This window comes from Homo sapiens, chromosome 16 (genome assembly GCF_000001405.40).
Source record: "Homo sapiens chromosome 16, GRCh38.p14 Primary Assembly".
NCBI lineage: Eukaryota > Metazoa > Chordata > Mammalia > Primates > Hominidae > Homo > Homo sapiens.
This window is the reverse complement of record NC_000016.10, coordinates 9460573-9604751: the sequence shown is the minus strand read 5'-3', so window position 1 is coordinate 9604751 and position 144179 is coordinate 9460573. Positions and strand designations below refer to the sequence as shown.

The 144179-nt window shown below is 42.2% G+C and overlaps 2 long non-coding RNA genes and 2 pseudogenes across 3 annotated transcripts, besides 1 other annotated feature; 1 reads left to right on the top strand and 3 right to left on the bottom strand.

Moving 5' to 3' along the window:
- Positions 4524-4655, bottom strand: RNA5SP404 (RNA, 5S ribosomal pseudogene 404; annotated as a pseudogene).
- Positions 30827-62776, bottom strand: LOC132205950 (uncharacterized). Its single transcript, NR_188388.1, has 6 exons — positions 62579-62776; positions 45675-45759; positions 39911-40117; positions 38162-38314; positions 31600-31627; positions 30827-31083 (listed from the first exon to the last, which is right to left on the bottom strand). It is a non-coding gene; the product is annotated as an uncharacterized LOC132205950 (long non-coding RNA).
- Positions 40255-40362, top strand: RNA5SP403 (RNA, 5S ribosomal pseudogene 403; annotated as a pseudogene).
- Positions 76047-76800: an enhancer, noted in NCBI's record as "OCT4-NANOG-H3K27ac-H3K4me1 hESC enhancer chr16:9621809-9622562 (GRCh37/hg19 assembly coordinates)". NCBI's record gives its function as "activates a minimal SCP1, AML or CMV promoter by ChIP-STARR-seq in primed H9 embryonic stem cells {active_cell/tissue: H9 hESC(primed)}" and the evidence as "EXISTENCE:reporter gene assay evidence [ECO:0000049][PMID:30033119]".
- On the bottom strand, positions 86427-138221 carry LOC101927026 (uncharacterized). Of its 2 annotated transcripts, none has more exons than NR_188389.1 (6): positions 137742-138221; positions 103141-103260; positions 102965-103028; positions 89974-90053; positions 87499-87569; positions 86427-87296 (listed from the first exon to the last, which is right to left on the bottom strand). It is a non-coding gene; the product is annotated as an uncharacterized LOC101927026 (long non-coding RNA). The 2 variants fall into 2 exon arrangements; NR_188390.1 differs by having other exon boundaries at positions 86427-87039.
- Positions 138222-144179: the final 5958 nt, after the last annotated feature.

Genomic DNA, 144179 nt, shown 5'->3' with positions numbered 1-144179 from the left:
TAATTAAAGGTCTGTATTTAAAACGTAGAGTCAAATACCCCAGAAAGCAAAATTTTAAAAAATATTTTCAGGTGGGAATGGGGAGAAGAGGTTAAATATTCACCAGATTAAAAGGTAGCATCGCTGAGTGTGGTTGCTCACACCTATAATCCCAACACTTTGGGAGGCCGAGGTGGGCAGATCACCTGAGGTCAGAAGTTCGAGACCAGCCTGGCCAACATGGTAAAATCCCGTCTCTACTAAAAACACAAAAATTAGCCAGGGATAGTGGCGAGCACCTGTAATCCCAACTACTCGAGAGGCTGAGGCAAGAGAATAGCTTGAACCTGACAGCAGAGGTTACAGTGAGCCGAGGTTGTGCCACTGCACGCCAGCCTGGGTGACAGAGTGAGAAAGGAGAGAGAGTAGGAACCAATCTCACTTTGTCTGCACTGGCATTTCCCACCTGAGTCTTAGGCTTTGATCAATAGCATTTGTCCAGCTGAAGGAGGAAAGTCTCTTCAGACTCACCAAGGCAATTTCTAGACAAGGCCATTTCAAGTGGAGATTACTGTTGCTTGGAGAACTTCTCTAGTGATTGTCTTCTTTCTCATGGCCCCAAGAAGAAACAACAACAACAGCATAGACATGACTCAAGAATGCTAGCAACTGTCTGAAGTCAGAAAATAGAGAAAGACCTAAAATAATACACGGAAAGCTGCCCAAATGTAGGCCCAAACATTGGGCTTCAGAACACTGCTTAGCACATATAGGTGCTCAATGTATATTTGCTGAACAAAAGAATAAATGAACGTTTCTGAGATACTGAAATGGTTTCTCCTCCAGTGCCTCTTGCACCCTAATTAAAGTGCACCCAAGAAACAAAAGAGCAATAGCTGAGATTTTTTTAAAAAACACACAAAAGCTTAAGTTGGGGAAAATGGAAACAGCTGTTAATGTGATAGTAATTATTGCACTCCACTAATATTTGTTGAGGGTTATATTTGAAGAATGATTCCCAGGATTTGAGAATGGTAATAGGAAGCCATCCTGGCCTCATAGACTTTCTGATCCATAAAGAGGCAAATGTGTAAAGGTGCATTTGCCCTTTCAAACAACAGCATTTCTTGAGCACTTACTATATTTTAGGGGATGCATATAGAATAAGGCAAAGTTGCTGGTCTCTGAAGAGTTCATGGTCTAATTGTGAAGACAGATAAACAGGAAATTACGTCACTGTAATGAATGCTGTTGACCGTTGCACTAAACACGGATGGCTGGAGGAAGCGAGTTATACGAGAGGACAGCAAGCTCAGCCACTAGCGATTTTGCTTGGTGTTTTGCTGAAAGTAGGGAGCTATCTGTTTTTTCTCCCAATACTTAGCCAGTTGTTCAAGCACTATAGATTAAACAATCCGTATGCTCCACACCAATTAAAAAGGCACCTTTATCATGCATTTGCTACCTTCGTGTGTGTGTGTGTGTGTGTGTGTGTGTGATATTGCCTCTGTCACTAGTCTCTTTTCTGTTCCATTAATCTGTCTCTTTTTGAAATAGTGCCACACTTTTAAATGTATTGCTCCCCTAGCACTCTCAGATATTAAACATATTATAATCTCACTTTGTTAACTTTCTTAAATTTTCTTGGCTTTTTTTCACCTATTTATTTGTCCATATGTGTTTTAGAATCATTTTGTCAAGTTTCCCAACAATGTCCTACTGGGATTGATAATGTAATTGCATTAAACCAGTAATTAATTGAGAGAGAACCTATTTATAATATTGTGCCTTGCCTTTTAAGGACATAATATGTTTCTACATTAAACCAACGTATTTTTTAATGTTCTGCAGTAAAATTTGGTAGTTTTTTTTTTTTTCAGGCAGTTAAGTTTATTCCCTAAGGGTTTAAAAAACTATTTTGCTGCTATGGGAGAAGAGGATTATTTTTCCACTATATTTTCTAACTGCTTATTGCTGGCATATAAGAAATATATTGATTTTTTGTATTTATTTTTTGTGTAGCTATTTTGCTGCCCTTTTTCATTAGTTCTAAGATTTCTTCAGGTGCCTTTCATGAGCTAGATAATCATATTGCCTATAAACAATGATAATTCTGTGTCTTCTTTCCAAATAAAGTGATCCTTCAAAAACTGAAAACTACCGATTTCCACTCTCCTGCTCCCATTGTCTGTAGTACAAGATCCAAATCTTCTAAGAAGGAATTGAAAACCCTTTGTGATCCTGCCACGTCTTCTAGGTTCTGTTTTCTGCATCTACACTGCATTCATTGCTGTACAGCCATCTCCAAGTTCTGGCAGCCTCCCAAACATAGGCCAGGCTCTGTGGCTGTTTCATACCCGGGCTCTCCCTTCTAGGCCTTCATTCATCTGCAAGTCTCAGCCCAGGAATCTGACACATTCTCCTAAAGTCTCCCCCAGGGCCCTCAGATTCTCCCATGCTCTTGGAATGGCTAATAAGAATCATTCATCACCATACTGTATCTGCAGTGCAGGCGGGAACACAAGCTTTTGCATTAGAAACCTTGAGGCTGTATCTTGGATACACCATATATCGACTGTGTACTGTGGGTAAATTAATTTGGGCTTCATTTTTAAAATGGGAGTCATAACACCTAACTTACAGAGCAGTTACAAGGATTAAATGGAATAATTAAAGAGTTTCATGTAATCCCTGGTTCATAGTAAGTCTTAAAGATAGCTATTATTTTATTGTTTTTATGCTGTGGTTATTTTCATATTATTAAAATTTTTCTAACGCATCAGCAGTTGCTCATATGCCCCTCTAGACTACAAGCTTCTATAGGGACGGTTCTATTTGTTTTTGTTTTTCTTTTTTCAGCCTATTCAGTGTAGAGTTTCTCAGGTATGGTTCAAGACAACTCACATGACTCATCTGGGGCGCTTGTTTAAAAGGGGCTTTCCAAGCTACCCATAACCATTAAATCAAGATCTCAAAAAACTGGCCCAGAGATACAGATTTTTAGCAATTACTAAGTGAGCATTATGTACTCTAATGTTTGAGAACACTGTACTACAGCGACCCCCAAAATTAACATTAATTGACTAAGTGAAGTGCACAAAAATAATTGTACTGGGCCATATAATTGATTAAGTAACCTCATGGGGAATGCACAAGTCACTTTATTATTAGGGACAAAGGCAACTTGTCTATGGCTTACTTGAAATTCAGGGGCTTAGGCCAAATCTGGCACATAGCAGATGCTAAATACATATTGTTGAGTTTGTAAGTGGATATAAGAAAACCTGAGCCACAATGTCAGTCCTTAAGCCCAGCTAGGCTAGTCTGTTACTTAGAAGAGAAGAAGAGAAAAATCCTATGCCCATGGCTCCCAGACATTCTTGCTAAAACATCTCAGCATCACTTTCAAAGGAAAGCTTCTTTTGTGCAATCAGCCCCTTCGTTGCAGAAGCATCCATTACTTTTGAAACTTAAAGATCCAAAATAAGAATTTGTCTTTTTCAGTTAAGGAGGTTCATCCAATCCAAAAAAGTTTGGTTTTTATTGGCTATTTTTTAATATTATAAAAGCAATGTATGTTTATTGGAAAAGAAACTTGGAAGATAAGGACAAACAGAAGGAATGAAATACAACATAAACCACAATCTTTCCACGTATTACTGTTAACATTTGAATGCTGTTATTGCCATCCTATTTCATTAGCACGTGCTTTTTACACAGCTCATAAGTTGCAAGGCTCGGGTAAGGATTGGCTACATCATAAAAAGGATCCAAAGCATTATTTCCAACAGCTACATAATACTGTCATATGGATATGCCATAATTACTGTTTTATTCTCCTATTGGACATGTAGGTTATTTCCAAAGTCTTATTAATACAAATAATTCTTTCTTGAACATCCTTAGATAGGCCTAATTTGTTTTCATTTGTGATGATTTCCTTATGATAAATATTTGGACGTAAAACTACTACATCAACAGGTAAGAACATTTCTAGACCTCTGGATATATATTTCAAACTGCTTTCCAGAAACTTTATAAAAATGTATGTCCCTATGGAGAGTCTGATAGTTTCTATAAATCATATTTTCTTATTTTTTCTTCTTTTAATGCAAATCATTTGCCCTTGGCTAAAAGAAAGAATCCTAAAAATTTGGGAAGTCAGAAAGACTTCCCAGTTGTCAGTCTCCTGACAACAGAAGCTCAGCTGACATGCTTTTATGCCCCTCTTTCCTTGGATTTTTATCTCCAAAAGAACAAGACCAAGGTCCCCAGACGAGGTCTCCAAGTGCATTTTCAGCCCTCGCTCGACCCTCTGCCTGTCTTTGCTTGTAGAATGGAGAAACTCTGAAGGTGGACTTGGGGTGAAATTATCCAGCTGTCACCTTGGACTTGTTGTTTCCTTAAGAAATGCTGTCAGCTTTGGGCTGCTTCTTTCAGAATGGTATGTGAGTCCTAGCGCAAGCCACGCAATCAGCCACAGAGGGCCAGGAGTTTGTGACCATGGGAATCTCCTCTTCCTGGGACCCTCTGAAGAAAACAAGACTCTTCCAGTTCTCACAGTGAGTAAAGATGCATGCAACTCATTTCTCCCATCCAAGTACTAACCAGGCCTGACCCTGCTTGGCTTCTGAGATCAGACAAGATCGGGTGTGTTCAGGTGTTCGGGGTGGTAGGGCAGTGGGGCCATGCAATTCATTTCTAATAAAAGTGTCCACCTCTCTTCCTGTTTCCCAATTCTGATCCCCATTCTGCTACCACCACCTAGAGAGCATGTAGGGGCCAGATGACAGGCAGGCATGTATCTAAGGATATGGATGGGAGCACATGCTGCTGGGACTTGATCCAAGAGGAACCAGTCTTCCAGAAATCCCAGCTGCTGAGTTACGCTGCCCTGGACTGAACGTCCCTCCTGAGCTAGAGGCCTTGTATAACCTACTGTGGTATTCTTATGTGCAGTTTAACTCTTTTGAAGGGCATCTCAGCACCAAGGGCTCCATCCACCAGGTTCCAAATAATACAGAGAATAAAAATGCTAGCTGAGTTGAAGGCTCAAGATAAGCCAGGTTATGACAGAATCAAAGGACTTCCGTGGAGCTCGGGGCCGGATCTGTTAGTGACCCCAAATATCTGCGCCTCCTTCTGCATTTTCCATCCTCCCATGTGGCCAGGGTGGGCCATGTGATTTGTGTTGGCCAATGAAATGTGAGAATGTTGCCAGGTTGCAGTTCTGACAGACATCACTTGTGGGCTGCGGCACTTAAGAGCAAGGTGACCTTCCTAACACTCCCTTGCTCTGCCACAGCAACCATGGAGGCTGTGGATCATGGAACATCTTGTTTTGTCAATAAGAAATAAAATTTTATTGTGTTAAGCCACTGAGATCTCAGGGTTGATCTGATATAACAGCTAACTTTAATTATGCTGATTAATATAGAAACATAAAGTCAGTTTGAGGATCTTCCATTTGGACATGTTGGTTAATAACAACATTTTTCTTTGACTTCTTTTCGGCATTCCTACTGGCCTTGATCAAAAGCCCTGTAGGTTCAGAGCCTAAAATGGGGTTTGGGTAGCATATTCCAGTTGATGGCCAGGCCCAATATTGTTATATAATCTCTAAGAATTAACAAAAGTCATAGATTATGAAAAAAAAATGGGTGAAGGTGGGAACTAAAGGGTATTGAATCTCACAGTCCTGGGTTCAAATGTTGATTCCACCAGTAACCAGCTGTGACTCTGGGAAAATCATTTAACTTCTCAGCCCCAAAGTCTTCATCTAGAAGACGAGAGTAGTGATACTACCTGCCTCATCATAGATCTGGTGTGAGGATCAAACGAGATCTTCCATGGAAAACATTTAGCACAATGCTATGAACCATGCTGTTTGACAGATGGAGAAACTGAGTCTCAGAAAGCTGAAGGGATCTGGCCATACCACACAGTGAGTTATTTGGAGAACTTTGTTAGGAAGCCAGCCCTGTCTGAATTCCAAAGCTGGTCGTGTCTCCTCTATGCCCTTCTCCTTTCTCTGGAGGGCTTCTTGTTATTTGTGGAGCTGTTCTCTGCAGCGTAAGGGCATTGTGTGTGGGGGGGGGTTCATTTGTCTCAGTTGGGGCTCTGCTCGCTGGTCAGGGTTCTGGGCCTCCTGTGGGCCACAAGGAAGGGGTGTTAGAAGTTGATAGGGTTTTACTCTCATTGGAGAGAAGACTGGAAACAGCTGAGACAGAGACTGTCTTCGAGCCTGTTCATGTCAGTGAATGAGAAGCTTTGAAACTGTTCCTGAGACCCATTTAAAACAACAGAAAGACACTATTCAGAAAAAAATCCCTCTGCCAAGTGCGTCCCATTAAGGCTTCCTTTGTGTAGGCCTGAATAATGGGCTGTGATAGCCTAGGCTGGTGAAAGGGAACAAAATTTCTATGAGAAGTGCAAGACGACGATGTTTCTCTGAGATGGCCTTTGTTGCATAAGCCGTCACTGAAATATGGGGAGGAGAAACATGATAAGCAAATGGTTTCTGGGGACAGTTATGTGAAGTGAAGATAAAGAGGGAAGCTTTCTGAGCAGCCTCCTGGCAGTGGCTATGAGGATTTTTAGAATGTTGTACAAAAAAGGATAGAGATGGAGTGGCGAAAATGTGCCTTCTACCCAGTATCCTTCCTCACTCTAAAACTTTCTAAGCAACATCATTAAAACCTTCAGCATTTCCTTCTCCTCAACATTGTCATCATCACCATGGTCATGGATACCATTCGAAGCAATTGTCATGTGCTGGGACTTCCAATCCACTATCTCATGTTATTACTCTAAGAGTCATGTGAGGTGCTATCTTTATTTTTATTTTATAGGTAGGTAAACTGAAGCTCCAAGGAGCTAAGGAAGTTATCATTAGTCATATGGTATGTAGTAAAGAATTTCACCTTACCTGGGCCAGGCGTGGTGGCTCACGCCTGTAATCCCAGCACTTTGGGAGGCCGAGGAGGGCAGATTGCTTGAGCCCAGGAGTTTGAGACCACTCAGGGGCAATATAGTAAGACCTTGCCTCTTTTTTTTTTTTTTTTTTTTTTTTTTTGGAGACGAAGTCTCACTCTGTCACACAGGCTGGAATGCAGTGGTATGATTTCGGCTCACTGCAACCTCTGCCTCTCAGGTTCAAGTGATTCTCCAGCCTCAGCCTCCTGAGTAGCTGGGATTACAGGCACCTGCCACCATGACCAGATAATTTTTGTATTTTTAGCAGAGACGGGGTTTCACCATATTGGTCAGGCTGGTCTTGAACTCCTGACCTCAGGTGATCCGCCCACCTTGGCCTCCCAAAGTGCTGGGATTACAGGCATGAGCCACCCACCGTGCCCGGCTGTCTCTATTTTTTTTAATTAAAATTTTGGAGGCCAAGGTGGGTGGATTACTCGAGTCTAGGAGTTCGAGACCAGCCTGGGCAACCTGGAGAAACCCCATCTCTACAAAAAAAAAAAAAAAAAAAAAAAATTAGCGGGTCATATAGTCCCAACTACCCAGAAGGCTGAGGTGGGAGAATCGTTGGAGCCCAGGAGGAAGAGGTTACAGCGAGCCAAGATGGTGCCACTGTACCCCAGCCTGGGTGACAAAGTGAGACCCTGTCTCAAAAAAAAATTGATTAATTAAAAATAAATAGAATTTACCCTTGCTTGAAAAGAGATACGGCCTTTTCCCTTATCTTCTGGGAGAGGACCTCTAGGCCCTTGGAATGTCATGCATGATAGGAGTGTCTTTCTTTGCCTGGGGGCCTCAGTCACACAATGCGGTTTAGGGTGGAGACTAGCCATTATTCTAATAATGTAATTTAGTGTAGGGGCTTTGAGTCACACAGTATCAGCTCAACCTCCAGATGTGGCTAGGGACTGAGATTGGTCACACGGGCAGTCAACCAGGCCCATGCTATCGAGCCTCAGTAAAAACTGTGGACATGGCAGCCTGAGTGAGCTTACCTGGCTGGTAATACTCCATGTGTATGGTCAAGCATTGTTGCTGGGAAAAGTCATTCTGTCCATGATCTTACAGAGAGAGGACAACTGGAAACTCCACATTTGGAACTTGCTTGCGCTCTGGGCTGTGCATCTCTTCCCTTGTCTAGTTTTAATCCGTATCCTTTCACGATGACAAATCATAATTGTGAGTATAACAACGTTCAGAGTCCTTTGAGTCTTTCTGGAAAATTATCCTGAGAGTAGTATTGCAGATCTCGGAAATTGCAATTGGTATCAGAAGGAAGGTTGGTCTTAGGGATTTCCAAACGCTGTAGTTGGCATCACAGTGAGGGCAGTCTTGTGGACTGTTTTCTAACTGCACACATGAGTAGAGTGAGATTTGAACTCTGGTCAATCTGACCATAAATCCATTGGTCTTTCAACATAATAGTCTATAGGAGCAAGGCTCAATTGTGATTCCCAAACCTAGCTACGTGTAAAGAGGTTGTCAAAGATATGGATTGCTGGACCTCATCTCAGTACTACTGAATGAGAATTTCTAGGAGGTAATGTCAAGGAATCTCTACTGTTTGTGTTTAGTAAAGTCTCAGGTTGATTCTACTGGATCTAACCTGGCACCAATTCACAGACCCAGGGAACCACACTTGTCTATGAAATCCCTTTTTCCCATTGTGGAAAAGGCATTTTTTTCCAGCCTGGCATCCACTTTTTATAGGTGATAAATGCTTTCATTATCTACTAGACTGTGTTCTCCTGGGGGATATGGACAGTATCTTTTTATCTCTGCATCCTTCACATTCAACACAGGAACTGGCCCATATTAGACAGTCAAATATTTGTTGAATAAATAAGTTAATATATTTTTGGCTATGACACATTCATAATTAGCTACAATGCCTACGGCAAATGATTATGAAAAAAAAAAATACCTACTGCTCCACGTCTTGAAATTTGCTGTGTAGAGTTGCCCTAATGAGAAGCAGCTGAATCACAAATTAGCCCCTGCAATTGTAGATGCCTGCCCTTCTGACATACTTACAATTGGATGTTCATATTGGAAACCACAGTTGTGACCTTGGTCCTGGCATTTTAGTACATATGATGATCTCCCCTAATCAGCAGACATGTTGTCCTCTGGCTATGTGTCAGTCTCTGTTTATCTGATGGTTGACTAACTCTCTCTTTGAGATGTCCCCCATATCATATCCTACACAGAAAATTCCCTACATGCCACATCACCTATACTTTAAGTAAAATCCGTTCCAAACATACCCTCCAAAACTACGTGGTAAAAAAGCATGTCTCCATGTTTGTGTGATGAGAGGATAACAGTAAAGAGAAACAAAACAAAACCTTAATTTATCTAAATGTATGCATGGCATCCCATGCTGGAATTACGCCATCCCAATGGCAGAGCATCAAGAGGACTTATGTCTGTTCTGATATGGAGGAAGGGAAGGCCTTGGACAAAGGGAAATAAGACAAATAAAAGTGTGTTATTCTCAAAATCTGTACTAGGTGCTCTGTGTGTCATTTCATTTCTTTCACAGATGACCCTTCAAGAAAGGGCCTTTACACATGCCATTTCCTTGACCTGGAATGCTTTCTACCTTGTTCTGGCTCTTAATCATCCTTAGGATCTTAACTAATCCTCCAGACCTAATCATGTCTTCCTATTATGCATTCTCAAGGGATGATGTGACTTCTATCTGTGGGACTTAGCTCAGTTGTAATTTTAGTTGCTCAATAGTGTGATTCTTCTTCCTCTTCTTCCTAACTCTACCGTAATGAGCAAAGGGGATCTTTCCAGTAGGACAAGGACTGTATTCACTCACCACCGAATCTCTATACCCAGCAGAGTACTGACACCTGGTAGGTTTCAATAAGCCTATGCTGGAAATAAAGTGATCCCTAAAGCTGCAGATAAGCCTCAGAGAACACAAGTGACTTTTCCGAGGTTGCATAGACCAAAAGCAGTAAAGCTGGAACTGAAGTCCTCTTGACTCAAATGTCTACACTCTCTTCTCCGGGCATCCTTATCTCCTACTGAAAGAATTGGGTATGCTCAGAGCAGGTTCCAGAAAGACCCTTGCCAGGAGAAGTTGCCATTTGACTGAAACTGAGGCAGGAGCTGAAAAGAATGGATGGATGAAAGGTCATTTGTTATCCACTTGGTTTCAGAGGGAGACTTGCTTTATGAGGTTATTTTCTAGGGACCAAGGATTTTGATCCTTACATTGAGGAAGGTGTCACACAGGGTAATGCTGCTTTATTAACTACTCCTTTAGCCTTTTGGGAAGTAGAGAGTGTAGGAGAGAGGTTTTAAATGGGGTCAGAAGAGGGCATTAAAAATGACATTCTACTGAAATCCAAGCTCTGACTACTGTACCTTCATTTCTAGAAGGAAGAAAGGCTATTATTCAGCTTGGCAAAACTCATTTTATTTTTCTGAAGGCAATGGGATATAATGAAAGACACAAGGGCTTTGAAGGCAGAGAGGCCTGGGATTTGGTCTCAGATGTACTGCTTACAAGCTGTGTGACCTTTGGAAAGCTGTGTAACCTCTCTGTGCCTCAGTCTCCTTGTTGGCAAATATGAGAATAATAACGCCTACCATTTATGGTATTGGGGGATATTTAATGAGACAGTGAATTTAAAATTACCCAGTAGGGTGCCTATCACAGAGGAGATACTCAGGACATTTTAGTTCTCACCTAGTAAAATGCAGTCATTTGATGCTTCTATCGTTAAAGTGAGGGCAGACAACAAGTTTATGTGGAAAGAGGATAGGAACCAGGAACAAGTGACCTTTAGAGTCCCATCTAAAGATGGTTCCATGATTTTCCTTCATGTCTGTTGAGTGTCTCTCAGTATTACCATGCACCAAGGTTGATGGGGACAATTGCATGAAATGCCCCAGAGTGGGAATCAGGGGATCCTTTATGGAGCCCTGAAACTTAAGCTGTCTCTATTTTTACTTCTTAATAAAGTGTTTCAATAACAGCTAATATTTTGCAGATAAATACTTACCATGAGCAAGATGTACATTTTAGCTAATGTACTTCTTGTATCTTCTTGTACATTTCCTAGACCAAAAATGTACATCTATTATTATCCCTATTTTACAAGTGAGAGAACTGAGGCTCAGAGAGGCAAGGTAGCTTGCCCAAGATCACACAGCTGGTAAGTGAGGGCCCTAGGATTTGAATCAGGCAGTCCAACTGTAGCTTTTGTTGGAAGGATACTAAGCTATACCACTCCCAGTTTCCTCCTCCACTGAAGCTCAGATATCAGTAAGATTCTCATCTGAGCACTCTAATTATTCACGAGAGTAGCTAAGATAAATTGCTCTTTGAAAAGCAATTAGTTCAGGGTCTGCACTGAAGTTCACAAACAGTAGAGGAGATGGAAGTGGAAAAATACAAACATAACATGATTTGTGCTATAGGGAAAAGCCTGCGTGAAATGCCCCAGAGTGGGAATCGGGATCCTTTATGAAGCCCTGAAACTTAAGCTGTCTCTATTTTTACTTCTTAACAAAGTGTTTCAATAAATAAATACGAGTAAACATAAAATAACTTCAAAGAAAACTTTTCTAGGCATGACTCTGTAGAATTTCATTTTATTATGATTTATGTAATTCTGTGTAATAATCACTCTCTGGGCAATGGGAAGATGTAAACTGAATGAGCTAACAAGACTAGAGGATGATTTGTGGATTTCAGATAATGTTCTTGGCCTGAGCTCAATCATGAAGAATCAGGAACGTTCCAGTTAGGAGAAGAGGAGATGGACACTCCTGTTCCTAGCAATACAATCTCCTGCACAGAAGACAGTGTTTAAGGCTCTGGCTACAATGTACTTTGGGTTTAATGAAACCCCGAATGCCTTATCTGTTGGAAGTTGAGGCTGGGGTTTGCACCTGACATCCTTAAATAAGAAAATCCTGTGGAAGTAATTTTTGTAAATGACAGATTGTAGTCCATGACCTTCAATGCTGTGACCTTTGCTTCCGGATGTTACAGTAGCCAGAACACCCCCCTCCTATTGCTGCCCTACGGTAGCTTCAAATTATACAATGAACACTTGCGAGGTTTAGGAGGCTTTAGGGTATCTCCCATGCTGCAGGGATGAGATGTTCTACACTGAGACAGAAAAGCTTTAACAAAGTTGAATAAGCACAAAAATTATAGCAACTTCTTCACCCCATCCCCTTCTGTCACCATAGAACACAGAGAGTAAGGGGACAAATTTCTGATAACTTCTTGCCCAGTGGCTTTTTCTCATCCTGTGATATTTTTTAAGATTGGAATAGTCTTTGAAGAGGTGCATTAGCTAAAATTTACAAATCAGTGGATTGGGTCTTTTCAGAATACCCGTCATAGCAGGGGACTCTAAAACAATTAATTTGGGCAGTAGGAAGAACGAAAGAAATCTACCACAGGAAGGCACAGACATTCAATGTATCAGGCTTGCCAGAGACTGGGGGACTCTGGGGGATTTGAGGTTTTCATCTGAGTTCATGTCTGATTCTGCTTTAATGACAGGTCTCTGTGTATTTAGCTATCCTTTGAATTTGTATTATTGTTTCTCTCCCCTGGGGCTTTGAGTACCTGGAAAGTTGTGCTACACCTGAGTGTTCCTCCCCTCAAAGCCAGGGAGAAGAGCAGGTCTGGTAGGAAGCAGAGAAACAGTTACAGCGGCTGTGGCAGATTGCTGCCCATTTGTACTCCAAGGCTGATGCTCAAAGATGCTAGGTCTATTCTTAAAAGTTAAACCCCTCATCAACTTGTCCAGATGCTGTCCTATTATAGTTGTGCTTTTATTAAACCCAGGCAGCAGGCAGGAGAAGAAAATCCAAGTCATAAAATGTAAGGATGCACACACTTCTCATAAAGTTACTCTTCAGACAAATTTATTTTTTAAATACAGGAAAGAATGATCACATTTTTCCATGACAGCATGCTGTCAAGGCCTGGGTGCTGGAATGATACAAGGGAAGACACAAGCCCAGCCCTCCAAGGAGCTTTTCTGTCTCTATCCTCCAAAGCCTGCAAACTGTTCATGTTATTGCTAAAAATAAATAGCCAGCATTTATTACTTACTACATTCCAATCCCCCTACTAAGCATGTTCTTACTGAATCCTCAACATAGGTCTAAATGTTGGTACTGTTATTATCTCCATTTATAGACAGGGAAGCCAAGGTGCAACAAAGGTGAGTGTCTTACCCAAGTTCTCACATCGCTCAAACAATGGAGGTGGCAGGTGAATCCATGAGCCTAGGCTGCTAATCTCTCTACTAATTACTATCTAGGATGTGGTGAGTGATGGGAACATGGAATACCCAAATCCTGCTCCAAAACACTGAGCGCCTGGTGATTCTCTTAGGTACTCAATAGTCTCCCTCTGGTAATTACAGCCTGAGCACATGGCTTAGCCCAAAAGCTTTTGACGGTCTCCCAGCCACCACCACCCTGAAGCCAGAATCTTGCTTCTGTCAATTTCTAGAGAATGAAATGCTCATGAGAAGAAGAAAGTCAGCAAAGATGAGGCAGAAGATCCTGATTCTGAAAACCCACCCAGGATCCTGGGGATGGGAATAGGGGATATTAAAACAGGGGGATGTTCAGAGATCAGGAAGGGAGTTAGGATTCAGAAGAGAAGAAAGATGTTAGTTCTCTACAGCAGAGACAGAGTCCTGTCCATCAAAACCTACGTTCTCTTCTTTCTAGGTATACAGATTACGTCTCCCAGCCTCTCTGGAAGATGCATGTGGCTGTGGGGCCGAGTTTTGATCTACGGAATGTGAGCAGAAGTGATGGATGTGTGCCTTTTTTTCTACCTATTTCAAAAGTTGTCATGCATAATTCCCTGTAGTTTTTTCCTTCCACCAGCTGAATTTTATTATCAATAATGACTTTGGAATACCATGTTGAAGATAGCAGAACTTCCACTGGCCTGAGTCTCTGAGTGACAGCATGAAAGAGAGCCTCCCTCACTCACCTGGAGTCTCTTTGGACTATTAAATGAGAACAAACTTATATTGAGTTGCAACTAATATATACTTCAGATCTATTTGTTATCACAGCTAGCATTGCTCTGAATACTACTCTGTTCCTGAGGAACCAGGAGAAAGCCTCACAGAAGAAAGAACTCTTAAATGACATCTGGTTAGAGCCCTGTATCCCACAGGTGCTCAATACATGTGGAGGTTGACTCCGATGTAGAAGGAGTTCTAGAAAGATGAGCTAGAATCCCAAAGATAAGATTATGGATCTGGGGGAGGAGCCAAGATGGCCGAATAGGAACAGCTCCGGTCTACAGCTCCCAGCGTGAGCGACGCAGAAGACGGGTGATTTCTGCATTTCCATCTGAGGTACCGGGTTCATCTCACTAGGGAGTGCCAGACAGTGGGCGCAGGCCAGTGTGTGTGCGCACCGTGCGCGAGCCGAAGCAGGGCGAGGCATTGCCTCACCTGGGAAGCGCAAGGGGTCAGGGAGTTCCCTTTCCGAGTCAAGGAAAGGGGTGACGGACGCACTTGGAAGATCGGGTCGCTCCCACCCGAATATTGCGCTTTTCAGACCGGCCTAAGAAACGGCGCACCACGAGACTATATCCCACACCTGGCTCAGAGGGTCCTACGCCCACGGAATCTCGCTGATTGCTAGCACAGCAGTCTGAGATCAAACTGCAAGGCGGCAACGAGGCTGGGGGAGGGGCGCCCGCCATTGCCCAGGCTTGCTTAGGTAAACAAAGCAGCCGGGAAGCTCGAACTGGGTGGAGCCCACCACAGCTCAAGGAGGCCTGCCTGCCTCTGTAGGCTCCACCTCTGGGGGCAGGGCACAGACAAACAAAAAGACAGCAGTAACCTCTGCAGACTTAAGTGTCCCTGTCTGACAGCTTTGAAGAGAGCAGTGGTTCTCCCAGCACGCAGCTGGAGATCTGAGAACGGGCAGACTGCCTCCTCAAGTGGGTCCCTGACCCCTGACCCCCGAGCAGCCTAACTGGGAGGCACCCCCCAGCAGGGGCACACTGACACCTCACACTGCAGGGTATTCCAACAGACCTGCAGCTGAGGGTCCTGTCTGTTAGAAGGAAAACTAACAACCAGAAAGGACATCTACACCGAAAACCCATCTGTACATCACCATCATCAAAGACCAAAAGTAGATAAAACCACAAAGATGGGGAAAAAACAGAACAGAAAAACTGGAAACTCTAAAACGCAGAGCGCCTCTCCTCCTCCAAAGGAACGCAGTTCCTCACCAGCAACAGAACAAAGCTGGATGGAGAATGATTTTGACGAGCTGAGAGAAGAAGGCTTCAGACGATCAAATTACTCTGAGCTACGGGAGGACATTCAAACCAAAGGCAAAGAAGTTGAAAACTTTGAAAAAAATTTAGAAGAATGTATAACTAGAATAACCAATACAGAGAAGTGCTTAAAGGAGCTGATGGAGCTGAAAACCAAGGCTCGAGAACTACGTGAAGAATGCAGAAGCCTCAGGAGCCGATGCGATCAACTGGAAGAAAGGGTATCAGCAATGGAAGATGAAATGAATGAAATGAAGCGAGAAGGGAAGTTTAGAGAAAAAAGAATAAAAAGAAATGAGCAAAGCCTCCAAGAAATATGGGACTATGTGAAAAGACCAAATCTACGTCTGATTGGTGTACCTGAAAGTGATGTGGAGAATGGAACCAAGTTGGAAAACACTCTGCAGGATATTATCCAGGAGAACTTCCCCAATCTAGCAAGGCAGGCCAACGTTCAGATTCAGGAAATACAGAGAACGCCACAAAGATACTCCTCGAGAAGAGCAACTCCAAGACACATAATTGTCAGATTCACCAAAGTTGAAATGAAGGAAAAAATGTTAAGGGCAGCCAGAGAGAAAGGTCGGGTTACCCTCAAAGGAAAGCCCATCAGACTAACAGCGGATCTCTCGGCAGAAACCCTACAAGCCAGAAGAGAGTGGGGGCCAATATTCAACATTCTTAAAGACAAGAATTTTCAACCCAGAATTTCATATCCAGCCAAACTAAGCTTCGTAAGCGAAGGAGAAATAAAATACTTTACAGACAAGCAAATGCTGAGAGATTTTGTCACCACCAGGCCTGCCCTAAAAGAGCTCCTGAAGGAAGCGCTAAACATGGAAAGGAACAACCGGTACCAGCCGCTGCAAAATCATGCCAAAATGTAAAGACCATCGAGACTAGGAAGAAACTGCATCAACTAATGAGCAAAATCACCAGCTAACATCATAATGACAGGATCAAATTCACACATAACAATATTAACTTTAAATATAAATGGACTAAATTCTGCAATTAAAAGACACAGACTGGCAAGTTGGATAAAGAGTCAAGACCCATCGGTGTGCTGTATTCAGGTAACCCATCTCACGTGCAGAGACACACATAGGCTCAAAATAAAAGGATGGAGGAAGATCTACCAAGCCAATGGAAAACAAAAAAAGGCAGGGGTTGCAATCCTAGTCTCTGATAAAACAGACTTTAAACCAACAAAGATCAAAAGAGACAAAGAAGGCCATTACATAATGGTAAAGGGATCAATTCAACAAGAGGAGCTAACTATCCTAAATATTTATGCACCCAATACAGGAGCACCCAGATTCATAAAGCAAGTCCTGAGTGACCTACAAAGAGACTTAGACTCCCACACATTAATAATGGGAGACTTTAACACCCCACTGTCAACATTAGACAGATCAACGAGACAGAAAGTCAACAAGGATACCCAGGAATTGAACTCCGCTCTGCACCAAGCAGACCTAATAGACATCTACAGAACTCTCCACCCCAAATCAACAGAATATACATTTTTTTCAGCACCACACCACACCTATTCCAAAATTGACCACATAGTTGGAAGTAAAGCTCTCCTCAGCAAATGTAAAAGAACAGAAATGATAACAAACTATCTCTCAGACCACAGTGCAATCAAACTAGAACTCAGGATTAAGAATCTCACTCAAAGCCGCTCAACTACATGGAAACTGAACAACCTGCTCCTGAATGACTACTGGGTACATAACGAAATGAAGGCAGAAATAAAGATGTTCTTTGAAACCAACGAGAACAAAGACACCACATACCAGAATCTCTGGGACGCATTCAAAGCAGTGTGTAGAGGGAAATTTATAGCACTAAATGCCTACAAGAGAAAGCAGGAAAGATCCAAAATTGACACCCTAACATCACAATTAAAAGAACTAGAAAAGCAAGAGCAAACACATTCAAAAGCTAGCAGAAGGCAAGAAATAACTAAAATCAGAGCAGAACTGAAGGAAATAGAGACACAAAAAACCCTTCAAAAAATCAATGAATCCAGGAGCTGGTTTTTTGAAAGGATCAACAAAATTGATAGACCGCTAGCAAGACTAATAAAGAAAAAAAGAGAGAAGAATCAAATAGACACAATAAAAAATGATAAAGGGGATATCACCACCGATCCCACAGAAATACAAACTACCATCAGAGAATACTACAAACACCTCTACGCAAATAAACTAGAAAATCTAGAAGAAATGGATACATTCCTCGACACATACACTCTCCCAAGACTAAACCAGGAAGAAGTTGAATCTCTGAATAGACCAATAACAGGCTCTGAAGTTGTGGCAATAATCAATAGTTTACCAACCAAAAAGAGTCCAGGACCAGACGGATTCACAGCCGAATTCTACCAGAGGTACAAGGAGGAACTGGTACCATTCCTTCTGAAACTATTCCAATCAATAGAAAAAGAGGGAATCCTCCCTAACTCATTTTATGAGGCCAGCATCATCCTGATACCAAAGCCGGGCAGAGACACAACCAAAAAAGAGAATTTTAGACCAATATCCTTGATGAACATTGATGCAAAAATCCTCAATAAAATACTGGCAAACCGAATCCAGCAGCACATCAAAAAGCTTATCCACCATGATCAAGTGGGCTTCATCCCTGGGATGCAAGGCTGGTTCAATATACGCAAATCAATAAATGTAATCCAGCATATAAACAGAGCCAAAGACAAAAACCACATGATTATCTCAATAGATGCAGAAAAAGCCTTTGACAAAATTCAACAACCCTTCATGCTAAAAACTCTCAATAAATTAGGTATTGATGGGACGTATCTCAAAATAATAAGAGCTATCTATGACAAACCCACAGCCAATATCATACTGAATGGGCAAAAACTGCAAGCATTCCCTTTGAAAACTGGCACAAGACAGGGATGCCCTCTCTCACCGCTCCTATTCAACATAGTGTTGGAAGTTCTGGCCAGGGCAATCAGGCAGGAGAAGGAAATAAAGGGTATTCAATTAGGAAAAGAGGAAGTCAAATTGTCCCTGTTTGCAGACGACATGATTGTTTATCTAGAAAACTCCATCGTCTCAGCCCAAAATCTCCTTAAGCTGATAAGCAACTTCAGCAAAGTCTCAGGATACAAAATCAATGTACAAAAATCACAAGCATTCTTATACACCAACAACAGACAAACAGAGAGCCAAATCATGAGTGAACTCCCATTCACAATTGCTTCAAAGAGAATCAAATACCTAGGAATCCAACTTACAAGGGATGTGAAGGACCTCTTCAAGGAGAACTACAAACCACTGCTCAAGGAAATAAAAGAGGACACAAACAAATGGAAGAACATTCCATGCTCATGGGTAGGAAGAATCAATATCGTGAAAATGGCCATACTGCCCAAGGTAATTTACAGATTCAATGCCATCCCCATCAAGCTACCAATGACTTTCTTCACAGAATTGGAAAAAACTACTTTAAAGTTCATATGGAACCAAAAAAGAGCCCGCATCGCCAAGTCAATCTTAAGCCAAAAGAACAAAGCTGGAGGCATCACACTACCTGACTTCAAACTATACTACAAGGCTACAGTAACCAAAACAGCATGGTACTGGTACCAAAACAGAGATATAGATCAATGGAACAGAACAGAGCCCTCAGAAATAATGCCGCATATCTACAACTATCTGATCTTTGACAAACCTGAGAAAAACAAGCAATGGGGAAAGGATTCCCTATTTAACAAATGGTGCTGGGAAAACTGGCTAGCCATATGTAGAAAGCTGAAACTGGATCCCTTCCTTACACCTTATACAAAAATCAATTCAAGATGGATTAAAGATTTAAACGTTAGACCTAAAACCATAAAAACCCTAGAAGAAAACCTAGGCATTACCATTCAGGACATAGGCGTGGGCAAGGACTTCATGTCCAAAACACCAAAAGCAATGGCAACAAAAGCCAAAATTGACAAATGGGATCTAATTAAACTAAAGAGCTTCTGCACAGCAAAAGAAACTACCATCAGAGTGAACAGGCAACCTACAACATGGGAGAAAATTTTCGCAACCTACTCATCTGACAAAGGGCTAATATCCAGAATCTACAATGAACTCAAACAAATTTACAAGAAAAAATCAAACAACCCCATCAAAAAGTGGGCGAAGGACATGAACAGACACTTCTCAAAAGAAGACATTTATGCAGCCAAAAAACACATGAAAAAATGCTCATCATCACTGGCCATCAGAGAAATGCAAATCAAAACCACTATGAGATATCATCTCACACCAGTTAGAATGGCAATCATTAAAAAGTCAGGGAACAACAGGTGCTGGAGAGGATGTGGAGAAATAGGAACACTTTTACACTGTTGGTGGGACTGTAAACTAGTTCAACCATTGTGGAAGTCAGTGTGGCGATTCCTCAGGGATCTAGAACTAGAAATACCATTTGACCCAGCCATCCCATTACTGGGTATATACCCAAAGGACTATAAATCATGCTGCTATAAAGACACATGCACACGTATGTTTATTGCGGCACTATTCACAATAGCAAAGACTTGGAACCAACCCAAATGTCCAACAATGATAGACTGGATTAAGAAAATGTGGCACATATACACCATGGAATACTATGCAGCCATAAAAAATGATGAGTTCATGTCCTTTGTAGGGACATGGATGAAATTGGAAACCATCATTCTCAGTAAACTATCGCAAGAACAAAAAACCAAACACCGCATATTCTCACTCATAGGTGGGAATTGAACAATGAGATCACATGGACACAGGAAGGGGAATATCACACTCTGGGGACTGCGGTGGGGTCGGGGGAGGGGGGAGGGATAGCATTGGGAGATATACCTAATGCTAGATGACACGTTAGTGGGTGCAGCGCACCAGCATGGCACATGTATACATATGTAACTAACCTGCACAATGTGCACATGTACCCTAAAACTTAGAGTATAATAAAAAAAAAAAAACATTAAAAAAAAATGCAAAAAAGAAAATACATGCAGATGAGTTAAACACAAAAAAAAAAAAAAAAAAAAAAAAAAAAAAAAAAAAAAAGATTATGGATCTGAGGTTAGCCCTGTTAGGGCATACAGAGAGTAGATCACAGAAGGAAGGGGGCCTGTTGTGGTCTGGAGTAATCTAGGAAAATACTGGAAGATGTTGACTGCAAGCAGAAGGTGCGTCACTTTGGAACTTAACTACAAAATTGTGTCATGGGGGGGAAATGCAAGACTGTGAGACCTGGATTGTAGTCTTGGTTCTGTATCCACCTCTCTCTCTCTCTGTGACACGGGCAGGACGCAGCCCCTCTCTGAAAAGTTATTGCCTCCTTCGTTAAACTAGGAGGTTTGAAAAAAAGCTAATTGTTATAAAGAGGCAGTTCAACACAATAGTTAAGAACCTCAGTTCTGGGGTGGGATGTCTACTTCAAATCCGACCTAAAACTTATTAGCTCTGTGGCTTTTGGAAAAGTTTCTTGACTTCTTAAGCCTGTTTTCTTCCCTTTAAAAAACAGGATTAATAAAATGCCCATTTCTTGGGGGTGGTTTTAAGATTTAAGTGAGATGCTAAGTGTAAAGCACTGACATTCCTGACATTGCATGTGCTGTGTGTGTGTCTGAGTACTGGCTTTACATGAAGATGAATCTCACATCAGACTGCCTTGGCCACCACTTGGAGAAAAGTTCTGAGCACTTGCAGTAAGTGGTAGGAGAGAAGCATTTGCCACTCAAGCAAAAGGAAAAGGAGAAGATCTTTAAAAAATTAAAATTGGGAGAGTGACGTTCAAAAGGTCAGGGTGAGAGGTCCCTAATTGCAGCACTACCCACCCAGGTGGCATGGACAGGGTCTGTGGTGTGGACACTGCTGTGCTCCACTGGGTGGGAGAGATTGAAAGCAGCCAAATAATTCAGGACACCAAACCCAGTTTCTCAGAGGAAGAAATGATGCTTTGTAGGGCAACTGTCCAAAGAGGCGTTGTCCCCAAATGGCTAAGAAGAAGCATGCCCAGGAAAGGTGATCACAGAGTCTCAGAGCCCAAAGGATCCCATCCGATCTGAGGATGAGACGCTATCACTTCTCAGATTTTACTTCATGACTATGCTAAACTCTTCATAAATATACTATCTCACTGAATCCTCCGACTATCCCATGAGGCAGACACTGTTAAAATCCCCATTGTAGAGATGAAGAAATCAAGGCACAGAGAGATTTAAAAAAAAAAATTGATGCTACACGTCCAGAAAAAGACAGAACTGGTGACAAATCCACAGGGTCTGGGTCTGACCCCAGAGCCCCAGGTAATAGCAGCAACGTTACATCAAAGCAGCTTACGGGAAATCATGCAACGAAAGAAGAGAATGAATACATGAATACATGCAAATGAATGCATGGATTGATGAGAAAATGGAGGTGGAGGAAAAATAAAGACAAAAAATAATTGAAAGCCATTGGGTAAACTTAATTTGTCAGATTTATTGCCACTGACTATAGGATATAATGATTTGAGAAAGGCCATGAATTAAATTCAGCTCCTTAGAGGCCAGAGTGGACCAAAACAACAACAACAATAACAACAGCCAGATCTCAAGGCCATAAAATAAAACCCAACTATATGCCAAGGAGCCCTAGACCACTAGACCACTTTGCTTGTTTGTTGTTGTTGTTTGTTTACTTCCCAAAGACACAAAAGAAAACTTTGAGGGCCTTTATAAAAGAAGAAGATTTCTTTTTCTTTTTTTTTTTTTTTTTTGGTTTGTAGTTGAGAGGAATTATCACCTACTGTGATCCCAACTAATTTTATTTTAGACTTGATTATATAAACACATTGATAAGTAGAGAAAATAATTATCTAGGTAACATCACATCCTTTCTCTTTCCCCTTCCTACTCCCACAAAGCCCAGCGTCTGGGAATAATGGCAGAAAAATCTCATTACCTTATAATTTAATGGCTCTTTTAAACATTTACAGTCAATTTTGACATCTACTCTTTATAATAATAATAGTAGTTTATTTAGCACCTAATAAATGTCAAGCCCACGTGCATCACTTACATGACCTAATGTGATTTTAACAATAGCCCTGATGTGGTAAATATTATAACTTGCATCTTTGCAGATGAAACAGGTTCAGGGAATTAGCAATCTGGAAGTGGAGACAGGACCCAGACGCAGGTCAGCTGGACTTTGAAGCCACACCCTGTCCATCACAATGCATTTCTTTAAGCCTATAGTTCTCAACCTTGCCAGCCGACTATAACCCCTCTAAAGAGCTTGTTAAAAATAACCAACGTTTAGGCCCCTTTTCAGAGCAAATGAATCAGATTCAGTAGAGAAGGAGTGTGGCTGGTCACCTGGCACTTTTAAAACTCATCACTTGATCTTTCTTTTTTTTTTTTTTTTTTTTGAGACGGACTCTTGCTCTGCCAGGCAGTGGCATGATCTTGGCTCACTGCAACCTCCGCCTGCCATTCAAGTGATTCTCCTGACTACAGGTGCCCATCACCAGGCCTGGCTAATTTTCATATTTTTAGTAGAGACGGGGTTTCACCATGTTGACCAGGCTGGTCTCAAACTCCTGACCTCAACTGATCCACCCGCCTCGGCCTCCTATGATTTTTCTTTTTAATTGAGATAAAATTCACCCATCAAGCAATTTAAAAATGAATAGTTCATTGGCATTTACTATATTCAGAGTGTTGTGTAACCACCACCTCTGCCTAGACATTCCAAAACCCCTTAATCACCTCCAAAAAGACCCTATACCCATTAAGCAGTCACCTCCCCTTCCTTTCTCCCCTGAAACCACTAATCTACTTTCTGTCTCTATGAATTTATTTATTCTGTACATTTCTTATAAATGGAATCCTTCCACAGGTGGCTTTTTCTGCCTGTTTTCTTTCACTTAGCATTATGTTTTTGAGGTTTATCCACATTGTACGTGAATCAGTACTTTATTCTTTTTTTATTGCTGGACAGTGCAATATGTCTTGAGAATTGCCATTGAACGCTAATCCTCACAACTGCCATGTGAAGTTGCGGGGCATTGCAGATTTGTATTTGCGTTTTGACAGTGAGAGACTCAGAGCAAGGGATGTGCTCCAAATCTCACAAAATCTGGTCTCCTCTTTCTCTAGGCCCATGGTATTGCCACCACGTGATCCTTCCTCAGCCAAACTCAACAAATACACTTTTCCTACAATTTGGGGGGTTTTCTTGCCTCTATTTTTGTTTCTTCCTCTATTTTGTTTCTTCCCTCTATTTTATGTTAGTAACACTCACATAAAGCTCAGACAGACTCTCCAGGGTCTTAGCAATGCATGTGTTGGGACTGAGATGGGCTAGACTTTTTTTTTCTTTTTCTGGAGATGGCGTCTTGCTCTGCTGCCCAGACTGGCCTCGAACTCCTAGCCTCAGAGATCCTCCCACATCACCTTCCTGAGTAGCTGGGACTACAAGCTGCACTGACCTATTTTTTTTTTTTTTTTTTTTTTTGAGACAGAGTCTCGCCCTGTTGCCCAGGCTGGAGTACAGTGGCGCAATGTTGGTTCACTGCAACCTCTGCATCCCAGGTTCAAGCGATTTTCCTGCCTCAGCTTCCCAGGTAGCTAGGACTACAGGCATGTGCCACCATGCCCAGCTAGTTTTTGTATTTTCAGTAGACACAGGGTTTCACCATGTTGGCCAAGCTGGTCTCAAACTCCTGACCTCAAATGATCCACCCACCTTGGCCTCCCAAAGTGCTGGGATTATAGGCGTGAGCCACTGTGCCCGGCCTGCAACACTGACTTTTTGACCCTTTTTATTTTTGTCTTAGCAGCTACTCTTTACCCACTTATGAAGACTGAGAAGCTCTCGAGCATGAATAACTCTCTTCCTTCAAGAAGCTCAATCCCCATCATTTCTTCATTCATTCATTCATTCATTTTACAACACTAATGAAGTGACTCCTTTTGTGTTCTAGAAACTACATGACAATCTAGGGATATAGATGTGAACAACATAAATGTGTACATTGTTTGGGGGAGTCAGCTGTCTAGCAGGGAAAGTCAGAAATCAAGCAAGAGGTATAAGCAATAGTTAACAGTTTACAAGAGAGAGGAATGCCACAAAAGAGATGCAAGGATCACTGAGAATTTAATAAAGGAGGGGGCTTGACCCTGCCAAGGGCTTGGGGCACTACCTCTCCACTGTCAATGTGTGCACGCGTCTCCAGGGACTTGTTAACATGCAAATTCTGACTCAAAGGTCTGGGCTGGGCTGAGATGCTGCAATTATAACAAGCTTGGAGGTGATGCTGATGCTGTTGGTCTGTGAACCATGCCTTCAAGCACTGAGGTGTGAGCTGGGTCCTGAGGGACAAATAATAGTTAACCAGGGATGTTCTCTCCTCCTGAACAGGTTTGCTCATCATTGCTTTGGGCAAAAAGAGCCATTCTCTGACCTTTCAGCCCTAGACCCTAGCCGGGCAGATGATGGAGAAATGGTTAGATGGAGAAATGGTTAGAGGATGGGCAGGCAGGAGACAAATAGGCTCTCCACCACCTTTGTACAAATATTTCAGAAAGTCATTGTGTTAGGACGCTCTGGAGTTATGAAACACATGCAGCCTTTAGAGAACTTCTGGTTCCATTCTTGCATCTTAAAACTAGGACCTGGAAGTCTGCACAACCCTTGATATTTATTAACATTTACTGCTCACCTGTTGTGTGGGAAGTCCTATGCCATGCATGTCGTTCACATTAACTTGTGCAATTCTCAAAACAACCCATAATAATTGACATTAACATCTGCAGATTGTAAAGGAGAAAATGTAAGCAAACACTTGTCCCGTGCCACACAGCTGGTAAGTGACATAGCTGGGATTTGAACCCCCACCTCCAAACGGCCTAACTCCAAAGCTGCACTCTTTGCATGGCATCTGCTGACCTAATTATTTATTCATTCATCTGCTTAATTTTCAGCCTTAACTTTTGCTGAAATAGAGACAGGCAAATGAGGGGCTGCTTTGAGCTCATTAATTATGAAATGCTACTCCTACCTAGACCTCCAGCTACAAAAACTTTCCATACTCTTTACCTTATTGACAACTTCATCTGGAATTTTTCAGTTGCAAATTTGAAAAAAAAAAAAAAACACAAAAACTCAAATGATCATAAGCAATGTCACAATGTCTCTTCTCCCTGTCCCTCTCTCATCTTTCCTTGTTTCCACCTGTCTGTTTCCCTCTTGCTATCTTGCCTATGTTTAGGAAAGTCATATCAAGGAACTCAACTTTAACTTCATAGGAGACAGAGACTCATTTTGTAATTCCTCCCCTATCCCAATCCTGGCAACCTCATGGGAAATTGAGTAAACCAGCTCATTTATTAGGAGGGTCATGACAGCAAATCAGACCATTGGATCTGATTCAAAAAAATATAACAGATTCCAAGCCTAAAAGTGACCCTCCATCAGAAAGGGTGCCCTATCAAGTCAATAACCTTTGGGCCAGCCTTGGACAAAGGGAGCTAGTAATTTAACTAGAAGCTCTTTGGACTGTGAAAAGTGATCATTTTTCATCACAGCTTCAAGGACACCATTTTTCTTGCAGCTTTCCAATCGCCTTCATAGTCAATGGTCCAAAATAATCAAGATCATACTGCATGATGTTGTGGGCAGGGCATTGAGTGTATAAGGATACAGAACTCTTCCTGCAGAAACCAGCACCTCAGGCATGTCAGGGAGCCACCCTGAACCTCACCTTCCCAGTCTGTAAAGTAGGATGAATCATCATTTCTGCCTTGACTCATTGCTGTGGGAGCTGTTGAGTACTGCACGTGTGAGGTGTCCTGAGATACGCCTGACACGTAGTGGGCACTCAGCAAAGACTAGCGGTTACAGAGGTGACTTCCATATTAGCTGGATAAAATGTACATTCTTTTTTAACACTCCTCCGGCATTCACCATGTGCCACGCAGTGTTCTCAGTTCCTTCACATATATTAATTCATTTACATACTCACGACAACCCTTTAATATGGGCATAGTATTATCTTCATTTCACAAATGAGGAAACTGAGGCTCAGAGAAGTTGTCCAAGGTCATAGAACTAGCAGTTGTAGAACGATGATAGATGGAACCCAGACAATCAGACCCCAGGGTATACACTCTTCAATACAACACCATACTGACTCTCCCACTTAAAATCGTAGGTTCTCTAAGAATAGAAAAGTAGTACGAAGGCTGAATATTCTCTTGCTGCTCAAGATCAGCCAAATGCCTCACATGCTCTATCTCATTAGTCCTTGTTATAACCCAATAAGCTATACCCTATCATTATCACCATTTTACAGATGAGAAAACAGAGGCATGCAGAGAATAAATAGCCTGACCCAGGTTTACAGCTAGTAAGTGGATTCAGATCCATGCCTATCTGAGTTCGAGCCCATGCTAGCAACCACGCTGCTATTTTGGATCCCAGAAAGGCTCTCCTCCGTTAGTGCTCCCTTCAAAGCAGTAGAGGATTAGCTGGGATGACCACCCAAGAGGCTCAGCTCAGAGTCAGGGTGGGCAGTTGCCCTCTGCTCAAAGTCAGAGCAGACTCAGAGGATGATAGTGATAGAGATCATCACACGTAGAGCCCACTTCACAGATAAGGAAACTGACCAGAAAGGAGAAGGCACCTGTTCAGTGAAGTCAGTGCTGAGTCTTCCTTTGGGGCTACCTCTCTTTGGAAAATCCTCTAGTATTCTCTAACAATTATTCTTAAAAAGGTCTAAAATATGGGAAAAGCTTTAAGTCAAACTATTATAACTAGCATTCTTAATAATGGTAAAAAATGTATATGAACAACTTCAATGTCCAGCAATAAGGATTGTTTCAATAAATTATGGTGCATCCAGACAATAGCACATTGTGTAGCCACTCTCACTCAGCACTTTGGGAGGCCAACGCAGGTGGATCGCTTGAGGTCAGGAGTTAGAGACCAGCGTGGCCAACATGGTAAAACCCTCGCTCTACTAAAAATACAAAAATTAGCCAGGTGTGGTGGTGCATGCCTGGAATCCCAGCTACTCAGGAGGCTGAGGCAGGTGAATCGCTTGAACCTGGGAGGTGGAGGTTGCAATGAGCCAAGATCGCACCACTGCACTCCAGCCTGGGTGACAGAGCAAGACTCCATCTGAAAAAAAGTAATAGTAAGAAGAACTACTGGAATACTATGCAGCCATAAAAAAGAATGAGTTAATGTCCTTTGCAGGGACATGGATGAAGCTGGAAGCCGTCACTCTCAGCAAACTAACATAGGAACAGAAAACCAAACACCGCATGTTCTCACTCATAAGTGGGAGTTGAACAATGAGAACACACAGATGCAGAGAGGGGAACATCACACACTGGGGCCTGTCCGGAGGTGGGCGGCAAGGGGGCCTGTCAGGAGGTGGGGGGCAAGGGGAGGGAGAGCATTAGGACAAAAGCTAATGCATGCGGGCCTTAAAACCTACATGATGGGTTGATAGGTGCAGCAAACCACCATGGCACACGTATACGTATGTAACAAACCTGCACGTTCTGCACATGTATCCCAGAACATAAAGTAAACTATAAATAAATAAATAACTCAAATAAGTAGTAGTAATAGTAATTTCCTTGGGGCTGGACTTCGGGACGAATTGTTTATTCTGCACCCTAATAACTCTCTAGGTTGTCTGGTATCCAATCACTCATTGGACAGAGTCTTGAGCCTGTCAACTGGACCCCAACTCTACTACCAATCTCTTGGTCCAAACGACCATCCCCTTTCACCCGAACAACAGCAACATTCTCCCAACTGGTCTTCCAGCCCTGAGGTCCGCTCCCTGCCTCTACTTTGCATCTTATGTAGCAGCCAGAGTGATCTTTATAACGTGAATATGACTGTGTTATGCCCTTGCATTACCCCTCCGATGGCTCACCACTGCCCTCAGCATAAAGTCTCCACTCCACAGCATGGCACACAACTGCCCTCTCCAGCCTGATCTCATTTTTCCGCATTTTCTACCTCTCATTCTACATTGCAGCCAGGCAGAAACTTCTGGAGTCCTTCTGCCTCTCCAAGCCCCTTCTTGCCCCAGGACTCAGCCTCGTGGTGTTCTCTCCGCCCAGCACACACTCTGCTTCCTTCCCGTGGCTGGCTTCTGCTGTTTCTCTCATCTCAGCTGAGCTATCAGTCCCTCTTGATGTAAGTCAGTAGCTCTTCTCAGGGTTCCCACTTCCCAATTTGCTGTAATATTTATATTCTGTTATAGTCACCTGTGCTCATGCCCAGCTCTTCCACTAGAAACTAACCTCCACAGGAACAGTGTAGCGTCTCTGTCTTTCAAATATTTCATTCCCAAACACGTGTGCACTTAGTAGGCACTCGGAAAATATCGGAAAATATTTGCTGAATTGATGTACCAGACAACTCAATTAGGAGGCTGGTTTGGGTGGAGGATCTAAATTATCCAATTATTTGAAAAGGAAATAAACCTTTTAGGGGAAGCTTAAATGATCCATATCTGTTATGTAAAAGGAATATTTTCCCTGAAATATAGTTTCATTTTCCTCTGTGCTATAAGGATTTAGCCCCCCTATACCCTGAAATGCATGGAAACCACTAGGTGGTCAAAGAAATGCATTAAAAATTCAGATGTTCAGGCACTACCCACAGGGATTCTAATTCAGCAAGTATGGGGTGAGGCCCAGGAATCTGTATTTATGATAATCTCCATGGGGGACCTTGACATGTACACCCAAGTTAGAATACAACTGAAATATATTTGAAGCCCAGCCTATTGCTTGGCACAAAGCAGGGACTCTAAAAATGTTTGTTCTACTCACTCATTTCCCTGACAGATGACAGCAGGCCTGGTGCCTCCTAATTCCTTTATTCTAACATCATATATTTTCTACCTGTTAAGCGACGCATATGAAGTAGACCCCAGAGCTGAAACTCCATCCGTCCTTGAGCCCACTCTGGAATAGAAATGCATCTCAAGCCCATCAGACTGTAGGAGCTACAATCCTTCCTGCCTATTAACGATATTATAGAGGCAGCTGGCCCACTACGTTAGTATGACAGGTCTATTTCCATATGGAAAAGAAAATTATAGAGAGGCATAAACATTTGCTAACTTGAGAGATGTTATTATAGCCCGCAAATTGCATTCAGATGTTTAGTAATACTAGAGTTAATGGATTTCTGAGAGTTCTTCGCAAGTGAGCCCATCTAAGAAAAACCTTTCTTTTCTGTTTTTATAAAAAAAGGTGTTACCCAGCAGCCCCAATCCAGCAGCGTGGTTACTGGCTGCAGTGGGGAATCCTGAGTCTGCAGGCATCCAGGGGCTGAAAGAGGGCAATATTCCCTCTGATTCCATTAAATGTAGGACTGGCAGGGAAGCCCCTTACTGCCACACTCTGCAGCTTTGAAGGAATATTAAAGAGAAGAAGGCATTTACTGTTGACTGAGCATTTACTATGTGCCAGACCCCCCACCAAGCACATTGCACTCGCATCTCACTTTACCCTCCCTGCACCTCATGCGGTGGTATTATTACCTCCTTTTTAAAGATAAGGAAACTGAGGCACAAAAAATTCAGGGACGTTGCTTGAAATCTAATGGCTCAGAACTCCAAGAGGTGAAATTTAAACTCATGCCATCCAACCTCAGAACCCAGACTCTCAGCCACCAAAGTCGACATGTGAGGCTTAAGCAGTCCTGCTATCATGATACCCATTTTATAGATGTGTCATTTGCATCAAAAAGTCTCTTGCCTAAGACACAGAACCAGAGTTCAAACCAGTTTAGTAAGTGCTTGCCCAGCCAGTCAGTCAATGAATTTTGCTGAAATTCTGCTCCATGGCAGGCTCTGAGCTAGGCAATGAGAAACACGACAGATACCATCCCAGTCCTTGGAGATTTTAACCTTTTGTGCTGGGACTCCCTCTAGCATGCAAACCCCTTGGATAAAAATGTCAACGGCATTGCTGGCCGGGCGCGGTGGCTCACGTCTGTAATCCCAGCACTTTGGGAGGCTGAGGCAGGCGGATCACGAGGGCAGGAGATCGAGACCATCCTGGCTAACATGGAGAAACCCCGTCTCTACTAAAAATACAAAAAATTGGCCGGGCGTGGTGGTGGGTGCCTGTAGTCCCAGCTACTCGAGACGCTGAAGGCAGGAGAATGGCGTGAACCCAGGAGGCGGAGCTTGCAGTGAGCAGAGATCGAGCCACTGCACTCCAGCCTGGGCGACAGAGCGAGACTCCGTCTCAAAAAAAAAAAAAAAAAAAAAAAAAAAAAAAGTCAAGGGCATTGCTATTTATGGCTATTGTGCCTTGTGTCCCCTCATTTGGCCTCATGACCCCCATCCTTTGGCCACCCAGAATACCTTGCCCTGGCCCATATCCAGAATCTGATCCAAATAGTCCTCTGCAATCCACCTTTAGACAGTGCTTCCAATACATGAATCCATAAAATCAAGTGATGGTCAGTATATTGCTCAGCTTGGGCTGCCATAACAAAACATCTGACTGAGTGGCTTCAACAACAGAAATTTATTTTGTCACAATTCTGGAGGCTGGAGGTTCAAGATCAAAGTACCAGCAAATTCAGCTCCTGGTGAAGGCTCTCTTCCCAGCTTGCAGTCATCTCAATGTGGTTCAAGATCAAACTACCAGCAAATTCAGCTCCTGGTGAAGGCTCTCTTCCCAGCTTGCAGTCATCTCAACGTGTCCTCACAAGGCTGGGAGACAGAACTCAGTGTCTCTTCCTTTCATTATAAGGACACCAGTCCTGTGGATTAGGACCCCACCATTATAACCTCCTTTAACCTTAGTTATCTCCTTAAAGGCCCTATCTCCAAATACAGTCCATAAGGGATTACGTTCAACATGAATTTGGAGGGAACAGAATTCAGTCCGTAACAGTCAACTGTATTTCCCACCCTTATAATCTCCTTTAACCTTAATTATCTCCCTAAAGGCCCTATCTCCAAATACAGTTCATAGGGGATTATGTTCCACATGAATTTTGGGTGACAGAATTCAGTCTATAACAGTCAGCTACACTTCCCACATTGTGAAAACCAGTAAACTTCAGAAGCAGAAGATTCTGAGTCATTCCATCCACACTTTGCATTTGCAGATGGGAAAACTGAGGGCCAGACTAGGAGAATGCATTATCCAGGGCTAAAAATCCAGGCAGGGCCAGAGGTAAGCCAAGAACCAGAGCCAAACCTTGGTCACATATCTAATAGGCCATGTAACTTCACCCAAATGACTTAGCCATTCCAAGCTACAGTTTTCTCACCTGTGAGATGGAGGAATCACAGAAGTACCTGCCAGAAATGTTAAGAGGAAGGATTAAATGAGATCGTGCATGGAGCATCCTGGGATACCCACATGGACATTGCTCCTCTCCCCTTTGGGATAAGGGCTTAGTCTGTTCATATCTTCATTTTTGGCTGCATCCTGATAGCTAAAGCAGAAACTGACAGCCCCATTTCTCGGCTGTTTCTTTTTATTTGTGGTCATTAAGCCCATGCCCTCTGCCTCCTTCTCATGTAAAGCTCTTTTAATTTGCAGTGTCTCTTACCCCCGCCTTTGGAATGATGACTTTCATTTTAATTGGTTGGTGAACCGAGTCTCTATCCTCTTTACTGATGAGAAAGAACAGGAGGAAGAGTCCCAGGCTCAGATCTGAAAACCTACATTCTGCAACTTTGCTGTGCAGCCTTGCTTGTCTTCTCTGAGCTCTAATCTACAGCTATAACATGAGAAATTTTGAATCATGATGAGTCCTTTCAGTCCTGGCACTCTCAATACAGCATCTTTTCAAATAGAAGGGTTGCAGAATAGTAAAGCTCCACGTGACGATATGTTCTTGCTAACAACGTAGAGTGGATTCTGCTGGCCAGGACTCCTGCATGTGATTGTGAATTCCTTTGGGGCTGTGCTCTCATGAGGTCTACCTTAGTTTCCCCATGCCTGGTACACATCACTTTCATTATTTTTATTTTTATTTTTTACTTTATTTTTGGAGACAAAGTCTTACTCTGTCGCCGAGGCTGGAGTGCAGTGGCGCGATCTTGGCTCACTGCCACCTCCGCCTCCAGGGTTCAAGCGATTCTCCTGCCTCAGCCTCCAGAGTAGCTGGGATTACAGGCATCCACCACCACACCCAGCTAATTTTTGCATTTTTAGTAGAGAAAGGGTTTTGCCATGTTGGCCAGGCTGGTCTCGAACTCCTGACCTCAGGTGATTCACCCACCTTGGCCTCCCAGAGTGCTGAGATTACAGGCATGAGCCACCATGCCCAGCCTCTTTTATTATTTTTTAAATTGACTTCTGTACTTACATATTTACTTCTATAGTGGGTTAAATAGTGCAACCCCCCTAAAAAAAAAAAAGACACACCCTGTCCGAACTTCAGAATATGAGGTTATTTGGAATGAGGACCTTTGCAGGTATAATTAAGTTAAGGCTCTTGATATGAGATTTCCCTGGATTAGGGTGGGCCCCAAATCCAATGATGGGTGTCTTTATAAGAGATAAAAATGATGAGGACACACAGAGTAGAAGGCTATATGAAGACAGAGGCAGAGACTAGAGTGATGCAGAGACTGTAGCGATGCAGCTACAAGCTGAGGAATGCCAAGGATTGCTGACAGCCACCAGAAGCCAGGAATGAGACATGAATTCTCTCTCAGAACCTCCAGAAATAACCAACCCTTCCAACACCTTGATTTTAGACTTCTGTCCTCCAGAATTGTGAAGGAATAAATTTCTGTTATTTTAAGCTACCTAGTTAGTGGTAACTTGTTATAGAACTCCTTGGAAACTAATACGCTTACCTTGTTCCAAAGTCTTTATAGGGGTCATATAATACAAGATAAAATACATTTAAGAAAAACGCCATATAGAATAGTGTAGAACAGGTAAGCACCACTTTCATAGACAAAATGGAAACTATGCTAGAAATAGATGGCACAGTTGGGTTCTGAGCTTCCTAGTGGCAGATGCAAAAAGAGAACCCAATGTCTTACATGGTCCACTGTGTCTATAAGAAACAAACATGTTACACGGCATGAACACCGAGATCCTTAGTTGGGGGGAAGTTGTTCCTCAAAGAAGGAAAGGGTCAGTAGTGATCTCTCAAATATATTCTTAAAGTTTTTAGTAAATATTTGTTGGAACAAGTGAGACTTTTTCTCACAGAGGCAACTGTTCCAGAAAGCAGACAAAACCCTCAGGTATCAAAAAATATAATAGAAGTGAAGAGAAACTGACTAGTGTACCCAGATGATATATTTTAAAAATGCATACTATTAAAATATTAAACAAGCCTCCTGGCTTGTCTGCTGCTTCCTGGGCAAAAACGCTGAGTGGTTATTACGCACACACTCTTCCCCAGGGGGAGCACCAGGAAAGCTCAGTGTGTAAGTCCTCCTCTCAGCAGCACCCAGCAGGGAGCCTGGGTCTTGGGCTCAGCTGAGAGTCTGCCCTTCCTCAGGCCACTTGCTCCCTCTTGACAGAGGGCCCAGGCACCACAATTCATTCCTTTATTTATTTATTAATTCAATCATCCATTTGCTCATCAGATGCAAACCCTGATCTAGGTGCTAGGAATTCAGCAAAGAGAAGACCAGATTAGATAAGCATATAGACAGTGCCCAGCACAGTGGCTGGAAAACGTCAGAGGCTCAAAGAATTTCACCCTTTCTCTTTCTCCCTCCTTCCCGAAACAAACTTGCCATGAGGTTATGGTTGGGAAGCACTGTAAGAGGCATATCACTTTGTTCAATACCCTCAACGCACAAATAGCAGGTCACATTTTTGAAGACTGGGTCATCAAATGTCAGCTCTTTGCATGTGCTCAGTAAGTATTTAAGTGAATAAATGAACAAATAAACCTAAGAAATGATTACTTGTTTTTAAAATGGATTTCTTCTATTTAAAAAAATTTTTAATTTAAAAAATTAACATCTGCATATAGTAAAAATCCAAACAGTACAAAGTATATTTAACTAAAATTATTAATCCCATCCCTGATACCGTCCCCAACTTCTCTTTAGAAGTATCTATTATTATAAAGTATGTGTGTGTGCATATGCCCAGCCTTCCACAGATATTCCAAGCATTTCCACATCCCTGTTCTTATCATTAGAAATATTCTTTAAGCCCCATGCTTTTTTTTCCACTGAAAACATATATCATGGCTATGACTCCTTATCAGGGCATATTAAGCTATTTTCTCCTTCCCAAATGCCAAAATGGGTACCATTGAGCGAATGGATTAATTAATTAGCCAATTCCCTATTCTTGGATTCTTGGACACTTAGATTGTCTCCAGTCCACCCTATTATAAACAATGAACATCTTCATTGTGCATAGGAATGAGAACATTTGTAGGAAAACATCTCAATACTGGAACACTTGGGTCAAAGACTATATGCTTTTTCTGTTTGTTTTAATCATTATTACCAAATAGCTCTCCAAAATATTTACACATTTCACCCTCCTTCCAGCAGTATATAAAAACACCGATTTTCTCACACCCTGGCCAAACCTCCAATTACTGACATTTTCAATTTTTACCATTCTGCCTCCATAGTGGTTGGACAGTTATTCATTTTGCCCCTTATATAAGTCCTTCTCAACAGGAGAGATTCTCTAAGCTCTATTAATGAAATTAAACACCCTTCATTAAACGCCAGGTTCAAGATAAATTTTAATTCTGTTCCACTTCAGCTGTTAATTTTTTTCACCAATCTAGGCTGCCCTTTCTAGACCGGAGTTTCACGTGTCCCACTCAGAGCGGAGACCTGGGCGTTATTTGCACCGCATATGGCACTGAGGAAACAAGGCCAAGGGCTTGGCATCACCATTAATTAAGCTGTTTCAACACAGAGCTCTGTTTGCTTATCCAGATGTGAACCATACTTCACACTCTCATATTTTCCACCATGATCCTTTATGGAAGGAAAGACTCACACGTCCTGGTGAGGGCTGAAGATGGAAAGTGCTGGAAAAATCATTTTATCCTTATAGAATCAATATCTGGAGCCACCTTGTGTATAGTTGAACATTCCCAAGATACATGAGATTTTGAGAAAGTCAGCGGGTCCATGCCCCTATTTCTCAAGTTGGGCAATTTCAATTGAAACTAGTTCAACAAAAATTCAACTCAATTCAACAGAAATGTGTGAAGTCCTAATATTATATGTTAAGCTCTCTGATGCATCCTGTGAATATGGTGGTAAGCTAAAATAGACACGTGAAATCTCAAAGGGTTCGAAACCTGGGGTCTGCATATCTTGTAGTTGGATTCAAGAGATTCCATTAATCCCTAAAATTACACACACAACTGTGCATGTATGTGTGCATGTTTGTGTGTGATTGTACATATTTTCTGGAGAGAAGGCCCATAGTGTTTATCCTATTGTAAAAGATTCCACCCCTTCCGCCCCCATCACCACAACCAAAAACAAAGAAAAAAATTTTTTAAAAAAGCTTAAGAATTAACGAGTCCAGGAGTAATGGTGTATCTTCCATCACTTTGAGGACTTCAGGAGCATTTTCAGGATTTTTATTATCTCAAAATCCGCAAGCCTCTTGGTTTTCTCCAGCTACAGCACCTCCTGCCTACTGCTTTACCCCTGGAAACAAACTTGTCCAGCCCTTAGAGAAAGTAATCAGTTTTGTCTTTCTTATGCTAAGCAACGCAGTGAATGGTGGGTACAGGAGATGCCCAAGTTTGGTTGCAAAGGAATTAAACCCTTCAAAGTTCAAAAGACAGACTTCCAAAGTCTCATGTCACTTCTAGACTTGCTTTTCATTTACTCAGTCATCATTTGTCTTTCTAATGACCCACATTCACTCTCATTTACACACACATCATTCACTCACTGTCTCATTCACTCACCATTCAGGTAACACACACTCACTTATCCACACTCACACTCATTCTCTCTGTCATGCACTCATGCAATCATGTATTCACCCTTCAAACCCTTACTGAGTACATATCACATGTCTGACACCAGGAGACTGTAGATAGAAATGGCCCATGTTCCTCCCCTAAAGGAGAACCTTAGTCTAAAGGGGAATCTGATGCTAACACTAAGAACTACAATACATTGTCTTACCTACGACAGAAACATGATGTAGGAAGGGTCCGTGCAAATTGCTGAGTAGGCCCTGAGGAGGGGACGGCTGCATTATCCTTGCAAGGCATGGGGAATGCTTCACAAGCACGTGATATTTGAGCTGGGTCTTAAAGGATGACCAGGAGTTTTCCAGGCATAAAAGAAGGAAAAGCAGCCTAAGTGGATAACATAGCATGTGCAAAAGCCCAGGGGTGGGGAAATATCAGAGCATGGCATACCTTGAAGATGGCAGCTTTTTCTTTCCCCGGTTAAAACTTGATTTGTTTTGACCTGGGAGCATGGCTGCTTTGAGAGGCGCTCAGCTCATGAGCCTACAGGAAATGCTGCAGCTCTTGGTGACACACTCGCTGCAGGGGCAGGGCCCCAGGAGCCAGGCTGTTTGCTTCTCTCAACATTATGTCAATGGCTCTCCAGATGCTACTTTTATGTGATGAACTCACTTCAGAAGCACATTTGGCCTTCCGCGGTGACAAAAGCCCTGCCTGCCAGTGACTGATTTACAGTGAATGAAATAATCTCTTTCGATCTTTAGGACTTAGTTTATGGGACTCCTGCTATGACTGAGTGCCTGTTATTTCTGTTTCCATGGCCCCGCCTTTCCTCCTTCCTGTGGCTCCCATCACATAGGGGAGAGACAAAGGAAGGTTCATAAACAGAAATTGAATTTAGAAGAGGTAAAATGAAAGTCTCTTTGCAAACATATGGGGACAAAAATATATGGGATTCAACTCTTTTGACTCACACAACCTCATTTTCAAATGTGTAGTCATCTGAAGATCTTGCCTAGAACACTTTAAGTGACTCAGATACAGGGTTATATTGTTTAGCTCAAGAGACAATATGGCATGTCGATTAAGGTCATGGACTCTTGAGTTACAGAGAACAGACTTCAAATCTTGGCTCTGCCGTCTAGAACCTGTGTGTACCAATCAGGACCTGTTGGGTGCAAGTGAAAGAAAACCCAACTGAAACTGACTTAGGGTGGGGAGAAAAAGGATCGCCATTTTTCTGTCACCTCTCAGTTCTGAGTTCACGCTCTTTGTTAATTTTAGGTTTGTCAAGTACTATTTCCTATCCTTGAAATGGTCTCCGTTTTCCCAATCCTCCCCTTATCTTTTTAAATCATAGCTTAGCTATCACCTGCTTCATAAGGCTGTAGTTACTGCTGAGGTGACCACCCATACTCACCTCCAACTACTGGGAAGTGTGTGGCTAACAGCTCCCACCTAAGCGTCTCTCTCCAGAAAACGCCTTCAGTCAAAAAGAACTGCCCCTCCCAAAGTCACTCTACCTACCTGGGGACAAGCCACATCCCATGACTCTCCCATGTGGCTGTCTCAAGAAAGTACAAGACTTGGGGCCATCCCAGCTTCAGAGCTTGCTGCTGTATGAGTGGAGGCCTTCGTTGCAGCTGCATCACATTCAGCTTCTCTCTTGCTGGATCCCATTTCCTTCACTCCCCAGCAAGTGTTGATCTCAAGGCTACTCCCTGAGGAACGTCTTGCATGAAAATCTCCATCTCAGAGCCTATGTCCTGGAGAATCTGATTTAAGACAGATGCTACCCTTGACACTTCATAAGGTTAGGTCAGATAGGAAGTCCAGGAAACTTTAATTTGAAAATCACCAAAGCCCTAACTCTATATTACTTAAAAATAAAGATATGTATTATCTCCCATGAAGATTCCTAAAAAATAGTACAGACCTCACAGCTGGTCAATTCACTTGCTCAGTGACATCATGGAGACCCAGGTGTTTCTCCTCCTTTTGCTAGACTGATTTTAGCGCTGGATTCATTCTCAGGCTGTCACAAAGTGGCTGCGGCAGTTCCAAGCATGACATGCAAACATAAGAATGCCTAGAAGAAAAAGAGAGAATGTCTCTTCTTACAGGAAAGCACATATTTTTCCCAGAATCTCCCCCCGGTAAGCCCTCATAATCTCATTGGCCAGAGTTGGGTCACATGACCACTTTCTAAACCAATCACTGGCTAAGAGAATGAGGCCCACGTGGGGATGGGGACGTCGTCTTCCTGTGAGGAACTTGGCTAAGGGAAGGTGTGGATACCTGAATAACATTGGGATTATGTTAGTAAAGAATAGGGTGAATGGATGGAAGGAAAATCACCAAGAACAGCATCACCTTCTTTCTCTGCGTCCCTAGCAGGCCATACTCCCCATAAGAGCACCTATTATAATGCAGTGAAGAAATCTGCTTCCCCCTCAGTCTCCCTCATGAGACAGAGCTTTATGCAAGCAGGGACTTTTCCTACTTGATGCCAGGCGCCATTCTAGGCACTGGGAGAGCAGATGATGAATAAAACAAAGCCCCCACCCTTTGAAGTTTACATTCTGGTAAAAGAGACAACAATAAACAGACAAAGCCAACGGGTAGTATAACATCAGTGGTGGTGAGTCCTATGAACAGAAATAAAGCAAGAGAAGGTGATTAGGGGGGATTAGGGTGCATCTTTAGAATCTGCTCAGGGAAAGCCTCTCTGATAAAGTTACATTTGAACAGAGGTCTAGGGGAGACAAAGGAAAAAGCCACATGGTATGCTAAGTGCATGAACCCAGGGCATGATTGCCTTGTTCAAGGAGAAATAAGAAAGCCAGTGTAGGAAATAAGCGGGGATGAGTGGAGTGCTGCCTCATAGCAACAGAGTGTGGTCCCCAGTGTAACTTAAATTTTTTCTCTTCTTAGCCACATTTTTAAAAATCAGGCAAAATTTATTTTAGTAAGCCAATAGAATCAAAATATTACTATTTTAACAGTGATAATATGAAAAAGTATTAATGAACTAGTTCTCATTACTTTTTCATATTCCCTTCAAATATTGCAAGCACAAGAATGTCCACAATGGTGGGTTTCGCACCCACAGTGTATCTGAGTTCCAGGTAGCCATGTTTTAAGGACTCAGTAACTGCATATGGACAGCACAGACTGAGATCAGCTGAACTTGGCTGTCAGGTTTTTATTCTTTGGGCTTTTTGTTTTGTTTTGTTTTTGAGATGGAGTCTCGCTCTGTCACCCAGGCCGGAGTGCAATGGCGTGATCTCTGCTCACTGCAACCCTCCACCTCCCAGGTTCAAGTGATTCTCATGTTTCAGCCTCCCAAGTAGGTGGGATTACAGGTGCCTGCCACCACACCTGGCAAATTTTTGTATTTTTAGTAGAGACAGGGTTCCGCCATGTTGGCCAGGCTGGTCTCGAACTCCTGACCTCAGATGACCCACCCACCTCGGCCCTCAAAGTGCTGCGATTACAGGTGTGAACCACTGCGCCCTGCCTGGGCTTTGTTGTTAATAAGATGGGAAGCCACTGGAGAGTTTGAGTGGGAATGTGATTTTACTGAATTTGTTCTAAAAAGGATTGAGGTGGCTTTGACGGGAGATTTTCTCCTACAGGCATCAGGGGTGGACGTAGACAGACCAGTTTAAAAGGCTACACTTACGTGGCAACCATGAGGAGGGAATAACCCCCAGCCTTCAAACGCAGAGGTGGCTGGATCACAGCTGGGATGCGTTCCCCTAGATTCATTTCCATCCCATCCCTCCATCTGCACTGGAAGGGTGGGCCTCAGGCACACAGAATTTCCATGAGGGAGGCTGACCTACCCCATCATGCGCTCAGCTGTCTTCATCTCAGAGTCTTCATTTGCCTACGCATAAAGGAAATCACAAGTGGTAATTACTTCAATTTGTACAAAGCATACAAAACCAGACCAAACTCTGTGATGGTACTATCCTCCCTAGATAGCACTAACAGGCATTTTTAGCTTAGGAATCTTGTCCTCCAGTCTATGGCCATACCACCTTGAACGCTCCCGATCTCATCTGATCTCAGAAGCTAAGCAGGGTCGGGCCTGATTAGTACTTGGATGGGAGGAATCTTGTCTTGGGGCCTGGTTAGTACTTGGATAGGAGGAATCTTGTCCTCCACCGAAATCGTCTGTGGAAGCCACAGACACACAAGCCTCAACCTGCAAACGGGTTAGGTTTCATCAAGCTCGCTGTACCCAGGTCCCAAGACTCTGGACAAGTGACAGATGCACACCCATCTAAATAAAGCCAGGCTCTGTATGCTGACACCTCTTGTTCTGTTTTGTGCTCATAGAAGTTTTATTCAAAGATGTTTACATGGTGACCTTCTTTATATCATAAATAAGGCATGAGCCACCTTTATAAATAAACCATGACACCTAGATGTTAAGTGGCCCTACACAATGCTTATGCCATCAGCTGGTGCTGGGCAGAGTGGACCTACTTTTGCTCTGGCGGTAGCTTCATTTGTCTCTAGCAGTGTTTCTAAGTTGAACTCTTTATATACAATTAAGGACAGATTAGAATGGTCTTGAACTAGCCCTGATTGGGTGTGCTTCTATCTTTTCCTTCAAAGTAGCCCCTGAGCCAGCTCTGACAAACACAATTGAAACCCATCCTATTGTTACTGCCCGATGGTTTCAAAATTTCAGGCATTCACACATTACTCTCACAGTTTTTATTTTCTTTTTTGAGGTAGGGTCTCATGCTGTCACCCAGGCTGGAGTGTAGTGGTGCAGTCTCAGCTCACTGCACCCTCCACTTCCCAGGCTCAAGCGATCCTCCCACCTCAGGCTCCCAAGTAGCTGGGACCACAGGCATGCACCACCATGCCTGGCTAATTTTTGTGTTTTTTGTAGAGACAAGGTTTCGCCATGTTGCCCAGGCTGCTCTCAAACTCCTGACCTTGAGCAATACTCCCGCCTTGGCCTCCCAAAATGCAGGGATTATAAGTGTGAGCACCGACCACCCTCACAGTTTTTAAACAGCTTTATTGAGCTACAATGTAGATGCCATAAGATCATTTTAAGTGTACAATGTAGTGATTTTTAGTAGATTTGCAGAATTGTGCAACCATCACCCCGAACTAATTTTAGAACATTTTCATCACCCCTAAAAAACCCTCATGCCCTATTTGTTCTCTCCCTTTTCCCATCCCCAGCCCCAGGGAATTACTAATCTATTTCTTTAGATTTGTCTTTTCTGGTCATGTCATATAAATGGACTCAAAGAATGGCATTTTGTAAGTGGTGGCCTTCCCGTAGCATGCTGTTTTTAAGATTTATCCATCATGCATCACTACTTCATTTCTTTATATTGGCTGCCCTCACAATTTTTGTCACATTCAAGTGCCACATATATTATTCCTTTCTTAGAAGAGTATAACTATCTAAAGTCAATCACTTTTTAAAAAGCTGTGCTAAAAACATTAGGACTACCAAGGGAAAACCAATATTACTTACAGTATAATGGAAAGTAACTGCAAAATAAATAGAAACAAAATAAAATACTGTCATGAATTGTGTCTCCATAAAAAGATAAATAAATAAAACTGTTATTTAGCTAGTTACTGACATCTGAGCAACTTTGGGCACATTTAGGGTGGGCATGTTTAGAATTCAGAGCACAAACGAAATAGAAGTGGCCTGGTTTTGAGAGGCATTCCGTCAATACATAAATAGGCTCACCTATTTATCGTAATAGCTTTGCTATTAGTAGGTGCTTAAATGGGTGTCACTGGAATTAGAGCTGTATGCTTAGAAAACTTTAGTTCTCAACTCTACATCTTAGGGAACAGTCATTCAATAATTATGCGCAAGACCCTGGCTTGGTAAATAATCATGAAACAGGAAACTCTTAATCTTCTTTCCATGCCTGCCTCCAGACCCCCCAAACCCTAGAGAGTGCATATAATTCAACTATAGTACAAGATAAATAGATGATCCTGTTTATGTATTGATGAAATGCCTTTCAACCTGGCCACTTCTTTTATATTTCTTTCGTGCTCTGAATTCTAAACATGCCCATCCCAATAGTCCCTCTAGTGAAATCTTTCACTGGATCTTCAGAGTGCTCTGGATAAAGTCCCAACTCCAGCCAACTCGGTATTTGATGTTTCCTGAATGTGTTTCATACCACTGAGGTTTTGTTCCCTGTCTCAGAAACACGTCTCCTTACATCTCCTTGTACAGAGTCCACTCCTTCTTGAAGACAAGCCCAAGCCTTGCCTCCTCGAAACTTACCTGGTTTACCCAACCCTGCTCTGTGTGTCTGTCCACACGTGTAACTCTCTCCAAACACATAACATGGGATGCTGTACTGTGAACATCCGGTGTTCACAAAAAACCTTCCTGGACCTCCAGATCCCTGAGGACAAAAGCCCTGTCTTTGTTCTGTCTCCAAAGTCTCTCCCAGGATCTCCATTTGTTGTATGAATGACCTTAAAAGGAACCTATTGATTCCAACTGTGGAAATTGGAGAGACAATGGCAACTGCCACCTCCTTGGTAAACACCTTAGATCACTTCCCAACTTGTATTTTAGTGGTGCGTGTTAATTTTGTGTCAACTTCCTCTTGAAACTGCCTCCCAACCTTGAAAACATCCCCAGCAAGGTGATTTTGCAAGCTCACAGTTCCCACACCTAAATTCAGCAGCTCAAAGTCTTCTGTCACCTCCTATTTCTCTTTTCTCGCTACTTCATGGTTATAGGTAGCAGAAATAGCAAGCGTCTGTCCTAGGCTTTGTTCTTGCGAACAGGAGTGTTCTGAGGAAAGAGGCGAAGAATGAATGCATCATGCTGGACAGGCTTCCTGGCACAGCAGAGAGAGCATAGGTGCGGGCTCTAAGGCCAAACACTCCAGTTGTCCACTGAAGCCCCTCCCCTCTAGCCAGTTCAGGGGTACTATTCTTGCAACAACCCACTGTTTTCTTGTATCATAAAATTTTCCCTCTCTGCTCTATCATTCCTATCAGAACACAAACATGCCGCAATATTTCTCATCTTAAGAAAAATCATCCCTGATCTGTTTGGCTACTGTTCCATTTCTTTGCTTTCCTTTATTGTGCACACACATAAAAATAATTGTCTCCACTTGTGTTCTTCCCACTCTCTCTTGATTTCTACCCCAGAAAGAGACTTTTGTCAAAGTCAACAATGATATCTAATGTCCTACAACAAATGATGAATCCTCAGTCCTCATCTAACTCAACCAAGCAGCAGCATTTGATGCAATTAATTGCTCCTGTCTTCTTGAGATACCTTTTTCCCTTGGCCTCCACAGTCTAATTTTTGTATCGTCTGTCCCACTAACTATGCCTTCTCAGTGTTCTTTGCTGGGTCTTATCTTCCTGGCCTCCGATATTGGAGTGCTCCAGGGCTGCACTCCCTAGCGGTTTTAACCATCCCGTAACATTTAATACTGCCTCTGTGGCAACAAATCCCTTATTTTCATCTCCAGCTCCATCCTTTCCATATACAACTGTCTCTTAATATCTCCCCTTGAGTATCCAATAAGTATCTTGAACATAACAGGTACAAAACCAAACCCTTGACCCCACTCTGCTCAAATCAGCTTTGACCAATATCTCCCCATCTTAGTAAATGGCATCTTCTGGTTGTGCAGACAAAAAAAAAAAAATGTTGAAGTCATTTTTGTTCTGCCCCCCACTCACCACACACATCTAAGCCATCAGCAAGTCCCACACCACTTCCCTCAAAATGCATTCAAAATCAATCTACGTCTTCTACTCTAGACGAAGACTCCACCTTCTTTCCCTGGTTCACTGCAGTGGCTTCCTAAGTGGGCTCTGGGTCCTACCTTTGTCCCCCTACAGTTTGTTCTCTGCAAAAAACCTAGGTAATACAAAATGTAAGTCAGATAAGGCATAACTCTCCTCAAAACACTCCTGCAACTCCCCATCTCCCTCTGAATTGAATACATAATCCAAAATCTGTGTAGTAACTATAAAACATCCTATGATATGGCCCCTCTTCACCCCTCTGATGCCACTTTCCCTCCTTGGTGAAGACGTCCCACGGCAAAGCCTTCACATTAGGCTGTTCCCTCTGCCTGGAATGTGGTTCCTCCAGATATTTTCATGACTTGCCACTCCCTTGTTCCCCCCAGGTCTCTGCTCAAATGTCACGTCATAAGAGAGGTCTTCTCCAATCACCACAAATCAAATTGGCCCCCACTAGGCTCCTCAAGTCTGCTTAATTTTTTAAAGCACCTACCACCATCTGACATACTATATATGTATATATTTATTTGCATGTTGTGGTTCACCCCTTCTAGACTGTGACGCTTCAGGAGAACAGGAATTTTTCTATTTTGTTCACTGCTGTATCCCCAGAGCCCAATATAGTGAATGCATGCAGTAGGCACTCAATTAAATATTTTTGAATAAGTGAATAAAAGTCAGACAGAGTTTGAATTCTGACTGTGGCACATAATAGCTGTGTGACCTTGGTCATGTGTATCTTCTTTTCTGAGCCTCAGTTTTTTTAACTATGAAATGGAGATGAGGGCATCTACCTTTGAGGACTGTCATAAAGTTTATCAACAATATATGTAAGTGTCAGAGTAAGGCCAGAGTAATATGGGCAACAAAAGCACTAAAAAAAGTAAGTGCTATTATAGTTTTGCTGTCAATGACAGAGAAGAAATTCACCATGGGTTTGGATGCTGGGATTCAATTATTCATTACCCTTTATCATGAGGGCAACAGGGAGAGCTGTGTCCCCAAAACTTCCTGTGGCATTGAAGAAACCTCAGCTGATCAGATTTGGCCTTTGAGTTATTTAATAAATTTAAGAAACAGTTGCTGGACATCCATCAGGCACTGGGCACCATGCTTACTCTCTGGGTCTGACATTTTGTACAGTTGGAACCACAAGAGAATCCTTTACTTTTATGAGAATGGCCAGGATGTTACCTGCAGAATAGCGAGCAGGTCTTTGCTCATCCTGTGAGCAAAATAGGCCAGATCTCGGCTGCCACCCACACCCAGCCAAGCCCCAGTAGGGCTGGCTGCATACCACTGCCACCATCACCACCCAGCGTCTGGAACGGGGTTAGTGATGAGTGATGGAGAGGACAGAAATACCTCTCGGAACAGGAGGTTGACATTTCTGGGGCAGGGCCTCAAAGCTCTGGCAAGGAGAACAGCAAGGGCACCTTGTTCTTCTTTCTGGGCCTGGGCTGCTCACACCTATTTGCCCAGTTGCAAGAGTCACCGCCTAATGACCCATCAGAGTGACGCCTTCATGGGCGCATGGCTTGAGGGCAGAGGGTGGCATCAGTGGGGCTGAGGAACAGGCACTGGGCTTGGAGCCATGAGCTCAAGCAGGGAGTCCTGTCCCAGCCTCAGGTTTTGTATGACATTCGGTCATTTACCTGGGGATCTGCTGACTCAGGCTGCAAGTGCCACCACGTGGTGGCTAGGCCAGTTTCTTCACCTCTGAGATGCTGAGATGCTCATCTACAAAAGAAGATAAGTATTAGGTTGGTGCAAAAGTAATTGCAGTCTTTGCAATTACTTTAATGGCAAAACCGCAATTACTTTTGCACATCTCAGGGCTATTGGAAAGATTAGTGAAAGGTTTATTATATGAAAGTGCACGGCTGACTGGCAGGTGGGGTGTTTCCCTTTCAAAGCCTCCACTCCCTTACCCATTAAATTGGGGCAACATCACATCTATTATCCTAGAAGTTGCTGTGAATGTGTATAAGAGGATGTAAGCTGTTATTATCATCCTTCCTTATTTTTCTTTTTGAGACAGGTTCTTACTCTGTTGCCCAGGCTGGAGTGCAGTGGCGTGATCACAGCTCACTGCAGCCTCAACCTCCTGGGCTCAAGTGATCCTCCTGCCTCAGCTTCCCGAGTAGCTGGGACTACAGGTTCACACCACCAAACTTGGCTTTTTTTTTTTTTTTTTTTTTTTTTACTTTTAGTAGAGATAAGATCTCACTATGTTAACCAGGCTGGTCTTGAACTGCTGAGCTCAAGTGATCCTCCCACCTTGGCCTCCTAAAATGCTAGGATTACAGGTGTGAGCCATCACATCCAGCCTGTTATCACCCTTCTGTTGTCTCGAGTGTTCTAGGCTGAGAGCAGAAATCTTTGTTCATACTTCTGTATAATGGGCATCATTCTCTATCACAGTCTATTGTGTGTAGTCTGCCCACCAAAAATATGTAAGTCTTGTGGTGGGCAGAGACTGTGTCTGCATTTGCTCAACACTGTCATTTCAACACTTGGCACTCAGGGAACAGCTGGGAAATGCCTTGTACCTTGGCAGTTTCCTTTAGACGTTCCATTCCATGAGGAGTCACCTAACTCTTTGCCTTCAAGGAACCCCAGGCTAGGAAGATGGACTGACTTACTATACAGGTACAGGGCTGGTGATGGACATCTGTGGTTTGTGTCTGCCCATTCTCTAATGACAGGATCCCCAAACTCTCTCCCTTCACCGCCCCCCAACCTGACGTCTCTTTAGGAAACTCCATCTCCTCTCTCTGGGACCACGTGACTTGGTGAGGCTCATCCAAGAACTAGCTAATCAGCATATTTTTCTTCCAACCACAGTGATTGTTTTAGGGATAGCCATGTGACCCATATCAGACCAATGAGACACAGTCTTGGGATTTTTACTTCATCTATTGGGCCAGGAAGGCTCTTTCTACTGGGACTGTAAGCAGAGTAGGAAAAAGAGAAGAGTCAGTCATATTAACTCTTGATGACATTTCAATCTCTAGATCCAGCCAACAACAATTAGTGTCATTGTTATTAATATGTCACTGTATTTCGAGTCCAGATCTCAGACTGTTCGGTTACAGAAGCCAGTGAATTCAAGTTCTCTCTCTTCGCTTACACTGCTTTGAGTGAGGTTTCTATCACTTGCAACTGAAAGAATGCTGAGTAATTTCTAGCTAAAATACGTAAAGGACACAGTTGGTGGCATGAACTAAGTAACGCAGGACTTAGTAATTGTGTCTGAGAACACTGGCAAACACAGGCAATAATTACCCTTGAAAGGGCAAATAAAATTTTAACCAGGCAGCCTCACCCTGACCTTCTTTTGCCACAAGCTAGGCTCTACTCATTTTCTAGTTAAGGTGCAAATGCCCTAGTTCCTGATTTGACATGCACAATATTGAAGAAGGAAAGAAAGAAGAGATGAAGAAATGACAGCCTTCAAGGAGCGATATCATTTAAAATTTAAAGTTGCTGAGTGTTGACTGCACAGTTTGTTAAGAGGGTATGCAAATTATATGCAAACTGTATGCATATTTAAATTGCAAATCCCTTGTGACCTTCCTACACTGTGTTCTACACACCTGGGATGAGGCCCCAGGGGGAAACACTGGTGGGACTTTCAATCAACATGTATTTATTTAATAAGCTCTTACTCTGCCTCTCTGAAAGGTGTTCAGCCTACAAGACTTGGTCTCTGCCCTCGAGGAGTTGGCAAGTAAGCCAGGGAGAAGGGAGGAACCACAAGACACAATTAGTGCATAAGAGAAGACAAGATGTAATTAAGTGCTAAATGCTGGGCTGCAAACTGGAAGCAATTGGGTGAAGTTGCAAGGATGCCAATTTCAGCTCAATGCAAGGCAGAACTTTCTGGTGGACGAACCTGTCACTCAAGGGTAGTACAAACCCAGTTTCCATCTTACCAGAGCTTGATACAGATTTGAAATAATAAGAATAATGATAGTAATCATGGAGCTGGGAATCATACCAAATGGGTTTCAGTACTGGCTCTGTCAACAAACCATGTGACTTTGGCCAAATGCCTTTGTTTCTTCATCTATAAAGCGGGTCTAAATATCGCCCACCTTGCAGCATCATGAGCTTTAGAAATCCTGCAGGTAAGGTTTGTGAAAGACCCAAACTCAGAACAAAAGCAGCAAAATGTCAACAGATGAGAGTCCGGTGGACAGGGTGTGGTGGCTTATGCCTGTACTCCCAGCACTTTGGGAGGCTGAGGCAGTCAGATCACTTGAGGTCAGGAGTTCGAGACCAGCCTGGCCAACCTGGCAAAACCCTGTTTCTACTAAAAATACAAAAATCAGCTGGGCGTGGTGGAATGTGCCTGTAAACCCAGCTACTCGGGTGGCTGAGGCAGGAGAATTACTTGAACCTGGGAGGCAGAGGTTGCAGGGAGCTGAGATTGTGCCACTGCACTCCAGCCAGGGCAACAGAGTTAGACTCCATCTCAAAAAAAAGAGTCAGGTAGAACAGAGTTCAGAGTCCTAGGTCTGCCATTTACAAGCTATTTATGTGGCCTTGGGTGAGTCATTGAGCCTCTCTGAACATCAAAAAATCATCATCATCATCATTATTATTGTTATCAGTGTTGTTGTTATTATGTCACTATAAATCTAATAAAGATGCTATAGAGATTGCTAAGCACCCTTAGCACAGCACCTGGTGCAGGTCTTTAAAAAAATAATGACATGTATGTATTTACACAAACAGGCAAGCACATATTTGTACACATTTGTATTGTAATCAGGACCAGCCTTCCATCTTCTTTAGAAGCCTTCCCAAGAGCAAGTGGGTGTTCCCACTGCTTGCTGATGAGTGAGCTCTTTGAAAATGGAAACCAATCAAAAAGCACACTTACAATTGCACCCCAGAATCATCTCTCTAGCGCTCCCACAATGAATTTTTTTTTTTTTTTTGAGACAAAGTCTCACTCTGCTGCCCAGCCTGGAGTGCAGTGGCATGATCTCAGCTCACTGCAACCTCGGCCTCCTGGTTTCAAGCAATTCTCCTGCCTCAGTCTCCGGAGTAGCTGGGAATACAGGCGCGCACCACCATGCCTGGCTAATTTTTGTATTTTTAGTAGAGATGAGGTTTCGCCATGTTGGCTACACTGGTCTCAAATTCCTGACCTCAGGTAATCTGTCTGCCTTGGCATCCCAAAGTGCTGGGATTACAGATGTGAGCCACCATGCCCAACCTCCTTTCTTAAATGAGTCTTTGTTTGTTTGTTTTAGAAAAGTAGTACACACTAATAGAAGAGTATTTGAGAAATTTCATATACAAATAAATATGTAACTGTGGATTACCCACACTTTCTCTATCCACATAGGGGTAAAGACCACTTCCCAGACTTGTGGAAACAAACATACCACAGGAACCTTTGTGAGCTAAACAACTTCCCAGGTATGACCACAAAATATGTTGTGACAACATATGGGCTAGAGGGCAAATGTCGAATCAGACACTGAGCTGTTTTTCAAGAAGTGCCTGGGAAAATACCAATAAATACTGCCAGTCACTCACCGGAATGACTAAAATGAAAATAAAACTGACAACATCAAGTGTTGTCAAAGATGTGGAGGAACAGGAACTCTTGCAGTGCTGGTAGGACTTTCACTCGGTACATCACTTTGGAAAACCAGCAATATAATCATTAACACTAAACACCTGCCCATCCTATGACTGAGGAATGTCACTCCTACGTACATGGCTGTTTTGTACTGAATTGTGTCCCACCCAAAATTTGTATGTTGAAGTCCTCTCAGTAGGGTCTTTAAAGAGGTGATCAAAGATTAATGAGGTTACTGGAGTAAGCCCTAATCCCCATATGACTGGTGTACCTATAAGAAGAGGAAATCAGGACACAGACATCTACAGAGGGGAAAAAATTTATGTGAAGGCACAGGGCCATTTATAAGCTAAAGAGAGAGACCTCAGAAGAAACCAAAGCTACCAACACCTTGATCTTGGACTTCTAGCCTCCGCAACTAAGAAAACAAATTTCTGTTGTTTCAGGCACCCAATCTGTGGTTCTTTGTCACGGTAGCCCTAGAAACTAGCACAGTGGCCAAGAGAAAGAAGTGCTCCTCCTGCTCACTGAAAGACCTGTGATATGTTCATATGATAGTATATGATGTAGCAGTAAAGAAAGAACAAATTGGATATATGCAACCATATGGGTGAATCTCACAGGCATTGTTGAGTAAAAGAAACCAGACACAAAGAGTACATCTTGTTTGCTTCCATGTATGTGGATGTTTAGGCAAAACTAACATGTGGTGCTAGAAGTCAGAACAGTGGTTGCCTCTGGGAGGTTATTAACTGGAAAGGAGTATAAGAGAGCAAGCTAGAAATGTTCTATATCTCGATCTGGGGTTTGGCTACACATTGTAAATATGTGTAAAAATCAGTCAAGCTGTAATTGTTGCAGAGTCTCTGTGTGGGATGATAAAAAAATTTGGAAGTAGTAGTGGTAATAGTTGTACAAAACTGTGACTGCAGTTCATGCCACTGAATGTTATAGTCTAAAATGGTTCAAATGGGCCGGGGGCAGTGGCTCATGCCTCTAATCCCAGCACTTTGGGAGGCTGAAGCAGGTGGATCGCTTGAGCTCAGGAGTTTGAGACTAGCCTGGGCAACATGGCGAAACCTCGTCTCTACAAAAGATATAAAAATTACCCAGGTGTGGTGACATGTGCCTGTGGTCCCAGCTGCTTGGGAGGCTATGGTGGAAGGATCACCTGAGCCTGAGAGGCAGAGGTTGCAGTGAGCCGAGATTGCACTGCTGCACTCCAGCCTGGTCGACAGAGTCAGACCCTGACACACACACACACGCGCGCGCACACACACACACACACACGTTCAAATGGCAAATTTTAGGTTGCATATCTATTACCACAATAAAAAATGTTCAAAAGAAAAAGAAGTAACCAAGGTGTATGCTTCAGATGTGTGCCCTTTCCTGTATGTTATGCCTCTGGATATAAATAGCAAAAAAACTGTCAGAGAATATTTTACAATATGTACGTGATATAGCTGTGATGTGTACTTTTCTCCAGGAAATCTCATCCTCAAAATGAGGCTATGACTTTTAAAGAAGGGAGGTTTGGCTCACTTCCCTCTAGATTCCCCTTCTCCGAGATTTTCTATTTTATCATTTTTATCTCTTTTCTTAAAATTTCAGTGAATCGTCTTCCCTGATGGCCAGAGTGAGGGTTATGGAGGCCTCATATGAATGAGAATGTCATTGTATAGACTCAAGGAAAAATGTAAAGATCTGATGTAAAGACCTCCCTTTCTAACTCACAACCCTTTACCCCAAAACTCATTTTTGGTTGGTTGGTTGGAGAAGAAGTTTATGAAAAGGGCATAATTAACAGCGCAGGTGCCTTTTGTTACAAGCAAATAATAACAGCGGAAAAAACAGACATATAATTAGTTGGGCTTTTTTGGTGCTCGAGTGTTACTACTGCGGATATTAAGTAAAGAACATGACGCCCGATTGTGCTCTGAGTATGGGGTTGATTCACTTTCAGCTGGTGGAGATGTGGGTTTTTGGGGGAAGTTGAAAGTGGACTTGAATTTTTTTTAATAAAATAAAAAAGATTAACTCCTGAAAAACACATGAGTGAGTGGTTGCAATTTTTTCCTAAGTCTTCCATTGTGGAAGTCTTCCCAAGACCACTTTCTTCTGTGTTCTAGTCATTGTCACTTGGATAAGCAAAAGTATAAATCCTTTATAAAGATGTTCTATTATAAAGACACGTGCATATATATGTTCACTGCAGCACTGTTCACAATAGCGAAGACATGGAATCAACCCAAATGTCCATCAGTAATATAATGGATAAAGAAAATGTGGTACTTATACACCATGGGACACTATGCAGTCATAAAAAAAAATGAGATCATGTCCTTTGCAGGGACTGGGATGGAGCTGAAGGCCATTATCCTTAGTAAACTAATGCAGGAACAAAAAATCAAATAACACATCTTCTCACTTCTAAGTAGGAGCTAAATGAAGAGAATACATGGACACAGAGAGGGGAACAATACACAATGGGGCCTATTAGAGGGCAGAGAGTGGGAGGAGGGAGAGGATCAGGAAAAATAACTAATAGGTACTAGGCTTAAAACCTGGGTGATGAAATAATCTTTACAACAAACCCCAGTGACACAAGTTTAACTATGTAAGAAATCTGCACATGGGCCCATGAATTTAAAAGTTAAAAAAAGATTTCACTAAAAAAAAGTTTGATGTTCTCTTCCACAAACTCTCACTGTTATAACCTATTTCTGTTAATCAAATAAACTAGGGAAAAGACTAAAGCCCATATCTGTCATGCCTACCCCATCAAAACAAAACAGAGAGCAACAGGGAGCAGGGGCACTTCTCAGCCCCACAGTTAATCCAGAAGCTCCTAGCACATGTCCACCTCTGCATGGGATGCCAAGTAGAGAGGGATGCGGGTACTACTTTCTGACCCTCTGCCTATGATGTTCTGCCTGCACCCAAAGATGCTGCTAGTATTTCCTGAGACCTTTGCTCAAAATCCACAGAGCATGTATTCAAAATCAAGCCTTCTGTATCATCTAGGCATGTTTTTACCTGCAAGTGGCACATGGTACCTTACACAGATAAGGGTCTATTTTTCTTACATAACAATATGTCTAGAGGTAAACAGCTGCTGTGTTCATTCAGAAGCTTGGTGATGTCAGGGGTGGTGCCTCTATGTTTCTCTGAATCTTTCCTTCATGATTGTTATCTCATGTTCTCAATTGGCTACTCAGGATCTAAGCATGATGTTCATATTCAAGGCAGGACAAAGGGAGGAAAGGGTGGTGCCAGCTTCATCTTGTCCTTTTTTCAATTGAGAAAGTAATCTTCAGTGCAAAGAGGCTAGAAAATAAATATTTGGCTTTCCAGGCACTATAGAGGAAAGAAGCCAGGGCATGGGGTGAGAATAGTTACAGAATGTCTACTCGGCTAGCTAGCCTCCAGGCCATCTTTGACACACCTTCCACATGGGTGAAATCTGCCTATCCATGTGAATATGGTAAGCATGAAGGCTGAAGTTCTTGAGTTTCAGAGTATCAGGGCTTCCAAGATGGCTGGATTTGTATGTCTCTATTCTCAATTCTTCTTCTGGGTTCTCTCAGAAGTGGATGCCAAGAAGGAATTTGACATGCAAGAGATTTATTGGGGGAAATGCCTATGAAGGATAAAGGAGAAGGGAAGAGGAGGAGGTGGGGAGAGGCTTTAGACCACGATGCGGGTCTGACACCTGGGAAAGGAGAAAGGGAAGGAAAGAGGATGTGGGAGGGAGATGCTGAAGCTGCCTGATTAGCCTCCAAGCACGTGTTGTCTACTAGAAGAATCTTCATCAGGCAGGATGGGCTGGCACTGGCACCCTCACCCTACTTAGTTACTGGCTCAGTGCGGCCAGGAGAATATGGCCTCATAAAAACGCTGTAGTGGATTTGACCATGCAGCAGCTGGAGACGATCAGCCAACCGCCCTAATTACAGCAGGTTTCCTTAAAGGCATATGTAAGCAAGGGACCTCTGTGGCTGCAATTTCAGTCCCTCTCCTATACCTTCGCTTACCTCATCCTTTATCATACCAAAACTATGTGAAATCCTGAGCCTCTGGAAGTTCTATGCAGGAGGACTTCAGTTGGTCATCTTACTGCAAAGAGATGGGGCATTGTTTCGAAGCTGCATTTGCATAGCAGTCATGGCTGCTGTTTTACATGGGTTGCATGGTCACTCCACATGGCTTAGGGTGGATGCTAAAACCACCCCTATGAACCTTGTTTTCTGTTGAATTGTGTTTCCCAAGAAGATAATATTGCAGTCTTGATCCCCAATATTTGCAAATATGACCTTATTTAGAAATAGGGTCTTTGCAGATGTAATCAAGAAGAGGGCCTACTCGTCCTAACCCAATGACTGGTATCCTTATAAGAAGAAGAAATTTGGATGCAGAGACACACCAGAGAATGTCCTGGGATGACAGAGGCAAAGATTAAAGTGGAGCATCTACAAGCCAAGGAACACCAAGGATTGCTAGAGGTCACCAAAATCTAAGAGAGAGGCATGGAACAGATTCTCTCGGTGCCTCCAGAAGGATCAATCCTGCCGACACCTAGATTTCAGACTTCTAATCTCCAGAACTGTGAGAGAATCAATTTCTGTTGTTGTGAGCCACTCAGTTTGCAGTAATAGTATCCCTAGGAAACTCACACACCTCTGTGGATGCTGGCCTTGTCCTGGGCTCCTCCACATGTCTCACAGCCACACACAAGGCCATCAACTCAGACATGGTGGCCAGGATTCTCCTAGTCTTGCAAACTGAGGCTGCAGGTCAGAGAATCTCTCCTGCTTTTTGGGTATAGGGAATAAAATTATCATGCCTGGGCGTTATCAGGTCTCATTTGACTTGCTTCTACATGAGATCTTTCTGTATAGTGTGATATTAGAGGAACTCCCTGGACTTAGGAGCCCAAATGTTCATGATGAGTCAGGCTTTGGGTTGAGAGCCCAGGCTTTGGGGTCAGGTGACCTGAATGTGAATTCTGTCTTCAGCTGTTCGTGGTTAGAGCAGCTTGGGGAGTGTATTAGTCCACTTGGGCTGCCATAACAAAATACTATTATAGACTGGGTAGCTTAAATAACAGAAATCTGTTTTCTCATAATTTTAGAAACTGAGAAGTCCAAAATCAAGGCACTGGCTGATTGAGTTCCTGGTGAGGGCTCTTTTTCTGTCTTGTAGACGTTCACCTTCTCACTTTGTCCTCATATGGTACAGAGAGAAAATGCTCTGGCGTCTCTTCCTTTTCTTATAAGGGCATCAGTCCTATCAGATCAGAGCCTTACCCCTCTGACCTCATTTAACCTTTATCACCTCCTTGCAGTTCCTGTCTCCAAATACGATCCCATGGGGGGTTAGGGCTTCAACACAGGAATCGAGGAGGGGAGGGACAGGAAATTCAGTCCACAACGGGCAGCAACACAACTTCTCAGAGCCTTAGCTTTTCTTGTAAAATGAAGTTGATAATACTTCCTTAAAGAGTTCTGGGAAGGATTCAGTGAAGTCCCTCCTTCATGTGAATGACAATTATATGGCAAATTTTTACCATTATTGTCATCATTATTTTAAAAACAATAATGAGGGCCAGGCATGGTGGCTCACGCCTATAATCCCTGCACTTCGAGAGGCCAAGGCGGGCAGATCACAAGGTCAGGAGATTGAGACCATCCTGGCCAACATGGTGAAACCCCGCCTCTACTAAAAATACAAAAAAAAAAATTAGCTGGGAGTGGTGGTGTGCGCCTGTAGTTCCAGCTACTTGGGAAGCTGAAGCAAGATAACTGCTTGATCCCAGGAGGTAGAGGTTGCAGTGAGCCAAGTTCGTACCACTGCACTCAAGCCTGGCGACAGAGTGAGACTCCATCTCAAAAAAAAAAAAAAAAAATACTGATAATGAGGATGATGATAATTCTGCTGTTCTGGAGAGTGCCTATCTTTGAATACTCCTTACTCTGCCCTCTTTTAATTATTTCTTTTCTAAAAATCCCATTCTTGGCCAGGCATGGTGGATCACACCTGTAATCCCAACACTTTCGGAGGCTGAGGCAGGTGGATGACCTGAGGTCAGGAGTTCGAGACCAACCTGGCCAATATGGTAAAACCCCATCTCTACTAAAAATAAAAAATAAAAAATAAAAAAAATTAGCCAGGAATGGTGGTGGGCACCTGTAATCCCAGCTACTTGGGAGGCTGAGGCAGGAGAATCTCTTGAACCCAGAAGGCAGAGGTTGCAGTGAGCCGAGATTGCACCACTGCACTCCAGCCTTGGCAACGAGAGGGAAACTCCGTCTCAAAAAAACAAACAAGCAAAAAACTCCCATTCTTGACTCCAGTTTCTGGAATTCTCAATTGGGAAATTAAGTACAGTTTAGGGTATCAGTAAAGCAGAGCCCCAGAGAGACTGAGCCTAAAAGAGAATTAATAAGAACATCTGAAAGGAGAAAGCAAGAGCAAGCAAACAAGAATAAATGTATTTCAGCACAACTATATAAATGTGTGTATTTTGAAAAACAAAATTATATGTTACTGCTTACTGTTATTTTGTTCTAAATTGCATATGGCAGCAGTGTGATTGATATTTTCAGAGCGCTGGGCCTCTAAATACTCCAACTGTACCTTATTGATTTTACCTTGTTATGTAACCCTATATGCACCAATGCACCCCACCACCCCCCAACCAGGAAACAGAATAGCATGTGGAAAGGCCCTTTGGCAGAAGAAAGGATGGAAAGTCAAGTTGCAAATGGCAGGCCAGTGTGGCTAGACTAGTGTGAGGCGGAAGGAGAATGTTTTAAGACAACTATGATGTGATAGGGCATTTTAAATGATCCCTCTGGCCTCTGGAAGCCACATGGAGAAAAGGTTGAAAGGAGTGAGCATGGACCTGGGACAGCAGGGGCAGCATCCCAGATGAGAGGTAGTGATGGAAATCACTACTGATACTTATATGACTTAATAATAACAATAAAGTCTAATTCCACCTCTCATTTATGCCTCACAAACAGACTGGGGCGTGTACTGCCTCTGCTCAGAACAAAGCCTAGAGCTGCCTCATCTTGCAGATTCCAGCCCAGGACAAGCGGAGAACAGTAAATGTCAGAATCAGACAATTTGCAAAGACATTAAATCCCCAGCCCCAGACCTAGCTGCAGGTCTGTATGCTACAGGACAGAAGCATAATTTTCCATAACCCAGAGCGGACGTGAAATGTGAAGACAAATCCCAATGCAGGTATTTGGTGACCGAGAACAGAGACTTGGAAGAAAGAGAACGGAAGCAGGAGTAATTGAGGAGCTGTTCTCTGCTCATTGTTCCTCTATCCCCTCATTTAATCCTCCCAGCCACCCTGCAAGGGAGAGTTTACTCTCCCCATTTCCTAGGTGAGCAAACTGAGGCATAGAGGGCCTGAATCCCTTTTTGATTTATAGACAGGGTCTTGCTCTATTGCCCAGGCTGGAGTACAGTGGCACCATCCTAGCTCACTGAAGCCTGGAATTCCTGGGCTCAAGCAATCCTCCCACCTCAGCCTCCTGAGTAGCTGGGACTACAGACATGAGCCACCATGCTCCACGAAGGGACCGAATGCCTTGACCAAGTGATGGAGCCATCTTGACTATGGTTTCCTTGTAACTGATTCCTGAGTTTCTGACCTTAGCCACAGTGCTAGATAATCACTCTCCCCAGGGTTGCAGCAACCTCAAAAGAAGGGCCCTAATCTCATGACTAAAACAAAGGCCTATGTGACTCCTAAGAGAAATAAGGACTAACACCTAGTCCCCACCCTCCATATGCATGTCTCCAAGCCACGCACGGGGGTCATCGCACGCTAAGACGCTCTGACGGAGGCACTGTTGATATTAATACTCCTACTCAGTAGATGAATAAATGGCTCTGAGAGGTAAAGTTACTTGTCCAGGGAACACAGACGGTTGGGTGGATTTGAGTCTGCACTATTTGTTCTGCCTGGGAGGAGACAGGTCATAGTGCATAGGTAACATGATTGAAGACATCAAGCTGCTCTTTTATTATTTTCACATTGATACTGAAGAGTGGCATAACTGTTATGGAATGTATTGTTCTTGTTTCTTTCTCTCTGCACATCCAATTTATAAAAAAAAATAAAAATAAAAAACCATGCACTCTTTTTTCAAAGTGCAGAGGATCCAATCACTTCTAGCCACCTTCAGTGCTCATACTTTGCCCCAAGACCCCGTGGTCTCTCACCTAGATTATCACAATGGCCTCCTGATCAGCCTGTCTGCATCCATCCTCGCTCCCCACCTATCTGCCCCCTCACATGAGTGTCAGAACGGTTCTGTTAAGATGTAGTCGGGTCAGAGCACTCATCTGCTCAAACCTCAGCTCACTCAAGGTAAATCCCACATCCTTCACAATGGCCTACAAAGCCCCATGTGATCTGATCAACACCTCCTATTTTCTCTTCCAGCTCATCTTCTCTCTCTAATCCTCTCTTTTCCCTCTGCACTCTCTCTGGCCCTCAGGCATGCTCCTGCCCCAGGGCCTTTGCACGTGCCCTTCCCTGGAATGCTCTTTCTTCAAATACCTGCAGGCTTCACCTTCACATCTCTTTCAGGCTCCTACTCAACTACCATCTCTTCCAAAATTCTTCCCTGACCACCCTGTAGGACACACCCATGTCCCTCTCTACCTTCCATACTCTGCTTTACTTTTCCCCTGTGACCCCTGACATAGCACATATTTATCTCTGTTTTTTGTTTGTTTGTTTGTGTTTTCAAATAACCTACCTTCCACACTGCAAAGTAAGCGCCATGAAGCAAGAGAGGGAAGTGGCTTTGTTTGGTCTGCTGCTGTATGCACAGTACCTAGGACAATGTCTGGTGCAGAGAAGGAGGGCAAGAAATATTTATTAAATGAATGCGTGAATAAATAAATGCTCGGGATAGAAAAAATCAGACATGAGGACATGAGGCTTTCCCTTATCAAAGGCCCCCTATTGTAAGGGTAAGAGAAAGGAAAATGTGTTTATAGTGCACCTACACTGTGTCAACATGGCAGTTAGGAGGGCAGCTCTGACTCAGACAGGGCTAGATCCAGATTCCTGACTTTGCCTCTTGCTAGCTGGGTGACCTGGGAAAATTACCTGCCTGCTCTAAGCTCAGCCCCCTCACCTACGCAATGTGGATACTGAGATCACCTGCCACCAAGGATGTCCTAGGTAGGAGATACAAAATGCATTCCAAGTGCCTGATGCCTGAGAAGTGGCAATAAATATTAGCTATTCAAATTTTTACATCAGCTGACCTCCCTGAGACAGTAAAAGTGCCTCTTCCCTGAAGTACAATCAGGACTTTCAAATTTATTTTTTTTCAGATGTGAGGTAATCAGAGTGCAGAGAGGAATTCCACCAGATAGAAAAATCCAAGAACTGACCTAAATAAACATTCCTCCCTCATATCATTTTTGACCTTTGCTATTTAAACTTTGAAATGATGCAATACACGGACGCTCCACCTGAGATACCCAGACACCAATTACCTCCACATTTTAATCTCTGATTCCAGACTTTGATGGCCTGCAGTAATTCTGGAAGCTATTTTTCCGGATAAGAAAATGATCAGCACGTATGCCGTACATAAGTAGTATTTGGGCTTGAATGGTCACAGAAAGAAGGCAGCAGGGAGCACGTTTGTTTGAGGCACAGGTATTTGGTTGGAAGAACTCTGGTCCAATAGTCCTATGAGTAAGGTCCTGAGAATTAGCACAGATCATTTACTTCTCTCTTGGGTCCCCTGGGGTTAGCTTTTACATTTAGGCAGAGACCCCCAAGCTTGCATGTGTCACTGTGATAGAGGACGTATTTCTCCTATGCTGATTCTGCTTTACTTGTTCATTAAAATCACCATCATCTGAGCAAAAAGGCAAAGTGTGGAACATTCGGTATCTTGTAATCCCACTTATGTAAATTATATAGATGTGTGTTTCTTTAAGCACTGGAAAGATATCTGGAAAGATGCTCTTTAAAATAGAACGTGGTTAAATGGCTATTTAGGGCTGATGGGAATTTGGATGAGTTGAGGGGTTTTTTGTTGTTTTAATCTTCCTTGTATTATTTGAAGTTTCTAAAATTTCTGCAAATTATCTGTGTAATAGAAAAGAAACAATAAAGCTATGTTCATTTCCAAAGGAAAAAAGTCATCACCATCATTACCATCATCATCATTATCGTGATCATCATCATCACAAACAACATTGGACCGTGGCCAGTTACCATGCTTGAATTTTCCCGTATTTGTGGCAGAGCTGGGGTCTGGTACCTAGTGGTGCCCATTCTAAGAAGGCCAACTGGGGGTCGGGCATGATGGCTCATGCCTGTAATCCCAGCACTTTGGGAGGCCGAGGCAGGTAGATCACGAGGTCAACAGATCAAGACCATCCTGGCCAACATAGTGAAACCCCGTCTCTACTAAAAATACAAAAATTAGCTGGGCATGATGGCATGTGCCTGTAGTCCCAGCTACTCAGGAGGCTGAGACAGGAGAATGGCTTGAACTGTGGAGGCGGAGGTTGCAGTGAGCCAAGATCGTGCCACTGCACTCCAGCCTGGCGACAGAGCGAGACTCCGTCTCAAAAAGAAAAAAAGAAGGCCAACTGGGAGGCCAATGAGTTGACTGTTGGTTTCCTAATGAATGGAGGTTGCAAGTTATTTGGGCATTTGTCAATGGCATCTAAAAGTCCTAAACTGATGTGCCACGTGGGGCAGTGCTGACTCTCATCTTTCCCACTTCTACCTGTATTTGTAGAAGTGAGCAACTTGATGGGGGTCCAAATGCTGGCAGTCTGTTTGTTGAACAGAAGTATTCTAACCCCCTTAGCACAGAGGCAAGTGGGCAAAAGAGAGGGCACAGAGATTTCTGGTCACTCCAAGCCATGCCAGGCTGAAACTTCCTGGCGGTGTCGAGGAAAAAGGCTGATGAATTTCCCTCATTTATTCCTTTATTAATTAGTACGTGTTAGGCATCTACTGCAGGGCAGACACTAGATCAAGGCTTGGATGTGATCCAGAAAAAAACACCTGTCCTCATGGAGCCCACAATCTAGAGGGGAAGGCGGGCAGTAAACGTATAGTAAGGCTTTGCAAAACTAATCTTAGATGGGCAGTGCTGAGTAGAATATAAATCAGACACTGAGATAGTCTAAATCAAGAGTCAGTAAATCACAAACTAATAACGATTTTTTTACATTTTTAAAGGGTTGTAAACAAACAGGATAATATGTAATAGGGACTTTTGGTGCCTCATAAAGCCTGAAGTATTTACTCTGGCCCTTTGCTGAAAGTTTGCTGATGCTTGGAAAAATCAAAAAGGACACAGGGAGAGGACATGTAAAGGCAGAGAGGTCAGAAGAACCTCTCTGAGGATGCAACACAAGCTGAAACCTGACCAAGCAGGACCCAGTCACGGGAATAGCCCACATGGTCCAGAAAGAGAGTCATCAAGTGCTAAGGTCCTGAGGCAGGGAGGAGGCAAGTGTGGCTGGAACATTATAGTGGAGGAGATGGGTGGTGCGAGGTGCAGGGAACCAGGGGAGTAACCAGGGGGCCACAGCATGCAGGCTGCGGCGAGTAGCAATAGGAAGCGGTGAGCTCTGAGCTCTGGAGATGTCTGCCTGTGTGTCTGCCTCGCCATCTGTAGACATCTATCTATACGTATCTCTCACTGCAATGAAGCAATATTTAGATAGACAATAGAGAGATAGATTGATTTACTTTTTGTTGTTGTTGTTGTTGTTGTTGTTGTTGACTCAGAGTCTTTCTCTGTCACTGGAGTGCAGTGGTGCAACCTCGGGTCACTGCAACCTCTGCCTCCCGGGTTCAAGTGATTCTCGTGTCTCAGCCTCCCCTGTAACTGGAATTATAGGTGCGTGCCACACACCCAGCTAATTTTTTGTATTTTTAGTAGAGACAGGGTTTCACCATGTTGGCCGGGCTGGTCCCGAACTCCTGACCTCAAGTGATCCACCTGCCTCAGCCTCCAAAAGTGCTGGGATTACAGGCATGAGCCACGGCACCCGGCCTGATTTACTTTTAATTTTGAAATAATTATAGATTCACAGCAAGTCACAAAATAGTACATAGAGTCCCATCAGCCCTTCACTCATTTTCCCCAATGGTGACATCTTGTAGGACTTACAGAAGTGGCAAATTGACATTGGCATGATACTATTAACTAGACTGCAGAACTTGAGTTCATTTATATTTGTAATCGCTCTGGCCACCCCATGGAGAACGGATTAGTGGCAGGCTTGAACTGCAGGTAGAGGGTGTAGCAGGCTACTGCAATTATCCAAGCAAAAAAGAAAAAAGAATATGAAGAAAAATAGACAGATCTCAGTTTTCTGGGCAGTTCATTTCCACTTTGTTTCAGTATCTGGCCTCCTTATGAGCACCAACAGTTTCATGGGACAGTAAAGATGAAATAAAGTGACGTATATAACTATCTAGCACCGTATCCCAGACCCTGGTGCAGTGTGCTCCGTAAACATGAATCCTCTGCACGTCCTCCCCCTCCATTCTCAACGGGGATGGAAGGTTGATGAGTAAACAGCCTTGCTGTGGTAATGTGGGAAAACAGACTGAAACACTGCAGGCCTTGGGGCTCGAGTCCACTCAACAAAACATTTCTCATGTCATAAGGACTCAATAATGTTATCCAATTTGTGATTGAACAAAACAGCCCAGGAGTACACACAGAACACCAGCAGAGTGTGTAAGTGTATGGACTCTTGAGCCAGACAGCCTGAGTCCAAATCCTGGCATTCATAGCTGTGTGGTCTTGGGAAGGTTTCTGAATCTCTATGAAGGACATTTACACCTAACTCAGGCAGCTATTATCCTGTCTCTCTCTTCCCCGGTTTCCTTTCCCCTGCAGTGTAACATTGACGCAAATCACTTACCTTCTTGTTTCAGTTTCTTCTTCTGTAAAATGGGATGATAATAATGACACCTCTTTCAGTGGATTATCAAGGGCATTAAATGAATAGACACATATAAAATACATAGAAAAAAAGCCTAGCCTATACTGTTAATAAATGCTCCAAAAATGCTCCTTTTGTTATTCCTTCTTCCCCACTGGAGAACGACCTCTCCAAATTGAGCCAATTGAAGGCTACTGGGGAAAATATTGTGCAAAATATGTGACACATTCTGTGTTTACCGTAACGATCCTTTCCGTGAAATGCATTGGGAGTTGCCAGAATTAGACTCAACATTCAGTAAATCATGATAACGTGAGGTTAGCTTTCCAGTGGCCCATCATTTGAGGAAATACACACAACCTCCAAGAATTTCTGAGAAGCCAGAAAAATGTGATCATGGTTCCTGAGAATAGAAGAAGGGAATATCTCCTTCCCCTTCCCAAGTTTCCTGGGACCCCCCTAGCACATGGGTCAAACTACAACTCAAATGCTGATCCCTGTTTTCACTTCTACTCCTAATAACTGATTGAGGAGGCTATAGGTGGCTCCTAGAGAAAAGAAACATTTTTTAAGTTCCCTAATAATTACGGCAGTCACCATGTTTGGGAACTACCCAAAAATGCATGTAAAACACCCTACAAAATATTCGGCACATAATATGGGCTCAATAACGTGAGCTGCTTTAAGATTTCTTGAAATAGCCTCGGGATACATAAAGGACACTAGTGGAGTGGTTAAAAGAGTGGACTCTTGGGCCAGACCTCCTGAATTCAAAGGCTAGCATTAATAGCTGTGTGGTTTGGGGGAAGTCTTTTTAACCTCTACAAACTTTTAATATGAAGATAATAATAGTACCTATCTCATAGAGCTCTTGTATAGTTTAAAAGAATTAATATGTGTAAAAATGCACATAAACAGTAACTAGCAAATGACACAGGGAAAATTGTGTGTTAGCTCTAACTATCCCTTCCATGAAATGCACTGGGGGTTGCCAAAATTAGACTCAAGATTCTGGCTGGGCTTGGTAGCTCATGCCTGCAATCCCAGTACTTTGGGAGGCTGAAGCAGGCAGACCACTTGAGGTCAGGAGTTCAAGACCAGCCTGGCCAACATGGTGCAAACCCATCTCTACCGAAAATATAAAAAAATTAGCCGGGTGTGGTGGCACGTGCCTGTAATCCCAGCTACTCGGGAGGCTGAGGCAAGAAAATCTCTTGAACCCGAGAGGCAGAGGTTGCAGTGAGCCAAGATTGCGCCACTGCACTCCAGCCTGGGCGACAGAGCGAGACTACGTCTCAATAAATAAATAAATAAAAGATTCAGTAAATCACCGTAACATGAGATTACCTTTCCGGTGGCCCATCATTTGAGGAAATATGGACAACCTCCAAGAATTTGTGAGAAGCCAGAGAAATATAATTTTATTTTCATTTGCTCTAAGCAAGTCATATAAGAAAGTCCTGTAGAATCTTTGGAAGATTACAGAAGCTGTTAAGATTCTGAAACTAGATTAAGAAAAACAAAATCACAGAAGATGCTGAATGGTAGCAAGGTTGGGACACAAATGTGGTTTCGTTTTCATTACAGCTTCTGTAGGAATTAATCAGCTTGATACCAAGTGGCAATGTTGTTTTTTTACCAAAACACATTATTTTAGCACAGTCTAAGTGAGCTGATAAGACCAGATGCACATGCGCACACACACACACACACATACACACACACTCACTCACCCTCCTCAGCTCAAAGTCTAGTCAATTAAAACAAATGGGATTCCAGAAAAAAAAAAAAATGGGTCTCTAGGTTGGCATGAGTCCATGAGAAAAAACTGGAAGACATTAGCCTTAGCCTCAGCCTTGTATGTAGCTAACAGGTCTGCAAGGTATAAGGTAAGAGGACACGAGACAGGTATACCTGGAACACCTTCCCCAGTCTTCAGCCAACTTTCAGAGAACTGGTTGAAATCCAAAAGATTTGGGTTTAAATTGTGGACCTGTTCCTCCCAGCTCTGTGACCCTGGGTAGATTCACTAAGCCTAAGACTCCAAAATTGTAAAACAGGCTTCCCTTAGAATGTTAAGAATGAGATGATCTGGTGTTCAATACTTCTTACTATGGTGCCCACACCTGCTAACTGAATAGCCCACATGGGGTGGCAGTCACTTTTTTGTTGTGACTTGTTCTCTTCCATCCGAGCTTTACAGCTCAGATTTGCCACTCACTGCTAGATTCCAGACTATTTTAGCTTCCTCTTGGTTATGGCTTGGCCTCTGCAACCCAGCTCAGATGACTGTGTTGCCTGGATAAGACCCCAGGAAGCTTCCCACGGCTGCCAGCTCCCTCTAGCATGCCAGTCCTGTTTCAAACTGGCCTTCTGGCCACAACCCCACAGCCCTCTGATGTCTGAAAGGCTCAGTTAGAAAGTCTTCCCTCTTTGGAGTAAGCATTGCCCTTTTTCCCCATGCATATGCTCCTAGGAAGCCATGAAATCTCATTCCTTTTACAAGTGCATTTATCAGATATCTTTTGCTGCAATGCAGTAAAGATTGAAGAGGGCTATGGACAATGGACTTGGGTATATTTGTTTTCTGTATTTGCTGTAACAAATTACTACAAACTGAGTGGCTTAAAACAACAGAAATATAATCTTTCACAACTTAGGTGGCCAGAAGGGCAAAACCACCCTCACTGGGCTGAGCAGGCACACCCCCTCCAGAGGCTCCAAGGGAGAGCTTTCCTTGCTTTTCCCAGCTTCTGATGGCACCGGCATTCCTTGGCTTGTGGCTGCATCATTCAAATCTTCAATGTCATTGTCTTCAGATCTGTCTCCATTGCCTCCTTCTCTCCTGTATGTCTGTGTTAGGTCCCTTTGCCTCTCTCTTTTAAGGACGCTTGTGATTATATTTAGGACAAAAGATCCTGTAATCTCCCTGTCACAAGATCCCTAACTTAATCCCTAACTTAATCGCCTCTGCAAAGACCCTTTTCCCAAATAAGTCACATTTACAGGATCCAGGGATTAGGACCTGATATTTTAGGGGGCCATTATTCAGTCCTCTAAGGTGGGTTAAATGAGGCAACAAGTGAGATGGGAAGTCATGTCTGTCGAATACCTGCTATGTGCTAGATCCTTTCCTCAAAACAAGTTCGTGTGCAAAATATCATAATTTCCATCACATGGATGGTGACAGTGTTTTTAGAAAATGAAGCTGACAACAGCAGCAACATTAGTTTTTGTTTTTGATTGTAGATTAAATGGTAATTAATCAGCCCAACACAGAGCACAGGCTGCTTTTCCAACTGCATCACCTGTACCCTTGTCCTACGACTGGCTAACACCTTCTTGTTTTTCAAAACCTCAGCTCGGTGCCAATATCCTTGGGGGGCTTTCCTGCACCCTAGGCTAGGCAATGACCTTTCTTCGGGGCCCCTGGCTTATTCTGTGCTCTCTGATCACTGTGTTGCTTCCTCTCTGTCCCAAAAGACCACACAGCTTCTCTAAGGTCAGAGAGCCCATCTCGACTTGGGGTACCCCACAACTTGCACAGGTAAAGCACAGTAGTTAATAACTATGGAATGAATAAAGTAATGAGATTGAGACTCAGAAAAGTTTATATTATTTTATTTATTTGTTTATTTATTTATTTATTGAGATGGAGTCGTGCTCTGTCACCAGGCTGGAGTACAGTGGTGCAGTCTCGGCTCAATGCAACCTCCACATCCCGGGTTCAAGCGATTCTCCGGCCTCAGCCCCCCGAGTAGCTCGGACTACAGGCGCACACCACCATGCCCAGCTAATTTTTGTATTTTTAGTAGAGACGGGGTTTCACCATGTCGGCCAGGATTGTCTCGATCTCTTGACCTCGTGATCCACCCACCTCGGCCTCCCAAAGTGCTAAGATTACAGGCGTGAGCCACCGTGCCTGGCCAGAAAAGTGTATATTATTTTTCAAAGGTCACACTGGCAGAGTTTTTCTTCTTATAATAAATCAGTTCATTTGCCTTTTAGAAAATTAGAACAGTGCAGATAAAGTCCCTTTGACTTCCGCCTCAGATAGCATTATGAATGTCATTCCTGTTCTTCTAGACCTCTTTTTATTACTTTACATGCACATAAATGTATCCATAAAATACATGGCATTTGCTGTGATTTTTTTACAGAAATGGTATCCTTTTAAATGGATTTCTCAACAACTCATATTTTTTATTCAACAATATGTGTCTTTGAGATCCACCTCTCCAACTGATGTCAATTCATTCCTTTGAGGGCTGTGTTTTACTCCATCATATAAACCATATCCTATTTATTCTTTCCCCTATTGATACACCCTGAGGTTGACTTCAATTGTCTTTAATTATAAAAGGCAGTTTTGCAGTGAAAATTTGCATGCACGACCCATACTGCATGCAGGTAAGTGCTTCTCTTGAGTAGATACTTAGAAGTACTGCTGGGATTTGAACCCAGGTCTTCCTGATTGAAAACTCTTTCTATAGTGTCAAGCTTCTGCTTCTTGTTCTAGCCAAAAATCACAGTTGAGAGTCCTGGAAGGGTCAAGCAGGACTGGGGTAGCTTTGAAGGCAGATGAATCACCTGGAATCCTGAAGACAGAGAATCTGACAGGTCTAAGAGAATCATTAAAGGGAGAAAGAGTTTCAGCTCATTCATCTTTTCACTGTTACACCCTCTTCTCACTTGCTACTTTGTTGTTTAGCAATACAAGAGGCAGAAGGTAGAGGGTCCCTTCCTTAGGACTAAGCAGGACTGGCCACTAGAGCTTCAAAACTGGTCCACACTGGCCCAGCCTCTGCTCATCCAGCTGTGTGACCTTGGATAAGTCTGATAATGCTTTTGATTGACATGCCTTTCCCATCCTCTCTTCCTTTAAAAAAATCACCAAGGATCTGAGACAATCAAACCTGCCTCCAGCCCCTGCCACCTGGGAACCGACATAACGATACCAGCAGTTTTTTCCCTTCTTTTTATTCATTCCTGCAGCCATTGTTTATTGAGCATCTACTATGTGAAAGGCAGTCCTGAGTGTTTCAAGCTCTCCCCCACCAACCCTGCCCCAGGACCTTTGCACAAACTGTTATCTTTAACTAGTCAACTACTCACCTTCTGCCTGTCATTTCAGGGTCATATCCACACATGGAAGCCTTTGCATTCATCGAATTCCCCATTTTTGTAGCTCCCAAACCCTTTTCTCCTTTCTCTCTGGGACTATTTGCCCAGGTATAAATAGAAGATATGGATGAAGAGGATGACTAAAGTATTCGCGTCCTAATACTGGAGAATACTCAGGAAGCCTCCCTCACCCTCACTTTGCTGTTGCACCCCTTACAGTGACCCCATCACCAAGCCCTAATATACAGTTGTTGTTGTTGTTGTTTTATTTCTCACATACATTCTACAGAGTTCCCCTTCTCCCCATTGCCACTGCCACCTCCACACCCATCCTTGGTCACTGTCATTTCTTGCCTGGACTTGCTTATTCCTCTTTACATTTTCACTCAAGCAACTCCCACCAAATCTGTTTGATTCATCTCTTTGAGTGATCTCAAAATTGATGCCAGATGTTATCACTCCTCCCTTGCTTAAAACTGTTCAGTGGCTTTCCACTGCTCTTAGGATAAAGCCCAGAATCCTTGATGTGCACTGGAAAGCCCTCTGTGATTTGACCCTGCCTGCCTCTCCAGTTTCAGCTCACACCTCTCCGCCCCCAGCCGCACTTGTCTTCTTTTGTCTCCTGAGTGTCCTGTGCTCTCTCCCAGCAACCCGCCCCAGGGCCTTTGCACAAGATGTTCTCTTTAGCCAACTCCTACCCACCTTTCACTGTGATTTCAGGGTCGTATCCACACATGGAAGCCTTTGCAGAGTCCAATGATCAAATTCCCCATTTTTGTCGCTCCCAAATCCTTTTCTCCTGATAGCTCCTTTCAACAGATTGGAATCATATTTATCTGTGGAATTACTTAACTAATATCTGTGTCTCTCACTAGACTGGAAGCTCCATAAGGGCTACGTTTGTCTCCATTAGTGTATCCACAGTGCCTTTCACATAGTAGATGCTCAATAAACAATGGCTGCAGGAATGAACAAAAAGAAGGGAAAATACTGCTAGTATCATTACATCCGCTCTTAGGTGGCAGGGGCTGGAGGCAGATTTGATCTTCTCAGATCCTTGGTGATTTTATTAAAAGAGAAGAGGGTGGGAAAGGCAAGTCAATCAAAAGTATTATCACACTGATAATTCAACACATTTAACTTATCTGAGCCTCAGTTTCCCCACTTGAGACCCTGTGTGTCAAAGTACTTAGCACCTTGACTGACATATAGAAAGTGCTCACTCAACGTTTGCTATTGATTCTCATAGGAAGAGCTCAGTAAATGACAGTTGATATGAGGCATGCTTTGATTAGCCAAGATTTGTGGATTCAGGGCTTTAAATGCATGATGTCCTTTGACTCTCATGTCAGCCTATTTGTCAACTTGTTATAGAAAACCAAATCCTCCCCACGATCCAGTGTTTGAACCAATCGTAGCCTGCACCCCACTACTCACAGTGTGGTCCGGAGACGCGCAGCAGTGACAACAACCTGGAACTTGTCAGAAACGCAGAATCTCAGGTCCCATTCCAAACCTCCTGAACCAAAATCTTAATTCTATGTAAGACTCCTAGGTGTTTCAAATGTTTATTAAAGTTTAAGGAGTCTCAAGTCTAGGCCAATCAGACACCTCTGCTCTGAGACTGAGGCTGCTTATGGAACTTCCTAAGAACATGGCTAATAAAGGAACAAGGTGAGGCTAGAACCCATCCCGTCTGATTGCAGACTGAGAGCTTGATCCCTCTACTGTGCTGACTGACATGCATGAAGTGCCTTAGTGAGATAAACAGGCAAGGATCTTGGCCCTCAAATTATGGACAGCCTCACAGTGGAGACAAGGAAGAAAACCAGAAATGTTGATGCAGAAAGCTAGATGCTGTGACGACAGGTGGGGGTGCTATGGCAACCCCACACTCACCAAGGCCTAGGATTCACCAAGAGCAAATATTTTCTAGTGCAAGGAGATAAACACAATGTGTTCAGGCAAGTCCACTGTGCCTGGAACAGGGGCTCACAGAGTTTGGGAAAACAGCTGAGCAGGAGCAGTGGGAAGGAATGAATGAAGCTCTACAGGTGGCCAGTGGCCAGATTCAGAAGGTCAGCAAGCCCGGTGCTTGGCAGCCTGCAAAGATGACGAAGCTGCTCACTTTTGCTGCAGGGAGCTGCTGCAGACCTCCCCCTACAGACCTCCCCCTGCCTCTCATGGGGATAATATTCAATAGTTACAGAACTTTCTTATGCATTCCCTGAAGTGATCTTCGTGGAACTCTAAGAGGCAAGCAAGGAGCCCTGTTTTACAGACTAGCAAAGGGTGCAAAGAAAATGAGTGACCCAAGTTACCACATGGCAGGCTTTAGAGTGGATACGCAGTAAAAAAAATAAAAATAAAAAGGCATTTTCCTCCATATCTGATCAAGGAGAGGAGTTGCTCCGTAATTGTCATGTCTTTTTAAATTTTTTATTTACTTTACTTTTTTTATTTTACATATTTTTATTTATTTACATATTTTTGAGATGGAGTCTTGCTCTGTCGCCCAGCCTGGAGTTCAGTGGCACAATCTCGGCTTACTGCAGCCTCCAGGTTCCAGCAAGTCTCCTGCCTCAACCTCCTGAGTAGCTGGGACTACAGGTGCGTGCCACCATACCTGGCTAATTTTGTGTGTTTTTACTACAGATGGGGTTTCCCATGTTGGCCAGACTGGTCTTAAACTCCTAACCTCAAGTGATCCACCCACCTTGGCCCCCCAAAGTGCTGGGATTCCAGGCATGAGCCACCACGCCTGGTGTCAAGTCATTTTTTAAATGTTGACATATCTACCTTCCCTACTTCTCTTCATCGTGTTCCCATGAAATGGACTGGAAGAGATGCTTAATGATGAGGAAACCGAGGCACAGAAGGGATAAGCAACTCTCTTAAGATTCTACAGCAACTGGCCATGCTGGGGAAATTGTCTTAATAACACTAATCATCAGCAGATACTACTTATTACCAACAATATTATCAGCCAGGCTCTTTGTTACCATTCTCTCATTTAAATTGTTCAACGGCCCTAGGATTGGGCATCATTTTTGTGATGATTGTGTAAACAAGTTGGCTCTCTGGAAGATTAAGGAGTTAGGGAAGACCATGCTCAGAACCCAGGGCCCAAACCCACATCCTTTGTCACTAGGCCATCCTGCCTATGTGCCTGCCTGTGTCTCTTTACTACTTCACTGGGACACATGTGGCTTTTATTTTCCTGTCCACTTTGATAAATACACCTTTCCCACGTCTCACCTTATAAGAGAGTTGGAATCCAGTTGTGAACCATGGGCACCCACTCTGCTCTCAAGGCTGGTGACAGCAACCCCAAGGAACCCTGAACTCAGAAGGAGCCACAAGACAGCAACAGGCTGGGATGACAGATGTTGCAGCCCCAAAAGCCAGCTCAGTCTATCACTTCGCAAACAGAAACATGTCTTTAATTATATCGGTTAGCTCAGCACAGCGAGGGGGTCTGGAGACAGATGATCGGTGTCTCCAAACAAGCAAGCCTTTTCAAGCTGTGCATCAATGCCGCGAGTGCACTTAATTCCATTTGTCACCTGCTTGGCAGCCATCAACCCCTTGATTGAGCTGAATGAGCTGACATCATGCATTTAGGCAAAATCATCAGGTTCCTATGTTTTGATTTTTAAGTTTATTGATGTCTAAAAGAAAAGCAAGAAAATCAAATCTCTCAGGATCAAAGTTTGAACCTGTTGAGCAGAGAGAGTGTTTAGTTTTATTGGCCACCTGCTATTGGGGATTATTGCACAATAGCACTCTGCAATGATTTTTTGGTAAGAAAGTTTCATTCACGGGCGGGGTGAGAAGGACGGGCATTAAGTACCTAGCACAGTTTCTGGCACAGAACTCAACTCAAAACATGAGAGACTCTGTCAATGTTATTGTTTTTACAAGCAATAATGTAAACCTTTTCAATAAACCCTTGTTTCACAGCTGTATCCCCAGACTTAGCACAGTGCCTGGTACATAATAGATGTTCAATAAATACCTGTAGATGGAATGAATGAATGATGAATGAATAAAGCCAAGCAGATGAGTATTATAATTCCCATTTGCAGTATTTGTCATTTGTAGTGTGTAGTGTGTTTGCCACAGCATGTCAGGAACCAGAAACGTAGATGGTTTTGCAAATGAACTTGAGTGCTTCATGAATGGATAAAGGTTCACATATAGATCACTTTCAACCAGAGGACCAAGCACAGGGCAACTGTCAAAAGACTGCCTTTAGCTGGGCACAGTGGCTCACATCTGTAATCCCAGCGCTTTTCTTTTTGGCTACCCAGAACCTGAAAAATGTTCCTTCCTTTGCCTGGGGCATTCCAGGCAGAGCTCACTTTCCACTGTTGAAGGTAAAGATGCCAAATACCCACTTTCTTGGGCCTTAGCAGCCACCACACTCTACCAATCAGCTGTGCCTGCTCCAGAGTGAAATTGGAGCTATGAGCCCTAAAAAATGAGGGACAAGTGAAATCCATGTTTAAAATAGATGCTGGTGGTGGTGGCAACTTTTCTGATTTCCCTGGACACAAAGGGCTGCTGGGCTAACAGTATGAGTGAAGCTGGGAGAGATGGCAGCCTGTTCTGCTGGGAGATTTTGGGAGCTGATGATGCTTGCATAGCTCAGAGTCTACTCCCTGACCCTCTGAGGGAGAGCTTCCTTACAAACACTGAGGCTTAGCTTGTTGCCTACAACCAATGTCCCCAACCATTCATTCTGTCGTTTCCCCAAGGTCACAGCTATTAAGTGGCGGAGCCAGTTAACAATCAAAACCACAATGAGATACCATCTCACACCAGTTAGAATGGCAATCATTAAAAAGTCAGGTAACAACAAGTGCTGGAGAGGATGTGGAGAAATAGGAACACTTTTACACTGTTGGTGGGACTGTAAACTAGTTCAACCATTGTGGAAGTCAGTGTGGCGATTCCTCAGGGATCTAGAACTAGAAATAGCATTTGACCCAGCCATCCCATTACTGGGTATATACCCAAAGGACTATAAATCATGCTGCTATAAAGACACATGCACACGTATGTTTACTGCGGCACTATTCACAATAGCAAAGACTTGGAACCAACCCAAATGTCCAACAATGATAGACTAGATTAAGAAAATGTGGCAAATATACACCATGGAATACTATGCAGCCATAAAAAATGATGAGTTCATGTCCTTTGTAGGGACATGGATGAAATTGGAAATCATCATTCTCAGTAAACTATCGCAAGGACAAAAAACCAAACGCCGCATATTCTCACTCATAGGTGAGAACTGAACAACGAGAACACATGGACACAGGAAGGGGAACATCACACTCTGGGGATTGTTGTGGGGTGGGGTGGGGGAGGAGGGATAGCACTGGGAGATATACCTAATGCTAGATGACGAGTTAGTGGGTGCAGCGCACCAGCATGGCACATGTATACATATGTAACTAACCTGCACATTGTGCACATGTACCCTAAAATTTAAAGTACAATAATAAAAAAAAATATCTTTATCACCAGAGACAGAGACAATTCTCTGCAAACAATCGAATTTTGTTAAAACAACTCTTATCTTTCTTTAGCTTTCCTGTATATCTTAATTACTTTTTCACAATTGCCTCACTTTGTCCAGCATAGTAGGAAAGCATTGAGATTTTGCAACTTCTTTGGGCTGCCATTTCTTTATAAAGTCTCTCAACTCACATAAAACTTAAAATTAAATAAATCTGTATGTTCCTCTAAAAAAAAAAAAAAATAACAATCCTAGGTCTAGAGATTCTAAAGGCCATGCCCATCTTCACTGAGCTTCTAAAAAGAAATAGTCTGTCATTAAACCATGTGGCTGCAGAAGATGCTAATTGAATGTCTGGTTCTAGTCAACAATCTTTCCCCTGGTTGGTGCACATACATGTCACGTAGAGATCTGGACAAGTGGGCACGTATGGGTGCATCACACAAGCTTTTTTGGGGACACTCTGTACAGAGGCCAGCCTGGCCATCTGGAACTCAGGGTTCTGGTTAAAAGGAGAAATCCATTTGTCCAGCATTAATCAAAAGAAGCCTTCAAACTCAGGCAGAATTGACTCAATTTTTAATTGGGTTCAAGTCAGATAATTACTCAGCTGCCCATAAAATTCATTTTAACTTATTAAATGGAGCTTCCAAAATAGCATTGCTATGGAGTGTGGCCAATTGCATGGGTAATATGTCTAAAGAAAAAACACATTGGTCTGAAACCTGAATCCTTTCTTGCCCAGTGGCTGAAGGACTTGGGCAAGTGACTCAACCTTTCTGAACTACAGTTTCCTTGTCTTTAAATGGGTGTATTTGTATCCGCTTCATGGCAATGTTGCGGGGATACATGAAATACTTATGTAAACTATTTAGCACATGGTCTGGCCCAGAGAAGGTGCTGGGTAAGTAGTATAAGAAGAACAGCCTTAGGATACATTCCCAGAAGTCAAATGACCGAGTAAAACTGCATGAAACGGTCTTCAGTGTTCTTCATTTAGATTCCCACTTTTTTTCCTAGAGGGTTGTACCAAGTTTCACAGCCACTGACAATTTATAAAGGCACCTATTTTGTAAAAGATTTTAACCAGATCTTTGCCAATTGATGAGCGATGCTAAGCAACAAGAACCAGAAACATGGATGGCATGGCAAACGAACTTGAGTGGTTTCTGGATGGACAAAGAGTTCACCTATAGATCACCTTCAACCAGAGTTGTCCTGCCAACCAAAGGACAATTGTCAAAAGACTCTGCCTTCAAAGGTATACAAAAGGAGCATATTTGGAGCAAAAGGAGCATGCACATTATTGTGCATCTGAACTTAGATCATAACTTTTTTTTTAAAGAGACAGGGTCTCACTCTGTTGCCCATGCTGAAGTGCAGTGGTGCAATCCTCACGGCATCCTCAAACTCCTGAGCTCAAGCAATCCTCCAGCCTCAGCCTCCCAAGTAGCTGGGACTACAGGCATGCACCACCATGCCTGACTAACAGATCATAACTCTTAAAGTTGCAAGGGATCTGGCAGGCTGATCCAACATCCCCTTAGTGTAGGGATTACTGAAGCCAAGGAATCCAAATATTTGAAAGACAGTGACTTTAGGGAGAGTACATGGCAGGTGGTGAAGTTGCCTTTGTGTGAATTCCCAGAACAAAATGCTTTAGAGAAACAAGAAAAATAGAAATAAAAGAACATGGGATGAATACTGCAGTCACAGAAATCCTGACTTTTCCTGCTAGAATAGAGAGGACAACCCTTCATCTACCCATTGCAATTTGAAAACATGAAATCATTCACAACAGAAACCTCTGGCCATGTGTTGATTTGTGAAGTTCTTCTGGCTTTTTCTCATGATCTGGGTCATTCACAAAAGGGCTTTTAAAAACTTTGAAGCCACAGAGACCTGTGTTCAAATTCTAGCTTTACTATGTACTATCTGTGCATCCTGGCCACTCTGCCTTAGTCGGATTTCTCATTCTCAGATTTCCCATCAGCCTGTTTTGCCTGTTCACATTGTGTGCCTGTTAAGACTGAGTTAGCGACTGTTCCATCAGGGTACTCTGAGAGCAATGTGACAATCAGGCTCCTTTCTGTCCTCTGCCAAGTCCACCAATTGGGAGAAAACTATTATAGGCCCCCAGGCCCCCAGCTTGCTGGTATAAACAAGAACAATGTCCCAATTCTTTTTTTGTTTTGTTTTGTTTTTTGTTTTGTTTTGTTTTGAGACCAAGTCTCACTCTGTTGCCCAGGCTGGAGTGCAGAGGCTCACTGCAGCCTCCGACTCCCAGGTTCAAGCGATTCTCCTGCCTCAGCCTCCTGAGTTGCTGGGATTACAGGCGCTCATCACCAAGTCTGGCTAATTTTTGTATTTTTAGTAGAGATGGGGTTTCGCCACATTGGCCAGGCTGGTCACGAATTCCTGACCTCAGATGATCCGCCTGCCTCAGCCTCCCAAAGTGCTAGGATTACAGGTGTGAGCCAGGGCGCCCAGCCTACAATGTCCCAGTTCTACTGCACCTGGGTGACTTGCAAGTGTTCTGGCAAAGGACCTATTGAAGGTGGTGGTCAATCCATGTTTTGGAGATATGAATGGGGCACACCTGTTTGCACTTGATCCAAGCAAATAATGATGCATGATGTACTTGGGCCACCTGTTCATCTCATCAGGAGCAAAAGTACCTGCCTAATGCAATTTGTTTGGCAGCCTCTCAACAGGGGATGCCAAGACTCCTTGAACATTAAGTATATTAATGTCCTCCTTTGGAGAACACGTTCATTTTTAACCAATGTTAGATTCTTCGGCAGCAAGTTCTGGCCAGGAAATCTGTCCCTGAAGTAGGGGAAAGGATCCAAGTGTTCAGCTGAGCGGCACCTCATGAATAATTTCAATTTCTTCTAAAAAGGAAAAAACAATAGAACTTCATCGCTTGTCGCATCAGTGACTGCATGCCGAGGCTGTTTGAACCAATCGTTCCAACCTGGCAGGGGGAGCACACCTCTGTCCAAAAGGATGGTCCTGAATGATTTATGACTGTGGGACATATACCCTAATGCTTGTCTTTAGAAACAAGGCTGGTGGGGAGAGAAGATCAAGATAGAAATCTGATTGTAAACTTCTAATTAAGGTATGTTTTATTTATGCTTATGAAGCCTAAAATATTAACGGAGGCAAGTGAATGCATAACTGATATGCCCCATAGAATATGTGTATTACAGTGCATGTACAGAAAGCTCCAAATGTCCTTCTGTCGAAGATGTAAGAAGAATCCTGCAGCTATTGGCAACTTTGGAGTGCTCAGCATTGCTGAAATTCTTGAAATCTCTGCATTCTGGCAGCTGGTATCCAAAGAATGTTGTTTTCAGTATTTTGTCTTTTGGATGAACATACCCTTCTTTGGAGGAGAAGATGAAGTTAAGAGAGATCTACTATTAGTGGAGTATCTAATATGTGATTAGGCAAGTATTTTTCCATGCTAATTTCATTTAACCCTCATGACAATATCAGTCCTATAATGAATCCTATTTTATTATGCATGAAGAACTAGGATGCAGAAAGGTAAAGTGACATTCCCAAGGTCATACAATGAGTGAATAAAAAAGCTGAAGTTCAAAACCTATTCTTTCTATACCACAGCAATAATTGTTGTGGGCAAGGTTCATTAATGAATGCTACAAGTAGTGGGTGACAAAAGAATGCGTGGATGTGAATCCTGGCCCATCATTCAGAGAAGGAGATTGTAAGCAAGCCACTTAATCACTCTGTGACTCAGTTTCCTCATCTGTAAAATTGGGATGATGATGGTACCTACCTCATGAGTGATAACATATAAAACCTTAGGCTGGGCATGGTGGCTCACACCTGGAATCCCAGCACTTTGGGAGGCCAACGCAGGTGGATCATTTGAGCCAAGGAGTTTGAGACCAGCCTGGGTAACATGGTGAAACCGTGTCTCTACAAAAAGATACATAAAACTACCTGGGCATGGTGGTGATGCATCTGTAGTCCCAGCTACTTGGGAGGCTGAGGTGGGAGGATCACCTGAGCCTGGGAGGTTGAGGCTGCAGTGAGCTATGATTGTGCCATTGCACTCCAGCCTGGGTGGCAGAGTGAGACTCTATCAAAAAACAAAAACAAACAAAACACCTTAGCACCTGATACGATATGATATCATATCAGCATATGAGCATATGATAAACTTTAGATATTGTTATTATGACTACTTTGTGCAAGAGACTGAGTTAGACATCAAACAGTCTGACAGACAAACATATAAATGAATTGTTGTACTACAGGGTAACAATAATTTTAAATTTATCAAAACTCACAGGAACACAAAGAACAAAGAGAAATTCTTCCCAGGGATATTAGAGATGCTTGATAACAGTGTTGATTTTAAAGGGTTTTGATAAGTAAGAGTTTGTTTGTCAAGTGGAGAAAGGGGGAAAGGCGTGCCAGGTGGGGGTTACAGCCTACACAAAAGCCTGAGGATGTGCCCTGGGGAGAGCAGGAATTTTAGCATAGTGGCAGCAGAGATTACACTGCTGGTCAGGGAGCAGGGAGGTAGTAAAGATGAAGGACTCTGTAGCCAACGCAGATGCAACACACCTCCCCTGCTCTCCGCCAATACCTCTTTGCACCCTCCCGATGCAGCAACATCAGAGTCTCCCCAAAAGTCCTGAGGTTACCTTTTGGCTTTTGCCTGTTTTTTGAAGAAGGCTTAGCTGCGTGGCACAGAATGAGCTATCTGACTTCTCTAAGCCATTTTTCAAGTAAAACCATCTACATCTCAGCCAGGCGTGGTGGCTCATGACTGTAATCCCGGCACTTTGGGAGGCCAAGGCAGGCAGATGACAAGGTCAGGAGATGGAGACCATCCTGGCTAACATGGTGAAACCCTGTCTCTACTAAAAATACAAAAATTAGCCGGGCGTGGTGGCGGGCGCCTGTAGTCTCAGCTACTTGGGAAGCTGAGGCAGGAGAATGGCGTGAACCCGGGAGGTGGAGCTTGCAGGGAGCCGAGATCGTGCCACTGCACTCCAGCCTGGGCAACAGAGCGAGACTCCGTCTCAAAAAAAAAAAAAATCATCTACATCTCTTCATCACCATCACCACATCACCGTCACAAACAGCCCAGGCCTCCAACATCTCGTTTAGGTGGTTCCAAAAGTCTCCCGACTGGACTCTGCACCCACTTGTATCCATGCCCAATTCCTTCTCTTCCACAATCACAGGGGTCTTGGCAACACACAATTTTCATCATTCCATCCAACTTTCTTAAAACCCTTCAATTATTTCCATTGTTTCCATAATAAAGGACATATTTGTGATTATGGCTTGGAAGACCGTGCACAATTTGGACCCTACCCACATGTCCAGTCTCACTTTAGACACCTCATCCCACTCCAGCCATTCTGATCTTCTCTTACTTCTTCCAACCTGCATGTTCCTTTGCACTACACGGTCATTGCCATTCCCTCTGCATGGAATGTCTCCTTGCCCCCAACCCCCACCCGTCCTCTAGTTAAGCTCTCCTCACCCTTCATAATTCAGCTCAAGTATCCTTTCCGTAGTGAAAACTTCTGACTCTTTATAACAAGCCCAAATCCCCTAGGATGGCCTCCAACACATGGGCCTCTCCTTAATAGCACTGATCACAATTAAAATTCCCCAGGGAGTATTTTGTTACTTCTGTTTCCACGAGAACATGAAACACATCTGGTGTTGTCAACCATTAAAATCCCAGCAACCGTCATAGTGCCTAACACACAGTAGAGATTCATAGATATGTGTTGAATAAATGAATGAATGAATGATGCATTTCTAGTCTCCCAACTCCTGCATCTGATGAGACATGATTTTTTCATTTGTTCATTTTAAAAAATGTGCATTGAGTGCCTACTATGTGCCAGACGTTGTCCTAAAGTGCTTTGTGTACATGGAAAGCAAAACAAAGATCCCTGCCCTTGGAAAGCTTACATTCTAGCAGGGGGAGACACACAGTTGACAATCACATCATAGGTAAATAAATCAATCACTTAGTAGTGGGATAAGTGCTGTAGAAGCAAGAAGAGGTGCAGCAGGATGTGGGTGATAAGCAGTGCCAGCCACAGAGGCAGTTTGCAATATGAAACAGGGTAGTGAGGTGGATTTCATTCAGAAGATGACATTTGCACAGCAACCTGAGGGAGGAAGGAGTGAGCCAAGTGGTACTTGGAGGAAGAGCATTCCAGACAGTCTGGCCAAGGTCTTACAGTGAAAGCATATCTGGTACGTTCGAGGAATAACAAGGAAGCCAGTGCGGTTGGAGCAGAGAAGATGAGTGGGAGAGACTGGGAAATGGGGTCAAGGTGAGAATGAGGTGCCAGATGTTGTAAGAAACTAGATTTTTACACTGAGTGAATCGGGGCAACATTAAAAGGTTTTATGCAAAGGAAAGATATTAAGGAAGATGTGATTTGACTTATGCTCAGGTTGCTGTGTTGAAAACAGACCACAAAGGGGAAGGCTGAGAAAGAAGGAGGGAAACCATTTGGGAGAATTTGTAGGAATGGATGGCAGATAATGGTGGATGAAAACACAGTGGGAGTGGTGGAAATAGTGAAAACTGGTTGGATTCTGGGTATGTTTCAAAGTAGAGCCAACAGCTGATAGACTGGATATGGGTAGAAAGAAACAGTGAAATCGAGAATGAGTCCAAGCAACTGGAATGACAGCTTACCATCAAAGATGGAAAGGATACAGGAAAGCAGGTATACAGTGGTATAGTTTGGGGCCCTCTGGTCTTGAGATGCCTGTCAGACATCCCAGGGGAGAGGCCAAGTAGGCTTTTCTGTCCATGAGTCTGTAAAAGGCATATTCTTCTTTTCTTTTTCTTCTTAGCGGTAACTTGTTTTCTTCTTATAAACACTTAGGAATACAAAGGGAGGAAATTTAAAATGCACCAGCAGGTTCATCTGGATGAGCCTTTTGAAAAGAGTATTAAGTCAGGTCATGCAACTCCCTGAAAAATGTATCTAATGGAAAGGCAAATGATGATGATGACAATGGTAATGATGATGATTATGAAGATAATGTAAAGCCAGAATATAAGGAACAAGCTCAGAGAGAGACAATAAAAAGGAGGAGAGGAAGGAATGGAAGGAAGGAAGGAAAAGGAAGGAAGGAAGGGAGGAAGGGAGGGAGGAATGAAGGAAGGTGGGGAGGAAGGGAGGGAGGGGAGGGAGGGAGGGAGGAATGAAGGAAGGTGGGGAGGAACGGAGAGAGGGAGGGAGGGAGGCAAACACCGTTTGTACGCATTCAAGTATTCAAGTTGCAAAGCGATTCTTTATCTTTAAGGAAAAAGTGGTCTCCTTGGGGTGGAGAAAGTAGAATAACAGCCAGATTAATGTATTGGGTTTGTCGGTTTCTCCAAGCCGAAGCGAGTGTTGATCAAGGAATGAATTCTATTAGAAATCCCAGAAGTTTCGTTAGAGTTGAGTTTACTTATCTGCCTTGGAGGCAACAGAATGCCCAAGGTTTTCCCTGAGGCCCAAAAATGCACAAGGGCCCTTAATGGGAGAACACAATGAGAAAAGAGAGGAGAAGGCAATCCCAGTTCTACAGAGCAGGTCTCATGGGCTCACCACGCAGTGCATAATGGGTATTATCTTAGCCAATCATCACAAAAACTCTGTGAAGTGGGAATCAACTCCTTCCTAATGAAAAAAGTAAGGCTTAGAGGTTCTGAGTGACTTCCCCAAGGTCACGTAGCACTAAGATGGGGAGGCTGGACAGAAACCCAATTCTTTTCTGAGTTCAACTTGAGGATTTTTTCATGGTGCCAGACAGGATCCCTTGAAGGGGACTTTGAGGTGCTAGTGAAATATCCTGATAATTAGGTATCAAGAGAGTAGTAGAATATACACCTGGCTTCCCTGGAAGCCTTTAGAATGGCTACAAATGGATGCTGATCCCGGCGCCAGCCTCAGCGACCAATAGACCTACCTTGTACAACTTTTTTTTTTTTTTTTTTTTTGAGATGGAGTCTTGCTCTGTTGCCCAAGGCTGGAGTGCAATGGTGCAATCTCTCAGCTCACTGCAACCTCCACCTCCCGGGTTCAAGCAATTCTCCTGCCTCAGTAGCTGGGACTACAGGCATGCACCAGCATGCCCAGCTAATCTTTTGTATTTTTAGTAGAGATGGGGTTTCGCCCTGTTGGCCAGGCTGGTCCGAACTCCTGAGCTCAGGTAATCTGCCCGCCTCAGCCTCCCAAAGTGCTGGGATTACAGGCACGAGTTACTGTGCCCAGCCCCTTGTACAACATTTGTATCAGGTTTTGGCTCACAAAGCTCCATTGTGAGGCCTTTCCACCCTGGACAGAGAGCTTTATCTTTGAAGACTTTATCTTTGAAGAATGATGTCTGCTTTGTCATGCCGTATTCCCAAGAACCATGTATATCTTAGGAGATAAATAAGATAAAAAGGAGTTAAGTGAATAAATGCAGCAAGATCCTGAATCACTAAATATTCTATTATATTCATTATAGCTGTAATACCGTGAAAACTTTGTTTTATTTTTAATATGCAATGCATGTATCCATGTTTTTTGGGCACCTGCTACATGCAGTGTGTTGGATAACACAGACTTGCTAATTGGCACAAACTTGGCCTCTGCCTTCGTGAAGCTCACATTCCAGAGAGGGAAAAAGAGATCAAATCACAAGCTGCATTGCTAATTATTCAATTATCATTCCAGGTGGGGAAAGTGCAACAAAGAGTCCACAATGCCGAGAAAGCCTATCACAGAGAAACATGTCCCGGGGCAGAGAGATCTGGGAAGGCTTCCATGTGAGGAGATAGTGACGCTGAGATAAAAAAGAAAAGTGCAAGGTTTTGTTATTTTAATTTAAAAATCAAAATCACCTAAGCTCTTTGATGTTCTGGCTCCTCAACCGTAGAGAAAAATAATGGCTGAGTTTGTGCTCACAATGTGGGAGGGGCACCCAGCCAGTGTTAGTTTCCTTTCCTCTCCCACACACATGTTCCCACCTAATTCCCAGGTTAGGAGTGGGTGCCACTTCCACTGCAGCATTCAGCAGAGACCTCTCCTTTTTTGCCTCCCTCCAAACTGTCTTCTTCCCATCACCAGACACTTCCCTTCCATCGGGAGAGCCATGCTTCAGAGAGGAGATGAATGGGGTTCCGTCTCCCCGCTAAGGGATTATCATCAATGTCACAGCCACAGCAGGGAAGCTAGACAGTGATAGCTCTGTGCTGTCATTTGCTTTCACTGAGCAGACAGTCGCCTGATGTATAATAGCCTTGAGCTAAGTTCACAGTGAAAGGAAGGCCTTGGAGGCTCGCAGGCCTGACTCCCACTTAGCTCCTCCACTGGGGCCATTCTTTCAGCTCTGCTTTACTGTTAGCCACAGTCTCCAGCAATGAGTCATTTTCTCTCAGATGCCTGGACTGATCATTCCTGGTGGATTCAATGGAAGAATCCAAGGTCAGCATGGAGAGATCTTTGCACTGGCTTGGAAATCAGACAGATGGAGTAAACTCCCAGCTCAGACCTGTGGCCTTGGGCAAGCTACTTCCCAGCTTATGACGCCATATTGGAAAATGGAATTTTACAGAAGCTACTTCCCAACTTATGATGCCATATTGGAAAATGGAATTTTACAGTAGCAGTGCTTACTTCCTGGGTTGTTCTAAGGACTGAATAACATAGTTGGTAAGGCGGGTAGCTCAATACTTGGGAAGCAGTTAACCAAATCATTGCACATGTACTGTCAGTTTGGAGTACATCCTTCTACATCATTTTCCTCTTCATTTACAAAAACATATACATATTTGTGTGTCTTTCCTCTTTTTCTTATATAAAAACTATGCATATATAATGCTGTATTATATAAAAATATACAATTATATATGCATATCTTTACATGTAGAATGTATTATTTCAGGGTTTTTTTTCTTTCATCATACAGTGGCAAAGAAGAACGTATTATTTTGTAAATTACTTTTGTTTACTCAAAAATATAATGCTTCTATTTCACTCAAAGAGGTCTTCCACATGCTTACACACAAGCTCATATATAAGCTTATGCACATATACGAATATCTTCTTTATCCTTTCTAACTGCTACCTAGTAGTCCACAAATTGGAACCCCATAAAAGGTTGATGGACATTTAGTTTGCTCCCGATTTTTCACTCCTGTAAACTGTGTAGCTACTAGCATCTTCATACATGTTTTCTTATGCATATGTGTGAGGATTTCTCCAGCACAGGTGTCATTTCTAAACAAAGAGACATGAGACAAGGACTTGGACCCCTCTTCCCACATTTGGGTGTGGACCATATTTGTTCTTAGCATATGGAAAACTGAATCAGATAAAATTGTGATTACAATTTCCCTTTTTCTCACTTCCCAACATTATTTGTTATTATTATTACAGTATTTGCACAATTTGTATATTGCATTACAAATTCCTTGTAGCCTAATAATACATAAACATTTATTTTAAAATAATTGTATTTTTAAATTTTTGTATTCTGACATAGTTATAGGTTAATGGGAAATAACCAAATATAGATAGATGTTAACAGATAGATAAACAGTTAGACAGATAGATGATATAGATAGATAGATAGATAGATAGACAGATAGACAGATGATAGATAGTCAGATGATGATAGACAGATAGATAGATAGATAGATAGATAGATAGATAGATAGATAGATAGCTGGGCACAGTGGCTCACGCCTGTAATCCCAGCACTTTGGGAGGCTTAGGCCAATGGATCACAAGGTCAGGAGTTCAAGACCAGCCTGGCCAAGATGGTGAAACCCCGTCTCTACTAAAAATACAAAAATTAGCCAGGTGTGGTGGTGGGCACCTGTAATCCCAGCTACTCAGGAGGCTGAGGCAAAAGAATTGCTTGAACCCAGGAGGCAGAGGTTGCAGCGAGCCAAGATTGCACCACTGCACTCCAGCCTGGGCGATAGAGCAAGACTCCGTCTCAAAAAAAGAGAAAAAGGAAAAGAAAAACAGTCAGACAGATAGATGACAGATAGATTGACACATAGATAGATAGATAGATAGATAGATAGATAGATAGATAGATAGATAGACAGACAGACAGACAGATAGATATCCAGGCATCCTTCGCCTAGTTTCTCCCACAAGCATCTTGCATAAACTTAGCACAATTCTTAGCCAAGAAACTGACATTGATGCAATCCACAGAGCCTATACAGGTTTCGCCTATTTTATATGCACTCATTTGCATGTGTTCCTGTGTTTCTGTGTAATTTCATCACGTGTGTAGATTTGCTTAATGACGACTACAATCGAAACCCAGCATTGCTTCTTCACCACAAGTCTCCCTAGTGTTCTCCCTCTATAGCTGCCTGTGATCCCCGCCCCCTGCCAATCCCCAATCTGTTTTCCACCTCTATAATTTTATTTCAAGAATATTATATAAATGGAGCCATACAATATGGAACCTTTTGAGACTGGCTTTTTTTCACTCAACTTTATCCTCTAGTGATCCATTTAATTTGCTGAGCATTTCCACAGTTCCTTCGTTTTTATTGTGGAGTAATATTCCATGCTATGGATGTACCACAGTCCGTTAGTCACCCAGTCATTCATTCATTGACGAACACTTGAGTTGTTTCCGGTTTGGGAATATCATAAATAAAGCTTCTAGGAACACTGGTGGACAGGCTTTTCTATACACCTAAGTTCTTATTTCTATGTAACAATTGCTTATGTTACACTGGCAGGGTTCTATGGTGAGCATATGTTTCATTTATAAGAAAGTGCCAAGCTATTTTCCAATCCATTTTGCATTCCCATTGGCAACATATGAGCCATCCAGTTTCTCTGCATCCTTACCAGCATTTGATGTTATCACTATTTTTTATTTTAGCCATTCTGACAAGTGTGTAGTGAAATATCATTATGGTTTTAATTTGCATTTTCCCACTGTCTTATGATGTTAGCATTTTGTCATGTGCTTATATGCCATCTGTACATCCTCTTAGGTGAAATATCTCTGCATGTCTTTTGCCTATTTTTTAATTGGAGTTTTTGTTTCTTTACTGTTGAGTTTCAAGAGGTCTTAACAAGTTTATCTTTTTAACTTTCATTTTGGAATGCCAGATGCACCAAATAAGAATTCTGATCAGAAGGACACTGTCTATGGAAATGGGGAAGGACTATCTTGAGCCTCTTTTGAACAATTATCATGCTTCTCTGTGATGTGTAGTTCAACTTCAGGATTCCTTTTCTACCCAATTTTAAACCAACAGTCCATTGTGGGTATGCCTTTGAAAATATGTGATTGAGAAAAAAATAATTTTAAATGACAATAATCAAAAACTCTCTAGCAGCCAGCAGTGTGCTGCTGAGTGATCCATCACCCGGGACTGAGCTATGAGTACTCCCATCTGATCACTCAGTGGGCTCTCATACATCTTTCTTTTATAAAAAGAAAGAAAAGTATGTATTATTTTTACATATTGCCAAGGAATGTAATTAGTTATGGGCAGAATGTAGGTTCTGGAGTCAGACCGCTTAGGATAAAATCCCAGCCGCATCACCTAGTAGTGGTAGTAGAGCTACTTGGTATGGTTTTGCAGGTTTTGCACTGCATACATTTCCCTCCCACCATTTAAGGAGATGAGTTGGAGCTGAAATACAGATTGCCTTGTATTTGCTAAGCTATGCAAGCCAATCTGGAGGAAGGGGCTGCTTCTTCCTTGTATAACTATGAAAACCACTTGCCAAGTTGTATGCTGGTATAGCTGTATCTGCCAGAAAGGGCATCTTGTTCTAATTCAAAAGGGGACACCAGTTTCAATTTGCACACAGGCTCTTACAGGCTAGCAGGGGCCCTATGCTGTGTCACCTTGGTCAAGTTGCTTAACCTCTCTGGGCCTCAGCTTTCTTATCCTTGAAATGGGGAAAACAATCGCATCTATCTCAAAGAATTGCTGCAAGGATTAATAGGGTTAATTCCTATAAAAGGCTAGACCTAGCATCTGGCATATGATAAATGCTCAATAAATGTCATTGTTGTTACTACTACTATCTTTTAGTGATGTGGATGGACGGGCTTACTCACACAAACCAGTATGCAAGCCAACAGTTGGAAAATGATAGTTCAGTATATTGCACAAGATCAGGACAATACAGCTTTTTATTAAAACTGCAGCACTTCTGACTTACAGTCATAAAATGCTTCAAGGAACAGAATGCTCTCCTGATCTTGGGGCTGGGGAGATGAATCAATGTGGAGAGGCTGACAGAGTGTCCTTTATCCTGGAGCCAAGCCAGGCTGGCTTTAACATTCTGGGTCAGACACCGAGCCGCAGGCTCTCTCCTGCCAGCCTGATGTGATTCTTCTTCAAACAGTTTATTTATTTTTTTCTATTTCTTGCAAGATGTAGGATTTCCATTTCTTTTCCTTGAGAAAAATCCCATCTGTTCTCTGCCAATATTTTCTCTCTCAGAATAATAGTCTGAATATCTGAAAAGTTCTTCATGAGCTGACTTGCCCATTGTTTTCTTAAGTCCAGAGGGGGGAAAAATCATGTGGAAAGCGTATTAAACATGCAGATTCTTGGACCCTGACCCTGGAAATTCTGATATAGTAAATCTGGAGTGAAGCTCATGCATTCTTCCTTTTAACCAGCACTTTCAGGTGTTTCTAATGTTTAGTTGGCCTTGTCCAACCCCTTTAAGACTCAGAGGGCTGTGATCAGCTCCAGGTCACACAGTAATGCAAAGCAGAGCTGAGATTAGAACACAGACTTCTGTGTGGTGTTATTTCTCAGCACGGTGCAGCTCCCCCTAATGCTTTCTCTTCCCTCACCAGGCTTTTCCCCCCGTAGTGACCTTAGGGGCCTTAACTGGATGATCTTGGATGACCTTGAATGCTGCAAGGTCCACTCCTTCACCCCCAACCCAAAGTAAAACTCACAGGCTCAGGGTCGATTCCTTAAAGGACATAACTTCTGGATTAAATGGTAAGATGTTCAACAATTCCTACCTGCAAAATCCCCAAAAGGGAAAAATGTTTGAGCCTATCTGGGGCACAGCAAAGAGCATGGGGCAAAATGGAGTATCTTCACCCTTACAGACAGCACTGGGAGGTGAAGGAATTCTGGGGAATGGCATGAAAGGGAGTATCTGGGAGTCTTATCCAGTGAACAACCCATTAGCCCATTCAGTTACTTCATGAAACATCTTACGCATGAAATATTAACTGAAGATGGACTGGTTAGCAGTTACCGTGGTAAGACCTGGTTAGGACCAAATTTGGCTAAAGGAAAAAAAAAAAAGAAATGCAATCACTTTTGGGCAGACTGCAAAACCTTTCTTAAAGATAAATAAAACATTCAACCTTGAAAATGCACATGCAAATTGTACATAGATATAGACACACTTGTGTGGACAAAACCAAACACACATACATCTGCACACCAAGTGGGCACACATTCATACACAAACAAGCAGATATGCACTACCACATTAACAAGTACACACGCACATGGGCACACAGACACACATACACAACCACAAGTGCAATTACCTACATACCATATATCCACAAAAGTGCTTAAAATGTACCATATTACACTGAATTATTATTCCAGTCACTGGATTGTGAGTTCTTGAGGTTGGGAAACAGTGACTTACTCACCTTGGTAGCCCCAGGGCTCAGTACGGGGACTGGAATAGAATAGACATTCAGCAAAGTTGTGTTAAACTTTACTGAGTACAGGCTCACACAGTTGGACCTGAGCTAAAACCGTCCTCCCATGGATACAGATGTGAGTTCAGAGGTTTTTTCATTGCATCAGCAGAAATCAGGCCTAACTGTGGATGTAAATATCAAGGCAAAATCAAATTGCCTTACTTGCATTCCTATTTGAGAAAGCAGCAAAAATGCTCCCAGGGCTCCAAAATTGATGGCTACAAAAAAGGGGGAGCCCAGAAGAGCTAATGAGCCTGCACCCCACGTGGGGGCCCACTCCAGCCATTGAGGCTCAGAACCCTAGCCAACAAGCACTGATCACCCCCACAGGTGGGTCCCCACTCCCCGCCAAGATTTCCCAAACATGCTTTATTTGTCTAAAATCAGCCCTTTCTGGTCTGTACATGAGAGAAAAACTTTAGTTCTTCTATTTGTCTTTTGCGACGACTATAACACATTACTACAGACTGGGTGGCTTAAAACAACAGGAAATTTGTCTCCTCATAGTCCTGGAAGCCAGAATTGAGGTGTTGGCAAGGCCACACTTCCTCCAGGGGCTCTAGGGAATAATCCATTCTTTACCTTTTCTGGCTTCTGGAAGCCGTCAGAGTTCCTTGGCTTGTGGCTACATTACTCCAATCTCTGCCTCCGTGGTCACATGATCTCTTTCTGTGTGTCTAATCTCCCTCTGCCTCACTCTTACAAGGACACCGATTATTAGATTTAGGTACCACCCAGAAAATTCAGGATACTATGGTTTGAACATGTCCCCCAAAGTTCATGTGTTGGAAACTCAATCCCCAATGCAGCAGTGTTGAGAAAGAGGACGTTTAAGAGATGATGAGTTTATGAGGGCTCTGTCCTCATGGATGAATTAATGCAATTATCACAGGAGTGAGTTAGTTATTATCAAGAAAGTGGGTTCCTAATAAAAAGGATGAGTTCAGTTCTCTTTCCTTTCTCTCTCTGTCTGTCTCTCATACTCTCTTGCTCTTCTTCTTTTTGCCATGGGATAACACAGCAAAAATAACCTCAGCAGATGTGGGCCTCTCAACTTCGGACTTTGAGAAGTCTGAGAACTGTAAGAAATAAATCTCTATTCCTTATAAATTACCCAGTCTCAAGTATTCTGTTATATCATCACAAAATGGTCTAGGATGCAGAATAAACTCCCTCTCACAATCCTGAATTGCACGACATCTGCAAAGACACTTTTTTTCAAATAAAGTCCTATTCAGGGGTTCCAGATTCAAGGAATTAGCTCATGGACATATTTGGAAGGGGAGCAGGGGAACCCCAGTCAGCCCACTACAGTATCTACAATCACAAAGCTGGTAAAATAACAGGAAAATTTTCTCAACTTCAACTTTTTGAGCAGAGGTTTATCTAAACTGACAGGTGAGTTAAGACCGTTCTTAAGAAAACACAATTTATTTTTATGGACTGACTTGCCTCATTTAGAACTATCTTAGACAATACTGATTGATTACAAAGCTTCTTACACCAGAAATGTTTCAGTATTAAAAAAAGAATATACTTTCACGCCCACTACAGTCCTGAACAGAAAGTGTGCACAAGTGATTTTTTTCCCCTCTCTATGTTCAACCAGAGAATGGCAGAGTGACTATCTCTCACTCCCTTCCAGAGAGAGCTGGTTCTCCATTGGCCAACAAGCTTTGGTAAACCTCAATTTGAGTACAGCTCAGTCTATTTGTTCATTTCACTATAGATGTAACTTCTGCCACTATCGCTCCTCTGGTGAACACTTTTGACTCGAAATGGCTGAAGATGCCACAAATGAGTCTGGGAAGAGTATTACACTGAAGGTTACAACGTAAATTTTACAGTGGCCTAAGGCAAGTGGATGTCTTCAAAGAAATAAAGTCCAGGAAAGAGGGTACAGATGGGCAGTTCTTAGAATTCAGTGGAGACCTTTTGGAATTATAATTAGCTTCTAGGCATCACTCACCCCAAAGGATGTGGCCAACTGGCTCTGCATGACCCGTGGCTGTAGGATCCTGGCCCAAAGCTCTGCATATCTTGGAGAGTCTGAGGAGGACCAACAGGGATAATATCACTTTCACAGAGACTATGGAATGACCTAGGAAGTGCAAAGAAAGAGAGAGAAAGAACAGGAGAGAGGAAGGGAGAGGGGTTTCCAAGATCCCCACCCTAGAGATCTTTTTCCAGTTGATCTGGGATGGTACCTGGAAGCTTTGTATTAAAAAAAATTTTTTTAACTCCGTTACTCAGGTACTTTGACCCAGAGCCAAGCTCAGGAGCCACTGCCTCATAGAGCCACTGCCTCATAGAACCTACTTTAATGAACAGACAAAAGTTGTTGGCACTAAGCATTGATTTTCTGTCACTCAAATTTCTTAACGGCAAAGATCAAGTCCTCTTCATACTTGAAGTCTTCATTGACTGGCGCAGTGACTTCCATGTAACAAGAGTCTATAAAGTATGTTGAAATTGTAACATTAGGAATATGCGTTCCAATATGTTTGTTGAATAATTTCCTGAGTGACTTGGCCAACTCCTCAATCTGCTATATAGAGAATCAGGAACAGCAGTGGTTGGGGAGGAAGAATCCGGAGTTGAGCAGTTTTGGTCAAATCCTCACTCTGACAGTTACTCTGTGACTTTGGACAAGTTGTTTTACCTCTCTAGGCCTCAGTTTCCTCATCTGTTAAATGGGAATAATAATAATACCTGTCTTTTAGTGTTGTGAAGAATACATATACGTGACCCAGTGTTTTGCACCTAGTAAGCACTCAATAAATGTTAGCTGTTACCAATAGAATTATTACTAATTTGAATACATTAAAACATGCCAGTGATCTACATTGCTCTCCATTGTCCTTATGGTTAGGCAAAAGAAAAGTGCCTTGGCCTCGCATAGCAGACCCTCTCAAGAGATTTTAGACACATTGTCCCTCACCACTAACCTTCTGGTAATATTGAATTGCTAATGGTTCCCCACATTTAGTGTGCCCCTTTTTGCCTCGAAACTGTACATAATATTAATCCTTCTGTTCCCACTCTCTCCCTATTTCTCTCTGTCGGTGATCTTCTACTGAACTTTAAAATGGCAATTCAGATGCTCCTCTCCTCCAAGAAGCCTTATGTCCCTGCTAGTTCTTCCTCCCTTCCTCCATAGAATCAATAGTCCTCTCCCTTATTATAGCTCCATATTTTGTCTTCACTTGCATTTTTAAACATACTACATTGTGTTGAAATTTATCATATTTTATTTAAAAATGAATAACCCATCCTGTCAACATAGGTTCTGAATTTGTGGGTTTTGAACACATGCACTTTTACAGTATGTGTTTGTATCAGTTAGCTATTGCTGTGTAACAAGCCATCCTGAACTCAGTAATTTAAAATAACAATCATTTATTCTCACTCATGTTTCTGTTAGGTTGGATGGGAGTTAGCTAAGCTCAGCCGAGCAGCTTGTATTCCAGCCTGGGACCAGCTGGGCTTGGCTGCTCACTGTAGGTTTGGTGCAAATCTGCTCCAGGTGTGTCCATTCTGGAGCCCAAGTGGAAGGTCCAGCAGTGACTGAAAGGAAGCGCCTCTTCCAAATGCATTTCAAGCTTCTCTGCTTACATCATTACGGCTACGATCTCATTGGCCAAGCCACATGCTGAGTCCAAAGTCAAGAAGCAGAAAAGTGCACATAGCCTATCATGATGTCAGCAAGCCACATGGTCAAACTCAACATTGGTCCCATCAGTCTAGTGAGCAGCGAGCATGAAGGTGGGAGGGAGAGAGTGGATACTTTTAAGCAGTAATTGATCCACCATGATAATTCTCAAATCTTTCTATGATTCATTTTGCTTGTCAAGTGTGTTAGTCTGTATTTACACACCTGCATTTCCATGCTCAAATAGCCTTAATAATGAATGCATTGTAATGATATTCTGAACTCTAACAGGGAATTAAATTTTCCCTTTTCAGTCCCTATTACATTTGTGGGTGTATATGAAATTATTTAGCACTCTGTATTGTAATTCTCCATGTGTGTCTCTTTCAATAGTGTAACATTACTTAATGGTGTGACAGATACTATGGTTATCTGACCTAGCACTCATTCTCATCCCCTTCTTTTCTGCTCATTTACACTATAAACGACACAGATGACAAATGTTCTCCCCCGCAGCTTCCATTGCAGCTAGGAGTGACCACATAACACAGCTCAGCTACTGAGGCACAAGCAGAAATCTACAAAGAGGTCTCAAGAAAGTCTTTTCTCTCTTAACAAAACAGTATTCCTCCATTGGCCCTACCCCTTCTCTCCTTCTTCTTACCTTTAACGTGGATGTGATTAGGTTGACAAGCATGAAAGAAATACAGAGAGAACCATGAAAATGCTGGTTGACATCTTTGGTCCACCGAACCAACACCAGTATCTGCCTATCAAGACTTCATGTAGTAAGATTTTCCATGAGGTATAGCCAGAGACACTCCCAACTGTGCAATTCGCTAGGACAGGGGTTGACACAAACTACAGTGAACAGGACAAATCTAGCCTACCACCTGCTTTTATAAATCAAGTTTTACTGAAATACAGCCATGCTCATTTCTTTATTGTTTAAGGCTGCTTTTCTCCTGCAATGGCAGAGTGAAGTAGTTGTAACAGAAAACTTTGGGTACACAAAGCCTACAATATTTGCTCTCTGACCCTTTATAGAAAGTTTGCCAACCTCCTAAGACAAATGTTGCACCTTATTTCTGTTTTTCATCCCTCAATGTCTAGCACAGGGCTGGTATACCATAGACAAGCAATAGTTGTTTGATATAATAGCAATAGCATTAGATGTCATTTATTGAGCACTAACTCTTTGTTAGGAGCCATGCTAAACACTTCTCATTTTTTATCTTATTTCGTCTTCACAACATCCAGGTTGACTGAAATGACTGCTTTCCCCACTCTACAAAGGTGGAGACTAAGGCTTAGAATTGTTAAATAATTCGCCCAAGGTCATAAAGCCAGTGAAGGGCAGAGCCAGCCCTCCAATGCAGATTTGGCAGACTTCGAAGAAAATGCTCTTAACCTCCAGGCTCTTTGCCCTCCCAGCTGTCCAGCTGAATTTGATCAGAGACCATCTTTCATGAGGGAGGACGGTGGCTTTTGTCCTCTTCCTCACACCGCCCTTTGTAGGCCAGGTTTATGAACAATCTTTTTTTCCTTGGGAGACTTCATCATACCTGACTGGAAAAAAGAACCTCTCGGCAAAACAATGACTCTAAATCACTGAAACGGGGGATTTTACAACCACCAAATAAACAGAAGATGTTGTAAATTTTCCCTTGTGTGCTAGCCAAGTAGTTACGCATCTGTCAGGTCTTCTCAGTGGTCATTCTTTCCCTCTGCCTACACCAAGACATGCTCAGACAAAGAGAACTGTGCATCTTGCCTATCAACTACCCCTAAACTTGAGATAGGTATCTTGCCTTATCTTCTGTTGTTGAAAAATATCTTTCTTGCTCATTGTCAATGCCCTCCCAGAACAACTTAGCTTTTAGAAAAAGACAAACATGTCCCCTTGTGCATCTCAGAGTCCTCCTGCCCAGATGTTCAAAGTGATTGTACACAAATCATTCAGCTGTCTCTGAGGGTGGGATCAGAAAGAGCTGGGTGGGCATTGATCACACCAGAGTCTCTTCAACAGCTTGATTCAAGGGTCTTGCCAGAAGACGAGGGACACTTTCAGATTGAGTTAAACATAGTTGGTGGAAATCCCATGGATTTCTCTTAGTAGAAAATCAGTCTGTGATTTAACTTGAACTTTTTTTTTTTTTTTTTTGAGACGGAGTTTCACGCTTATTGCTTAGACATGAGTACAATGGAGTGATCTTGGATCACTGCAACCTCCACCTCCTCGTTAACTGGAACTTCTGTTCAATTCATCAATGAGCACATTCTAGAGAAGAGGGAAATAATTAACACTCATTGAGTGCCTACTAAACACCCCAAACACTACGTGCTTCATGCCATGGTAGAATATTTTATGCACCATGTGTCAGCCCTCTTCTAGGTACTGTGCACATACTATCTCATTTAACTCTAACAGCGATCTTGTAGAGTAGGTGCCATTTTTTATATGAGAAAAAATGGGGCATAGACAGTGTATCAGTTATCTATTCCGAGTAACAAACACCCCCAGACTATAGTGGCTCAAAACAAATCAAGCATTTCCCCATTTCCCACCCCAGCCTCCTAGCCTCTGGCAATCACTGTTCCTCTCTCTAAGGGCACAAATTTCAGTTAGACAGGAGGAATACGTTTTAAAGATCTATTGCACAACATGGTGACTATAGTTAATAATAATGTATTGTATATTTCAAAATTGTGAAAAGAGTAGATTTAAAATGTTCTCACCACAAAAAAAATGGATAAGTATGAGGTGGTGGATATGTTAATTAGCTTAAGTATTCCATAATGTATACACATATCAAAATATCACATTATACCCCATAAATATATACAATTACTTTTTGTCAATTAAAATAACATTTTAAAGAATCAAGCATTTATTTAACTCATGATTCTGTGAATCCATTGAGGGTTTTTCCTGATCTGGGGCCAGCTCAGCTGATCTCAGTCAGGCTCTCTCATGCAACTGTGTTCAGCTTGTGGATAGGCTGTTGGCTCAAGGACAAGACACCTGTCTCTCTCCACCTCCAGCCAGCTCACCTGAGCTTCTTCACATGGCAGTAGGGTCCCAAAGCAGCAAGGGGACAAGTGCACAGCACCTCTCCAGTCTCCATTGCATCACATTTGCCATTGTCCCATTGGCAAAGCAAGTCACATGACTCATTCCATAGACATTGCAGAAAAGTACTTTCCAGGAGTGTGGGCAGAGAGAAGTCTGGATGTATTGAGGCCATTACTGCAGCAATCCACCACAGAGAAGTGATGTCACCTCTCTAAGATCCCACGGCTAATAAGTGGTGGGGGTAGAATTTCAACCCAGATAGTCTGACTCCAGAACCCACATCTGTAAGGACTGTGTTACTCAAAAATACACGATTTCATTCCATTCTTAGATACCTTGGAGAGAAGGTATTACTAGCCCTATTTTAGATTTAAAACACAAAAAGCAGAGACTCAGTATTGTTAGATAATCTGCCTGAGATCATAAGGCAAGAAAACAGGAAACATCTGACTCACTTTTATAAGTTATTGTTTCCTTCCATTTTTACACATACACACGTCCACAAACACACTGCATCTGGCCCTGGGTGAGGGTCATCTTCAGAACCAAACAGTTTAAATACCCACAGTGAAAGTCACCTATTAAATCTTGGATCACATTATATCAAAGTACTATATCTTACTCCTACTCACTTGACATTACGGCTACTTGGGTTTTTAGACGAAAATTATGCAAGGTATCTTTAGATGATGTAACTTATGAGTATTTCCTCATGCCATTTTGTATCCTCCAAATTAATATTATTTGTTCTTACGATGGCCCCATGATGAATTTACTCATTCCCCTATGGCCAAAAAATTTACTCATTCTCCTATGGTCAAAAAATTTACTTATTCCCCTATGGTCAACCTTTTGCTATTACAAATGACCCTGTGATTAATATTCCCTATATAAAACTGTATCACCCATTTGTGACCATATTCCCAGCAGTGGCATCATTGGGTCATAAGCATGAACATTTCAAGTCTCTTGATACACACTGCAAATTGTCCCTCCAGAAAAGATGTACCAGTGCTTGCATACCAGCTACCCATGAAAGTGAGACTCCTTGTATCTCAGCCTCACCAGGACTGAGTATTAACAAGCATGGATGGGTCCATTGGATTATTCCCCATGTGTAACGGGATCAGGCTCTGATAGACTGACTGCATCCATTTGCACACCATAAGAGCCTTCCCACAGGGCCCTAATACTCAAAGTCCATCAACAAAGACACACTCTACCCTGAATTAGCAGTGCTACAATTTATTATCTCTCGGACACTCTTTATTTCACATGTTTCTTCCTGACCAGTGCTTCTTTTTATAGACCACATTGTCTTTAGCTATGAACAACTACAACTAAGTCTCTCTCAGCCTAGGAACTTGAGCTCATTTGTTTTTTCTATCTTAACCCTGACCCATTGTGTATTAATTTCATGGTTTGCTGACTCTTTTCTAATATCCAGGCTAGTTGTTGGGAGGGGTGAGAAAGTCACCTTGTTTTCATCACCACGTACTGTCTACAACACACGTGTTCCCATTTGATCCTCATCTGAGCCATATAAAGTGGACAAAGACAGAGAGGAGAACTAAAACTCACTGAGGTTAAATGGTTCTTAGTAGTTCAGAGCTACTAGTGAGCAATGCCAGAACTTGAGCCTCGCATTGTTCTTTCTACGTGATCTTGCAAGGGGAAGAAATTGGGCCCAAAGCCACCAATTTAAAAGCTCATGTAATCAATAAGTCATGAGGTCCTGGGGATTTGAGTGAGGGATACAATTACAAGAAAGAAGAGGAAGGGATTGAATCTAAAAGTCTTGTGAAAGAAGAATGCCCACTAGGAGAAGCCTACCTGTTTTTGGAAAATGTATTTCAAATGGAAAGTGAAATCAAAATACAGAAGAAAGGAGAAAATGAAGAGTGATAAGTGTCTTCAAATTTCCAGATCCAGTTGTCCCTAAAGCCAATTACTCTACCTCTGCTATCCCTAGTCACTTAAGCTAAGAAAGCCCCCATTGCTTTGCCTATGCTGGCTGGAGTGGAGTTTCTGCCACTTGCAACAGAGAGGGCTAAGTTGTGCATCCACACCACCACTCCAGAGCCATATACAGAAATGCATGCAGGAAAAAAAAATGGCAATCTTTGAACTGGAGTTAACTGCATTAGTATCCAAGACCTTACCATCAGCTCAATCTGCTCTCCTTCCATCTCCCAACTGAGGCCTCTCATATTTACTGATAAGAACTTTCTAATCTTCTCCAGTCTTCCTGGCTCACCAAATATCAAAATCTCCAAGCCAGAGTTTTAGTTCTTGGGAGCTCTACAAATTTGCTCTCTTGGGATGCAGGAGCAAAGGTTGAGGCTGTGAAGGGCTTTAATCAATAGTGCATGAGCCTGAAGAACAGGCAGGAATCAATAATATATTTCCACTATCAACATTTTTATCCTCAAAACAACAGCATGAAAACATGCATGCCAAATGGTAATTGAAAAAGTCAATTTAAAAAGTTATTATTCTCTTTCTTGGTCTTTATTAAAAGGCATAATGAATAGGCTTACCATAAGGAGATGAGATATACTCAATTAGGAAAAAAATAGAAAATACAGTATTTTATAGTGATGGGGTTTGCCCCAACTTTTGCAAAGAGAGTGATTTGCAGTTTTTAGGATGAGTCTGTGGAATGATGCGTGATAAGTAAGAAAAAGGAGGAGAGGTTATATTCAGAGCTCAGAACACAATGAACTTCTGAGTTTATACAATGAGAAATTCCTCTGTTAACTTATACAATACAGTAAATTTCTTAGTCCATGCTACATAGTAGGCTTACAGTGAATGTATATGCCAGTTGGTTAGATGGTAACCACTCTCATTGCCAGATGACTCCAATAGGCAGCTGGTTCGAGAACCACTGGACTTGATTATGTCTCCAGGTTAGGTACTTCTTAAAATTTCACATAGTCCAAAATAGTCTTTCCAAAAATTGATGATGATCTTAGCATTGAGGCTCATGTTTGACTGAATGATTAGACAGAGCTGCTTTACTAAAATCTTTTGTCTCAGTGGACATAAGGATATTTCTTGACTTCTGGAAAATGTACTTCAAATGGGAAAATGGTAAGAAATATAAAATGTGTAAAATCATCCTTACATTTTATTTATTTATTAAATCACCAACTCCTTTTTCTTATCATGTGTCAAATATTTGTTATATAGTAGACATTTTTGGGTACGACATTGGATAAGACCCAGACCATGACCTCAAGTAGATCACAGTCCACTTGGGCAACACTAAGAACATTTAATTGGAATAATAAAGTGTTGGGTTAAAATATAATGTGCCTCTCTCTAGGACCATGGGCTATTGCAGAAGAGGTGGGCAGGTGACATTGTAAGGGTTGGTTTTGAAGGACAGAATTACTTCAGACCCTCCAAATCAAGGACAGACACACAGATGCCTAAAGAGCTAATAGACTCAAGTACTTTGCCTCCTGGGTCATTATGTGGCCCATTTTCATCCATGCCAACTACAAATTTCCCATAAACTTAAAAGAGAATTACCAACAGGATATTAAGATACCTGGTGACAGAGTCTTCTCGTCACCAGTTGTTCCCAGTTATAGGGTTTATGCAAATAGAGATATGATTTTTAAAAATTTGGCCACCTTAGGAAAAATTGCTAAAGAGACTGTAAAATGCATCGTGGCACAACAAAAAACTCTACATTCCTTAGCTTAAATGGTTTTAGCAAAATGCTTATGTTTCATATACCTAATTACTACAAGTCTGTTACTAAAACCAAGATTACAGTAGCTCAACACATAGAATTTATGGATATGTCAATTCCATAATCTGGCTTTTTGGCTTTGTTTTTTTTGCTCTTATGTTGCTTAAAAGGTTTTAAGAGTTGATGGGTTTCTGCCCACCTCCATTCCTGCCTGTCGTAGAAAGTTTAATTGGCCGTAAGTCTTTGGCTCTAATTCCCTTGGCCATAGGAGTCTCATTGAAGAACAAGATGGACCCAGGGCAAGCAGCCACACTACCCCACAAAGATAGGGAAGAAAATAGAAGTTTAGTCATTGATGCTGCCTCCGGCAGATCTTGGACAAAAGGGGGAGAATAGGAACTAAAAATAAAATTCTAAGCTCCTCAACTAACTGAGTGTATCTTCTCTTGGACAAGGAGACCCCATTTGAAAACTGAGTTATCAGCCATGATAGGATGGGAAGGTCAGACACACTTGTTATACCCTGTTATGGTTTGGCTCTGTGTCTCCACCCAAATCTCATGTAAAATTGTAATCCCCATGTGTTGAAGGAAGGGCCTAGTAAGAGGTGATTGAATCATGGAGGTGGACATCCCCCTTGCTGTTCTTGGGAGAGTGAATGGGTTCTCATGAGATCTGGTTGTTTAAAAGTGTGTAGCACTTCCTGGCCAGTCTACAGAGAATGCACAGTAAGGGTTTTCATGGACTTTGTTTCATCTTCTGACATCAGAGGGCCAAAACTCCACCTTCAGATTGCCGCCATGTTTTGAACATGGAGAAGCAAGAAGCTCAATTGCCTATGTGCACATTTCTCCTTTCATAAACATGAATGACTCCTTCTACAGCTTATTGAATATGTTTATTTGGCCATCCTACTTGGCATCAATTCCTGTTCCCTTTGCTCCTTCCTTGAAGTGTTTGTTTCTGGCTTCTGGCTAGAGGCTATGTTTCCCAGCCAGTCAGAATGGCCACTCTGCAGGCCCTAACTCTTTATAATAAGTAAAGTCTCCTCTTCTCCAAATTTAAATTTAAAAAAATACAGTATGATGAGTGCCATGAAGAAAATAGGCACAGAGAGTTCATGGGGACACTGTGAGAGAAAACTAGCAGCCATGGAGGGAGAAAAAGCAAACACAGCTTCTTAGGAAACTACTAGTAGGAGGCCGGGCATGGTGGCTCACGCCTGTAATCCCAGCACTTTGGGAGGCTGAGGCGGGCAGATCCCAAGGTCAGGAGTTCGATACCAGCCTGGCCAACATGGTGAAACCCCATCTCTACTAAAAATACAAAAATTAGCTGGGCGTGTTGGCATGCGCCTGTAATCCCAGCTACTTGGAAGGCTGAGGCAGGAGAATCCCTTGAACTTCGGAGGAGGAAGCTGTGGTAAGCTGAGACTGCACCACCGCACTCCAGCCTCGGTGACAAAGCAAGACTCTGTCTTGAAAAGAAAAGGAAAAAAAAAAAAGGAAACTATTTGTAGGCGGGAGAGAGGTTGAAAGGAAAATGGAAAAGTGAATGTAGAGGCAGGCAGGTCAGGAGAGGAGGCTGGTGAGGTTGCTGAAGACTAGAATCACCTGGGGAGCATTAAGAAAAATAAAAATGCCCTGTTTCCACCCAAGACGAATTAAATCAGAATATATTCGTGGTAAAACTCAGACATAATTTCTTTTGTATTTTTTTAAATATCTCCAGTTGATTCTGGTGAACTGTCAGTTTGAGAAATCTGGACTAAATTATGAAGTGTCTTGTTACTAATCTAAGGAGTTCAGACTTTGAATTATAAAAGGAAAAGTCTCCTAATACTATAATGATCATTAGACCTGAGAAAAAGCATTACACTTTCAGATGTATTTAAATAGTTCTCCAGGACCATCAATCCTCATTTATCTCTTTGAACCCTGCTAAAGAGAAAACCAACTTCTAGAAGGCATCAGAATAGCATAACAATTAAGGCAGAGTTTGTGTGAAACAGCCTGGATTCAGGTCCTGGCAGAATATTTAACACTTTGGGGGCTTCAGTTTCCACATCTCTAATATTTGGCTACTAATATCTGATTATTTCATAGGGCTGTTGTAAAATATTTACAGAGAACTTACTAGGTGTCAGCCTCTTTGATAAGCCCTAGAAATAAAATAGTAAAAAAAAAACACAAAATGTTTATTCTCATGGAATTTACCTCCTAAAGAGGAGGGTTAGACATTAGTCAAGTAACCATATGAGCAATTATAAAAATATGTACATAATTGCAATTGTGTAATTACAAAATGATATACTGCTAGAATGTCTGGTGATCATGGCTGTCTGTAAGAGAAAAACCAGGAACTAAGAAAGTGTGTAATAGAAGAGCTCACCTGGGAAGAACAGGCTGGAATTTGAAGGAACAGAAACAAATTCACTGAAAATGCAGAGGAAGGGAAATTAGAAGGAAGTGGAGTGACAAGGGAGGCCCAGGCCAAGGGACATATATAAACAAAGGTCCTGAGAGATGAGGCAATAATGTATATGGATGACCTAGCAAGGTTTAGAGTGCAGTGTGAGTGTGCTTAATAGTTCGTTACTGTCAGCAGCAGCAGCAGCCCTCTTCTGAATTAAATCTACAGAGAGGTGAGAAATAGAAATTGAAGAGATTAATTGAGCCAGATATGTTCTCATTGTTAAACATTTTTAAATATTGATGATGTTAAAGGTGAAAATGTCCCTGCATGCAGTTTAAGACTACTACTTTGTACTTAATGAAGGTCTCAAGGAAGAAATGCCAGCTTTCATTCAAGCCCAGGACAAACAGCACACTAAAGAGTGGCATGTTAATCGTCAAGGATATATCTTGAGTGACTGCTGAGACAGACTCTTTCTAGAGTACAAAACAGAGTTTTTCTAGCCAGCCTGCACCTCAGGAGATTATCAGTAGTTCTGGCACGTTGATAGTTGCTCCACTGATATTGAAATGTGCTTGAAATGTGACTACCTGTCCCACCTCCCCCTCAGTCTCTACAGGAATGGCTTGAGTGACAACATGCAATAATATCCTCCATCGATTTCCTTGGAGCTCCCTTTGGTGGCTCAAGATTAAGTGGTGAAGTAGAGACAGCCATTATCACTGTATATTCCAGCAGCTGATAATATGCATTTGATCAATTATTTTAATATAAGTTGCAAAAGGAGCTCCATGCATCAGGGTGAGCAGCTTTGCTGCTTCCTCTGTACTAATTTTTCTTTTTCTTTTTTTTTTTTTTTTTGAGATGGAGACCCACTCTTTCACCCAGGCTGGAGTGCAGTGGCTCAATCTTGGCTCACTGCAACCTCCGTCTCCTGGGTTCAAGCAATTCTCCTGCCTCAGCCTCCTGAGTAGCTGGGACTACGGGTGCCCGCCACCACCCCTGGCTAACCTTTGTATTTTTTAGTAGAGACGAAGTTTCACTAGGATGGCCAGGCTGGTCTCAAACTCTTGACCTTGTGATCCACCTGCCTCGGCCTCTTAAAGTGCTGGGATTACAGGTGTGAAATTTGTCTTTTCTTAATCTTTTGTTTCCTCAGTCTCTGTGGCCTGAGTGCAACTTTGCTCAAGAGATAATACATGTGTGGCATCCAACACTGTGCCTGGCTCATAGTAAGCCCAGATTCTGCTCTTCCTCTTCCATCTTATCATGTTTGCCAAGGAGCCAGACACCATGTAATTACAGCATGGGTCCTAGCATCAGACAGACCTGGACTCAAATCCAAGCCCGATAACCTAACCAGCTGTCATATCTTGGGCATGACACACTAATTCTTCATTTATATACTTTTCTTTTTCTCTGCTAAGAAATTTATTCTGTAATTCTTCATTTCTTCAGTTGTAAAACAGCAACCACACTGTGAGGTTATTGTTAAAACCAGTGATAACCCCCCCACCCCAAAAATCTCCTGACCCCAGCCTATTCAGTAACAGATATCCAGTTTACAGAAGTTATCATTCTCATGCTAGAATTATCCTCAGTTTTGTTTATTTGTCACGAATTTTCACCTTCTTCCTCCCAGCAAATGTAAGAAATGTAATAAAGTTTATTTGACTTTGAGAAAATACTGTTTTGACCATGAATATGGTATTACCTACCCATTAGGACTCTCCTTTTTCAGTGACCAAAAAATTCATCATAAATTGCTCATGGCAAAAAATGCACAAAAGCCCAGGTGTTATTAGCTGCAGGCATGGCTGGATCTAGATGCTCAAATTATGTTCTCAGGGATCTGCTTCCTGCCATCTCCCATCTGCACTTGGCTCTATTTTGGCTTCATTTTCAGGTGGGCTCTCCCTCATACTAACAGAAATGGCCTTCAGCAACTCTACGCTGATATAGCTGTAGTTTAGCAAAGCTGATGAAAAGAAAATAACTATTTTTCAAGTAGTTTCAGAAAAATTCCTGGACCTAATTCTGATTGACTTTAATCATGTGACCACCTTTAACCTATCTCTGTTGCCAGTCCTGCCTGAGTCAGGGGCCCATACCTGGAGTGGAAAACAGGTGAGTTCCCAGAGAAAACACAGGAAGCTCCTTCCTGAAGAGGGATGCCTGGAATGCAGACAAAACCAATTCAGATTCAGTAACTATAGGCATTTTTCACTTTTTCCTCTTAATCTTAACTCTCTTCCCCATAAATCAATTGTTGACAGAAGAAGCTCACTTTGATCAGTTGCTCAGCTGAGCCCTCTTCCTGGCCTCACTGATTCCTCAGCCAGCCTTTACCTCCACTCTGGAAGACACCAGGCCTCCATCAATTTGCAGCATCTGCATTTATTCCAACCTGTGCAGCAAGAATAAGCATCAGCAATGGAGATAATTGTAGCCAATCATTTGGCTTCCAATCACCTGCTTTCAAAACATGTTAAAGCCCCTCGACAGCACAGTCATTTGAGCACTAGGAACCACCAATTTAAAAGAAATCAGCCACTTTTCTTTCTTCACTTATTTCTAGCCTCCTTCAAACAAAGAAATATTTCTTACTTTGACTTAACAGTGACTTAAATAACCAGCAATAAAAATACAGTTTCCACTGACTATTTACTATGCAGCCAAGCCTAGGGAGGAAAGAGCAGGTTGCCCCTGCCTCCCCTTCCCATGCCTATAACCACGACAGACATCACTAATCAATGAGGCACATGCCTCCCCTCCCCATTCTTACATCTGTGACAGACATCACTAATCAGACAACAAGCCACCCCTTATGCCTACATCCATGACAGACATCACTAATCAGTCATGCACATACCTCCCCTCCTCATGCCTAAATCCATAGCAGACATCATTAATCAATCAAGCATAGGCCTCTCCTCCCCATACCTACATCCATGACAGACATCGCTAATCAATCAAGCATCAGCCTCCCCTCCCCATGCCTACATCCATGACAGACATCACTAATCAGTTAGGCACTCTCCTGATGAACCTGGGTCTGATCTCTGAATCCTCCCCAACATAGCAGCTATTATGAAAAGAATGAAGTTGGTTTCATTCATAAGAAAGGAAACTATCTGCCCTCTCAGATCTTGGCAATGTCTAGGTTCGTGTCTGTATCTAATAAGTTGTAATCCTCACAACCCTCTCCATTTTACAGGTGAGATGTGAGGCTCAGAGAGGCATGGCACCTTGGTAACTATCACACAGCTTTCAAAGCAGTCTGATTCCACAGCTTAATTTTTACACCATTCTTCCTCATCCTCATCTATTCATAATGAAAACATCAAACTGTTCATAAATCCCTGTTCACCCAGCAGCCCAGGCCAGAGCAAGGGCTCAGAGTTTCACAGCATCCCTCAGAAATGGCTGGCTCCCACTCCCTGTTTCTGAAGGTGCCAGCTGCCTCACCCACTTGGCACTTGACAGCCAGCCACACTACCACTGAGGAGCACTGGAGGCCAGTAGGAGCTACTCCTGAGTGCTGTAGTTTTACAAGTGGCACCAGAGCTGGCATCAGCCCTGCCTTCCTCATTAGGAAGAGCAAGAATGATATTTTGAATCCATGAAACTGTAGCAACTTTCACCTTCCCTTTCCCAGACAAAGTAGACAACAGCAGCATGTCAGAGCAAATCATACTGGCAGGCCCAACCTGCCAGCAGTGAGGGAGGGCAGAGAGTAGGAAGCAGCTGGAAGGAGGACCCCGATGCCAGATGAAATTTGAGAGGGGATTGAACTCTCACAGCAGGGGTCAGAGCATCCAGCCTAGGGGAGGGAAAGAAGGAGGGAAAGCTCACTTTCAGTACAAGCAAAGCAAAATGAAATAAGATGAAATAACTCACTGTAGCTGCAACTGCCCTTTATTTCCCAAATATTGCTCTGAATTCCTGTTCTTCCTCTACCTCCTCCCTGACATCTTTCTTAATACAAGAAGCTGTGTAGTAGATAAGAGAATGCACTACCAGTCTGAATCCAGTACCAGTAATTTGCTGCTTGAATAACCTAGAGAAAGCGCTTCAGCTTCTCTATGCCTCAGTTGCCCCATCAATATAATGGAGATAATAGTATTTGATACTTTATTACAGAGTTTCTCAATCTTGGCACTATTGACACTTGGAGCCAGATAATACTTGTTTTCGGGGGGCCTGTCCTATGCATTGTAATTTGTTTAGCAGTATCCCTAGTGCCTATTCATTGGGTGTCAATAGCACTTATCCACCCACCCCCAGTCATGTCAACCAAAAAAGTCTCCAGAAATTGCCAAATATCTGGGGTGGAGGGAGGTGGGAATCACCCTTGACTTCGAACCACTGGCTAATTGGGTTCTTAGAAAAATTAACCAAGTTAATATTATATGTTGTAAATCATTTAGAAGAGTGTCTGGCACATCAAAAGAGCTTGCTAAATGTTAGTTATTATTGCCATGTCTCTGTCCATGTCCCAGACCATTCCTTCTCACACATTTCACACCCATTGATATGGCTTGGCTATGTCTCCATCCAAATCTCACCTTGAATTGTAATAATCCCTGTGTCTCAAGGGCAGGACCAGGTGGAGATAATTGAATCATGGGGGTGGTTCCCCCATACTGTTCTCGTGGTAGTGACTAAGTCTCACAAGATCTGATGGTTTTATAAAGGGGAGTTCCCCTGCACAAGCTCTTTGCTTGCCACCATGGAAGACGGGCACCTTTGCTTCTCCTTTGCTTTCCCCCACGATTGCGAGGTCTCCCCAGCCATGTGAAATTGTGAGTCCATTAAACCTTTTTCCTTTAGAAATTGCCCAGTTTTGGGGTATGTCTTTATTAGCAGCATGAGAACAGACTAAGACACCCATATTTATGGTACACATTGCTAATCAATGGTAACTCTGTTCCTGACACCCTTGGGTATGATCTGTAAATCCTTCTCAACACAGCAGCCATCTTTCAAGATCCGGATGCTCTTTGGGAATTCTTCGAGACCTAGGAGCTGAACCTGACACCAAGAAGCAGCTCTGGGCACTTACTTTATTCCAACCTCAGGATAGCCCTATGAAGTCTCTATACCCACTTAGCAGTTGAAGAAACTGAGCCTTAGCAAGGCTTGGCCTAAGGTCATGTGGCTACTAAATGACAGCAGCAGACGTAAACCCCAAAGCCCATTTTTTGGCTATCCCCAAAGCTAGATATCAAATCCCCAAGAGTCTGATTTCACAGCTCATATTCTTAAGAATGACTCTGGATAGTTAATGCAGGATTCTCCAGTTGGGCTGCACTGGTGAACCACCTCTCCAAGGAAAAGGTAAAAGCCCTAATGTGTAGCGTTTGCCAATTCCCACAGTGTAAATACTCTCACTATAGCTGATTTGAAACTAGGGATGATTTTAAAACTGACTCACAAAATTCCTAATGATGTAACAATTGGTTTTTGAAGGCTGGTGCAAGCAGTTTCCAGTGCATCCGAGTGGCTTCCAGTCCATTTTGGAACAAGGCAGTGTATCAATAAATAAGTAAATCCCAGGAAATCTTAAGATAGCAAAAGCAACAGATGAACTAGCTAAGGCAGAGACTGTTTCACTTTCCATCCCTAAAGTTTGATGTACATGCACACACAAACTCATGTTTGGGTTTGAATTCTACAGCTGGGCTTACATAACCTAACACAGTAAATGCTAGATACAATGTCCAGAAAATTCGTTCAGGCTGACATTAACTTTATAGCCTCACTAATTGCCCATGAGTTCTTTTTTGGAAAAAAAAAAAAATCCTCCCTCCTTAGGCTGATTGTTTCTAGCAAACAACTCAGGAATAAATATTAGCAGCAGGATGGAAAGTCTAGACCAATGTAGTATTTGCAGACGATTTCCCCTCCAGAGACACACAGCAAGATGTGCTTCAATTAGCCAATGTAGCTCCAGGCCAGCACAGGCAGCATCGGGGATCCATCTCACTGGGCTATGTGGAAGATGTGCAGCTCTTATATAGTTAGTATAGAAGTTCTAAGCTTAGTTAACATAATGAGCATTAACTGTGTGCTCGTTCTGCTCCTAAGCAAGCAGAGGCTTTCCCCAGTCTTTCTCTTCAACTCAGTTCCCCACCCAGAAGGCAAAGATGAATGATTCCATCTTGTCCCTGTCAGGCAGCTTTTCTTCCATCCTGGCGCACCCCCAAAAGCTCTGTCAACACTCAAGCAAATATGCTCGACCGTTTTGCCATCTCTAATGCTGGGCAGAAACACATCTGAGCAGCTTTTGTGACCCAGGTTGCATTCTGGAAAGCGAAGATGGCTTCCCTGGAAAACACTTCTAGAAAGCCTAGGGCTTAACACCAAAACACCACCATTTCCCATAAGGTCATCAGACCAGCTTAGTTTTGTACAATGCCACAGATCTTTGTTTCTCAATTATCCCCAGCAATCCCCTTCATAAAAAAAAAAAAAAAAAATTAGCCACAAGCACCAAGAGGATTCACTGGAGTTTAATATTCTGAATGCAAAGGATACTTAATTTTTTTTATAGATTCTGCCACTAGGTCTTCATCAAACAAGAATTCTCCAGGACATGGGTGATGTATAGATTACATAAAAACAACCAGGAAGAGGGGTAAGAACATGGATTTTAGAGTCAGACACAAGCCTGGGTTCAAATTCTGCCATGTGCGTGCTCTATGTCCTTGAAAAGTTACTTAAACTCTATGTGCCTCAATTTCCTGATCTGTAAGATGGAGACAGTAATATTAACTTCATAGGGTTCCTGTAACTAGACACATAAAACAATAGGAGTAGATGTTTCTAGCCCACCTGGAGGCATCTGGTGAGTACACTCCACTAGGGATTAGAAATCATCTAATTTTCTAATTAGGGATTAGAATCTTTTAAATAAAACAGGGATTCATTTGAAGTCACAGAGGTCTGGAGACAGACTTTCCTTTTGTTCCATTCTAATGACTTCAGAATGTCTCTAATAATCTTCACTATTCTTTCTGTCTGTACTATTTTATGGCCCTGATAAGGACCTAGTTTGCTTCCTGGTTTATAAAAGACTTTTTTTTAAATGGGATCTTCAAAACCAGATGCTTCTCCTGGCCCCGGAAGAATAGAAACCATTAGGAATGGTTCTGTCCACCATGGATGACATAAAGAAAATATGACTCTGCTGAGAATGACCCCAAATCCTCCCGATGTTGTGCTTGTATAGGGAAGTGGCTTCTAAATCCATGTAAGCCTGACTCAAAATGTTCTTTAAGACACTATCTAAGCTATCAAGAGGTTCTCTGCAGAGACTCAATGAGGATATTAAAGCTCTCAAGGGTATCGTGAAACTGCTCTGTCTCGGCCTTTTCAAAGTTTCTAAGGAACCCTTGGAGAACAACTCTATAAAAAGGAAAGGTATTGGCTTATCAAAGTCTGAGAGCTGGCAACCTTACACCCCATGAGCCTCACATTTATTATCTTACTCTCATCCTTTCTGGTTTCTAATCAATTAATTTATGTGAAATCTCCCCTATAAAGCTTTGTCAAGAACTACTCCTTAGCTCTTCTTGCTGGGATACAGAGGATGGAGTGGTTGTAGGTCTGGTTCCAGGCACTGAGAGTGGCTAGGATCAGAAACCTCTATAGGCTGGTTCACCTTGGCTCCATGAGAGGGCTTTGGGAAAAACGATGCACATGGGAAAATATAAGAGCTAAGTATCCAGAGATGTAGCATTGGAAGCCCGTGGAGCTAGAGGCCATTATCCTTAGCAAACTAATGCAGGAACAGAAAACCAAATACCACATGTTCTCACTTCTAAGTGGGAAGTGAATGATAAGAACGCATGCACACATAAAGGGGAACAACCCACACCAGAGCCTGCCAAAGAGGGAGGAGGAGGAGGAGGGAGAGGATCAGGAAGAAGAACTAAGGGGTACTAGGCTTAATACCTGGGTGATGAAATAATCTGTATATAAAAAAAAACAACAACCCATGACACAAGTTTACCTATGTAACAAACCTGCACATGTACCCCTGAACTTGAAATAAGAATTTTTTAAAAAATAAAGGCTAAATAAAATAAAAGATTCGAAGCCCAGGTCTACGGGGCCATGAATTAGGACACCATCACTAACTCTGAACCTAAAAGACTCTTCCTTTCCCCCTGTATTAGCCAGGACTCTCCAGAGAAACAAAACCAATACAATACAGAGAGATATAAAAGGAGATTTATTATGGGAATTGTCTCACACAATTATGGAAGCCAAGAAGTCCCACGATCGTCCATCTGCAAGCTAGAAAATTCAGTCCAAGTCTGAAGGGCCGAGAACCAGGAGGGGGCTGTTGGTGTGAGTCTGAGTCTGAAGGCCCAAGAACCAGGAGCTCTGATGTCCAAGAGTAGGAGAAGATGGATGTCCCAGCTCAAGAAGAGAGAGAGAATTCACCCTTCCTCTGCCTTTTTGCTCTATCAGTACCCTCATTGGACTGAATGGTGCCCATCACATCATTCAGGGCAAGTGTTCTTTACTCCGTTTACTGATTCAGATGCTAACCTCTTGCAGAAACACCCTCTGGGACACACTCAGAAATAGTGTTTTACCAGCTATCTAGGCATCCCTTAGCACAGTGAATTGACATAAAAAATTAACCACCACACACCCTCTGCATTGACCCTTTGGAAATCTCATCCCAGAGAAATAAAAACATGAAGAGATACAGTATCTTACATAAAATATTTTTAAAATCATCATGTAAAGGCCAGAGATGACCTGATCACTGTTATTTAAAGAGTGGAAACATGAATATGGAATGAAATTTACATGAGAGGAAGACGTTAGTTTGACACTGGAGAGAAGAATATAACAAAGTGGTCCAAAAGAGAATTTAGGGTTTATGTACCTATTAATTCATGCAAAAAAAAAAAATATTCACTGAGTACCAGCCATGTGTCAGACAAAGTTCTGGATGCTGGGGACATACCAGTGAGCGAAAACGGGTGTATTTCCATGGTCCCACTCTCCTTCTTTTGTCTCTTTTTTCCTTCCTTCCTTAATCAAAACATTAGTGCTTACTAGTGCCAAGAACTGTGCAGATACTGAGGCTCCAGAAAATAGTCAACAAATAGATGAACAATTGCTCATCAGTATGAAGAATAGCTAACCTGAGGGGAATGAGAGATCAAAGACTACACATTGGGTGCAGTATATACTGTTCGGGTGATGGGTGCACCACAATCTCAGCGATCACCACTAAAGAACTTATACATGTAACCAAACACTACCTGTTTCCCAAAAACCTACTGAAAAAAAAAATACTAAAACAAATAAATAAATAAATAAAGACTTAGCATGACAACAAAGAAAAAAAGAAAATAGCTAACCTGTATAGAGTACTTTCTATTGGCCAAACACCCTGGATTAAGTCAATGAATGTCAATGAATCCTCACAACAAACTCTCTTTGTTTTTAGAACGATTATCTTTATCTCACAGGTGAGGAAGTTGAGGCTCAGACAGTCTAGGGAACTTGCAATATCACGGAGCAAGGAAGTAGTGGAGCTAGACATCAAATCCACAGTCTGATTCGAAGTTCATATTCTTAAACATGACTTTGGATGGTTAAAGCATGTATATTCTATAGTGGAGGTGTGCTTGTAAACCAGCTCTCTAAGAAAGAAAAAAATAAAGCACCAGTTTGTAACATTTTCCATTGCCTTTGGTGTAAATAGTCCCACTGTGGTTAGTTTGACGTTACCAATGGTATAACAACTAATTCACAAAATTTCTGAAAATTTAATAATTGGTTTTGCTAACGGGTGCAAATCAGGCTTCAGCATATGACTAAGTACAAATTGCTGGTGGATACAGAGAAGAAACTCACCTAACTCACCTTTAGGAATTTTGCTGTAGAATTAAAGATGAATGAGCCATAAGCTCCTTTCCCATAGGCCCCTGGAGTAGCCCATTTCCCTTTACCCTCGCTGAGCCCACCCCAATTTTTAGAACTGGTTGTTCAGCATTTCCTTGGATTCTCTAAAACGCAATATCCTTCCAACAATATCCTTCCAACAATATCCTTCCAATAAATTGCTTCTTGACCAAGCTGAGTCAAAATGAGCTTTGTTATTGAAAGGCAAAAGATTCTTAATAACTAATGCAGAGGGACGTCTCCATTGGAATCAGGAAAATATTATTCAGCAGAGCAGCAGCAACGTGTTGATGTCAATTAAATGCAGCTTCGATAGACAGACATGCTCTTCTGAAAATGCAGGGACCTGTACTCTCAGAACAATAGAAATTTTCAATCTACCAAAGGGAAGTCTAGCAACAACATTCCTGGGTGGACTTAAGCATGTGTTTATACACCATTAGCTACTTGGCAGAGTGACTGAGAGAACGCTGTGACCGTAAATAACATAAACTGAGGTTAGAAAAGCTGGGGGCAATGGAAGAGATCAGTGATGACGATTTATTATCCCTGAAATTATAACAGAAGCCCATAATAAAATGTAGTTCAATTTTAAAGGGAAAAGACTTACAAACAACATTTTAGAAATTCAGCTAGAGAGTAAAGCCATAAATAAGTATCTTTTCTGAGGTCTACCTGAACTTGCAGTCAGGTGGATATGAGCCTGAATCTCAGCTCTTTCCTAGCTCCGTGACCTTAAGCAAGTACCAGCCATGTGCCAGATACATCTTGAAGCTAGCTTTAGGCTCCTCTTCTGTAACCTGAGATAAATAATTCAGGGTGACTCTGAGAAGTAAATGTAGAATGCGTGGATCCTATAGTGGCATCCTGGCTCACCACTAATATTCAAAAGATGATAGTTAATGTTGAAATTGTCCCTATATACTGCATAAAAGTCTATCAGTAAAGAAGAAAGGGAGAAAAACAAAAACAAACCAAGTTTGCAGTACACGCAGCATTCATCATTAGGTCAGCTTGCTCGCTCATAGCTGTTTGGTGTCTATTGTTTTAGAATCATGCGCACCCTCTTATAAGATTATAGTTCCCCTTAACTGCTCTAGAGATAATAACTTGAACATTATAAAATATTCAGTTTTTCAATTGAGATATTCTTTTAGGTCCTACATATCAGTGAAACTATTGACATCATCTGGTCTGAAGGCCTCCATGAGAAACTGACTCATCAAGAAATGCGGTTTCCAAGTCCTGATGATTTCATACTCCTTACCCCAACCAACCAATGACCCAAATTTCCAGCCCCTTGCCCTCCATGATCCCCTTAAAAACCCTAGCCCAGAACTCCTTGGGGAGATGGATTTCAGAGTCTCCTCCAATTTCCTCACTCAGTGCCTTTCTCTGCTGTAAACCCTGCTGTGTCACTGTATTGGTCTGTTAAATTGCAGTGAGGATATGCATCTGTTGGTCCTATAACAATATTGTCAACAGTGACGATGATGACAGTGATGATGATTACAGCTCAAGTCTTGTCCCATCTAGAACCTCTTCCTGACGTCTCTATCCCTGATCAATTTTTCTAACCTTTGGGGATAGCTCTGATGTAGTTCTCATCAATTACCTGTATCTATAGTTACCTATAATTATCTCATCAATGATCTATAGTTAAGTAGATAATTACCTGTTTTACTCAAGAGTAAGAACTGTGTTTCAATTAGCTTCTGTGTTTCATGTAATAGTGAAAGTACAAGATTTGCAGTGCAATTGTATTTCAGAGAAGTTCGATCATTTTCTTAAGGTTACATAGCTTATAACTGTAAGAGTTCACTAAGCTAAAATATAGGTCTGTGCTATTCCACAGCCCAAGCATTTTACTTCTACTTCACCTCTCCTCCCTAGTAGGTACTTATCTGTTAATTAAGCTTAGTGCTCTGCTCTTGGGACCCACTCGTTGTTGTTGTTGTCACCAATATTCTTGTTGTTGTTGTTTTTCCAAATTCCATGTTGATCTGTGTGATAAGGGTCTTTTGACTGATCACAGCTCAAATCAATGTCAAGTACACACAGAGGATGGATTCTTGCCCTTCTCTGAGCCCTAGCATTACAGATTCAGTGTAGCAGGACTGAACCAGAAACTGTTTGGCAATGCCTAATCTGTTGCATTTGGCACCAAAGATGATGGTGGATAAAACTCTTGATGGCATCATCCTTGCCTGGTTGCACGTAGTAAGGAATTAGAAGTCCCCTAGCGTTTGTGTCCAAGCTAATTTAGACTTGTTTTCCTTACTAAAACTCATGGAGGTTTGACCTACTCATATGATAGATGCACATGCCCTCCACAGTCTCCTTGCAAATAAGGATCGCCGTAAAGGATACCTAGAAAAACTGCTGCTCCTCCAGGGTCTGTGTACTCTGAGCATTTTGCCTTCAATGTGAGCCTAGGGTCAAGGGCTCTTGATATAGGTTGCTAGGATTCTAGTTCTAGTTTTACCACCTGCAAGCTGTGTGAACTTGAAATAGTTAATCTCTCTGTGCCCTTTTCCTTTATGTACATAATAAGGATTATATCCCTCAAACATAGCCTGTTGTAAGGAGTTAATGGGATGCCATGTGTAATATAGCTAACAGCCTTGGCTCCCAGGCAGTCAATGCTCCCCTGAGCTCATCACCAAGGGAAGGACCTTGAAAAATGTCACTAGGAAGGACCAAGAAAAATGTGCAACTCAGGTTGGCCTCTGTGAGGGTAAAAGAAACTCAGATGATCTCAGCCCTTCCATTTCTGCTTCCTTCCTTCACCTATCACGCACCCCTGAAAATTTTCATGCTGCCGTCACCACACTCCGGGAAAAACACACATGCTCTGGAGTCAGAGCTCTGAATTCAGAGACCTGTGTCTCCAAAGACTGGCTGTATCCCACTGCAAATTATTTCTTCCATTTCAGCGTTTCCACAGTGTGAATGATAATGTAAACTAAGTAAAACAAAAATGCCTTGCCATGAAAATCACAGAATCCATGCTGTTATTTTCTCAGATATTTTAGTCTTACATAAAGGAAGGGTTGTTTTTCTGTTGTTTTTGCAAAAGTCTTCTCTCTCCGTCTGTCTGTTTCTGCCTCTCTGTTTTTCTCTGTGTGCATGTCAACTATCTCAGACTCTTTCTACACACTTCTTTAAATTCTTTGTATTTTTCTCACTCTCCCATGTCTCACACTGTCTCTTTCTGTAAATCACTCTCTCTCTCTCTCTCTCTCCCTTTCTCTCTCTGTGTATGTGCGTGTCAATTCTCTCAACCTCTTTCTTTATAATTCTCTTACCCACTCTGACTCCCAACCATAGTCATTTAAAGTGTATCCTCTAAATTCATCTGCCTGAATTTGCAGACTGGCTCCATACTTGAAGAACTGTGTGAACTTGGGTAATTTATTTAGTCTCTCTGAGCTTGTTTTTACACTTTGAAAGTAAGGAAAATAACAAAGTTTCTACTGCACAGGGTCATCATGAAGAAGAAATACAATAATGCGGCCAGAGCCCCGACCATCATACCTGGCAAAGAGCATGCATTTAACAAATATTCGCTGTTGTGATTATCTGTTTCTCCTCTCTCCTTGATCCATTTATCCTTGTGTCTATTTCAGGTGCATTCTCTTCCTTTATCTTGCTCTGTTTTCTGGCTCTCTCCCTCTCTCCTTTCTTCCCTCCCTCCTTCTCTCTCCTCCTCCCTCTCTGAACAGAGATCCACTGCTGCTCATTTCCTAAATTTGTTTAGCCACATCAATCTCTTGGTCAGGTGCAGATGTCAAGCTGCCCACACACAAAATAAAAAGCTACACTTGTGGTGCCAAGGAGGTATGGGCGGCTTGGGAGCCCTTACCAAGTTTCTCAGGAGATGGCCCAGGGGTTCCATGACGACAGGGCCAGCGCTGGCAATGTTTTCCTATGCCATGGTAACCACCCACCGTGCGTCACTGCAAGACAAACGGTGCCTCTCAGTAAGCAGAGAGATTAACAGCGTAGAATGTGGAGTATGAGCTCTTCAAAGGGAGCAGAATGTTCAACTGTAATTCATCTGAACTCCCATTTTTAACTCAAAACACAAATTCAGTTGCCAATAGAAGTCTATAAAGAATTAATTAGGGAACTTCACAAACAGTCAAAACTCATAAATTTATCACTGACAAAAAGAATCATTTCCTCTGTCAGACGTGAAGTATGGTTGTCAGAAAACGGAAACAAAAAAGAAAAAAACACTCAAAGAAGCAGGCCTGCTGTCTCATTTCTTTTCTCTAATTTGAAGAGAGAAGATAGTTTAGCACTTGGAGGATTCAGAAACTGACAATGCTCCCAGACCCTAAGCTCCATGAGGCTAAAGGCGGCCATGTCTGCAGTGTTCATTGCCAGAACTCCATTCTGTGGCTTGGTGCCTGGTACAGACGAGGAGTTGAAAATATTTATTGAATTGACTAAAATTTAAAAGGAGGCAATGGGAAGGGATAAAATTGATGGTCCAGACTTCTGACATTAAATCTGGCTTCCCTCCATTGCTCTGTCCTACTTCCTGTGAAACAGGAAGTGACACAGTGGCATCATCCCCCTGTCTGAGAATTCCTGACTACTGTGACCCCATTATTACTCTAACAACCCCCATAGTAAGAGCATGGCTTTGGAACATCAACAGGCCCAGCTCTATCCTAACTTCTATTAGTCTCAGTTTTTTCATGTGTAAAATGAAGCTAATTCTTTCATTGACGTCACACAATTTATGGAGATTAAGTGATAAATGCATTTGAAGATAAATATTAGCTACTAGTATCATTACTATAAGGAGTAAAGAGGACCATATTAGTTTGCTAGGGCCGCCATAACAAAATACCTCAGAGTGGGTGGCTTAAACAACTGAAAATTATTTTCCAACAGTTTTGGAGGCTGGAAGTCCAAGATGAAGGTGTCCGCAGCATTGGTTTCATTAGGAGGTCTCTCTCCTTGGCTTCTGGATGGCCATCTTCTTGCTGTATCCTCACATGATCTTTCCTCCGTGCACACACACCCCTGGTGTATCTCTATGTCCAGATTTCCTCTTCTCATAAGGATGCTAGTCACATTGGATTAGAACCCACCCCAACAGCCATGATATTAACTTAATCGTCTCTTTAAAGACCCTATCTCCAAAAAGTTACATTCTGTAGTGCTGTGGGTTAGGGCTTCAACATATGAACTTTGCGGGGACAAAACCCAGCCCATAGCAGGGACCTTAAGTATAATCATACTTCTCAATAGTTTAAGAGAAAACAAAAATTTGCCTTCCGACTGGCACTGAGCTGAGTTCACCCTTGTAAATCCTCAAGCTAAAAAATATTTTTCAAATCTGACCTGCCAGCATGCAAAGATCTAGCCAGCATACCAGCGATATAGGACTAATGCATGCAGCACAGGACACCTCAGCCAAGGCTCTTGCCCTCTCTAGTCCTAATCTAGGAGGAATAGGTTGGACCATGGGGTCCCTAAGATTTCATCTGCTATAATTCTAGCTATATGATTGCTCAGATGCTGAAAGGATCTGCAAAGGCTTGTACAGAAAGTATGAGTTCATATAAAAAATAAGAGTGTTCCCACCTCTATATTGAAAGTTTAGCTTCTGGAGCTCTCCACTGTAGTAAGCATGTGGTAGAGGACACTAAACTTTGGGAGAAAAATGGGAAAAAGCTCAGGGAATCAAGGTTAGGAGCAAACTCATGAAGGGCTTTATCATAGTAACGCCTCCAGCTTGCCTGGCATCCAAAAGATGGGTCCAATTATTACCAGAAAGAAAACCTAACACTGAATCTTGACCACTCATGAAGTGCAGCAGGTAGTGCAAATAATTCCCTTCAAAATGCATTTCAACCTAATCAGGGTCCACCTCTGGGAGTCGTCCCTGGGAGTCGTCCCTGGGAGTCTTTCCTTTCTCCAGCCTCTTGCCTCTTTCTCCTCTCCTTACCCTCATACCCTTGGTATTTTCTATTTCTCTGCCAGGGTCTGGCTCTATCAATGAAGAAACTCCTTACAGCCCTTGGCTCCTGAACATCACCTCTGATTCCTTCCTCTTTTGTAGGAAAAAGCATCAAGCTCTTCACTTTCCTCGGGTGAGAGATGGCAGAGTGCAGTGGTTAAGACAGGCATTCTGGAGCCAGTCTCATTAGTTTTGAATTCCTGATCTCCCACCGATCAGCTGGATCTGTTACTGGGAAAGTTACTTAACCTCTCTATGCCTCCATTCGTTTATCTGTGAAGTGGGAATTGCAATTGTTTCTCCCTACTGGGGCTGTTAGGAGGGTTAAATGAGCTAACATGCATAAAGTGTGAGGACAGTGCCTGTACACAGTAGGTGCAACACATGTTAACTGCTTTTCCTGAGAGGTGAGCATTCATACTAGTGGCTGAGGTTGGGCAGAACAATTTACTGGGGTGCATAAAGAAAATATCTGTTATCATTATCTTTTTAATGTCTATTTTAATATGTGTTTTATAAGATACACAATATACAAACACAATAGTATGTGTTGACAACTTAAAAATAAGTAAACATATATATTGCGTGGAAATGTTCGAAAAATTCTAATTCAGTGCACAACCAAAAAAGTTTAGAGGCCATTGATCTATAGCCAACCAACCCTTACTTTTTAGAAAAAAAAATGTAATTTGCACAATAGTATTTTTCAGAACACACCCTTTTCCTGTTAATACTGACTTTTTCTCTGAGTGTAATGTAGTTGTCACTGTTCTACTAATGAAACCTCAGTCTCTTTATTCTGTCTTACTAAAGACTGCCAGTCTGCCAATAATAGAGAAGGGAATCTCATCCAGCTACTATACATGTTTACACTCACCTAAACACAACAATAAAGACAGCATCGAGAGATAGAATGAAAGAGTATCAGGGACTGTCAGCACATAATAAATCAGTAATTATAGCTACTATACAACTCATTTCCATTTGCTATTTCTTATTCATTAGTCCTCACTTCGAAAATCCTGGTTTTCCATGATTGTCATTTCACTTCAATTTCATTTCATTTTCAATTTCTTTCACTGTGCATTTTCAGGGAGGGGCTGCATTTCTCCATGTCTACCTTTTTAAAATTATAATGCCCACTGCATTTCTGATTTTAGATATAGACTTCCAACTCTTGGACCCACTGTGGTCTGAGACATTCAGTGAAATCTGGATACCTGCATTGGAAATAACTTTGGGCAACCTTGTTTCAACCCTTTTGGTGTCACTAGTAGGAATTTCTTCAGTCCCATTGGCAATACCCAGAATTTTGTAATCTCAACTTTCTCCATGTAAGTTTGTACCAAAGCCACCTGCCTCTTAAACATCTGCCTTTCTTATACTGACTAGAATTATCTGAAAATAAAGGACGGCTCACCGTCCTGAGAATAGGTGATGAGCTTCCTACCTCTAAAGCAGCACTTCTCAATTTTGGCACTATTGACACTTGGGGCTCGATAATGCCTTGTCACGACGGGTCACCCTGTGCATTGTGGGGTGATTAGCAGCACCCCTCGTCTCAACCTACCAGATGCCAGTAGCAACTCTCCCCAGGTCGCGACAACCAAAAATGTCGCCAGATATCACCACGTGTCTCCTGAGGGGCAAAATCATCTCTGGTTGGGAATCCTGTTTCAGAAGTAGTCAAGAAGAACAACAATACCCCCTTCAAGGGGGTTACAGCAGGAAGATTCCTGTGCTGGGTGGGAGCTTGAACCAGATTTTAAACTCCATGGAAATTCTACAGTGCTACAATAGCATAAAATGGTTTTTATGTCAGTGGTGTTGATGGGGTGAAGCAGAGAGAGGAATGGGGCAGGAATGGGGGAAATTTAGAATCTGGGTCCAATGGACTTGGGGTCCACTCCGAGATCATCTGAGAGTGTTCCCACTATCTCTCTCCCTCCCACAGCCAATCCCTGCAGGGGGGCAGTAGATGAAGCAGGAGAGGTGAGATGCTCACTCAGGAGTTAGGAGATTTATACCAACAGACAATGCTTTCAGAATGTGGTGAGTCTTCCAAGTTTGTTTGTTTGTTTTCCAGACAGAGTCTCACTTTGTCACCCAGGCTAGAGTGCAGTGGCACGATCTTGGCTCACTGCAACCTCTGCCTCCCGGTTCAAGCTATTCTCATGCCTCAATCTCCCAAGTAGCTGGGATGACAGGTGCCGTCCCACCACATCCAGCTAATTTTTGTATTTTTAGTAGAGATGGGGTTTCACCATGTTGACCAGGCTGGTCTCCAACTCCTGACCTCAAGTGATCTGCCCGCCTCGGCCTTCCAAAGTGCTGGGATTACAGGAATGAGCCACCACACCCAGCTGAGCCTTCCAAGTTTTACACCATATCCCCAGCAGCTCTGTGCTCCCACATCCCTAAGTACCAAGAGTAACCTCCTTGCTGCAGTGCTCGAGGGATCTCAGGAGATGTGGGAAAGGGGGACTGCCATAGCATCACCGTACTTCTTCCCTGAGACCCCCACAGCCAGCACAATCCTCATGGACATTCACATTCCAAGATCAAGGGTGCAGACTGACACACTTCATCATTTTCATATGAAATGATTTGCAGTCTCAGAGGCACAGACTGACGGCAAAGCTATCATAAACCCCTCCTGATTTATTTCTCTTATTATTAAATAACCATCTCACTGGAGCCTGGGGACTTTGTGTTTCTTTAGGCCAGCCCCAAGCTCTGAAATGGACACAGCCTAGATAATTAGAACTCCCCTTAAGGACCTCATTCCGCCTACCTCCCCGAAAAGTTTGTCGTTGCATTTCTTGACCTTCCCATGTGAACAGCGCTTGTGTTTAGCTGGGCCATATTTCAATTTGATTGTCTTGCCCACGACACACTGACTGTCTCACATGCTGGAAACAGAATGAATTAGAAGAAGTTTCCTGTTCTGCCTCATGGAGTCTTTTCTTTCCCTTATGCTATGTTTAGCCTTTGTGTGGGCACTTGGCTGATGCCAGATACAACTTATTGCTTTAATTCCTGTTTTGATGAGACACTCTGTTTGCTGAGGGTGAACCTCAAGGGTGAAAGAACTTGCTGAAGTATTTCTTCCGTCATCTACCTCATCTCCTGTGGACTGGTAAAGTTTCTTCCATTTGGGAAAAGAGAGTGTCTTCTTTCAAACACAGAGGAAGTATACTTTATTGGAAGGATTACAATAAAGGAATTCACTGGAAGAATTGCAGATAAAGGAATTCTGGCTGCCTGTCCTGCAGTTGTGCTTTCTATTTAAGCAACATCTACTGCACACCTGCTGAGTACCACATTTCGTGCCAGGCAAGGGTGACACAGCTGTGGCTAAGTCACAGTCCCTGCCCTTGAGGAATTCGAGAGCCTAATGTGGAAGCAAACTGGTAAATAGGTATTAAAATATGATGTGGTAATAAGAACAAAAGCAATGAAAAGCAAGCATCTCTCGTTTTCTGGGGCACTTACTATGTGTCAAGTTCTATGGTAAAAAAAAAAAAAAAAAAAGAAGGAATGGAGTCCAGGCTCTGAAGCCAAGCTGCCCCAGTTTGAATACCATTGTGGGCACTGACGAACGATATAAACTTGGAGAAGTCACTTTCTCTCTCCTGGCTTGTAGATGTGGTGTTTTGAACCAGTCATGTAACCTCTCTGAGCCTCAATTTTTTCATCTGTAGAATGGGAGCAATTGTATTCCTTACCTCTTAGGACTGTGTTCAGGATAAAATGAAATAAGATGTATAATGCGATAAATACTCCACAAAGTCTCGCTATTACTATCTCTATAATCCATGAGGCCAGTCGTATTATTCTCATTTTAAAGATCAAGAAAATAAGGCTCAGATACATTGTATGAGTTGCCCAAGATTTTACACATAGTAAGTGGCAATCCTGCAATTTGAACCCAGGTCTGTATGATGATGCCACAGCCAGGGTTTGAACTAGAGTTCAGTAGGAAGAAACTAATGTTTTTGAGGATCGTAAGGACAGAGAATTTGAGGGGACAGCTTGATCCTCTATCCGGGGTCCTATGACGTGAAGACAAGAAGAGTTCCCAGGGCTGCAAGAAGAGACCTTAGCATCTCTACTCTGTTACTCTTCTTCCTCTCTGCTCCCTTAGTCTCTATTCCTCTGTGTCATCATGAATCTCTGTTTCAACTTCTCCACTTGAATGTCTAATTCAACTTCTAATTAAATGCATTCAATTTCTCCACTTGAATATCTAAATGGCATCTCAGTGTTAAGATACCCAAACCCAGACTCAGGAAGTCTAACCACCCTTCCCATGCTGCTTCTCCCCCAGCTCTTCTCCATCCTGGTACATGGCACCGTCATCTCTCCACCAGTCAACCAAAAACTCTCAAGCTATCTTGATTCCTCTTCTTCTCATTAGCAAAACTCAGCAATCCCACCTTCAAACCAGTGACTGACTCTATTCACAGCTCTCCACCTCCTCCACCACTCTCCTGGCCCAAGGCATCACCCTGTCTCAACGGGACAGTTGCTGGAGCCTCCTTAGGGGTCTTCCTGTCTCACTCTTGCCCCTCCACAGCACACTCCATGCAATATCAAAGTGAGTTTTGAAAACTGAACTTACACACTCTGCATCAGCCATGTGGTCTCCCTCTGTTCCTTTGCCCCATCAAGTACTTAGCTTCAAATGTTCTCTTTTTGATTTTTAGGTGTCTGTTTCCTTCTCATCACTGGATCTCAACTTAAAAATCACAATCTTTGAGACAACTTGACCACTCAGTCTCCCTCTGACTCATCTTCTGTTTTTATTCTTGCATAGCAAGAATTATCACCAACTAATATTTTTTCTGTTTTTGCTTCTCCCCACTAGACGTGGGAAGAGAGGCCTTGTCTATTTTGTTTATGTATCTTCTATATCTTGAACACAATCTGGCACACAACAGGGTCTCGTACATAATAGGTACTCAATAAATATTTATATACCATAAATACATAAATGAGTGTGTTTCTTTCTTTTCCTCTCTCCCTTCTGCCCCTCCTATCTCTAGCTTTTCATCTCTTAAATTTATTATTCAGAATGAGAATAGAAGACTTATAATGTCTCATGCTTAGTCATTTGTAAACAGTAGCTAAAACCCTAGAACTCCCGAATTGTAATGGAGAATTCTAAATTGTAAAATGTGACATGTGGATGGTTCCTCTGAAATGTTTACCAGCCTCCCAAAAACGGTTCCTTATCTTCATGAATACAAATGAAGAAGGGTCGCTCAACGATTACCTTCAAAGCAGCAGCAGCCTGTCTGTAATCACCGTCAGATTCTCTCTGCTCAGTCTCTGATGCGCACCCCTAAATTCACTTCATTAGTTTTAATTATCCCCACCACGAGCAGGCAAAGACTTTACAGCTATTTTAGAAATGGAATTAGCAAAACTTATACACTGGATAACTTTCTCCAAGGTGTTTAGCTGTAATTGTCCTCATGTTGAGTAGAAACAGAAGTAGCATCAGCTTATCCATTTGCTGAATTTATATTGCATTTTGGGGAAGATGCTGTTTGATGACTTTTTTCATTTGTCTGGATTCATTAACATCAAATCTACCTAGACTGACTGAGCCCTGGCTGAACCGTTGCTACGTTCCTACTTTTTCCTATGACATAATTCTGAGTTGAGCCACATTTCTCTCTCTCTTTCACACACACACACACCCTCGCTAACAGCAGAAGCAGCAGCAGCAAATCATACCATAAAACTCTCTCACACACACACACGCACACACACACACTCATGCACACAAACATACTCACACAAAACCACCACCACATAACTCAACCTAATCATCTCTTACCATTGCCACCATAATAATGTAATATAAGCCACTGTCATCTTTTATCTGGACCACGGTGACAATCTCCTTTTGGGCTCTACGTTTCTCCTCTGCTCCCCGCCCCCTTTCTCCCCATCTGGCCTCCATTCAGCAGCTAACATGCTGCTAATAAAAGAAAATTCGAATCACATCCCCCCACCGCTCAGAGCCCCCTGCCTGTCCCTCACGTGTGGATTAAGTCCTCACCACGGCCGACCCTAACTGAACCCTAACAGGGCCCTAACTGATCTGGCTCCTGCCCACTTTTCTGACATTGCCTTGAATTACTCACTCCACTCCAGCCACCTTGCCTCCTGGACATTTCTGGAACCCGCCAACCCCACTCCTGCCTCAGCACCTCTGTGCTGCTATGCCTCAGCCCAGAACATGCTGCAGCAAATGTCCACATGGTTTGCTTCCTCACTTCACTCAAGTCTCCGTTCAAATGCTGCCTCCTCTGAGAAGCCTCCCATAAGCACTCTAATGAAACACTACCCTCAGTCTTCTTCATCCCTACACTTTGATTTTTCTTCCATAACATCATCAGCTGTCATCATTATATAATCTAGGTCGGGCATGGTGCTTCACACCTGTAATCCCAGCAATTTGAAAGGTCAAGGTGGGCAGATCACTTGAGGTCAGCAGTTCAAGACCAGCCTGGCCAACATGGTGAAACCCTGTCTCTACCAAAAATACAAAAATTAGCCAGGCGTTGTGGTTACATGCCTGCAGTCCCAGCTACTCTGGAGGCTGAGGCAGGAGAATCGCTTGAACCCAGGAAGAGAAGGCTGCAGTGCGTTGAGGTTGCACGACTGCACTCCGGCCTGGGTGACAGTGAGACACCATCTCATAAAAACAAAAAGATTATATAATCTAAATATTTGTTTATTTGTCATCTCCCTACATTATGCATAAGAATGTGCTAGCAGGAGCGTTGGAGTGAGAAAATAAAATCATGGGTAAAGGGTAAAACATTTCAGTTACACAGGAGGAATAAATTCTGGTGATCTATTGCACAGCAAGGTGCCTCTAGTTAATAGTAATGTATTGTATATTCCAAAATTGCTAAAACAGTTAATTTCAAATGTTTTCACCACAAAGAAATGGTAAGTATGTGAGGTAATAGATATGTCAATTAGCCAGATTTCCTCATCCACAATATATACATGTATCAAAGCATCACACTGTACTCCATCAATATATGCGATTATTATTTATCGATAAAAATATAATTAAAGGTTGGGCATGGTGGTCCACACCTGTAATCCCACCATTTTGGGAGGCCAAGGCAGGAGGATCACTTAAGCCCTGGAGTTCAAGACCAGCCTGGGCAATGTAGTGAGACTCCCTCTGTATTTAAAAAAAAGAGAGAGAGAGAAAGAAAAATTTTAAAAAATGATGATTCAGGTAGAAAAACGGAATGACTGTAAAAGTGAGCTGACATGCCTGGTTTGACTAAATCTCTGTGGTGGTGGAAACTGAGAAGCCAATTTCAGAAAAATCGTTTAGCTGGGATTAAAATGCACTTCTGTGGGAAACCTCAGAATCTGGGTGTGCTTTTGTATTAGTCTGTTCTCACACTGCTAATAAAGACATACCTGAGACTGGGTAAATTATAAAGGTAAGAAGTTTAATTGACTCACCGTTCAGCATGGCAGAGGAGGCCTCTGGAAACTTACAATCATGGTGGAAGGGGAAGCAAACACGTCCTTCTTCACAGAGTGGCAGCAAGATGAAATGCCCAGCAGAAAGTGGGGAAAGTCCTTTATAAAACCATCAGATCCCACAAGAACTCACTCACTGTCATGAGAACAGCATGAAGGTAACCACCCCCATGGTTCAATTACTTCCCACTGATCAGTCCCACGACACATGGGGATTATGGGAACTACAATTCAGAATGAGACTTGGGTGGAGACACAGCCAAACCATATCAACTTTCCACTCAAGAAGGCTCAAAACATCTCTCATCCATCACCCCAGTGCTCACCCTCCCTCCCCATCACTTTGGGTCACCCAGTCCTTTGGGGGCATTGCACCAACATTTCACAATATCTGTACAATGAAGATACTACCCGCAAATACCAAAATGTGAGTTTCGACTTGGCAAATATATCAAGAACATTAAAAATGTCCAACTCTTCAAGGCAGAAATCCTCCTTTTAGAAAATATCACATGGGGCTGGGTGCGGTGGCTCACGCCTGTAATCCCAGCACTTTGGGAGGCCGAGGCGGGTGGATCACGAGGTCAGGAGATCAAGACCATCCTGGCTAACACAGTGAAACCCCGTCTCTACTAAAAATGAAAAAACAAAATTAGCCGGGCATGGTGACGGGCGCCTGTAGTTGGCAGGAGAATGGCGTGAAGCCGGGAGGCGGAGCTCGCAGTGAGCCGAGATGGCGTGCCACTGCATTCTAGCCTGGGAGACAGAGCAAGACTCTATCTCAAAAAAAAAAAAAAAAAGAAAAGAAAAGAAAAAAGAAAGAAAATATCATATGGAAATATTCTGAAACACAATGTTTCGTGTACACTGTTATTTACAACACAGTGAACAGGAAACAGGAAACAGTCCAACTGTCTCCTAGTATGGCACTGGTTAAACAAATGAGGGTACATTACTATGATGGACTTATGTAGTCATTAAAAGTATGTTTATGAGCATTTTTAATGTCATAGGAAAATATTTACTCAATAATGACAAGCAAAAAAATGAAAATGCAAAATTGTATTATTTCAGTCTCAACTATGGAGATAAAATAAATTTTAAAATACTGGAGGAAATATACCAGAGTGGCTAACTCTCGGTTTAAAAATTATTTCTTCTGCTTTGTAATATTTTTCATGTTTTCCAAAGTGGCCTGATGGGGACTGTCTCCACCTCATTCTATTCCCAGGAAATAATTTTGTGCCCCCTGCTGTTCTGACATAAGAGAGTCATGTTGGGAAAGATGAAGAAAAGCTATACTTATTTAAAGTTATGATAAACTGAAACTATGCTAAAAGACGGCCAAAAAGAAAGCTTTGTCTGAAAGTTGTTTCTCCAGGCTTAACTGAAAAAGTATGCTCCTGCATCCTTTCCTTCCTAGCACAACACCTAAAGGATCTGGCTTCCACTTTCCTCAAAGCCCAGCCAGGGTAGGGACTTAAAAACTGACATTCTGGCTAAAGGTTGAGAGGAAGAGAAGTGGGGTACTAGAAAGATCAGGGAAATTAAGAAACCAAAGGAACCATCAGGGAGGAGGAAAACTGGAAAGAAAACCACGGAAAAAAAAAAAAAAATCAGAAACCCACCCATCTACAAGGGTCAAATAGATAACCAAGCTGTCTGTAAGAAGCAAAAGGGAGGCCAGGTGCAGTGTCTCACGCCTGTAATCCCAGCACTTTGGGAGGCCAAGGCCGGCAGATCACCTGAAGTCAGGAGTTCGAGACCAGCCTGGCCAACATGGTGAAACCCTGTCTCTACAAAAATACAAAAAAAAATAATAATAGCTGGGCATGATGGTGGGTGCCTGTAATCCCAGCTACTCAGGAGGCTGATGTGGAAGAATCACTTAAACCCAGGAGGCGGAGGTTGCGGTGAGCCGTGATCATGCCATTGCACTCCAGCCTAGGCAAGAGAGAGGGACTCAAAAAAAAAAGAAAAGAAAAGAAAGAAAGAGAAGAAAAGAAAAGAAAAAGAAAGAAAGAAAGAAGAAAGAAGAAAGAAAGAAAGAAAGAAAGAGAAGGAAAGAAAGAGAGAGAAAGAAGCAAAAGGGGAATGGTGGGGACTGTGGCAAACTGGAAGGTTTCTACTCTATTTAATGGGGAACAGTTAAGTCAGTTCCAGGTAAATGTTACCACATGCAAACCCAGTTTTTTTCAGGCTTTTTCAATTTTCCAATCCAGAAATCCATATTTTTATGCAAAACCCTCACCTTATAAAATATTGGCAAATAAAGATTTACACTCCATTAAAAAAATATCAGTATCATGAAAATAGCAGGCGTTGAGGCCAGGCATAGTGGCTCACATCTGTAATCTCAGCACTTTAGGAAATTGACACTGATCAATCACTTGAGCCCAGGAGTTTGAGATCAGCCTGGACAGCATGGTAAAACCCTGCCTCTACCAAAACAAACAAACAAACAAAAATAGCTGAATAGAGTGGCATCCACCTGTAGTTCCAGCACCTAGGGAGGCTAAGGTGGGAAAATTGCTTGAGCCCAGGAGGCAGAGGTTGCATTGAGCTGAGATTGTACCACTGCACTCCATCCTAGGTGACTGAGCCAGACCCTGTCTCAAAAAAAAAAAATATATATATATATACATATATATGTATATATATATATGCAGTTGATTATTTTTGGTTGATAGGCACATAGGCATTGTTACTTTTCTCTATTTTTTAAGTAAGAAAAAAGAAACATGGACAAAATTAAAACCCCCACTACATAGACCAAGTAAAATATTGACAAGCCACATTCAGTTTTCAACCATACCATAGTACAAGGATTCTCTTTGACCCATCTGAGACAGACTTAGTATGAATTGATGGGTAACTAAAGGGAAACATAGAGGATTTTTCTTATTTTTACTATCATCCATGTTTTTTTTAAGAATAGACATCACCACCCTATCCTTCCAAATTTTAAGGGGTTACAAGAAAATGAGCATCTTTTATCATAAAGCAATCAAGGGCTAAAAAAAAGCTAGGATGGAATGAGGCTTGGCAAAGCTTTCCTATCCCAGCTTGGAGAATGGACACATCTTCCATCTTGCCCAGCCTCAGCTCTTTGAGTCACTGTAGCTGTTGTGTTTAAATGACATATCCAGATTAATTTGTTTGACCAATGAAAAGAGGTGTGAGACATGTCGGGTCATGGAGACGGTTATGTCGTCGCTGTCTTTATAAATCATCCCTGCTTCTCCTGAGACAATGCCAGGTTAACTCATGGATGCCTCTGGTTCAGATGGTAAAGATGGGAACAAATCACCCTTTTGCTGAAGAGTTCAGTTAGACAGATTGTGGTGGTGTCTACAGGGCCAGAAATGATCAGAGTCTTACAAAAGTAACACAAGAGCATCACAATCGATTTGTATAGCTGCCTCATCTTAGGGGTCGCCATCTGGTAACCAAGGGAAAACAGGAACTGAGACATCTCACAATTCAGAACCAGCTAGTGAGACTCAGGTGTCCTTGGTTGTTCTCCCCATTGACTCATGGCCCTGGGGTTCCCTGAGCCCAGCATATTGGTTAAGAGATTCTGCTAATGACTATACAGTTAATGATAACCAGCAATAACTGTTACCTTGCAAAGCCTGCTCTGTGCCTAATGATTGACCTGCGTTTCCATTTACTATTTCCAAATCTTGAAATAGATACTGGCAGTCTCATTTTACGGATAAGGAATTTTGAGACTGGATGGATGGAGTGACTTTTCCAAAGCCATCAGCTGGGGTTTAAGTGGGAATTCTGATACTGTTCCAGGCCACCTTTCAGAGATCACTGTAGAGATGTTTTCCAGATATTTGTTTCCAAGAGGATCAAGACCTTCATCAGTTTGACTCTCTTTTTTTTTTGAAATGGAGTTTCACTCTTGTTGCCCAGGCTGGAGTGCAATGGCGCGATCTTGGCTCACCGCAACCTCCGCCTCCCAAGTTCAAGTAATTCTCCTGCCTCAGCCTCCCCAGTAGCTGGGATTACAGGCATGCACCACCACCATGCCTGGCTAATTTTGCATTTTTAGTAGAGATGGGGTTTCTCCATGTTGATCAGGCTGGTCTCAAACTCCCAACCTCAGGTGATCCATCCACCTTGGCCTCTGAAAGTGCTGGGATTACAGGCATGAGCCACCACCCCCAGCTCAATTTGACTCTTAAAAGAAATAGTAATTTTAAAATACAGCTTCAAAAGAAACTGTATAGTAAAAAGAAGGAAGTTCTAGTATCAGACAGAACAGGAATTGCATGTGGACGCAGCCCACTTCCCTGCCATGAGATCCCAGATAAACCCCTAAAACTCTCTGAGCTTTGGGTTTCTCGTCTGTGAGAGAGAAATGCTCATTTGACACACATTAAGTATTATGTAGGGATAATTTTTTTTCCTAATGGGAGACTGGCAGAGCTGTTTCCCACAGAAACCACAGCATGAGAGCCCGAGGTTACTTCCTGAAATCACAGTTTGACCATTGCCGAAAGGCCATTTCCGTGCTTTTCTCTCCCCTGTTCTTTTTTTTTTTTTTTTTTTTTTTTTGACAGAGTTTCACTCTTGTTGCCCAGGCTGGAGTGCAATGGCATGATCCTGGCTCACTGCAACCTCCGCTTCCTGGGTTCAAGCGATTCTCCTGCCTCAGCCTCCTGAGTAGCTGGGATTACAGGTGCCTGCCACCACACCCGGCTAATTTTTGCATTTTTAGTAGAGACAGAGTTTCACCATGTTGGCCAGGCTGGTCTCTAACTCCTGACCTCAGAGGATCTGCCCACCTCGGCCTCCCAAAGTGCTGGGATTACAGGCATGAGCCACCATGCCCAGCCTATTTTTTTTTTGATTGACAGATAACATAGTATGTTTTATTATGTATCACACGATGTCTTAAAGTATATATACATTTTGCCATTGAAAGTAATGGCAAAAACCACGATTACTTTTGCACCAACCCAAAAGTTACCAAATGCATTTCTTCACACGGTTATTATTTTTGTGGGGAGAGCACATAATATCCACTCTACATTTTTCAAGAATACAGCATAACATCATTAACTACAGTCACCTTGCTGCACAATAGATGTCTTGAAATTTATTCTTCCTCTCATTATGTATCCTTCGACCAACGTCTCCCATTCTCCCCACCCCTCTAACACTATACTCTATATTTCTGTGAGATCAGCTTTTTAAGGTTTCACATATAAGTGAGATCATGCAGTATTTGTCTTTCAATGCCTGGCTTATTTCACTTCATATAATGTCCTCCAGGTTCGTCCATGCTGTCACAAATGGTAGAATTTTATTCCTTTTTGTGGCTGAACAGTTTTTCTGCTGTGTATATATACTGCATTTTCTTATTTATTTATTTATTTCTTTTTGAGATGGAGTCTTGCTCTGTCACCCAGGCTGGAGTGCAGTGGCATGATCTCGGCTCACTGCAAGCTCCGCCTCCCAGGTTCACACCATTCTCCTGCCTCAGCCTCCCGAGTAGCTGGGACTACAGGCACCCGCCACCATGCCTGGCTAATTTTTTGTATTTTTAGTAGAGATGGGGTTTCACCGTGTTAGCCAGGATGGTCTCGATCTCCTGACCTCGTGATCCTCCCGCCTCAGCCTCCCAAAGTGCTGGGATTACGGGCGTGAGCCACCGTGCCCGGCCTTGCATTTTCTTTATTCATTCATCCATTGATGGACACGTAGGTTGCTTCCATGTCTTGGCTATTGTGAATAGTGCTCTAATAAACATGGGTGTGCAGATGTCTCTTTGACATGGTGATTTTATTTCCTTTGGATATGTATGCAGTAGTAGGATTGTTGGCTCACATGGTAGTTCTATTTTTAACTTTTTAAGGCACCTCTCTATACTGTTTTCCATAATGGCTGTGCTATCTTACATTCCCACCAATAGTGTGCAAGGATTCCCTTTTCTCCATATCCTCACCAACACTTGTTATCTTTTTTGTCTGCAGAAGTGTTCCAGAGGACTCGTGGCATATTTTAAATCACCTTTTTTAAGGTATATTATCATACACTAAGATGCACACATTTTCAGTGTACAGTTTAATAATTTGGACAAAGATATACCCTTACATCATGTAGTGGCAAAGACAAATTAAAAACAAGAGGCCTAATTTTCCCTGTTGAAAATAATGAAAGAGACTTCTCCCTCTCTTTTGTTAGAGCATTTACTTTAGAAAACCTCTAATTGTAGGCTCTTTCTCTGTCTCTTTAAAATGTATGTAAATCTTTTTAAAAGTGAACTAAGTCTCTTGCCAGCTTTAGGAGCCAGAAATGGCTTTCTCAGGGACCTGGGTACCATCTCTTAGAAATGTAATCATCAAGAAAGATGGCGCCTCTATCTCCCAATTCCTGTGGGAGAATAGGAGTCTAATCCAAGCTGGAGTGGGCACCTCACTGCAAGTTACAAAACTGTCTCCTGTCATAAAGATGTGAGAAGTCTATTTTTCCTTAGGATAAAGCCAATTAGCAAGCACAGATGGCCATCCCAATTACTAAGTGAATCTAGGGTGAACTATGTATGACAAATGTTGCTGTCAAATTCTCTGACTTGAGGACTATTTATTGTTTATCTTGAGAATCTGCAGGTAATGGGTTGTATCTGCTTGACTGTATAAAAGGGTGAGATTTCTTTCTATCTTTGCAATTGTGCGGCAGATTGCCTGTGATGTACATCACATTCTGGACTAATGCTTATTCAGTAATGAAATCGTCTGCCTTCTCTTCTACCTTTCTGAGTTGAGAGGGGATTTTCTTTTGAACTATATGGTATTTCTCTAACAGTCACCACTACCCTGATCGAGATACTGAAAATGGGTCAGGCGCTGTGGCTCACACCTGTAATCCCAGCACTTTGGAAGGCAAAGGCGGGCGGATCACTTGAGGTCAGGCGTTCGACACCAGCCTGGGCAACATGGTGAAACCCTATCTCTACTAAAAATACAAAACTTAGCCAGGCACGGTGGTGTGCACCTGTAATCCCAGCTACTCAGGAAGTTGAGGCAGGAGAATCGCTTGAACCCTGGAGGCGCAGGCTGCAGTGAACCAAGATTGCACCTCTGCACTCCAGCCTGGGTGACAGAGCGAGACTCCGTCTCAAAAAAAAAAATAAAAAAGGAAAGAAAAGAAAAGAAAAAAGACACTGAAAACTTTCATCACCCCAGAAGTTACCATCTGCCCCTTTGAAATAAATCCTCAACTCTCCACCCTAGGCAACTATTGATGTTATTTCTATTGCCATAGATAATTTTTGCTGATTCGAGAACTTTTTAAAGTGAAATCATACAGTATTTACTCTTCAATGTAAGGCTTCTTTAACCCAGGCTGTTTTCGAGATCCAGTCATGGTTCTTGCATGTAACAGTAGGATGTTCATTTTAACTGTACAGTACTATTCCAAAATTGTTTTTCACTCACTTGTTGATAGACATTTGGGTTTTTTCCAGTTTTTGACTGTTAGAAATAAAGCTGCAGTGAACGTTCAGGTACAAGTCTGTTTGTGAATGTACATTTTTATTTCACCTTGGATAAATAGCCAAGAGCAGAACTGCTGAGTCTTATGAGTGTGTATTTAACTTATGAGTGTGTATTTAACGTTTTCACTGACATACTCTTTTCCAAAGTGGTCGTACCATTAGAAAGTTCCTGTTGTTTCATACCCTCAACAACACTTGACATAGTCATTCTTTTTAATTTTAGACATCTTAAGTCATAAGGCATAAGTCTCATGTCATAAGTCTGAAGTCATAAGATGTAAGTCTTATGTCATAAGTCTTAATCATAAGATTTTTCTCCTATGTTTTCTTCTTACAGATTTAAGCATTTATATTTAGGTCTGTGATACATTGTAAATGAAATTTCGTGTATAGTGTAAAGCAGAGACCAAGGCTCACATTTTCCTCTCTAAATATCCTCTTTTTCTATCACCATTTGTTAAAAAAACACCCCATTTATCCAAGTGAATTCTTAAAGTCTTTGTCTAAAATGAGTTGATCATATGTGTGGGTTATTTCTAGACTCTGTCTTTACACCGATACTACACTGTCTTGATACTGTAGCTTTATTTCAAAACTTTTACAGTCTTGATATGGTAGCTTTGAAATTGAGTAGTGCAGTTTCCCTAATTTCTCTCTTGTTTTTCAAATGGTTTTGGCTATTCTACATCTTTTGTACTCTACAAAGCCTGCTTGGGTTTTGACTGGGATTATGACTATAGGTAAGTTTGGAGAGAACAATACAATAACAATGTTATTAGTTATCTACTGCTACATAAAAAAAAATCTCCAAACACAAAATGACAGCATTTAGTATCTCAGAAGATTATCTGTGGGTCAGTAACATGGACATGACTTAGCTAGGTCTTCCAGCTCAGGGTCTCACTCAAGGATGCAATTAGGTGGCCTAGACTGCAGTCATCTGAGGGTTTGACTGGATCCATTTCCAAGCTCACTCAGTGGTTATTGGCAGGATTTAGTTCCTCACAGGTTGTTGAACTGACAGTCTCACCCTTATTGGTTGTGAGCTGGAGGCTACCCTCAAATCCTTGCTATGTGGATCCTTCCATAAGGAAGCTTACACCATGGCAGCTGGCCTCATCAAAGTAAGCAAGAGAGAGTTAGAAGAAGACAGTAGTCAGTCTTCTAGAACCTAATCTCAGAAGAATCATTCTATCATCTTTGCCATATTCTATTCATTAGAGGCAAGTCACTAGACTCAGCACATACTAAAGGGAGAGGATTACGTAAGACGTGAATACCAGGAGATGCTGATCATTGGAAGCCATATTAGAGGTCTACCTACCACAATCATATTGAATATGCCAATCCAAGAACATGGTATCTCTCTCAATCTCCCCTCTTTTTCCTTTTCAATTGCTCTTAGCAATGTTAATTGGTTTTACTATTAAAGTTTTGCATATCTTTCATTAAATTCATTCCTAAATATTTTATTTTTGATCTTCTTCTAAATGATATTTAAATTTCATTTTTTAGTTCCTTATGATCAACAAATTTAAACACAAGTGATTTTTATATTGACCTTGAATTTTTTGACTTTGCTAATTTCATTTATTATGTCTAGAATTTTATGTAGAATTTTCTATGTAGACAATCATGTCATCTGAAAATAGAGAAAAATTTTACTATGCCTTTCAAATTTCCATACCTTTGTTCTTACTTTTGATGCCTTGTTGCACTAACTAGTTCCCCCATCTAGCAAAAAATTTAATAGTGGTAAGATATTCTTGCCTTGTTTCTAATATTGTGGAGGGTGGGGGCAAAAGCATTCACTAAACAGTATGTTAACTGTACAGCTTTTATAGATGCTGCTTATCAAATAGAAGATGTTCCCTTCTGTTTCAATTTCCTAAGAGTTTTTCATCACAAATGGGTTTCCAATCTGTTATCAAATCCATTTAGTGAATTTTTAATTTAAATTACAATACTTTTCAATTCATAATTTTCATGTTTTTTATGTAATTTCCATTTTTTGTTGATATTCCTTATCTGTTTACCCAGAAGGGCCATATTTCCCTTTAAGTTCTTGAATATATCTAATTAGATGCTTTATATTCATAATAGCCAAGTATGAAACAACTAAATGTCCATCAGTGGACAAATGGATAAAGAAACTTATTTCATGATGAAATACTAGTTAGCTTTAAAAACAAGGAGAGCCTGCCATTTGCACAACATGGATAAACCTGAAGAACATTATGCTAAGTGAAATAAACCAGGCACAGAAAGAAAAATATTATAAAATTATTTTTTCTAAAGTCAAATATATAGAGGTAGAGATTAAAATATTGATTACCAGGGACAAGAAAAAGGAGTAGTGAAGAAATAAGGAAATGTAAGTCAGCTGATATGAGATAGTACATATATAGGACTAAGAAGTCTGAAGGTCTAATGTACAACATGAAGACTATAGGTAATAAAATTGTACTGTATTTGGAATTTCTGCTAAATAAGTAGATTTTAGTTGTTTTTGCAACAAAAAACAAAAAAAAGATAATTTGTGAGATGATGGATATGTTAATTTGTTTCACTATAACAGCCATTTTATTATCTGTATGTTACCCATAGCATTATATTGTATACGTTAAATATACACAATAAAATTTATTTTAAATAAATTTAAAAATCAACCAATAAGTTGATGCTTTATATTCTTTTTCATAATATCCATCATCTTGGTATTGATTTCTATAAACTCACTTTTGTTCTTGACAATGAATGGTTAACATTTTCCTGACTCTTTGCATGTCTAGTGATTTTTTAGTGTATACTGGACATCAATAAAGGAACATTATAGAGACTCTGGGTTCTTTCACTCTAAAGAATGTTGATTTTTATTCTCTAAGGAGGATCAGTTACTGAGGAATCACCTTTAACATGTGTAGTCTTGGCATTATGCTTTGTTAAAGTAGATCTATAGAATCCCCAAGGTTTTTCCTAAGCCCCTCAAACTCCAAATGTTGATGTCTCTGCAGATTTTGCCAGGCTAGATTTTAAGCTTTGTTAGAGAAGATCCAGAGAAGACCTTGCTCTATAATATATTCCCACATCATAGGAGTATTTTTCCTGGTTTCTCATCTGGATGACCAACATGTTAACAAGGTTTCTCAACTGTGGGTAGACCACAACTCTCACATCTCCTAGTACTCATTAACCTGCAGTATTATCTTCTGTCAGCCCATGACAGTGACTCACTGGTAAGTCTTGCATAATTTTGCTCTGCACATGTGCATCCCTCAGCCAAGGAATCCTTTAGAATCCCTACAGAGACTTACTGAGATTTCTCTGTTCAGCTCCCTCCTTTCCAGTGCCCTGCCTTATAGCTTCCAGCCACTTCAGCAGTCCTGATCTCTGATCTCTGCCTCATCAGATCAGTAGCACTGCTACTTCCTACCCAGGCTCCAACTCTCTGCACCGTGATCCAAAGATTGTCCCAGCCAATACCACACTGATGTGGGTCTTACTTCATGAGTTTCCCACACTCCAGGATCACAGTCTTGGGCTGCTTACTACCCAGTGACTAGAAGCATAAATTTTGTTTAGTTTTATACTTTTTTAAAGCAGGGAGGCTAACCCAAAGCCAGCTGCTTTGTCAAGGCTGGAAGTGGTATGATTTCTGGCATTTTGATTTGGGGGAAGGACGGTCCTCTTCATAAAGAACCCACTTCCTCTCATTCCAAGTTGCTTTGAGCAGTAGCATTGTGGGTCAAAAGCCCCCACTGTGCTTCTTCTGGTATCTGATTATGTCAGGGCATGTCCAGAGGGTCTGTGGGGTAGGCCACTTTAGGGCCTATACTCATCCTAACAGAAAAGAGCTCCTAAGAGAAGTGGTCCAGGGGTTGGTGAAGAGGAATGAGTCTCCATTACTCATATCTCCTTCCATTCCAGTAATGTGGACAGAGCTTAAAATCCTAGAAAGATTGAGAGAGTGCACAATAACCAAAAATTCCCATTTGCTGACATTTTTGAAGAAAGTTGATATCAATTGTAATAATAGTATTGGTTGAACACTAACTACATTCCAGCCATGGCTAAAGAGAACTCTCCATGAACTAACTTACGTAATTTATACAAAAGCCTAATGACAAATGTTCTGTAACTATCCTGATATTTTAGATGAGCTTAACCAACGTGCTAAGAAAATAAGTACCTTCCCCATGGTAAACCAGCTTAACTAGTAAAAATGGAACCTTGCACCTTTGACGATCATTCTACCCTCCCACTCAGTACGATGTATACCAAGCAATCTGAGATGTATTATCTCTTTTAATTTTCTTAACTACTCAGTAAGGCCAGTAATTTACAGATGAGAAAGCTGAGGCTCAGAAAGGGATAATTACTTTACCCAAAGTCCTTTACCTGATGAGTAGGAGCTCTGAGCTTTGAACCCGGTTTTATCTGATTCCAATCCAATGCTCTTTCTCTGGCCTCCCATGGAAAAAGTCCAGGAGTCCCCAGGGAATTCAGTGAAAAGAGAAAAAACATTTCATGGCTATTTTGTCCATCAACATCTGGCATTGATGGTCTCAACCAGGGACATATCTCAGCAGCAGGAAGGGGAAAGAAGTGGATAAGAAGTGCTTGGGCTTGGGTGAGGGTGTAGATGAATGGGGGTCCTACAAGGGTAGATCCCACACCGACAGGGAAATATTGTTTGTGCCTGGTGTTGAGACCTATTCTTATCACTATACTGAATTGGCCTGAGGGGGAAAAATTGTTACCCCTTTTATTTCACAAACTGCTTTGGAAAGTAGAAAAGTTTAGTGTTGGCAATTTTGGTCTCTCCTCAGCATGAGCTGTTTCCAATTGGGTTTGTAATAAGATAAATGATAAAGGTGCTGGCCCACAGGAAAAGAGGAAGGCTAGCATTCTGATCAGGGAAGTTTGCTTACACCAGTAATCAAACACGGTCTGAGTATGCGTCAGAGAAAGAGACGCAACATGAATCAATCTGAACCTAAAATGACTTCCCAAAAGAAGATTCCCCTGATAAGTAAGCAAGCCTCATAGAAAACAACAGCACAGTTACTTGCCTTTCTATTCCATTGCAACTGTACTACTTACTAGCTGTGGGTCCTTAGGCAGGTTATTTCACTTTTCCAAGCCTCAATTTTGTCATTTATAAAAATGAAAATAATAATGGCACTAATAAGACAGTATCTGTCAAATAAACCAGTGGCTTTAATGCTGAAGGGAGATCTTCTGAAGCAATTAACACTTGAACAAGACCTGAAGGATGAGACCAGGACAGACATACAAAAATCACATAAAAGAATATCCCAGGAAGGGTCAGGAAGCATCAGCGGAACAGCAAGTGCAGAGGTCCTAGGGCAGGAAAGGATGTATGTGCTCAAGAAAGAGAAGGACAGTGTTGCTGAAACACAGAAAGCAGGAAAAAGGGAGAGAAAATCAGCTGAAAGCAGGGTCAGATCATGTAGGAATTTTAGGAGATGGTAAAAACGTTGTGTTTTATTCCAAGTGTAAAGGATGGTTTTTAGAGGATTTTAAAGTGAGAGAATAACATAACTTGGCTCATCCCAGACTAGCCATGGACGAATTGGATCTACAATGCTTACTAAAGTAACGAGTGCGGCTGCTGGAGGTGGAAATGCACAAAGTAAAAACTCAGTAAGTCGTAGCTGTCATGCCTCTCATGGTTGTAGCCATATGGCCTTGTCCTGAGCAAAAGACACTGCTAAAAGGGCTCACTTCCCTGAAGCCAGAGGAAAGTTCTAACCAGGCCACCAACACCACCCCCCCAGGCCTGGGACAGCTGACTCAGGAGCAGAGCGATTTGATCCAGCTGAGCTTATTAAAACTTCCCAGCTTGCTGATGTGGTTATGAAGGTTAGTGAGGAGGGAGCATCCTTACCTGGCTTTAGGGCATTACCTGCTGCTGGGGCTGCGCCTGGACTCCTGCCCTCAAGAGGAGGAGGAAATGATGTTTCTCTGCCTGTGCTCACTTGGCTGTTTTTATTGCTGAGACAGGCCCTTCAGGTAGCTACAAATGAGGGCAGGGACCATGGATGCAATCTGCCCACTCCCTGAGTCATAGAATCTTCCAGGGTCTGTGCTAGGAGGGACCTTCCCCTCATCTAATTATAATGCCAGAAATAAGCTACTGTTTGTTAAGCACCTACTATGCTCTAGGCATAAGACAGTTACATTGCCTCTTTCAAGTATTTAACCACTCTTCCAGAGAAGCATTTTTTCCCTCCATTTTACAGAGACTCAGAGAGGTTAAGTAAATTGCCTAAGGTCACACAGCTATTCAGTAGCAAAGCTAGGATTTTAACCTAGTGTTTTTAACTCCCAGCTTAGACTATATGCTTCTATATCCCTTTTCCCCCACCTGAGAGACGAAGACAGTAAAGGTAAGAATGCAGAAGAAATTGCTTTAAACCAGATGCCTCTATGTGTTTTTTAAAAAAAAACTTTTGTCACAGAAGGTAGGTTCTGACATCACAGTCTCTGTCTATGTGACCTCAGAGAGCAGGACAAGTTGACCCTGATGCTCGCTTCTGGCTTTTAAGTTGAGAGATTCTGTTTCTGTGATCATTTCTGAAAAGACCCACAAAGCAGGTTGTTTAAATAAGACTGAAAACTGAACCAAATCAACAAATATTTATTGACACCTTGATGTGCCAGGATTTATCAGTTAGTAAGGATTCATATACTCTACTTCTGGAGTCTGCTTCTGGCTAAGCTGGAGTAACAGATCAGATTTGCCCTTGCACCTGAAATAACTATGAAGACACAAAAAAATACAAGAAGGAATGGTTTGTTGTTATTGTTGTTTTCTTTTGTTTTTGTTTTTGAGATGGAGTTTTGCTCTGTCACCCAGGCTGAAGTGCAATGGCATGATCTCGGCTCACTGCAACCTCCACCTCCCGGGTTCAAGTGATTCTCCTGCCTCAGCCTCCTGAGTAGCTGGGATTATAGGCACCCACCACCACACGTGGCTAATTTTTTTGTATTTTTAGTACAGACAGGGTTTCACTATGTTGTCCAGGGTGGTCTCGAACTCTTGACCTCATGATCCGCCCACCTCGGCCTCCCAAGGTGCTGGGATTACAGGCAGGCTTGAGCCACCGCACCCAGCCAAAGTAATGGTTTTAAAGCCAGTGGACGGCAGACAATGGAGACAGTGACCCCTATGAGGTGAGAAACAAACGAGTTAAATCCTATGATTCTTACTGCCTTGACAGAATTTCCAGGAGCAGCCCAAAGAGAGGGAAGCCAGGAAGAGCTTCCTCAACTCCATGGACTCTTGGAGTTGAGGAGATGGAGCTATAAGACCAGGAAATCTGAAGTAAACAGAGTTTGCAGGATGTAAAGGAGAGAGACCTGTAGAGGCTCCCCTGGTGTATTGAGCAGAACACTGAACAGCATCTGGATGTGAGGAAACTACCCAAGCCCGTGGAAAGAACGTCCAAAAGGATTAGAAGAAACACTACCTGAGACTCACACAGGGTCAGAAACAGTACCTGTTCCTACTGGTCAGACTAGAAAAACTCATGATTCCCTGGGCACTGGCCAAAGTTCTTTAGAAAGGTCTTGCCTCAGCACTGGTAATGTTGTAAATCTTAGAACAGTAAGGGGCAAAGGTAAGTCCCCTAGACGAAACCGCATCCTAAATATTTCCCTTTTTTCTTGCAACATAAATTGCCACAATAATTGTGGGGAAAAAGTTGGGGGATATTGTAGCATTATTGCATATAAGTTCCTAGTGGAGAATTTCTGTCTTGGGCCAGGCTTAGCCTAGAACAAAGACTGGTTTTTTGAGAAGCAAATAAACAGTTTTGGAAGGAGAATCACAAACCCAGTCATTAAGTCATACCTGGAACAACTTTAACCAGGATTTTACAAAAATCTATGTCTATAGAGCAAGTGATAAGCTCAAGGTAATTTTTTAAGTGTAAGTCATTTGTTTTCCATCATTCACTTTTTTAAAAGAGAGTTGCATGGGGACGAAAGTTTTCCAGTGATCTTTTTAACATGCTGCAGTCCAGAGTACAATATTAAATACTAATTAATCAGTAGCTGAAAGACATTTTAAATTTGATTTAACAAATATTCACTTCTGTCAGTAGGGTGGATATTGCATGTATATATATATAAAAAATCCACTGAACACCAAATAATTGTCAACGTGCTAGAGGAATGAGAGATAAAACAGAAACAGATGGTTCTTATTCTCAAAACTAATGAGACAGCCTCATCTGAGTAATATTAAACTTTGGGAGTATCATAGGTATGAAATATTAAAACTTAGCCTGGGATCCCTTCACTAGAGTCCATAGAGTAACAACATGTATGTTGCTGTGCCTGTGGTCTGACTCATGGCAGGCATTGCTAATTGATAGGGACACTCAACGGATAAGCCAGACTGACAATTGATTAAGGAGAAACCATTTCACCCTGGCTATTAGATTATTCCCTTCTGATGGTTTTCATCCACCAAAACTCAAGTCTTTGAACAGTTCCCATGTCCAAAGTATCTTAGTTGATTTCGTGCCATTTAGTTCTTTGAGAGACAGAATATTTGCCTCCTGGTATGCTTTTCACAACAATTGCCCCCTGCATGCCCTTCTGCCCTTCTCCATCCTCCAATATCATCCAATAACGTTGCCATCATCATCAACATCATGATCAGTATCATTTTCTGAACACTAACTATGAACCAGACTAAATACAAAAATTGAGACTAGGCCAGGCACAGTGGCTCACACCTGTAATCCCAGCACTTTGGGAGGCCAAGGCAGGCGGATTGCCTGAGGACAGGAGTTCGAGACCAGCCTGGCCAACATGGTGAAACCCTGTCTCTACTAAAAATAAAAAAAAATAAAAAAATTAGCTGGGCATGGTAGTGGGTGCCTGTAATCCCAGCTACTCTGGAGGCTGAGGCAGGAGAATCACTTGAACCCCGGATTTGGAGGTTCCAGTGAGCTGAGATCACACCAATGCACTCCAGCCTGGGAGACAGAGTAAGTAAGACTCTGTCTCAATAAATAAATAAATAAATAATAAAAATAAAAATAAAATTCAGACTAGATACTAAGGAGGTATTAAATATTTTCCATGTTTGTTTCAAATTTTTAGGACTGTCTGAATGAGTAGTACTTTATCTCCATTTTAGAGATAAAGAAACTGAGATTTAAAGAGTCAAAGTAAGTTGCCTATGTTTGCCTCTTGAAAACTAAAATTCAAACCCATAGGCTATGACATCATAGAAAAACTCATGTGTAATGTGAAAAGATTATTTTCTGTGTCATCCAGGTGTCCCAAACTCTCTAAATATAAACACTGCAAAGGAATTATTTATTTGCTATTATTGTGACTGGAGTCCGTGTAACATTTTGCTCATCGAGATTCTGACCATAAGCCTAGAAGTTATTTGAGAAGACTGAAAAATCTCTCTTTGTTCCAATTCGGAAGCATTCAGCCAGTATTAAAAATATTACTGCAGCTCTGTGTGATTTGCGTTTTTTTGTTTGTTTTTCTTCATGATAAATTTTGTGTCGTGAGGATTTCCTAAGTGGCTTTCCAATAAGCATTTCCATTCGGGTTTCTTTTGTGGTGTGCAGATGGTAATAAAATAAAGCTGCCATTCCCGTTCTAGCTTTTAACTTTCGTCACTACACATCATAAATAGTGTAGGAGTTCTCACCAGGGACTCCTGGGGTATATATAAATTGCTGTTATTTCTGTGGTTTACCACTTAGACCTGGAGTGATTTATCTCTGCACAACTAGGGGCTACTGTCAAATTTATCATCCGAGTGGAGGCAGAAAGCTAATGGGCCCATGTTCATTGAGCAGCTAAATGTGAATTGCGTTGTAGGTACAGAGGTCAGGTTAGGTCTGATTAATTCATAAATGAATGTGCCCACTGGATGCATCACGGGAAACCACAGATGCTAATAAAGTATCACAAAATGCAAGCTTCATGAAGGTGGGGGCCTTGTCTGTCTTCTTCACCATTCAAGCCCTATCACCTGGCTCCATGCCTGGCGGACCATAGATGCTCTACTAATATTTTTTCCAACATTTTATTATAAAAGATTTGAAACATAGCAAAGTTGAAAGAATTTTTCAGGGAAAGCTCATACACTCACCACCTACATTCTACCATTTAAATGTTATGATATTTGCTATGTAATATATATAATATATATAATAAAATTATATATATATATACCCATCTATTAATCCACTTCATTTTCCAAAGCATTTTAAAGTAAACTGCCAACATCAATACACTTCCCCCTAGGTATTTCAGCACGCATAACATTAACTTCTGTTCAATATTGTTTTGCAGTTTTTTCTTTTGATGCAAATTTACTTACAGCTTAATATATAAATCTTAAGAGCAAATTTACTGGACATTATGAATTGAGTTGCATCCCCGCTAAAATTTCTATGTTGAAGTCTTAACCCCAGTACTGCAGAATGTGACTATATTTGGATATAGGGTCTTTAAAAAATTAAAAAGGTCATTAAGGTTAAATGAGTTTATTAGGGAGGACGTTAATCCAGTATGATTGGTGCCCTTAAAAGAAGAGGTGGTTAGGACAGACACACACAAAGCGAGGAAACACAGGGAAAAGACCTCCCCTATAAGCCAAGGAGAGAGGACTGGAACAGAACCTGCCCTCACAGCCCTAAGAAGGAACCAACCCTGTCCATATCTTGATTGATTGTTGACTTTTAGCCCCCAGAATTTTATGAAAATAAATCCATCTTGTTTAAGCCACCCAGTCTGTAGCATTTTGTTATGGCAGCCATAGCAAACTAATACACTGGGTTTTGACAAATGCATTCACCTGTGTGACTCAAACATCTGTCAATATACAAAACATTAGTACCCTCCAGAATGTTCTCTCATGTTCTTGCTCAAGCAATTTCCAACCAAGACACTACTCTGAATTTTTATACTCTAGGTTTGTTTTGTCCATTCTTGAACTTCATAAAAATAGAATTATGTGCTATACACTCTTTTACGCAAGGCTTATTTTGCTGAATGTTTTTGAAATACATTCATGCTTTTCCATGAAGCAACAGTTTATTCTTTTCATTGCTAAGTAGCATTCCATTGTACGGATGTACCACAGTTTACTTATACATTATTGTATGGATAGACACTGTGCTGGGAATAGGTTCTGATTTATGAAAATTATAAATAAAACTGCTGTGAATATTCCTGTACAAGTCTTTTCCTAAGCATGTTTTTATTTCTTTTGGAGAAATATCTAGGAATGGAATGATCGGATCATATGGCAGGTGTGTGTTTCGTTTTATAAGAAATGGCCTGAAATGTTTCCAATGTGGTTGCACCATTTTACATCCTTACCAATAATGCAGAAGAGTTCTGCATGTCCTTGCCAACATCTGAGGCTGTCACATTAAGTGTTTCATGAATGAATAAAGATGTGGATTGTTCCTGAGTCTTGAACTGACTATTCCTGGAACTCTGTTGGAAAGACCTCAAATGGAAAAACCAGATTTCTTTCTCTCAGAGAAGAATACATGATGCAATGAGAAGGTTCTGGGCTTTGGAGATGGAATATCTGGGTCCAATTCCCACCTCTGCCACTTAGTTAGCTATGTGATCTGGGCAAGCCATTTAAGTTTCTTGAGCTTCCATTTTCTCATGTGTCCCAAGGACAAAATGAGGAAATGCACTGAACAATGCTTACCATTGAGCCTGCATACAGCAAAGTTTAGAAACTGATGCTTCATGACATGGGTCAGTCACTGTTCTCTTTTTCATCTTTTCTCATGATCTTCTCGTTCCTTTATCACATCCACTTTGCCTCTTAAATTCTTTCCTGCATCCTTTTCCTCCTTCTTCATGCCCCTGTAGAAAATCAGAATTTTTTCTTAGAACAGGGGATACGCCCTAGTCAAAGGTATGCTTTGAAGAGATCAGGAGAACCGACTCACAGAAAAAAAGACCTAAATTTTAATTGAGCTTCACTTATTAGTATGGCACTGGGGACAAATAAATCTTAGTTTTCTTATCTGTAAATTGTAGAGAAAAATACCTTGCCCCATGGGGTCGCGTGGTAAGTCAAATCAAGTAAGTGTCTAAAGTGTAAGTGTCCCAGAACAGTGCACAGAATAGAGTAAGTGGTCAGGAAACAAGAGTTCTTTTCCTCCACGAGGTCTGAGGTCAGAAGGCACATCGCATGCATGAGGTCTGCACCTCTGTGCCCACTCTGAACTCTGCTTCTGACTCACTTGGGACTGCCAGAAGCCCTGTGATCTTTTGTCCCCTCTCTATAGATCTTGCTACTCAGGTCTCTGATGTTCTTTGAATGTTTAGG